Source organism: Saccostrea echinata, unplaced genomic scaffold (assembly GCF_033153115.1).
Source record: "Saccostrea echinata isolate AGI-Se365-2 ecotype Australia unplaced genomic scaffold, CSIRO_AGI_Sech_v1 ptg000022l, whole genome shotgun sequence".
Lineage (NCBI taxonomy): Eukaryota > Metazoa > Mollusca > Bivalvia > Ostreida > Ostreidae > Saccostrea > Saccostrea echinata.
In genome coordinates this window covers 6,473,812-6,587,192 of record NW_026889771.1, presented here as the reverse complement: position 1 = coordinate 6,587,192, position 113,381 = coordinate 6,473,812, and the positions used below count along the sequence as shown (strand labels likewise).

The following is a 113,381-nucleotide window of genomic DNA, read 5'->3' as shown; positions in this document are numbered from 1 at the left end:
AAACACGACTCGTTAACGCAGGGATCAATAGTTTTAAATCCTAGAAGTCTGAATCTTGTTTCTTTTTTGAATCTTGCTCGATCCCCCGTGGATGGTCTATAAAGCCACAAGTAAATTACATTCCCCTTTTCCAAAGACACTTAGAATAAGCGTCACAGTTTCGATATAAGATACTTGTAAAAGTCAACAATTTGCCACAGTCGCACACATCAGAGAAATTACAACTGATATTTGAGATTAATACAATCATACTACAACTGATCATGCAAAGGCGATAATGGAAAAAAAAGTCCCCGAAACCGTTTGTATCAATTTTATTGTTTTCTATTTCATAAAACATGAGTTTCATTTTCTTTAACATAAAAAAGACGGTTTTTTTTTTCATTTTCGAGTGTGAAAATGGAAAACAAATTTTGATCCAGATAATTTTTTTAAGAGTTAGGGTTAACAATTTTTTTGTCTGTCCGTCAGTTGGTTTATTCGACCTTCAGATCGTTGGTACAAGATTTGTTCATATTCTCATCCAAAAAATATCATATTGTACAGAATAGGTGTACTTACAAAGTTATATGTATTGTGACATAACATTGACCTTGATTCAAAATCTCAAAGGACAAGGTCACTATACCAAATCATCAGAGTATATATGTTCTTCTCATGCTTTGAAATCAAACAAAAGAATAATTAATACAAATGTACTTCCAACTATAGCTGAGCTTTTGATTAGGTTGTATGACATTGCCTTTAACGACCATCTTATATCAAAAGTCAAGGAAATTGTAACCACAGTCTTTAAAGCCACTAAAAAGAAAGATTTTCATTGCATGTTAACTTTTGATACACCTTTCATGTTCTATGTTGTCTTCTTTTATTTCTGTATCGATTGTGTAAAAATTCTCCGTCATCCTCTAAAAGGCAACATTTTCTAATTTATTTTTCTTAAGAGTGTAAACAGAAAAAGGCACATTCATTCAATCACTCCAACAGAATAAGAGAGAAATAATGGAAGGTTGGATTCGTTACACTATATTTTCTGACATTTCCAACATTTTATTTTTTCCATGTATTTCTCTTTAACAATAATCAACTTGTCCTTCGTAAGCGTAGGGAACAATCAGATTACCGTGTTTCTTGTTGATAGAAATTTACACAAACAATTACTGGACTGAGAAACTTAATCAATCTACCCTGTCAAGGCCAGAGAAAATTGGACAGTCGTACGAGTTCGTCTTTCAATAGATTTTTGTTGAAAGGAAAAATAATTCTCTTTACTGAGAGTCCCCTACTATGGGAAACAGTATCATCATCTTTGAATCTGAATGAAGGTAGCGGTATACTTTAAGTGAAATGTATGGAGATAACGAACAGTATTCAAGCTCAAAAGTCCATTAAACAATACAAGTTTTGGAGCAGAGCAAACACGGACCTCTAAAACATCAGGGGTGGAATCAGGTGCCATGGAGGAGTGAGCATCCCCAGTCGACCGGTCACGCCCGCCGTGTGCTCCTTGTCATGATCGGAAAAACGGAAAAATTCGTCGACAATTCAGTGTGTAAATAATAGCCTAACAATTAGTATAAAACACGTCAGTCAGCATTTGACTTAATGATAAATTGTATTTGCTGACAAGGTCATTACATATCGACCATAGAACTTACGAAATGACGAATTTAAACGAGACTGCTGATATTCTTGTTTCATCACTGAACTTGTTTGTCAATAACTTACCTCGTTTAGAAATTGCTCATACGTAGAGCCTGCTCTTGCGTATCGAATCAACCGAGAGATATAAACCCCGTATGCAGGTGACGAAGGTAAATTGCTGCATAAGTAAGCTATGGAAGTTGACAATTGAAAAGTTAGTCATCACGTTTATCATAAAGTTGGTTGTTAGATTACCATTAACGTCTTTTTCTAGTAAAATATCCAAATATGAAACAAATGTGTCAGACTCTGTGGTATGTTTTATTTCAAGCTCACCGGGATACATATATCGTATCGACATAAGAATGGAAATAACCATTGTTAATTGACAATCGTCGATATATCTAAATGTGGAGTTGAAGTCTTTTGTTTGATACTATCTATATACATGTATACTCCATCCGTTTGTCATAAATGTTTTCCATTCCCTTAAATGCAATTTGAGTGTTCCTGACTACGATGCATAGGATGCAAGGTTTGTTTTACTCTGTAAAGGGTGATGGGTATTAGACATAGTTAAGTTATTGTTCCGACACTGACTTTTATCAACCAACTAAATCCCCTTATACATTGTGACTATTCTGTCAGATTTTCAAGGAAATACATAAAATCTGTATTTCAAAGAAATTGACATAGTGCTTTTATTCTCGACTTCAAGGAAGCTCTAAATGGTTTTTGGACTTCGAGAAATTTAGGGTCTTCAAAAGGAGACATTCAAGTACTGTATTGGTGAACAGAAACGGCTGTTGTTTCATGCAAATAGTGTGTTCAATTGCTTCATCTTGGTCTAATATAATGTAAAACATATTTTAATCTATTTCAAATTATGTCATTTACTGTAAAGTTTCCTTCAAGTCGTTTTACTTGAAAGGGCAGAACACTCTATTTGCACAAAACTACCAAGAAATAAGAACTCTTGAGCAGGGTTTAAAGCTTCCTTAAAGTTGAAGACTTCGAACTTAACAGGGCTAGTTACAATATTACAATTATATCGTGTTAATGACACCAAAAGTTAAATGATTAAAGTTAAAGAATAGAAAATTTACAGGGCTTAGTTACAATATTATAATTATATCGTGTTAATGACACTAAAAATTAATAATGCCTTTAACTGATTAATGTATTTTTTATTCACATCCATTAAATTAATAATTTTTTTCTATTAAGGTCACGGATTATCAACCGTAATCTGAGTTGTTAATAACAGTGTGCATATTAAAACTGATGGTCCGGGACAAAACACAGTTTAACTTCGACATTTATTTCCAGTAACATAGTACATGTAACGATTTTCATCAAAAGTTTCAGATGAATACAAAACACAATACGACGGTCAATAGAGCTACTTTTTTCAGTAAAATTCAAGAGTCAAAATTGAAAATTCAAGATATTTCCGGTAGAATCTTCAAAAACATGAGATAGATTCAAGACTTCCAGATAGGATATTGAAGATTCAAATTATTTAAGGTTCAACAATAAGAGAAATAGCTCTCACTGATATTCCTTTATACATGTATAGAAAGACCATTTCTGTAAAATTTGGCTTCTCAAAGTATACTGAAATTGTTTGCATTTCAAATATATAAATCAGATTTCTTTTGTAAATTCAGTAGGGTGTTAAAGCAAAATTTTATATGGGTGAATAGATGAAGAACCTTAAATCTCGATTTCAAACTTGTTCGTCGGAACTTTTCAGCTTGCTACGTGTGATCAGCTAAAGAAAAAAAATAATATGTTTTAATATTTAGTTTATAAGATGATTTGTTTGATGGGAGATTTTCTATCTTTCAAGCGATGTTTTCATAGATTTCAAATATTTAGACGAGTTTGATAATACATGCATAAAAGAACTGCTAACGATGGCATTGTTCTGCCGCCTACCTCAAAGTCAATTTTCAAAAATTCACATATTTAAATGATTTTTCATATTGATAAAAAAATATTTATGTGAATTTTCATAAAACATAGCTTATTTGGGAAAACAAAAAGAGATAACTCTATAATTTTGATAAAACTTGTCTTTTTCACCATAGAAATAAGCGTAAAAAGGAAAATATTTTTAAAACACTCCCACCCTCCGTGAAACAAAAAAATCCTTTTACAGATATTATGAATTTTTATTTCACAATTAAATTCATACCAAAGCTTTCGTTGTTTCACTGGGTTGGGGGTGGGGGGCTTGGGGGGGGGGGGTATGTTAACTGACAAAAACAGCTTTAAAAACTGTCATTTTATTACCAATTTTAAATGAGATTACATATAAAATGTTCTTTTTCAATCTTATATGTTGAATTTTACATAAGTTAAACATGCGGAAAGATTTAACTGAAGCATCATTAATCCATTTCCCTGAGTATTTGAAAATTTGGTGATGTTTAAAAGCCTGATTTCAATGAATAAAATTTTCTACCCCCACCCCCTTATGAAAAGCGTTGGAAATAAAAGCAATTTACTTGTTGACATTGGTCTTAAAATTATTAATCAATCACTAATGAACTCTTCCTTACATTCAAACAAGTTTTAATGGCCAGATTGTCATTTATATTGAACTAAATGGTAACAAAATGTAGGCGGGAATCGAGAGTTAGCATGCGTAGTTCTTTATAACATGTTTAGCATTTAATCTGTTCACACTCTTATTTTATCCTCTTTTCAATTTGATACAACGGCATGAACTCAGTTTGCTGCTGGAAGGGCACCTGTGATCAGCAATAAAAATCTTCGCATTTTTAAAGACTTTCCTCAAATTGTATTCTCAGTTTCATTTCCTGAGAAACATCAGCATTGTGCGTATCAAAAGGATCGAAGTTTCAACAAACATACCGACAAATATTAGAAACATCATGCAGCTACATGTAGCCATGTCTCAGCGAGGCGCTGGTTTTAAAAAAAAATCGGAATGGGGATAGAAGTTTCCACATTTTATCAATTAAAAAAATATTTAAAAAAAAAGAGAGAGAAAAAAAAACTTAAATGGGAAATTAGAAGCAAAGATGGGGAAGTGGTGATCAACCAATGAATGCCTAAATATTGAAAAAGCGGGATGCGAACAAAAACAAGAAACTCCACTGGATCCAGATTTATCTTTAAATATTCCTCTTACAAGGTAAAAAAAATACCAATACCTGTATGCAAGTTTATTGGTCTCCTTGATTAGTCTTGAGCATTGTTAACAACTTCTAGTATTAGACTGTAACTGTTGTTGACTTTAAGGTTTTTGACCTTAGAATATCATACAATTAATGCTGTTTGTGAAATCAGTACGATGATTTAGCCACCTGAGGAGTATAATATTCACCGAGACCAAAGGGCAAGGTGAATATTCAAAGTGTAAGAGGGTGGCTGAATCCAAACTCCAAAAAATTATTTTGGGGTGATTGGTATAGGGTCCATGAACATGGGAGGGACTTGACTATATTGGATTTAAAAAAGATGGGGGTGGCAACCAGCCTTTCAAAAATTATATTCGGTAAAAAAAAAAGGGGGGGGCTGTCCTCCTCCAATACTATGTGCCTGTATGTTATGTTTACCTGAGTGAAGTCGGGTGCAGGTGAAATAATTTCGCATAACTAACTGTATCAATTTAGACGTTTTCAATATATTTTCTAGCCCAATGTAGAAAAAAATAAATCCTTATATTGACCTGGAAGGTCACGTACAGGTAGATGTAATGACATTTTGTCTACAATATCGGATCTCAGTCTATCAAAAAGCAAGGAATAATTCAATAATATGATAAATGATTTTACTCCATCTGCACAAGTTTGAAATCTGTAGCAGGTTAGAGACTGAGAGATAGGTGGTATTGTCTGAATTGTAACTATAGCTTACACAAATGTCCATAAGGACTAGTTACTTTATCCTCTTGCAACTCTGTCACTCATAAAATTTCTGTCAAACATCATAAAATACTAGTACGTGATGAGTTCAAGCATATTTGAATATTTTTCACGCTTCTAAAACCCAATAAAAAGTGGATAAAAATGGATTAGTAAAGTCTACATAACCATATTACAGATATATTTGAACAAAAGTAAAAAAAAAAAAAAAAGCTATATGCCCCAAATTGAAAAAGTCATATTCTAAATTATTCATCAAGAATGCGAAGCCTATTGATTCTTGTCATTGGAAATGCTAAACTAAAGCAATGCGGCCGAGTAGGGGGGAAATCTAATGAAGGTTTGATAGTCAATACGCACCTTAGTGGGATTCTCGGAAAAGGAAGAGAGCAAGCATTTGTCTGATAAGGTCGCAAATTTTTACGGAGTCCAGCGTGAAATATCAATCTTTCAATAAACCTGATGAATGAGGAGAGCATAGCCAGGGGAACGTCAGGGGAGGAAGAGAATGCAGCGATCTGTTATATTGACCGTTGGTTTTCATTACTAAATCACGAGGTTTCACCATTATGTTACGAGGCACCAAACTTCGCCAAGTAGATTTACCACAGGGGATATTTTGTAAAAATAAGATTAGCAATATTCTTCAGGAATTCTTTCAGAAAAGGTTAACTTTCTATCATGTATGAGTTAAGAGAAACTGCAAATAGCAATGACAACTTTGAATCAAAAACCCTAAGAATGAGCCTTTTCCATAAAATTATTTTTAAAAAATGAAATAAAAGAAACATTCTAAGTGTTTGTGATATTCTAGCAGTTTCTAGCATTCAAAAAATATTTTTTGTCTATTTTGTTTAGTTTTCCGAATGATATTCACATGTTTAGCTGATGATTTTGCATTTTTAGCTCATAATTTTTAATACATTAGATTTGGGTTGATTAATTAAAACAACGTTCGGGTCAGGTAGGATAAGTTTAAGAGATTCAATGCTTTTATCTACCAGAAAGAGCAATGAGATTCACGTGAATCATTTCATTCCATAGACCTCGTCATATACTCAGTATGTCTTTTTCACAAAGAGCATTAATCAAAGAGTTGTCTGCTCTCCCTTTACGTAATTTATGAAATAAATAGGTTGAAGAGTTCGTGATGCAGGTCATGATATTGATTTTTTGTTTGTTTGTTTGTTCATTTGGTTTTTTTTTTCTTGCATCTTGTAATAATGATAATGCTCTAAGCAGTCTCCCTTTTGGCGCAGTGGCTAGAATCGCAAGATAATATCGATCCTTTGGATGAGACCGTAAACTTAGTTCCTGTGTAGAATAACATGCGTACACACAAAAAAAAATATCCCCCCTTTCGGCTCCATGACCAAGATTGGCGAGTACAGGTTAAAATTTGCAGCCGTCCACTGGCAACTGAGTATGTACTCGGTATGAGTGAAAATTTTTGGAAGGGAAGTAAAACAAAACAAACAAAACAGATCGAAGCATTTATTGCTTCTTTGTGATGCATAATTTACAAAGTTCAGAGGTGCCAGGTTATTGCATTGCCAATGTAATTCAAAGGCTGTGTAGTTCGTTGATATCTCCATCATAGAACATCCTGTCCGTCGTCTGAGGAGAACCGGAAGGGTTGCTAACCGACGCCAACGGGAACGTTTGTACGTAACAACGCCAGTCAAGATAGAGCTATTCATCTCGCAACTTCCGTAATCGCCAAGAACTACCTCAGAAACCGAAATTAATACATTAGACAATTAAATTGTAAATGTCACATTCATCCCAAAACTGGAAATCACCGATTGTGCGAGTTTGGTCTACAAGCTCGTCGAGCCTTACGTACGTTGGTGTACGTCTCATTCGCGCATGTACGCATCGTGTGGCTCATTACTACCGGCCTCGTGCTTGAAAACCATCATGCCAATCGACTGGCCTCCGTGCAGTTTTAGGTAAAGGCGTCCCGGAATTGCACGGAAAGTCTAGATAGAGAACTGAAATCGCGCCAATCTTTTTCGATTGCTAGGTTTCGAGGACGTTTTGGTTCATTGTGTTTTATACGGCATGCAAATCGGCAGACAATAGAAGGAAGTTATTCAATCATTTTCGAAGAAAGACCTCACCCGAAAACGGTTAAAAAATTGTAGATTTTAATTAAAAGTAAGTGTGAACCGAGGCATCCTCTGTAATCCAAGATGGCGAGTATCGACCCTTGTATTTTTTTTAATGTACATTGAAATGTGATATTTTTTCTTTTGGATCTGCTAATTTCAGTGATTTTCGATTTTTATAATAATCGTTTATTTAGACAGACACAGGAAAACACACAATATTTAAAAATACACTAGTCTGAATTTCTGAAATAGAACCCTATGATTCGCATTGCTTACTTCTTCACTTGGGTTTGGGAGCGCAACCTCATGATTATTTCTACATGTATTCTCTATTGAGAAGCTGACGACTCGTTATTACTCTTTCTCAACTATTTGAGAGGGGGGGGGGGTAATAACGAGCCGTTAACTTCTCGATAGAGAAAAGGTTAGTTCTTCTTTACAGTGCTAAGAAACCTCCCAGTTTACGGCACTATTCCTTATTTGGTACCTTTTGCAGTGCTAGAACCACCTTCACTATTTATTTTACTTTTCAAATTTTTTTGGTGTTGCTTATTGTCTGGGTCAGTAATTTTTAGTGAGTAATCAGAATTAACGTTATTTACATGGTTTAACTCTAGAGTGTTGATAATAGCGTTCATATTCGGTGATTTAGCTCATTTTCTTTATATTTTCCAGCTCACTGGCATTTATAGTAGTGTTTATTTATAGAACACTACTGCCATCTTTGTGTGTGTGAGGGTGAGTGTGTTTCCGGAAAAAAAAGATTTCCATATCGTAATGAAATGTGTAAACTAAAATATATCACCCGATGTCTTTGAAAGGGAAAGGGGGGATTTATTTGGCACAATTTACGAACTCAATTTATTCCAGCTGTAGAAAATTGAATTTTGCAAGAAAACTTTCAATATAGTGTTCCCAGAAATTATTGAGAATATTTTGCAATATATTTATCTAAAATATTGCATTAAATTTGATATTACTTTTTTATCTAATGACAATACCTTCTGATAACCTCTCTTTTATTTTCTTCTCGTTGTCGGCTGTTGTTCGAAATGAATGGTTTTTGAGAAAAGATAGCCTATTTCAGATACGTATTATCAAGGGAGTGTAAAGCCTTGTAATATTTCTGAAACACTCGGTATTTCACTATCTGCTTTGTATTGTGCGGTACAAAATATTGAAAAAGGAGAGGAAATCAGTGAAATGAAAGAGTTATTAGGCCTAGGGAATTGACATTTACAGATTAAAGAAGACTACGATATCTTCTCAGTGAAAACAAGACAGTGTAGAAAAATGGAGTTAGTTTCTTTTAAAAGCGTATAACAGTTTTCTATTTTCAAAAACAATTTTATTTTGAACATTAAGTAAAAGGTAGATAATTCATGAAAACTGTACATAAGAAAATAGGAGGTCTTGTCCTTTGACAAAAAAATTGATATCAAACTATAAATATTTTATTTTTAATATATTTCCACACACACACACAAAAAATCATTTTAAAAATTCTCCACAAGGAGATGGGCGAACAAGACGGGCTACCACAAGCATGACTATGTTATTTATAAGTGGTATAGCGTAGTGGTTAGCGTGTTATTCTAAGTTCAAGTTCAAGTTCATTTATTCACTTACCGGTAAAACCATCTAAAATATATGGTACATGAGGACAATGAAAAATATTTACAACATATAATTCTGGTCACAGGTACAAGTATATGATATACTTATTCAGAAAATGAAAGTGAAAGAAGATAAAAGAAAAAGATAATTAAATATAATACATATACTAATTGTATAATGAGGAAAAATAAAATCATGGAGGACCGACTAACTCATATATTTTTTTTAATACAAAAGTACAGAGTTTTTTTCCAGAGTTTTAGCATCTTGTTTTGTCATCAATTGAGAAAATTTAAGTATATTTGGTCTAGCAAAGTAGTACATGTATTCATTAATATACTTTTTCCTAATGTTTGACAATGAAGTGCATTCAAGTATAAAATGGTATTCATCGGCATTACAACATGTTTAGTTTTACAAAGTGTACATAATCTTTCATTTAATGGTATGCCTGCCCATCTTCCCAGTTCAACTGGTAGACGGTGATTAGAATTACGAAATTTTACAAAATTGATACGAATGGTTTTTATTGCTTGGAACCGTTCACAGTAGCTCAGTCGGTAGAGCGCTCGCTCCGTGATCGGGAGGTCTTGAGTTCGAATCTCGGCCGCGACTGACCTAAGTCGATAAAAAATGGGTAGCAACTGTTCCTTCGCCATGCACTCGGCACATTGAGACGAAAGTTGCGGATCCTTCGGATGAGACCTTAAAAACCGAGGTCCCGTGTCACGGCAGGCGTTGGCACGATAAAGATCCCTTACTGCTCAATGACCCTGAGTGCCGAGTAAAGGTCAAAATTTGAAGCCCTTCACCGGTATATAGTGAGTGAAAAATTCTCGAATGGGACGTGAAACAACAATCAATCAACAATATTGCTTGGGTTCGAGCCCCAACTATACCATCTTTTTTAAATCATAGAATGATTTTTTCCGAAAGAATTTTCTGCAGAAAAGTTTGGTTTGTCATAATTTTATACAGGTCTATCAATGATAAGGATACTAAATTCACAAATTAAATACGACTTTTATAAATGTACATCTGAAGCTATGGCCATTTTGCATGCTTTTTCGCTATCTCATTTCTGGGAACATAGGCTCACTAAATAGCTAGTCTTCCGGTGGTGGGGGGGGGGGGTTCACTATATATAGCCAGTCTTAAAGAGGGAAGACTTACTATATAACCAGCCTTCCGGGGGAAGTCTAACTATGAGGGAAGTCTCACAACACAACACCGTTTGAGTATTCAAGTGTGGCTGAAAAAGTTCTCGACTGCATCTAGAAATTCAGTAATTGTTCTTAACTGGAGCCGTTTTACGCCAGCATTTACTCAACTTTGGACTACAGGTTACAAGGGTTTTTCAGTATTCGTGGATTGATGCGATAAAAATGCGAATTTTCATGGTAAAGAATTATAAGTGTTTTACTCCACTTTTGATTCGAAGATGCAAACTTTGATAATCATTGCAGATGATCAATTTCGAATCAAGGTGACGTCTTAAAGGTCAAGGTCACTGTCATGAACAATGAGATGGTGAAATGTATCATTGCTATAGTTTCAAAATGATGAAAATGAATCGAGTATGTTGCTTTTAATGACCCAAAGATGCACATATTTATTTTTCAGTGTGCTATAATATAACTCTTTGCCCATTGTCTGTCCGAAACAAAATTAGATCTATGTCCGGCCCTAACATCGTCGCAAACCACCTCCAAAATGTATGATCCTCTCCCATTCTGGGAGAGAGCTATATGAGGACTCCGGACCGTGACTTGAGACTGTTGAATCCTTTATTGGAAGTATGCAGAATATAGAGTATTGTTTTGGTGATCTAAGATTAGAATGCACTATGGCCCTGACTCAATGTCACATTTTAAGGTGTACAAGTCATAGGACGATAGAATAGTAACACAAAATTTATTAAATAAGTATTGAACAGTATATTTGAAAGATTTTTTTTATCATAATAATTATGTTATTTTTTAATACATATGTAAAAAAAAAAAAAACACCTGTGTCGTGCGCGAATCTTTGAATAAGGGCTTGCTTGCATCACATTGACTGAGTATCGTGACGTCATAGAGGTATCCGACAATAACCATATGATGTAACAATGATAACAACTTTACAACCAGAAGAAGGGAGAAAAAATGTGAGTGTTTTTAATGCCTAAGCAACAAACTGCCTCGTCTTGATGTTTTGTTTTTTCCTAAGAAAAAATATTCCTTTAAAGACTACTCATATAAATTGCACATGTAGATTGATTGTTTTTAAATGTTATGGAATCATTGTAAATGCAGTGAACAATTATATACACCATGATCTGCAAGATCTCCACAAAAGAAGAGGTTCAAAATTTCGTTGTAACATTTCTTTTTTTTCCGAGTTCTTAACTACAGTTAAAGTAAATTAACGTGCTTAAAATCAAGACTTTAGCCTTAAATTATGGTCTAAGCATTATGTATTTATATTTTTTATACTATTAGCTATTTTTTGTCGGGCTTTGTCAAACGATCACTCAAATCGCATAAATTTTAGTAGAAATGATATATGAATGTCGCAATCACTGGACAAAATGTATGCAAATGTTGGACATAATTATATTAGATTCAACTGCTCAAATGGTTGGATAATTATAAGACGAGACTTTCCCCAGAGTATATTTCTTGCAAAAAATAAGCACAATATGGCAATTTTAGTTTCACAATTCAACGTAACAAAAGATATGACGTCACAATCATTGCTACAACAAAACATCACTAGGGAAAGACGGAGACTACAAGTAGGAAGATTAGTAAATTTTAAAGATGTTCTTTATCATTAATTTCATATAAACTATCGATATCAGTTATTGGTTCTGTTGTAAATGTATACTTTTATATGTATTAATTATTTTCTTCATAGATTTTCAAAATGGATGAGATTTTAGATTTTGGTGAGGATGCCGTACGAGATGTGGTAAGTTTTAGTTATTGAGGTCGATGATACACGTGTTTCAAAAAGTTGTAAACTGTAGAAAAACCTTTCTATTTTAAGATTCCAAATTTCACCTTCAGTATCTAATAACACCAAAGTACATAATTTACATGTACAATCCTGTTTTGTAATGGAATGTGTGTACCTGTCTGAAAAGGGGGGGGGGTATTACCTTTTACGTTAATTTTCTTTTTGTTTGGTTCAAGCATGGAAGGTCCCGATTTAATTAAACATGGGTAATCTTACTATACTTTTATATTGATTGAATAACAATATACCACTAACATTGATTTAAAAGTTTCCAATAACTTTCATGACACCCCCCCCCCCTCTTTTCCGAACGAAAAAAGGGAGCGAATAAAATCTTACGATTTCAACTTCACCAAAAAGAGAAAAAATAGTAGTTATTGGTTTTCCAGAGAGATATTAAATTAAATTTCATTACTTTTTTCAATAATTGTTGCAAACCCGTGTAATTCTGTTCACATATTGAATTTTACAAGTAAATAAGCAATATGCATGAATATACGGATTTTCACAAAATCCAATTTTTCAGGAGACAAAGTTGAAAATACTCAAATTCGACTATAGCTGGGCCGAGGCCATGGAAGAAGAAGACAGGCGACAAGAGGTATTATATCAAAACTGATTTACAACAATGAGTTGAGTAAAGTTTTAAACTGTTGTGGTTCTTTGTAATAAATGACTCCACGAGAACTAAAAGTATAGCTGTAACTCGTTCCCCGTGTATCAAATGATATTAAATGATATTAAAATTTCAATTTACCAAAAAATTCAGAGTTTATTTAAAGCAAACTAATTTTCGTAAAACATATTCTCTTTAGTTTATTTATTTTGGGGGACAGTGTCATTTTTAAAAAAAATCACTTACCGTAACAAACATCGCATTTACACCTTTGCCCTGAAACTGTAAATAAATGACCAACATTTTATACAAGTTTTTGCATAATTTGCAAAATTTGCTCATGAGGGGAAAATCTTTAAGTGTCAGAAAGAAAATCATTGAGATCTTTTAAATATCTTCAAAATTTCTTCGACAGGAGGAAAAAAGAAGACAAGAGAAAATGAAGAAAATTGTCGAGGAAGTGAAGGTAATAAGTTTAAATAAAGTAAAACGAACCATGCATATACAAAAACGGCAGAAAGAAAAATGACAATAAAAGAGAAAGATACAAGCAGTTCATGATCACGCGGGATAATTTTATTTTTTTGAGACTGATATTAATTTGAAATACATTTTATACTGTTTTTCTAGAAAAAATTCCACGAAAAGAAAAACCAACATAAGATACATGCACATGGACTGAGAAATATCCATGAAGAGCTGCTGGTAAGATAAAGACTTGTGTATCTAGGGTAAACAAACCTGTTAGAAACCGGAGAGATCAAAGGGGGTGGGGGTCCCCAAATAATATTGCCAGGATCAAAACAGCGTACAGTTTATGTTTAGTGGCGGATATGCCCAATCTTGTACTATTTCGGGGGAGGGGTGGGGGTGAACATGTAATTTTTTTCTTATATGCCAGATCTTGTCTACACATACGAAAATACTTTTTCTTATTATATAACACATTTTCTGTTAGTATTATGTAACTGTTTAAGAATTGTGCCATTTTTTTTTTTTAATGTTTTGATGACTTTTATTTTGTTTGGCATTATAAATAGTTTTATTTAATTACCTTGTCTTTTAAATAATTGACCTTTTCTGTTCCTGGGTACGTACTGTATTGGGTGTTATATTTTATAAATGGATAAATAAAATCGGGTCTCTCAGGTAACTTAACGATAGAAAACCTATTTTGATTTATAGTTGTGCCCCCTCAAGAATAATGTCTGATGAACCTTTTTTCGGGGGAGGGGTGGGTGGAGGGTCAAGGAATTTCTGCCATTCTTCTAAAATGAAATAAATTGCCTGATCTTGTATATAAACAGAATTATGGTGTCTTTTTCAGACAAAAATTCAGGAAAAAAAGAACCAACAGCAGATACTGACAAAAATGCACGAGGAACTAATGGTAAGAAAAAGAAAATCACTGATTTAGCATGTATACAGGTATCTATACATGTCTATTTCAGACTTGTATAGATATCTGTATACATGCTAAATTATACATTTATTTATTTCCATTTGTCAGTGCGTTTAGTTAAATGCATTTTTTTTTGTTCCAGAAAAAATGGAAAGATAGGGAGGCTCGTAAGCAGACAATGAGAAATCTCCATAATGAGCTCTTAGTAAGTAAACAATACCTATCTTTTAAATCATTGTACATAAATTATTAATTTCAATTTTATTATATGATTATGTGGATATTCTTTTAAACGTTTACAATTTTTCCTAGATAAAAATAGAGGAGAAAAGGGCATTTCAACTGATGCTGCACAAAGTACATGATGAGCTTCTGGTACAAAAATTAGATCAGACATTAACATCTACAAATAATGAAAGAAATTTGATGTGTAGTAACTGAAGCCTTTTTATTTGTGTGAATGCTTTTTAAAAGTATGTTCTTTTCCAGAACAAAGTCAAAGAGAAGAAATCTCGTTATCAGATGTTGTTACAGTTACACAAAGAACTGCTGGTAAGAAATGTGATAAAACATGTTTGAAGTCATTGAATACAAAGTAGTATTGTATATATATATATATATATATATATATATATATATATATATATATATATATATATATATATATATATATATATATATATATATATATATATATATATATGTATTACTACCTATACCAAGGACTTCTTTAATTTTAATATATATATATATATATATATATATATATATATATATATATATATATATATATATATATATATTAGGGATGTCGACGAATAGTCGACTATTCGACCATCAGTCGAATGGACCGACGATCGAATAACGAAACGACATTCGAATAAATAAATTCAATAAAAGAGTGATAAAGAGATGGAATTCTCATACTAAAATTGAGAAACCGTCTTTCCTCGGACACAGTCGATAAGATAATTTTCCTCATTAAAAACTGCTGACTTTACACGTAGAAAGTACAGTGATTAGAAATGCTTCCGCGAGAATTATTTGTCAATTAATGTGTTGTTTTGTAATAAAATTATCTCGCCATACTGCGCTTTCTTTCTAAAATTATTAATTGGACCTCAAGTATATTCAAATACTTAACATTATGAAGGTCACCGTTTGTGCCCCCCCCCCCCATCATTTTAATAAGCTTTAAAAAATATATCACACTGTCATTTTTTTATGCTTCCTAAAAACCGACTTATGAACATGATTGACGGGGAGATCCTACATTTTGGAGAAATTAGCGGTCTTTATTAAGTAAATATAAACACGCTATCTACATTTTAAGTCCATGTGAACATCTGTGTGTAACATTTGATGTAACTTTTTAATCAATTTAAAAAAGGGGAATTTGGGGTTAAATATGTGATGTACCAGTGAAGTTTGAAATAAAATTTTAGTTTCCGAAAAAGTTTCGAATATATTCGACTATCGTTCGAATAATGCAATCGAATATTCGACTAAAGAAAATAAATACTTTGACATCCCTAATATATATATATAATATATATATATATATATATATATATATATATATATATATATATATATATATATATATATATATATATATATATATATATATATATATATATTTAACTTTCATATAAAATTACAAGATTTTTTTTTCAGACAAGCATCCAAGTTAAGATGGTTCATCGACAATGTCTTCAAAAAGTCCACAAGGAGCTTTTGGTAAGAGATCAAAATATTATTTGCATTCATTAAGATACATTTTATTTAGTTATTTTACTAAAAGTAAAAAAATGTGATTTTCTTGTAGACAAGACTTCAAGAAAAGGAAAAAGTTAAACAAATTGTGAAAACAATTCACAAAGAGCTTCTGGTAAGGAAATATATGTCATTATAAAATATGTATTTAATTTTCAATTTCATTATTTTCTATTATGTTATAGCAGTAGAGTAAAATAGAAAAAAAAAATTTCAAAGTATTACCCTGTTCCAAATAACAAAATCAAATTGTATGCAGATATATATTATTCTGTGTGTGATAAAAATCATAAAACTGGTTGAATTCAGACAGAGCTATTACTGAGTACCTGTATCATTATGTATTCAGTTCTTATATGTTTGAAATAACAATATTAAAATGTAATTGTATTTTACAGAGTCGCCATGCAAAGAAAGAGTCGGAACGAGAACATTTTGTGCCAAGAAAGCTGTTGTTGTTTAATATTGTCACCTTCAAGACTCTCTCAAAGGTATTTTTTATTAATCCAGTTGAATCAATTACACATAGCTGTATGTCCTTATTAAATGACTATATATACATTATACTTCCATTAAAATCCATTTTTGAATTGAGAATCACTATACACATAATAATTATAAACCTTCCATAGAAAAAACATTGTTTTATGGATTTTTTTCTCAATTAAGGGGGCTTAATTTTATTTTTGCTATAACTATAGCCAATAATTTTAGTGTTCCTTGAAATATAGTCTATAACTAAGGAATGCATAACAGGCACAGGGAGACAACTCAGTTACAAAACTTGAAAATGAAATAATTGGAATTTATTTATGGTCTTTTTGTCGATTTTTTTGGGTCATTTTATAATTAAAATTTTTACTTTGCTATAAATCCTTTCTCTTCATGTGTAACTTCAGAGTGATCTGAAAGTAGAAGAAAAGGAAATGGAACACTGTCAGTTGAAGGACGTCAGTGATAGCAGAATAAAAGCTGACGTCAAAGAAAGCAATGTACTACCACAGAACATAGAAAGCACCACATCACCTCGTACACAAAAGGTACAGAATTTAAGAAGACAGACGTAATATTCTAGTATATGATTATGATTTATTTATACTTAGCAGGACAATTTTTTGGATTTTTTTATTTTTGTAGGCAAGAAAAGGAAAGATGCCACTCAAGGATCGATTAAAAAGGTTCCTCGGTCTGAAGTAAACACTGACACGATGAAGAAACTAACTTTTTCAAAAACATTGTTGAATTCATATGTTTCATTTACCTTTCCTTCCAAATCATGCTTTATTGTAATTAATAAGAGAAATAAATATTATTTATTGAATTGATTGTTTCATTTTTGGTGGAATTATGTCAAGGTATAGAAACTCAATAATTAGAACACGTGAAACCTTCCTCTCGAACATTTACCCCTTCCATTTAACACGTTTTAACCTGTAGACAATCTCAATCTCAATATTTTTTTTAAAAAAAAAAAAGCATTACATAACGTAAAGTGAAAAGGTGTTATAATCCAACCAATTTGCAAGAACGCTAAAAAGAGGCGTTTTAATGAGTATCGAAAAGGTCTTATATTGCGTTATTACATCTATTTAAAAGGTGTGATGGGGAGATTGAAAGACGTTATAATGCCTCTGAAAAAGGTGTTGTAATGCGAGCAATCTAATTAAAATGAGTTTTTTGATCTGCTGGATCGCTACACAAAGCTTTATGTAGCATAGCGATCTAGTTGGTGCGGATCAAAGATCTAATTTAATAATTTAACGCGAAGTGAAAAGGTGTTTTTATATGACTTGTATGAAAATATAGCCTCAAAAAATCTCAAGTATATGACTGGAGGATTTTTATGCCTTTATTTATCAGTGTTTTCAAGTTCATGCAGGTAACAATTAAGAAAAAAAATATGTGCAAGTAATGCATACAATCAGAGTTCCATTAAATTTAGCCAAGTAGGAAAAAATAATAAATTTTACTAAAGACACCCTTACTTTCTTGGAAGAAAATACATGTATACCAGAATTTGTTGATTATTTCTATCATAGTTATTGTCAACACAGAATGAACAGTATTTGAATATGGAAACTTGTACATGTACATTGTATTATGAAATTGGTAATGAGGAAAAAACCTACAAGTTCAGCATGTCCCAATGACGTACATGTATTTCTATCATGTATTAGACAATAAATAAGCTCCACCCAAGTCAATATCACGGGCATAAAGGCAATATATATATATATATATATATATATATATATATATATATATATATATATATATATATATATTTTTACTGGATTAACCTTGGCTCCATGGTGGAGTGATTACATATAGAAAGAGAAAGAGCTATGAATTAAATAACCATTCTATATAGTCCTTTACAATAAAAATGACAAACAGAACTGAAAAGTTTGTTGAAAAGCTTTCATAATGAACGATATAAAGATATACAAATTAAACCAAAATTCAAAACATCAACTCAATGCAGCATAGATTAGAAAAAAATTCCTCATTCTAGCTGCAAATCTGTAGTTCACAGGTTTAAAAACAAGAGGCCCACGGGCCTTATAGGTCACCTGAGTATCGTGTAACAACTTTCCAACAATTGAATTTGGTTTGTATTTTAAACCAGAGGCCATGTAATTCACAATTTTGAAAGAGGCACTATTGCTCATCATAACTATACAGTTAGCATGCTTACTTTGATTACTTAATACCCAGAGGCAGAGCAGAGGAACAAAAACAAGAGAGGTAGGAAGATCAGGATCAACAAAATAATTAGTCTAGTATTATTCACTATCAACTCAGAAATTGAGTTCTAATCTGTCCCCCACTTTACACTATCACCATGCAGACTATTAACAAACTATTAGTGCTTCTGTACTATTTTTAAACCCATATTAAGACCTCTAGCATTGACCTCTCTTATGGTCTTTAGAGAACTTTTAATAAGATAAGTTATTTTTGTCTCATTTTTATTTATCTATTACTTACATGTCTACCTGATTATTAAAAAAAGAAAGTACTTTTTTAATTATACAATAAACATTCTTGCATAATTATCTTATTCTATTAACCTTTCAAATACATTATTAACAGTGATTAATTATCAAAGGTGAATGGAAAAGGGGAATAACTTCTCTCAGTAGAATACGAATTAAAAGAGCCCTGCCCAGGACCAGAATGCTTAGACGAATGGTCCAGATGTTTAAAAATCTGGTAGAAATACGCTTACTCATATCATTTAAACTTTTACTCAGTTTGCTTCCGATATGCCCAGAAGCAGAGAAGAATTTCACAGGTACAATGCATTTTCACTACAGATTCAACAAAGCCTTACCCTAACAGCAGAACCCAAGACCAAGGGTCAAGAAATTTACAAATTCGGAAGAGTTATCCTCATCATCATTACTATGGACTTCAAAGAATTAACACTTTTCACTATATTATCAAAAGCCCCCCCCCCCCCCCCCCTTCGTTATGCCAGAACCCCTGACCCTAGGACCACAAGATTTAAAAATTCTGTTCGAAGCTCCCATTTTCATCATAGCTAAGCAATTTATTTATCAGCTCAACACTAAGGAGCCGACAGGATTAATTAATGATTAATTAATAGAATTAATGCTTTTTCACTATATAATCAATAGAGCCCCCCCTCCCCCTCCTCAAGAACCCCAAAAACTGAGGCCATATATTTAAAAATTTTGGAAGAGGCATCCTTGTCTATCATAATCATGCACTTAGTTTGTTTAAATAATCTGCAGTAGCAGAGAAGAAGATTTTCAAAGAATCAATGCATTTTCACTATATAATCAATAGAGCCCCGCCCTAACACCAGAACCCCTGACCCTGGGGCCACGAAATTCACAATTTTGGAAAAGGCATCCTTATGCATCATAACCATGCACTTAGTTTGTTTAAATAGTCTCCAGTGGCAGAGAAGAAGATTTTCAAAGAATCAATGCATTTTCACTATATAGTCGATAGAGCCCCGCCCTAACACCAGAACCCCTGACCCTGGGGTCATGAAATTCACAATTTTGGAAGAGGCACTCTTGCACATCATAACTATGTACTTAGTTACTTTATTAAATATCCAGAAGTAGAAAAGATGATTTTCAAAGAATTAATGCATTTTCAGTATATAATCATTAGAGCCCCGCCCTAACACCAGAACCCCTGACCCTGGGGCCATGAAATTCACAATTTTTGAAAAGGCACTTTTGCTCATCATAACTATGTACTTAGTTACTTTATTTAATACCCAGGAGCAAAGAAGAAGGTTTTCAAAGAATTAATGCATTTTCACTATATAATCAATAGAGCCCCGCCCTAACACCAGAACCCCTGACCCTGGGGCCATGAAATTCACAATTTTGGAAAAGGCATCCTTATGCATCATAACCATGCACTTAGGTTGTTTAAATAATACCCAGGAGCAGAGAAGAAGATTTTCAAAGAATTAATGCATTTTCACTATATAATCAATAGAGCCCCTCCCTAACACCAGAACCCCTGACCCTGGGGCCATGAATTTCAGAATTTTGGAAGAGGCACTCTTGCTCATCATAACTATGTACTTAGTAACTTTATTTAATACCCAGGAGCAGAGAAGAAGATTTTCAAAGAAATAATGCACTTTCACTATATGATCTATATAGCCCCACCCTGGGGCCATGAATTTCACAATTTGGTAGAGGGCTCAATGCTTATTACAATGATGCCAACAGTTTGACTGCCTGATGTCCAGGAGTAAAGAAGAAGATTTTTAAAGATTGCATTATTTTTGGTGGTTTTAGCCCCACCCCTCAGGCCCCAGGGGGGCAGGGACCATGAAATTCACAATTTTGTTCCCCTTCACCCATAAATGCTGTATACCAAATTTGGATGTAATTGGTCCAGTTGTTCCAGAGAAGAAGCTAAAAATGTTCAAAAGTTTACGAACGACATACGACGTACGATGACGGACGAAAACAGATAGCAATAGGTCACCTGAGTTTACTCAGGTGACCTAAAAAGTTAGGATGATCATGAGCAAATCAGTGTTTTCAGGCCAGTGAACTGCAGATCTGAGCTAATCTCATCCAAGCATTAATACAATAATTATCAAATAAAAAAAGATAGCTCAAAAGTCGGACTTCCAATAATAATGTAACCAATCACACATCTAGACCAGGCTGAATACCTTCTTCAGCGACATTAACATAGGAATGATCTGAGTTGGAAACTTTAGAGGGTGACTCAAAAATAACAACAGTCTCTGCTAAATGTTCAGGTCCATTCACTTCTGAATGTATAGCTCTTTCTGCTAGTTGGATGAGTCCTTCGGTACTTGAAATTTCACTTCCTGTAGGGGCTTCTTCATAGATAATATTTACAGTTTCAACAGAGGAACTGTTGTCCAAGGGATGTGTTTTTGAACTTGGTTCAGTGCAAACCATTGGTTCTGCTGAAGATGACTGAAGTTTGATTGCTTTGTTGAGAATTTCTGATGGGACCTGGATATACTGTTTTCCAGATTCATCAGACAACACCAATGATATGCTCTCAAATGGATCCTTGCCATCAGAGGTTCCTTCACTGAAGTTCATCACAGTCATTGTATTTGGATCCTCTTTTGATTGTTGCACCTCTGTAACAGTTTGAATGTTCTTAAATCTAACAGATTTTAGTGCTACACTAGCAGCTTTAGCATCCACTGCAGCAACATGTCTTTCTACATTCTGGTTACTGGAGGTAACAATTTGATAATTTGCAGAAGTATCACTAATCATTTTGCCATCTACCACAGCAACATGTGCTCCTGTGTTTTTCTGACTGCTACTTGTAGCAACTTGATAATTTGCTGATGTCAATCTTATTCCTCTGCCATCTGCTGTAAAAGAATGGTTATCTGCATTGTTAGAGATGTTGCTGGCAACAATTTGACGTTTTTCATTCTGACATTTATCGGCAGTTACTACAAGCACATCTGGATTTCCTTGCCTGTCTGTCTCAATGACCTGATATTCTGTTTTTCCATTATGGGCTGCAGGAATTGGAAAGTCCTTTCTCCTAACAGAATCATCAGTAGCTATCTGCAATTCTGTTCTCTTACTGTTATCAGCTGCAACTTCTTGTACCTCGACATTTCCATCTGCCCCATAAGATATCACTTGTACTGACTGGACTGTTTCTGATATCTGATTTTCTATATCATTGAAGGCAATGTGTAATACTTGCTGTCCTCCTTCCTCTGTAAAATATTGAACTGCATTGGCTGGAATTTCAATTTCGGCTACTTCATCAGTAGCCTCATTACTTGGTAGTAATTGGACTGTCTGGTTTTGAAGCTCCATTTCATTTGAAATAGGAACACTGTGATCTAACACGTAATGTATTGTCTGGGACACTCCTCCATCCCCCTCTATCTCGAGAGACTGCACTTCATGAGTTTTCAAGTGTCTTGAAAGAGAGGCACGGCTGTGATAAGTTTGTGAGCAAATTTCACATTGAAAGATTGTAGCAACTGGCTCCTCTAAATTATGCAGTTCCTTGTGCTTTCTAAGAGACAGTCGATATTTGAAACGTTTTTTACACAGGTCACAAGCATATTTTTTCTCCTCTTCACTGTTTTGATGTATATTTTGATGCTCTTTCAAGTCCAAATACTCCTCAAATTCTACTGAGCATACAAAACATTTAAATGGACCATCACCATGCATTTCCATATGTTTTTTCATGCCTGCCATAGAAGGATAAATTTTCTCACAAACCCCACACTTGTACAGAACCTTACTGTTGTGCATTTCGAGGTGCTTCTTCAGAAAAGTGTGTTGCTTAAACGTTTTCTTGCAGAGGTAACACTTATAGGCCCTTTCATCTGTGTTGTTTTCCTCTGGGAAAATACTTTCTCCTTCCTTCACATTGACAACAGGGCACTGATGTTCTTTAATGTGTTTTTCTAGATGAGATGGCTGAAGAATCATTTGACCACAGACCTGGCACTGATGTTTGGTATTTTTTTTATGATTTATCATCAGATGCCTCCTAAGGTTTGCTATGGAGTTAAATGGCTTTCCACAATAATCACATGGATTTGCTCTTCCTGAGGTATGGGTTCGAATGTGTCTTTTCAAATGTGATGAACGGAAAAAAGTTCTGTCACAAACTTCACACTGGAACTGCTTTTTCAGCTCATGTTCTCGCTTATGCCTTAGGTACTCCTCTTCATCTAAAAATCTTTTATCACATCGAGCACATCTAAGTGAACCGGGCGCTGATGTGTGTATAAGCATGTGTCTGGTCAAATGCTTGGATTGTCTGAAATTTTTATCGCAATATTCACATTGGTAAGGCCTCTCATCTGTGTGTATTCTGATATGCTTCTGGACATTTGAGGGATGGGAAAACATCTTTCCACAGATATTACAAGGGTATGGCTTTGGATTATCGTGAGTTATTCTATGAGCCTTCAGGTTTGAGGGTCGGTTAAAACCTTTTCCACATACATCACACTTGAACGGCTTCTCACTGGAGTGTGTGGCCATGTGGACCTTCAGAAATGACTTTGCGTTGAAGGCCTTGTGACAGACTAGACATTTGTGAGGTCTTTCTCCTGTATGTAGAGTCAAGTGTTTGTCCAGGTCCACTTGATTCACAAATCTTTTTGTGCAATGCTCACACTTCATCATTGTATTCACCACCCTTTTTGGTACTAGTTTTACAGGGGACGGCATTTCAATCTGGATTTTCTCGGGGGGAATTACAACCTCTCGTTTTACTTGCAGAATACCATTCTCATCGGTAAAGAGCTCTTCACCAACTAAATCAGACATTTCAGAAACATCACTTGCTGGAGGCAACTTGTGCTGCTTTTTGTGTCTAATTACTGCTTCTTTTGAAGAATATAATCTGTCACAAATATTACAGGCATACTTTACTTTATCTTTATCTACATTATGAACCAAAATGTGTCTTCTTAGATGCTTGGATAGTTTGTAGCTTTTATCGCAGTATTCACATTTATAAGGCCTTCCTTCCGAGTGCTGTGAGTTTATGTGTTTCTTCATGTTAGACGGATGAGTGAAAACTTTCTCACAGAAGTCACATTTAAAAGGCTTTTCCTTCGTGTGAGTAAGACGGTGTGCCTTTAGGTTGGAACTTCTGGAAAATCCCTTGTTGCAAATTTCACAGACAAAAGGCCTCTCCCCTGTATGAATCATCATGTGGACTTTTAGGAAGGACTTGGCACTGAAAGATTTCCCACATACTTCACAGTTATATCCCCTGCCATATGTGTGTAAACCCATGTGCTTTTCTAACGACTCTGTGTCTGTGAACCGTTTTTCACACAGTTTACATTTTCGATGTTCCCCCGGCTGGACGGGGGTTATTTCTGGATGTAATGTTCCAGTGTGTAATGGAGTAAACTTATGTGGCATCTGTTCAATGACCCTCTTGCCTGGTTCATTCTCTAAAGTAAATTCAATTTTACTATCCTCTGTCACCGTTACTTGGCAGACCTCGTACTTCACGTTGTTATTATCAATGAAAATCATTTTGTGTGTAATTATTTGCTCCAATTTGACACCAACTTGTTATCATCTGCAGTTATGGTTATGGCACTCTGTATCAATTTCTGTCCATTTTCTGTCTCCTGAAATTAATAGAAACACTGATTAGATGTATTATAAAGTTAATCTACCTGTACATTCTAATTGTCCTTTAATACTAGCACTTAAAAAAATATTTAAGCAATTATTATTGAAAATATTGCATTATCAATTCATGTCTTCACCAAGCTTGAAACCCATTAATTAGTAATACAATTAAATTTATTGCACAACTGATCTTTATATCAAAATTTTTGCTCTTGAAACACTATTAAAGTGGATATATATGCGAGTCATGACCATATAAATAAGGGCAAATGGGAAACGGACAGGATTAAGATGATTGAGCAAACAAAATTTCTCAAAATAGGTTCATAACTACATGTACACCTTCGTAAAAATTAAAATCTATGCATTTACTTTTTTGAAAATATAAGACACTTTTTACCAGTAATTCTGACAACACACAACTCATCCCAAAAAGATTTCACAAAGTTTAATTTGTATACTTGTGTTATGCTTGAATTATGTCTAAATACTATTGTTCACTAGAGTCAGTGAAGTGTAAAATGCTTGTCAGATGTTGCATCTGAACCTGCATCTGAGAGAAACATTCTTACATATATCATGTGTGTTCATGGTTTTTATTAATATACCCAACTGTTTGTCACTCTGTTTTACTGATGAATTTATGAAATCAAGTGATGGTGTGATCTAACGTTCCAGATCACCACACTGTAGTTTACCCCTCTCTGAAACTGATGATGTGTACACACATAAATGACGTTTTTATTCATGTGCATCAAAAAGTTCCCTGACAAAATGGTTTGTTTAAGGGTTTGGTTTTGTGTTCATCCAAGTGAAACTCGTACGAAATAAAAATCTCAATATCTTAATAAATACTTCTTGCTTACTCTTGAAAACTGACCTATGACACCTTCCATGGGAAAGCTGTCTTGATATGTATGCAGTTTGATTGTCACTTGCAGTGTCATGCAGCAATAATGTGCATATTACACTTGCAGGACTGCACAGCTACAGGTCTAACAAAACAATAACATGACATTTGTTGTATATGTGCAGATAGTTGAACGTCATGGGTACAACTATTTGTTTCGTTCCTAACAATTCTGTGCGTACTTTTTCCATAACTGTCTGTTTTTCTTCAACTAGGCATGTCCGCCATGCGAAATCTGGGGGCTGCCATTCCGGTATTGAAACCAATTGACTATTTCTGTAATCTGATGTCTCTAGTACCCCGATTACACAAAGCAATTAGAGAGATATTTCGTAAAACATCTCCAGCTATTAGAATGTTTCGATCTAAATGTTTAATATTGTTTATTATAAAAGTAACATCGATGTTTACGTCATATCAGGGAATGCTCCGTCTTCGATTTTACAATGGACAGATAAATTAATACGCGCCCAGTTTTAGCAGTTCCGACTGAATTTAACGTCTGTTGTTTCTTTTGCAGGTAAGGCTATTAATTACCTTTTATCAAATAAGCATATTAATCCTACAAATGTAGGACAATGTCATATAATATTGAAAAATATTGCACGAAAATTAAGAACTATAATCACTCAGCGTAGTTTATTTCTGAGGTCTGTCATGCGATATTCGGCTAAAGTGAAAGTAGGAGCTGGTAAGTCCATTTGTTGTGTTTATTGTGATTTATGAGCCTTATCTCAGAAATACGATATAACTCCTAGTATCAGTAATACATTTTGAGTATGACAACGCCTGCGATCTGATGCACATCAATTTTAAAAAGGTTAAACGTTATACAAAGGATCTGAGAATTTCCACGTGTTTCTTGCAGACCACAATTTGGTAGCGGGCAATATTTAAGGTTCCTCTAATAAATATTACTATGTTTCAAAATACTAAAAGTATTCGTTATTGTATAAAAATATAGTTCAGTCAAAAACATGGTTTCAAATATTATGAGTATAGAGTAAAGAACTAAATTTTGTTTTCATTAATGAGCGATTTTTGTGTAAGATCCTTCATTGAGCCTCAGACACACCAAGTTAAATGTCCAATGACGGCTAAGTGAAGTGGCTCTACGTAGTACACATATATGGTAAATCAGATGTGTTATTTGTAGATCAAAATTTTGATATTCAAATTTAATTGCTTTTTTGTTTTACTTTTTGTAAAAGAGATGCAAGTATTATTAATTATTTATATAAATAATTTTCACATAAGTTTGTACTGTATACAAACCATCATTTTGGACTTGGTCCTTCTGATTTGCAGATTAGTGCAGTATATGTAGTTCTCGTGGGGAAAAGTAAATTAAACAATAAAAATTTTCAAGGATGTTAACTTAATTTGCTTATTGCTTGATATGTAAATTGTTCAGTGTTCATCAATTTGATAAAGAGTGCAGCAAAATTGAAAAATAGCTTTTTTTTAAAGATGAAAATTGCATAAAGTATTAATAATTAATATTCTCTAGTTGAAATGGTTAAGATTGAAAACTTGAATTTCTGCAGCTGCATTGGTTTTATCAAAAAGGGAGTATAATAAGGGGGTCTTACCTGATCTTAAGTTACCATTGAGCATGCTGAATCAAATGCTACCAAGCATGCATGTTTATTTTTAATTGAATGTTCATTTTATGAAAGTTTTTCATATGCTCAATCAGACTTAAGTTGTTGGTTGCACTTGTAAGGAAGAGATAAGGTGCTGGGGGTGGGGTGGGGTGGGGGGTGGGGGTGGGGGGGTAAACCTTGGTATTGATCCATAAATACCATAATATTCTTGTAGAAACCTCTAAGATTTTTCTATAAAATTGAAGAAAAAAAATGAATGTACATGTAGCCACCACTTTATCTCAAAGGTTATTATTATTATATTTTTTTTGAGGACCTGCATTTTAATGGTACAGGCAAACCTTGTTATTTCTATCATGATGGGACCAATAAAAAAAATCAAGAAATCTGGTATAGTTTGACACATTGAGGTTAAAATGCTTAAAGAAAAAAATGGAAGAGACTTTCAATGAAATATGAAGATAACAAACAATAATCAAATTCAAATAATTTAGAGAGATGGAAGCAAAACTCTATTCTTATAATGTCTCATAGAAAAAAGTTTTATCGGACACAGTTTCAGGAAATAAATCCCATTCAGTTAAAACACAGTCTGACACCCTTCAACATGTTCAACAAAGATTAATATTAATATCTAGATTTAAAAGAATTGTTTTTGAACTTTTCTCCTAAAATTTATTATAACTATGTTTACCATGTTTACAGAATGCCTTGTTTCACAAAAAAGAACACTGTTGATAGATATTTTCTCTGGACTGTCAATTTCTGCATTTCATAATCATGTGATACCTGTGTTGGAGCCCTCCCAAAAACCTCCCCTGTAAGGTAAGTTTTATATCCCAATGAAATGATTCTGTTAATTTAATAGACATGTGTATAAGGGTATAAGGTAGGTGTTATAATCACAATGAGCTGACTAGTCATTTTCATTTTGTATGATTGGATTCAGATGTTATTCTATGGGTAATGAATGAAAGAATGTACAATTTTTATGATGAGAAATATATATGCGGTTGGATGAAAAGAAAGATTTTGTCTAAGTGAATGTTGTGTATGTGTCCATCACATTGTCTCAAGCCATGGTTGGAGTCCGCCTACAGTTCTCTCCTACCCGAGGCTGCTTGAGTGAATTAAGTATCGTTATCATGAATAATCAAACCTAATATGTGTGATGTCACGTTATAACCCAATAAAAGTAATTGTTTATATTGCAGTTGACTTTAACGATAAAAAAACAAATGTTAGGTAAACAGTGACTGAAAAAAGGAAGTCACATCAGAGGTTATTTTTAAGGACATACGCAACGTAGTTTGAACTTTATTGTCTTTTTCCCTGGAGCTGAAGAGTTCCAATACTTAAAGGAACTGTGTGATACATTTTATTGTCTATATATGCTGTTGTACACTTCTTCTAAAACAAGTTTTGATAAACAAAACATCTACAATATATGTTTAGTAATTTTTGTATATTTTTCTTTAAATTATACACAAAATTTCAACAATTGATATCTTTTCAAAACCCCTGGTAATGCATGCTGATTTTTTGTCTACGAACATTTGATGGCACTATAATCTTAAATTAAGAATATCTTGAAAAATTATCAGTAGGTAAGGTACGTTGCGTATGTCCTTAAATAATTGAAAACTTCAATCTCTTTTGTAAGGAACTGTTTTTGATCATCTTCTTGTAGCTTACTAACACACATGTCATCATATCAGGTTTTTAAAATTCTGCCATCAAATCCCAACCTTGTCATTTAACCTTCAGATTTTGTACTTGTTTGCTTTATTTCATTATGATCTTATATGCTTGTCTCATCTACTTCCCAAGGCAAGATGACATGACCATCACTTGGGTTTACCTTAATTGATCTTATTTATGTTTGACCTCTTTGTATACAGATTAGACTCATTTATCTCTACATGGATTAAACTACTCTGATCTACACTAATTGTAAATTAAAATAAGATATATTCAGTCCAACAATCAGTGTTAACCAACATTTACAATGTGACCATCATTGCTGAGGGATGTGTAGCCTTTGACCCTGAAATTTACATGTCTATCTTTGCATACTTTTTACTTAGTCATGATGTAAAGATTTAACTTTCAATTCAAGTTCCCTCTTTGAGAGTGATCAACAGTATTGTTTTTTTAGTGGTATGTAATAAATTATTTATATTTAATATTTTACAGATTTCAAAGTCAAGGAGATCATTCAAATGACAGAGGGTTTGGTCCATGTTGGTTTGTCTCAACAGTTAATCTTTTGGAAAGCAGTGTTGGAGAAAATATCAGCAACATGTGAAGACTGTGATTTAGTTTCATATGATATGACTAAAGAAAGTTAATATTTTTGATTTCATGGTTGTATGAACAAATGCTATGAACTTTCCAAACATCATTTTAAAAAAAAGTTAATATGATGACCAAACAAAAATACATATTAATTTGAACTTTCCACGAGTTTACAATGAAGAACATTTTGGGATCTTGATACAGGATATTATAATAGTGTTTTATCTAATTTATTCATATTGTTTAGTGCATTAAATGCAAAAAATGTTTTAAAGTCACTCTTGTGAAACCCATGCTAAGACCACAGGTCTCAAATATCTTAGAGAGTTATATTAGAGTTATATTGTTAGAATTGAAGCTTATTTATAAAATTATACCTTATATCTTTAAAGAAAGTTTCACAAAAAATAGTCAAACATATACTGGTTAACATATTAAAAGAAATATAATATCCTGGAAGTGATTAAGAATAAAAAAGTTCATTTATCATCCTTTTCTTTTGTTCTTCTTGGTGACTTTTTTACAATAATCAAAGACATTTTACATTTTAGCTCATCTGAGCAGAGGCTCTATTGAACTTTTTAGCTCACCTGAGCTGAAGGCTCAAGTGAGCTTTTCTGATCAAAATTTGTCCGTTGTCTGTCGTCGGCGTTGGCGTCGTCGGCGTCGTTGTTGTCGTAAACTTTTCACATTTTCATCTTCTTCTCCAGAACTACTGGGCCAATTTCAATCAAACTTGGCACAAAGTATCCTTGGGTGAAGGGGTTTCAAGTTTGTTCAAATGAAGGGCCACGCCCTCCTCCAAGGGGAGATAATTACGAAATAGCAAAAAATTAATGGCATTATTGAAAAATCTTCTTCTCAAGAACCAGTGGGCCAGGAAAGATGAAACTCATGTGGAATTATTGTCAGGTAGTGTAGATTCAAGTTTGTTCAAATCATGACCCCCGGGGATAGGGTGGGGCCACAATGGACGATCAAAGTTTTACATAGGAATATATAGGAAAAATCTTTAAAAATCTTCTTCTCAAGAACAGCAAAGCTATGATTGGTCATATTTATTTGAAAGCATCCTCAGGTGGTGTAGATTCAAGTTTGTACAAATCATGACCCCCGGGGGTAGGGTGGGGCCACATTGGACGATCAAAGTTTTACATAGGAATATATAGGAAAAATCTTCAAAAATCTTCTTCTCAAGAACAGAAAAGCTATGATTAGTCATATTTATGTGGAAGCATCCTTAGGTGGTGTAGATTCAAGTTTGTTCAAATCATGACCCCCAGGGGTAGGGTGGGGCCACATTGGACGATCAAAGTTTTACATAGGAATATCTAGGAAAAATCTTCAAAAATCTTCTTCTCAAGAACAGAAAATCTATGATTAGTCATATTTATGTGGAAGCATCCTTAGGTGGTGTAGATTCAAGTTTGTTCAAATCATGACCCCCAGGGGTAGGGTGGGGCCACATTGGACGATCAATGTTTAACATAGGTGTACATAGGAAAAATCTTCAAAAATCTTCTTCTCAAGAACAGCAAAGCTATGATTGGTCATATTTATGTGGAAGCATCCTCAGGTGGTGTAGATTCAAGTTTGTTCAAATTATGACCCCTGGGGGTAGGATGGGGCCACAATGGACGATCAAAGTTTTACATAGGAATATATAGGAAAAATCTTTAAAAATCTCAAGAACAGCAAAGCCACGGTTTGTCATATTTATACGGAAGCATCCTCAGATAGTGTAGATTCAAGTTTGTTCAACTCATGATGACCACCCCCCCCCCCCCCCACTCCATTTTTAGGGTAGGTTGGGACCACTTATGCATTTAAGCTTTTCAATACTAAACTGATTTTTCCTTTTTTCCTAGCCACAGTGCTCAGGTGAGCGATGTGGCCCTTGGGCCTCTTGTTTGATCAAAGAGTCTCTGGTGTCTGTCCATCTGTCATCCATAAAAATTAAACCCTGAAATAGGGGTATCAAAGTTTGACATGGGAATAGATAGGAAAAAATCATCCTTTAATGAACAACAAGGTAATGATTTACTCATAATGTATGCAAGCATCCTCAAGTAGTGAAGATTCAAGTTGGTCAAAATCATTTGCCAGACTTATTATTATAATAATATTAAAATATTCTCTATTTGTATTTTTTTTTTCATTTTTTTTTCTTCAAATAAATCTGAGATCAGATTTTATATATAAATTGGTAAATGCATGTATGCATGTGAAAAAAAAACTTTAGAAAACATAAAAGCCATGTTAGCCATATTGATAATGAAATATCCTCATGTTGTGCAATCAGTTTTGGATTAGACATGGCCTTATGACCCAAGGTGGGGCCACAATATTGGCTCAAATTTGTTTTTATGAGAATTAAGGGGGATAAGAATGTCTTAGAAATCTGAAGAACACCAAGGTAACTCAAGTGAATGTTGTGGGCCAGGCCTCTTATTTAAATCACCCACTTTCATTATCCCTGCAGATTTTTAACATCTTATTTGGCATATTTTTTAAGGAGAAAATTATTTTTCTAACATTAATTTCACTGTGTTTTGTACACACCATAGAGTAATATTTTAGATACTGTAATGTCCTGTCTCTAATACTATAGGTAACAGTGTGTTATAATATAATGCGTGCTCTGAGCACAGGAATAAAGAAACACGTCTGTCCAGTTCTAACTTTTAATCTACAACTACATAACTAAATACATTGTATATAAGCCACATGTCTGCTGAGTAATTTTAACGAGTAAACCAAAATATCAAATCTCAATGGAACTGTCAGAATCAGTTAAGCTTGGAGGTCGTTGTATAAACAAATAAAGAGTGAGGGTTAAGCTCATTCCGTGGGAATCAAGATATAAAATACTGAATGAAATATAAGAATATTACAGATACATCTGGGCTTTCATATAAAGTGCTATTTTTAGATCAACAGTGAGTCTCTTTAATTCTATTTTTAACACATTGCCATGTGGTTGGGACTACTTTCATGGCTAACATTTTCTTGTTTAACAAACAAGTATGCATTTAAAGAAATGCACCTATTGTAGTGAGTTTACATTTAAATCAAAGGTTCTTCACAAATAGTTGTAGCCACTTAATTGGTTTAACTATTTCATATTTTTTTTGATTTTTTGGTGCACTACTAAAACCTGTGGCTGCGCAGTCCTGCAGGTGTATTGTGCACTTCATAGCTGCAAACTGCTGCAAGTGTCAATTAAGCTGCATATACCCAGAGATTGTTTTCATTATGAAGATGACATGGACCAGTTTTCAAGTGTTAGCAAGGCTTAATTTCTGAGATATTAAGGTTTTTATTTTTAGTGAGTCTCACTTGGCTGCACACAGAACCAAACCCTTAATGGATAAAAGTTATGTAATTGATCCAAACAAGATGTGTTTGGAAATACTGATGCCCCCATATGGCAGCTTATGGCGAAGGTTAAAGTTTCTCAAATGCAAGTCAAAATCCAGGCCAAAAGATAAAAAAGATACCCAAAGAAAGGTCTTGTCTCGAGGAATATACCTGTGAAATTTGAAAGCCCTAGCTGCAACTGTTCAAAAGTTATGGCCAAGGTTAAAGTTTTTTAAAAGTAAGTAAAACATCAAGGTCAAGGTCAAAGTTGTTGGTATCCAAAGGAAGGTCTTGTCAAAAGGATTACATATGTGAAGTATGAAAGCCCTATCTCCAACCGTTCAAAAGTTATGACCAAGGTTAAAGTTTTTCAAAAGTAGGTCAAACTCCTAGGTCAAAGTCAAAGGGTCAAAGAGGTTGATATCCAGAGGAAGGTCTTGTCACAAGAAATACAAATGTGAAGTTTGAAACCCCAAGCACCCACTGTTCAAAAGTTATGGCCAAGGTTAAGTTTTTCAAAAGAAGGTCAAACTCCAAGGTCAAGGTCAAAAGGTCAAAGTTGTTGGTATCCAAAGGAAGGCCTTGTCACAAAGAATACACATTTGAAGTTTGAAAACCCAAAGCACCAACTGTTCAGAAGTTATGGCCAAGGTTAAAGTCTCTAAAAATTTTGCAAATTTGGTCAAACTCCAACGTCAAGGTCAAAAGGTCAAATATGATGGTACCCAAAGATAAGTCTTCTCACAAGGAATACACACATGAAATATGAAAGTCATAGCTCCAACCAATCAAAAGTTATGGGCAAGGTTAAAGTTGACAACAGACAGACAGATAAACAGACAGACAGGACAAAAACAATATACCCCCGGGACCTTTCGATCCAGGGGCATAAAAAAATCCCTTTATTATATTTTGCTAGTTGTAAAGGGGTATATAATAAATTTATCATTAATATAACAGTAACTTGATCCGAAGAGCCGTATCAAGTCTCGTTGACAGGCGCAGATCATCAGATCAAACTCGACGCTTTGTGTCTCATTTGATCTGATGATCCGCGCCTGTCAACTTGACATGAGACAGCTTTTCGGATCAAGTTACGGTTATAATAATATATATATATATGTATTGCCTTGTGAAAAGCTAAGTCATGCTTAAACGCTGCTAAGAGCAAGATTCACTAAAACATGAGTACTTAATATATCAAAATGACTCATAGAAGTCAGATCAATCACAAGTGGACTGTCAATCAATAACCTTAAAACATTTTTCAACAGTATAAAAGGAAGTATTTTTATTTCTGTAATTTGAGAGAAATTCTTTTTTGCAAAATTACCTAACAAAAAAGTTCCTCCCATATACTTTAAAACCTGCAGTTTAAAGTTATATGTGGCGTATCTGAGCTTGAAAAATAATAATACAAGATTGAGTGTAAATATACATGATATTTGTTATTTATGTTCAAATTAAAATTTTCACTGATTTTGAGCTTGAATAACCTCGCATTTCTATAGTTAAATTGACTGTAAATTATCTGTTATTTAAATGTGGAGTCGGTAAATAAATCGGTTATTGTTTTAAATTTTTGATATCTTTGAAATGCGATTGATTTATGGTAAATTGTGTAATTTACAGGAAAGTCCTATCTTTATATAAAGTAATAAAACAAATAGAAAGATCTGTTTAATTTTGGTTGCCTGAACTTACCAAAAAATATGCCATATATGATTTTAATGCACAGTTTTTATGTATGTGTGTGTGTGTTGTTTTTTTAAGAATTGCAGCCATTTTTTTTTTTACCTTATTATCTCGTCTAATGAATGGTACCATTTTGATTTTTCCCTATTTTGAGACTTAAAATTTCTTATTCAACTGTTAAGATACAGACAGCTATGATATCGTAATTCCCTAAAATTAATATAAAATTTATTTTCACTTCCGCTAACATCCAAAGCAGTCAGACTGTTTCAAGTTCAATAATATAGGCTGTCATATGTTGATGCAGGCACACGTAGTATCATTTTATAAAAGAGACAGTCAGAAAAAAATTGATAACTTACCTGAAAAAAAATACTTTGACAAGCAAAAAAAAGGAAATTGTCTAAACCCCAAAATTCTATTTCATGGCCGTTGGTACCATAGGTTCGAACTTTTTTCCATTAGCAATTTTATTAATTTTCTATGGGACAATTTAACTACACAAAAAGTGAGAGTAACGGATGGGTTCGCCCCGATTACATGTTCACTCCGAGTGGTTTCACCCCAATTATACTGTGACCTGTAATTAAAGGTGTCCAATTTTTCCACTTGTGCATATTGGCAGTTTGCTATGACATCTCCAATGTTTTATGGTTTTTGCATGTGAAAGGTAATTATTTTATTTAAAGAGATCTACATGGTACACCTACATGTACATGTATTTGATTACGTTTTTAATAAAGTAAATCTACTTAGAATCAAAATTTGAGAAAAAGATGAAGATTTTTGGATTAAAATTGAAACAATTAAACTAAACTTATATATTTTACATATCTTAACACAAATGAATTTAAAAGTTTTTTATTCCATGTTAGTGCCATCGTGATTATGTAAAGAAAAGTTCATATCATCTGTCGTTAAAATCGGAAATAAACATTTAGTATTTCAAGATCAACAACTCATTATTAACTTTAATTAAGTGCTCAATAATTATGTTAATCTAAACACTTAGTGATCAAATGACTTTTGCTTAAATAAACATCAAGTACACTGTATGATTGAAGAAAACAACTCGGGGTGAATCCACTCAGGGCGAACAGCGAAATGGCACGAAACCACTCAGCACGAACAGAGTTCCTGAAAACCAAATATTTCTATCAGTCATTCGGATTAATGACTTAACGTGTTCTACCAGTCCAAAGCAAATTCTATCAGTCCGAATAACTTCTAGTATAATTCATGATGTAATTCAAAAGAGTATGACACATGTCATTTCACCTGAAAGTATACATCAAATTGCTGCAGAACATCAACGCCATCCTAACTGGACCTTGAAAGTACTCAATTTGAGTATGTAAATGTACAATACCAATTATGAGACAATGCAATAGATCAGAGGACGGTTAGTTAGAATAATCTAACTGTGTCTCAGGACAAGCCCTCACTATTAAAATACATCCCACATATCGAGAGTTGCAATGTAGCAAATCGGAGTGGATCCGTTCCGAAAAGATTTTGAAGAATACAAAAGGAGTTGTACTGGAAATAACTACTAAATTAATCATAACAAACCTTTTTGAGTCTGTATAATGTCTTTTACCCTAAAAAATAACCCATATAAAGACAAAAATTCAATTCATTTTCTCAACGTTTTTTCTTGCTTTGAATTTGTATGCCATGTTGACACTTGGAACACTCTAAATTATTCGTAGTAGTGTAGATCAGAATTATCTGCCCCTTTTTATTTTGCTACAATTGCCAGAAAGTAATCTTGCTAAAGGCTTTTTGAGATTACGACGAAAAGACAAAAACTTTACAGGTACAACGAATACTCAATGGATTGTTAATGCAGAAAATGATCAATCACGCAGACCGGTAACACAGTGAATTGCATCGGACATTTCAATTTTTCTTTCAGTTTTGCTGGTAGGACCGATGTGCGAACAGGTAAGAGGAGTGAAACCACCCGGATTCAAAGTGAGGGGGCCAACAGGCCTTTCAATGAAATTACAAAGAGTATTGCAGTCTTGCGAAATTAACGCCTGTCCAATGGTCCAAATCTATCTCAAATTGAATTGGGCTACCCCGATCCAAATTGAAACAGACCAAATTGTCTATCCCAATTTATTTTGGCCATGGTTAAAATGAGATTGAACAAGAATCATGAATGACATTTTGTATTTTTAACATGTAATTATAAACAAAATAATTGTGAAAAATAATTTAATATCTTATATTTTATGTAAAAAAATTGTTAAATCTTTTTACTTATTAATTTATAACATCGTGCATCTTACGATGTATTAGCGATGTACTATTTTTACCCAATGCTCGCTGTTTGTGTATAACGGCATTAAAACACAAACTGAATAAAAATTAAAAGACAACAAAAAAAAAATTGAAAATAGAATAATGAATCTGAAAAAAGGGAAAGCTACAAAGATGAAATGGTACATTTGGGGGGGGGGGGGGTGAAATGCACGAACACTGATTAAATATTTAATTTTCACTAGCCTAGGTAATAATGAAAATATAGCAGATACTTCAATAAGCATATAAATGAATAAATAAAATAAAAAATAAATTTATTAACAAAAACAAGTGCACTTTTTTTTTTCAAGTTTACTTTCTGTGGACAATCCCATTTTTCTACAGTCTATCCAAATTTAAAATGAGATAGTCCAATGGGCTATTTCTTTCTTCAGGTTAGTTTACCACACCGGTATTGCAAGTGTCTGACATTACTGTCATATATACCAGCAGCAGAGTTTTTTCGAACTACTTCATTACTACTTTGACCTTGACCCTAATATTGAGCTGGTGGGTTGCCACCTACATCCCGCATTGATAACAGTGAAGATCATTGTGTTCATGGGTAAACTATACTACAAAAATAAGGGCCCACCTTCAAAACATTGCCTTACCTATTTAAAATTTCTCAACAACAGAATATAGCTTCAAAAGAACACCATTATTTCTTGCAGTATACTAGTTCCCTCTTCCAAAAAAATATGGCGACCAAACTTAAATATTCAAACCCGTTCCGAAAGAGTAAAAATTCCGGAAATTATTATATTTCATTTATATTCCGAAAATTATTGTATTTCATGTTTCAAAAAAACTTCTTTAACCTCAGATAATGTTACCTTTTTATGAACGTTTATTTAAAAATAATATGTATATAATATAATCGAATCAAAGTAAAAAATAATAAATTTTAGGAACAAAATCTTAACTTCCCTAGGATTACCCAATCCACACTTCTTAACCGGAAGAGCAACTGTTGAGTGGGAATTTTGAACAATAAGTGAATAACAATGGCAGACTATAGTCACTATATCGATGGACATGATTATATGCTGTATTTACCTAATGAACGACTAAAGACGTTCAAAAATTGGCCACTTGGTGAAAACTGTAATTGCACTCCGCAAAAGGTATAGATCTACTGGATTGTAAGGCAAAGTTGAGTGAAAACCTATCAAGCTATTCTTTGGAAATAAATCAAAAAGTTTGACATCATCTTTACTTGATCGAAAGATTGTCATACTCTATGTTCTCTACAACCAACGATTTCATAATTATTTCCCACTGTTTATGTTTTTTGTAGTTGGCTGAAGCAGGATTTCATCACTGTCCTACAGAAGGTGAACCAGATGCAGTGCGATGTTTCTTCTGCATGAAGGAGTTAGATGGATGGGAACCAGATGATGATCCCTGGTGAGAACAACAACAAAAAAATAGACAATATTCACATGCAAAAAATAAATTTACTGAAATAAGAATAATACATTAAACAGATTATTTTAGCTTTACTGGTCAAAAACAAGATGGCCTTGCACGCAATAATCAGGTCCAGCACAATTAATCTCTTGATTTAGCTATATAGCTATATAGCTTGAAAAAGATATACAGCTTTAATAAGCTATTCAAAGTAGCTTAATAAAGCTATTTATGTGCAGTTTTTCAGAAAAATGTTTTTTGTAAGAAACAGACAAAAAGTCACAAGTATTTGACTATTGAAGTATTCATATATGTACTATGGGCTATCAAAACAACAACTGAAATCAAAGATAGTTCTAACATTGCAGCATTTGAATACTTTTAAGCAAAAGATGAATTTCCATTGTTTGAGTAACTGTACACTACCTTGTGTGCATTGAGGCATGGATAAGTATGATTGCGTCTCATTGTACTGAGTTATTACCAATCAATTATCTTGTTGACCACAATTGGCCTCTTTTATAATTTCAATGAAGAAGTAACTGTATCAATTGCTTTATATAGCCCCAAAACTTTTAGAACTTTGAGTACAAAGTCTCTAAAGGAGACACAATTTGATGAGTGATTTTTACATGCATTATTTTCAGAAGAGTTTAAGGTTGAATATTATCACTGCACCAAGGTGCGACTTTTTGTGCATGCTGAGAAAATGACACATTTAAGAATTCAAAAAAGTGTGATAAAATAGCTAAATCAAGCTATTCTTAATAGCTTAATAAAGCTATATCAGGCGCGGATCCAGGAATTGAAGTTAGAGGGGGCGCCAAAAGTAGGCAGGGGGTCTGGGGGCCGCCTTGAGGCCCCCAGTGGGTCCAGGGCGAAGCCCTGGTGGGGGCCCAGGGGCCGAAGCCCCCGGAAGCTCCTGGATTCTAGAGATTTTGTAGAGTAAAAATGCGGTCTACCGAATGGACATTTTTACATTTTCTTGACGAAACTATGATTTATGCTAACTTTGACAATTTTAAGGGGGGGGCGCGCCGGGTGCGCCCCCCCTTAAATCCGCCACTGTATATAGCTAAATCAAGCTATATAGCTAAATCAAGAGATTGTGCTGGACCTGATAATAAACAGGTTGGGACCAATTGCCCAGATGGAAAATAATAATCCCAACAATTAGGATATTATATCCCAAATGGATTATTATATTCCATTTGGACAATTGGTCCTAACCTATTAAAGTGTAGGTTTTCTGTCCCTCTGTTAGGCTATCTTCCAAAATCCTACGCTTGCTGTAGTTTTTTTTATGTTTTACTTAATTTCTCATTTGCCAACTTTATGCTTGATTTTCTAATAACATATAATTAAATTTCAAATTTAAACTTTTTTTGTAGTATTAGAATTTTATCATTTTCAACATAACACTATCAATATCAAGTAACTAAACATGATGAATCAAGATTCAATTGAATTTAGTCACTAAAAAAAGTATTGTAATGAGTAAATCAATTAAATGCTGTAAAAGTAATACAATGCAGTGGTTTCAATTTCACTATGTTTGCAGTCAGAGAATTTTTCGTAAGCAATAAGCCACCATGAATATTGTCACACTAACAATATAGCATTCATATTATCTATACACTTTATTATTTAAAAGCCGGTTTTCCTATTTTGTAGTAGGGAAATATTAATTCATTGAAAATCATAAAATAACCCTGGGTTATAACAATGGCAGAGTTGGTTACTAGATGTATTTGTTTTGAATATTTCACCATAACTTTATTTTAAAAGAATCATTCATACAATTGCAAATATTTAGTAATGAGAAATTCAATGACAGTGAAATTAAAACCACCGTGAAATGTACAAAAATAGAAAATTGTGAACTATTAAACAGAAATTAAAGACGTTTACAGTAAATTGGCTTGGGGACAACTTTTACAGACTACCCAACAGTAAAATATTGATCTCATAATAGACCAGATGCATTTTTTGTTTATTTTGTAATGTGATCTACTGTAAATTTCATGCACCAAGTCCATAGATAACTTCCATCTTTAGCCATATTTTCAAAGTGTTAAAATGAATGTAATTGTTGCAGAAGAGAAGATGGTTTCACCTATAATAAGTTAAATTTAAATTCATAAATTACTCAGGAAATTCACAATTACTTATACTGATACATGTATATGATAGGACTGTTCATATGCCAAGTATGCAAGTATTTAATAGTATTAAATTTACTATTTAGGGCTGAACATGAGAGTCATTCACCAAAATGTCCTTTCCTACTGATTGGCAAGAAATCTATTGCATCTTGGACAGTTGCAGAATTATCAGATCTTCATCAAAAGAGCATGGAAAACAAAATTGTAAGTTTTTCAGAATCCTTAGAACAAGTTAAACAATTTTCCCAAAAAAAAAAAACAAAGATATTTTAAAAGAGACAGAAAATGCACTTTTAATTTAAATCAAGAAATTTTTCTTTTCATTATAGAATAAAATTATGGACATACTGATTGCCACCTACAGAGAGAAGATGAAAACTAAAAGGTTAGAGATCCAGCGGCATTTCAAGAAAAAGTAGTGTCAGTAATTATCCTTACGTTCACATTCTGCCTGATGGATACCCCATGGGTATCCCCATCATTTCTGACATTTTCATTACTATTCAAAATTTTGTTGTAAAAGAACATATTAGAGAGAGAGAGAGAGAGAGAGAGAGGAAGTTGATCAGCTTGTGTATGAGAGTAAAATCAAACTTAAGTACATGTACATTGTTTTTAAATGAATAAAAGATATTTACCTGTTATTATAATATTTTATTTCATTAGGTTAATATTTTATCAGAAGAGTTTGTGTTAAGGTAATGAATGAATTGGGAAGAAGTGACAGGATGAGAAAAGAAAAATTATGCCCAGTATTCGCATGGGACAAGCATAGAAAACCCTAACCACTCATTCTTTTGGTACATGCCTTGTCTAAGCTTAATACAAATTGAATGTTATAAAACTCGTATTTGCCTCTAGATGACAACATATACAGTAATTTTAGAAGGGTTCCACAAACTAGTGCTAGAACAGATTACCATGTGCATTCAGTGTCTCTGAATTTAATAACATTTTTCTAATGATTCTCTTTAGAATCTGATTTTTAATTACTAATGCTGCTTTATGCATGTTTAATGACATGCATATTTTTTGTGGAAAAAAGTGGTAACAGGTAGTAGGCACCAACTGGTTCCTTATCAAAAACATTTCGTCGCCAGTGCAAGTTTTTAGTTGCCAAGGCAAATGTTTCTTAGGCGCCAATTTAAAAACCGATATTAGTCAATATATAGAGACATATCCATTGCTAAATTTTAAACTTTTTTCTGCTCTCTATAAACAAATATTTGAAAATGTTTATAGTTCAGTAATTTGATGATCACCAAGTCAATTTAAAATGGTCGCCACTTTGGCAACTTGTAGGAAAATTTTAGGTGCCAATCATAATTTCTAGGCACCATGGCGACTAAATTAGTCGCCAATTAGAGCCCTGGGTAGCATAACATTTTAGGCAATAATGGCAGCAGTTACTTGTCTTCTCTGATACCAGATGGAGTCATTCAAAGAAACATTACAATACCCTGTACTGAAAAGTCCAGTAACTCATATAAGTAAAAATATATTTATTAATAAACTAACTTACAGGCATATAACATTTCTGTAAATATACAATGTGCTAACTACTTCCACTGTCTCTGATGTTGTAGTTTCTAGGCTTGGTGGATTTCTGGGGACCTTTTCTGGAGGTTTTGGGGGATTTTATAGAGGAGGGTTTGGGTTCAGGTTTAGTTCTCTGGTGTATCGTGGGTTGTTTCCCTTTTACTGTGATTTCATTGGATGAATCTTCATCAGAATATTTTCTTGATTTCTCTGAAATAATTTTAAGTCTGAATCTAATCTGGTAGAAACATGTATAAAAGAGTAAATTTTTAAATACACATCTGTACTAGTAATATTTTGTGCATTTAAAATAAGAACACAGTAAATTCACAAATGCAAGATTTATGAAAAGAATCGGAGGCATTGTCAGTATAAAATTTATTTACCAGAATGAATGTATGAGCACATTATACCAAGAACATACATCAAAATGGAAATTAAAACCAGGAAATCATAGCTTGATTGATGTACCAAAGGTAATTCAACTAACCTGACTTTTCGGGATATCTGGGAGTGGTAAATGGACTAGGAGTGGGGCGGTCTAGCATCCTCCATACCTCCTCTAAAGACTCTCCACCAGCTGAGGACATTGTAACTAATAACTGATCCCTGTCCTCCAGATTTGAGTTCAATGACTGCTCCCTATCATCAAAACTTCTGATAAGTGGCCCCTCTCTACTGAATCGTACAGGACTGATAGGCCTATAAGTGTCATTAAGAGTGTCCTGACTTTCTCTTACAGAATGAACTGGTTGATCTCTGTTAGGACCTAAACAAAATAAAAATTATATATGGTATACATGTATGTGTATTTTTATACCTTTTTGAGTGTGCAGAATATATATGTCTCATGTTGACAGACCTCCATTTCAATGAAAGCAAAAAACACTACACAGAATATTTACTGCACCTGGTGTCTTCTACCTATTCCCACTTTTTAAAAATCTCAATTCCACCTATTCCCACTTGCAAATAACAATAGATGTTTAGATACTAGTTAATTTGTTTTTAAAGTAATTAGACTAATTACGTCCCATCTTAGATTTACCTGTATTTTGTACATTTTAAGACAGAAAATAAATAGATTTATGAAAAAATGATTTATTTCAATTAATATTTTTTAGAAAATAAAAAGTTATTTAAAAATACTTTAATATCTTGATTTTTTTTAACATAAAATATATAGATTCATGAAAAAATGCATTATTAAAATTTTACCTGAGGCTTGAAACATAAAATTTTCAGATTAACAGAGTTCTGAAAATCTGAAATGACAAGACTTTTTCATCAGGTTAGATTTTAATATGAAAGATTTTGCCTAAATAAATGCAGAGGGAGAGTTATTCCCCTTTAATCTCATTTTCTCACCAGCATTAACAACTGAAGAACCTAGTTTTAAAAAACCAACCAATATTAGATGCCCTTTTCAGTATTGAGGGTGGTCTGTATTCCTGGTCAGATTCTGAGTTATTGCTATTTCTGTTCTGTGGCTCTGGAAACTTCTGTGCAAACTGAAGTTGCTGTAAGAAAACAAGGCAATTAATGAATACCTGTATAATAGCAGAATACTCTGCATTCTAAGTGTTGTTTCTGGCCAATTCAGTATCAAACATTAAACAAATAATTGAATGACACTAGATCATTTTTGCATTTGTTAACTTTTCATAGCCTTTCCAATCACTTTAGAGATTTGTTATTTTTAGCAAAGCATGTATATGCAGTAAAACTCAGTTATAAGGAAGTCACTGAGACTTTGGATTTTGCTCCCTTATAAGCAAGATTCTTTATATCTTTATGAGGAATATAGTACAAAGTCTTTTGCAGAAGTCTTCCCTATAATTGAGATTTCTTTATAAGGGAGTTCTTTATAACTTAGTTTGATTGTATCTTTATCTGCTGCTAATGCTCTAAAACTTCTAGTAGATTCAACTTCTTACCTGTTTTGTAAGTTCATATTGCAGTTTCTCGAGTTGGGAGAGTTTGCTGAGGAATTGCTGAGACAGCTGCTGTGACATTTCATTATTGTTCACTTTCTGGGTTGGGAATACAGGCTCTGGTCTGTCTTGCAGTGCTGCTGGTGGTTTAATCCCTAAAATGAAAGTTTGTACATCATGGAAACAGGAGCAGGAATGCATTAGTTGAGATATGATGCTTTACTAATATATGCAGGTGGTTGATCATTGTTCAAGATGTTGTAATAGTGTTTATTTATGTGAGGGGAAAATTGACTCTAGTCAAACAGTAAGCTTAAAACCTAATTAATTTCCCCAGCATGTTAGGAAAATATCCAAGCTCTAAAGACATCTTAAACACAAAATTCATGACCCTGTATTTTACACGATGTGTGATGTTTGTCTGTAAAAAATGCCTTCTTAGCCCCCAGCATAAATAACCACTTTTACATAACATTGCTACTTACCCTCCCTGTTTAACTCAGCACGCAGCTTGTTCCCCATCTCTATAAGCTGCTGTCTCTCCTTGGCAAGCTGAGCTACGTGCTTGGCTGCTAACTTAAGTTTATTCTTTAATTCCTGTACCACAGCACTGTTGTTTGTTGTTGCACTGTCTGTTGTTGATGCCTGAATGACTCCCTTTCTTAAATTCAGTATTTCATCTTGCAGCTGCTGAATGACCAATTCCTGTAAATATAATTACACTAGTACATGTATAAAATATTAAAAAGCCCTCCATCATTTAATTCCCCTACATGTATATCAAATATATGATTTTTCATGTTTCAAATATTTCATTTCAGAATACCTGTGCACCAAAGTTTAACTCTGGTCTTTTTTCTGCAAGCTCTACTTTTAAATTTGATATCTGCAAAACAAAATAAAATAAAGACATTTTCCACTTATATTGACAATACATGTAAAGACATTCGGCAGAAATTAATGTTTGAATTTCAAAAAAGTGAACTTTGTAAAAAAATTAATATATTGCATCCAAATGCTTTCAATGCCAGGAACTGTAGATTTTTTTTCACCTGTTGCTGGAGTGAGGTGACCTCCATGTTTTTTTCTAGAGTTGCTCTGTAGTATTCATCTGCCTCTTTCCGAGCCTCCACCAGCTGAATTTCCAGTTCAGCTACTCGCTGGTTAAGAGCACCTATCTCTGATTGGTCCCGCCTCCTCTGGGCATTCAACTCATATTTCAACTGGTCAATTTCAACCTGTTTCTGTCTTGGCTGCATCATTTCAATAAAAAAGGTAATGAGGATTAGAACTTGATGAGATAATTTATAAAATATATCCTTTTTATTGAAAAAAAAAATTAAGCTAAGGGTGAAAAAAACAAACCTCTTTGTTGAGTTTTTCTACCATGCCTTCTAAGTATTGCATTCTAGCCTGTTGTTTCTTCAACTGGGCAGTCATTTCAATTTTTTCAGATCTCATGGCACCTAAAATAAATCAATCTTGACAATGACCTACCATGATTACTCTATTAAAGTTAGTTGTACATGTACATCCAATCTCAGAGAACAAGTGTGGATACATGCATTCTTATATTCATTAAAATAAAAGCAATCTAGTGTGAATAAAAATAGACTGCTTACCAATCTGGTCATTAAGTGACTGTATATGAGAAAGAACTGCTGAATTGTCCTTGACCTCTGCTAATACTTCCTCTGTCTGTTCTGAGCTAGATGGAGCCACAGGTGGTGCTCTGCCATACTTCCTGTATGTATCCAAATCATGTTCAAGTTCTCTGTTTCTCTTCCGGAGAGCTCTGGCCTCATTTTCTAAGCTTTGAACATATTCTGTCAAGAATCCCAAATATGAAATTAATCTTATTTAATAAATGAGGTGAAAAGCAGAGTTTTTCAATCTATTAATGATTAATATTTACATCAGAAAACTTTTAATTAAGAAAAACATTCTACCATAAACAGAAATAATAAATGCCCATGAGCAAGATGAAAAAAAAGCCTATTACATGCATGCTTGAAAATTTAAATTAATAGTGTCATGCATTTGTATGACTTATAAGACAAAAGTTCTAAAAATAAATATTCAAGTTTTCATCCATCACTCAGTGAAAGATGCTATGCAGACAGTAAAAAAAAAATTCTGAAACAACGAAGATCTTTCCAGACCAGTGTATTAAATAAAAGCCTAACAGAGCACATATGCATAAAACATTAAGTTACATATTTTGCACTTAAGGTACACTGTAAGAACATGTGCATTATACCTATATTTATGTAGATTAAATCTTTTTAGCTTCATCATGTTATTACCTCCAGCTGTTGAAGATGGGTCAGGGTTTTTGTCAGGAGAAGGTAACTCCTGTCCTAAAATTTCCATCTGAGTTCTCATCTCCTTGATGACAGATTTGAGATTCTCATTTTGATCCTTTAGGGACTCTATCTCCTCTGGATCTGCAAACTTCCATACTTTATTAATATCCACCTACAATGGTATTTCAAAAAGATTAAAAAGATTAATTTGCAAAAAAAAATTCAAGATTGAACACCTTTCTGTTAAGACATTGAAACATGCAAAACACACAACTGTGGTGAAATTTGATTAAAAGCTAAATACTGGCACATTACTATATAAAATTCGAATATGTGTGGTTTATGAATTAAGATTTACATTGATATTTTTATTGACTGGAATGCCATGTTTCTTCAGTGTAGCCAGTGCTTGTTCCCTTTCCCTGTGCAGTGCTCTGATCAGAGCCTCTCTCTGGAGAATGTCTCTGTCTCGCTCTTTTACTGTGGCTAAAGCCTGTGTAATAAAAATTACAAATTCTTAAATTTAGTACCTGAAAACATGATCAATCTTAGATATATTTTCCATTACACATACAGCCAAAGCCTAACTGTGAAATACTGGGTTTGTAAAATGATTTGTGTCATTGAATACCATCTCAACATTCAGAAAGTTTATGAACCAATATTGACCTCAATTAGCTGTATATAAGGAGACAAGTATTGATAGATCCAGGCTGGTGAATTTCTTATAAAACATTCACATGTATCTACATTTACATACTTCATCCCTGCTCTTGGTTAGCTTCTTTACAAGGTCCTCAGACTTCTCGTACTGGTTAGATTCCTTCTCCTCAAACCTCCTCTGCCAGTCTAGCTCCAGCTGAGTCCTGCTCCTCTCCGAGGACCTCTCCCTCTCCACGGCTAGGGTCAGGTCCTTCTTATACCTTTATAGGATAAGGATTTAGCAAGTTTAATTTCAGGGCTTATAGGTGCATTATGTCACTGTCCCTCTAAACCCGTTTGAAGGGAATTTGTTCCCTACACTGTCTTGTAAAACTTTGTAACAATACCAGTATGGTATATAAAATTTGTGCAGAGTACAATGTTAATTTAAGTACACAACTTCAGCAATTTTTTCCCCCTAACTAATACATATCTCTTCCACTGGTAGTGCCCATCTTGTTGAAAACAAGATGTGTTTGTGAAACACTGATGCCCCCGTATGGCAGCTTATGGCAAAGGTTAAAGTTTCTCAAATGCAAGTCAAACTCCAGGTCAAGAAATCAAAAATGTTGGTACCCAAAGAAAGGTCTTGTCTCGAGAAATATACTTGTGAAATATTAAGCCCTAGTACAAACCATTGAAAAATCATGGCGAAGGTTAAAGTTTTTTCAAATCAAGTAAAACGGCAAGGTCAAGGCAAATGGTGCCAAAGGGAAGGTCTTGTCACAAGTGATACACATGATCATGAAAAGTGAAAGCCATAGAACCAAACATTCAAATGTTATGGCCAAGGTTTAAATTTTTTAAAAGTAGGTCAAACTCTAGGGTCAAGGTCAATGCCAAAATTGTTGGTATCCTAAGGAAGGACTTGTCACAAGGAATATACATGTGATGTATGAAAGCCCTAACACCAACTGTTCAAAAGTTATGGCCAAGGTTAAAGTTTTTCAAAAGTAGGTCAAACTCTAAGTTCAAGGTCAAAGGGTCAAAGTTGTTGGTATCTAAAGAAAGGTCTTGTCACAAAGAATGCATATGCGAAGTATGAAAGTCCTACATGTAACACCAACTGTTCAAAAGTTATAAACAAGGTTAAAATTTTTCAAAATTAAAGTAGGTCAAACTCCAAGGTCAAAAGGTCAAAGTTGTTGGTATCCAAAGAAAGGTATTTTCACAAGGAGTACATGTGTGAAGTATGAAAGACCTAGCACAAACTGTTCAAAAGTTATGGCCAAGGTTAAAGTTTTATCAACAGTAGGTCAAACTCTAAGGTTAAGGTCAAAGGGTCAAAGATGTTAGTACTGAAGGAAGGTCTTGTCACAAAAAATACACATGTGAAGTTTGAAAGCCTAAGCTCCAACTGTTAAAAAGTTATGGCCAAGGTAAAAGTCTCATAAAATTTTGCAAAAGTGGGTCAAACTCCAAGATCAAGGTCAAAAGGTCAAATATGATGGTACCCAAAGAAAGGTCTTGTCACAAGGAATACACATGTGAAATATAAAAGCCATAGCTCCAACCAATCAAAAGTTATGGGCAAGGTTAAAGTTTTTGCGGACAAACAGACAGACAGCTAGACAGACAGACAGACGGACGGACAGACAGGGCAAAAACTATATGCCCCCGAATCCTCAATTACGGGGGCATAAAAATACCTTAATTGAGATAAGAAATACCAACAATTTAACTAAGGTCTTCACAAGTCATACCATAATTTCTCTGACATATATTCCCATCTACTCCACAAGCCACCAGACTTAACTTTTCAATTAATGAAGATATTAAAATCTGCTCTTAGTCTTAGATTAATCCAATATCATAGCATTGTCTGATCATACCTCTCGATGTCTTGCTTCCTTTGTATAAGTTCTGCCTTTAGTTTTTCTTCGTTCTCTCTCAGCCGCTGCAGATCCACTTCCTTACTGACCTGACTCCTGGAGACATCCACTATCTGTTTCTCCCATCTCTCTTTCTGCTGGTACAGTTCCTCTTGTAATCTAACAAATATCAAAACTTAATCAAATGGGTTTTTTTAAAACCAAACTTCCACACATAGCGAAAGAAGGTCAAAAATATAAATGTCAGTATTTGAGTTAATGGTGGTCCATATATTAAGGTGTCAGAGCAAGTATTTCATCTTTAAAAGAGTTTCATACATTAATTTTCAGTGCTGCTTTCCTTACTTTTCTATCTGTAGATCTTTTTCTTTTTCTAGATCCGCCTTGTTCCACTCTAATTTCCGCATCTCCACTTGGCCGTCCTCCAGCTTTGCCTGCAGTTCTCTGATGTTAGCCTGCAATGACTGCTCCCTCTCAATGTAACCCTCCTTAATCTTAGACAAGGCAGTTTCTTTCTCACGAGCTAATTTATCCAGTTCTGCATGTCTGAAATCAAACCATCATAATCAAATGTTGTATAAATTAAGTTTATGTAACTGAAAACTTAAGATTTTCTATGTAATGTTTGTAAATAATAAATATGTTCTCACTTTCTTTGGAAATCCTCTTTCATCCTATTCATCATTGTTTCCATTTGCTGGGCTTGAATTTCTAATTCAGATATCCTACAACACGTTAAAATAAATATTAGTGAAGTAATGCTTATCAAAAATAAAAATTCAGTTTCAAAAGTTTTGAAATACAAATATTAACTACTCCATCACTGAAATACAATAAACCTAATTGCTGCTAAGACAAACCAGCAACTACAAATTTTATCCCAAGAATCTGTCCATTTAAGAAGAAACCCCCCTCCCCCAATAGAAGAAGCAGTGAAATGTACTAGCGTAAGTACCAGTATGTACCTAGCATCTTTCATAGAGGTGACATCTGCGAGCTCCCATTCCTTTTCCTTGAGCTTTTTCTCGAGCTCTCTGTGACTGTGTTCTACGTCACTTAATTGCTCACTCTCTTTAGCCTGACTGGTTTTCACTATCTCTAATTCTTTTGCCAAAAGTTTTGCCTGTGATAATACACAATGATTATTTTTATTATATGCTTGAGTGTTTTTCTACGAAACAAAGTACATGTATATAACTTTTTTATCTGCATTAATATTATTTGATAAATATACAATTGTCATAAATTTTTGTAAAATAATTTTATGGTCTGGTAAAGTACCTTTAATTCATACTCTAGGACTTTTGCACTCATTTCATCTTTCTGCAGTCTGAATTCATGTTCTCTCTTCTTGAGAGCGTCTTCAAAACCTATGGAAATCAACAGACCTACAGTTAATATTCCCAAGCTTCCAGTAACATAATCAGAAATAATTTAAGCAAAAAAAATTGAAATGGAATATCCTTTATCAAAAAGAAGAAGACCAAGGGAGTAAATTTGATTTTTTTTTTACTAGACTTATTGTCATTTTTTTTTTACACTAGCTAGTATATTTCTTTTTCTTTTCTCTTTTTCCTTTTCTTTTTTTTATCTTTCTTTTTACTATGACTTACTGTAAATCATCCAGGGATTCCTTTTTGTTCCTTTGTTTGTAATTTTGGTTTTTTTTTTTTTTTTAACTGTGACATACAAATTGTCAATTATCCAGGGATTCCTCTTTTTTTCTTTTGTATGTTTGTAATTTTGCTTTAGCTTTTCTTCCCCTCTTACTATAACTTACTAATTGTCAGTTCTCTTTTCTGTGTATCCAAGTCATCCTCCACCTGTTTTAACTGTCGCTGTAAGTTTCTCTTAAAAGTTTCAAACTCTTTTCTCTCTTTATGAATTTCTGAATCTTTTGAGCTGCAAATAACAAAGAAAATTTAGGTAATATTACATAAAACCTTGCTATCAAACTTACGTTTCAACAACACATTGAGATTCTCAATATCTCTATGTACAATAGGCCAACAGGCTTGCGCTTACAAACTTACTGCACAAACAGGACATGGGTGGATTCTCTGCCAAATATGAGCTTGTAATTTTCTTTAGTTACTGAGTCAAGGTCACAATAAATATTTCATGGGGTCTGAGCTAGCCAGAACCTTGGGGACATGAATTTTACAATTGTTGGTAGAGGGGCCATTGCTCATTATAATCAATCAAACAGTTTGTCTGCTACAAGTTTTGGTGTACAAAGTTGCATTGAATTTGGTGATCCAGGCCCCAACCACAATATTCGTAAAATATGTTTCTCTACCTAAGACAATACCATCATGTAAATACAAAAAATTGGTAAAGATCAGTTCAGGAATTCCAGAGAAGGAGCTGAAAGTATTCAAAAGTTTACCACTGGTAGATGAAACACCTCACATGATGTCATAAACAGGACAGACAGGAGAAGATAGAAATAAGACATTAATTCAGTAAGAGAGATAAAATAAAGGAATGTCTAATAATTATACCTAAAAGATAAGGTGCTGATTTTTATTGTTTTTTATGCTTGTCTATACTAACAGGATACAATACCTTTTAAAAGAGTCAATTTCTGCTTGCTTCTCTTTAAGTCTATGTTGATAGTGTTTCTGGAGATCTTCTTGAGCAAGAATTTCTCTATTTATGGTAGATTTGGTGTCATCTAGTTGGATTTTGAGCTCACTAATCTCTGCAGTTTTCAGATTTAACTGTGCTTTTACTTCTACATATAAACAATGAAAACTTATTTGGAATCACTTGAAATAAACATAAAATGTGCCAGTTTCAGCATTAATTTTAAGAGTTTATGTTTCAATAAAATTGTTTATTAAATAAAAAGCTGAACTTTACCAGAAAATGTGACATCATATCTTTCTAATTCTTGGTCTCTTTCCTCTAAAACTTTGAGGTTGTACTTAAAATCCTCTTTAAGTTTTGAGAATTTTGCTCTCTCCTCTTGCAGCTCTTTTTCCTTCCCATTCAATGCTTCTTCCAAAGTTTGAATCCTGATTTAAAAGTGAGGACATAATACTAAACATTGAATCATGAGACTCTGTCACCATTACAATATTTCAAATAGCACTGCCTAAAGAAATGTGTAACAAAAGAGATATTGAGTTTTTTGCAGTAAGTAAGCTAAAATTGGTATTGGAAGCTGTAGATAATACAAGTACCTTATAAAGGCAATAATTATAGGGGGAAAAAATCTGCTTTGAATGGAATAAAGTTCTACCTTAACTCTGTAACTTCTTTCCATTCTCTCTCTTTTTGAGCTGCTAATTCTTTCCAGTTACCCTGCGTGTCCATTTCTATTTATTTTTGTCTGAAAAACAATTTGAATTTGAAAAGCAATTTGATTTCTTATACCAATACTTGGGCCTTATAAAGTAGTCTTAACACTGCTCTATTTATATAAAAATTATTAATAATTTGAACAATTTGTTTTCAAACAGAACAATACATTTCAAAAAGCATTATAATTTTGCATTACTATAAAAACCTTGAAAAATAAACATTTTATTTGGCAATGATTTTTTCCCTTCTTTAAAATTGTGACTATAATGTTGCTGCTATCAATGTGGAGTGTTGCAGTCACAAGGCAAACCAAAATTTTAAAATAATGAACATGTTGATAAATTGAAGAGCCATGAAGGACTATGACAGAAAAACTTTAAGGCTAGTAAGGAAGCCGTTGCAGAATCTTTGTTGCACTAAGTTTTATGGGTTTTACTCAATGAAGTGTACACTACATCAGCAGATTTAAAGTATGAAAGATGTTCTTGTTCTCATAAATCTATGGGAATAAATGAAAAAAAAAAGAAAATATTTTTTTCTTCAAGTCATCTACATGTATCACTGCACAGTAAAGTAATACTCCTGAGTGGGTCCTGCATTTCAACAAAAAAGGAACTAAGACTTGGTAATTAATACATACAGGGTACCAATATTTAAAAAAAAACTTTATCACAGTCTTTGAAAAGTTGAAACAAGGGAAATTTTCCTCCAGTTAAAATGTACATTGATAGAAGCTAAAATTGTACATGTCGGGGCCTGTCAGGTTCACACATATCTGTGCATTTTCCGTTTTCGATGACAACTTATGCCCAAATATTGCTAAATTCAAATGCAATTGTCAAAGTTTTGTTATCTACCTAAGGAAGATTTAATACGCGGACTTTTTAAGCTTGCATTCTGCTTCTCATTCTGCAAACCACCTGTCAAAATTGAAAAGTTGTTATTGTTGGCTTTTGGTTGTCGCAAACGTCTATTCACTCGATTTTGTGAACTGGGTTAATTTACGACTCAAACTGTAAATATTCACACAAAAATCATTCAGTCTATTACTTTTCCCATTCGTAAGTGAGTTGTGCATGTTCATAATATATAATTGAAACGTAACTACTGTATATCGTAATCGTAAACTTCCGGTTGCAGGTTGAGCACATTGCCTGCGGCGATTGCCATCATCGTGGACTTCAAATATTCAATGCACATCAAGCAGGTGTTTATTTTTTGTTGAAATCTGTTTCTCAGTTACACATTGTTCATATAACTGAATTTTAATTTGACATTAATGACAGAATTCCAACATCGTTTCTTATTTTTTCATTCAAGCAGCTGTCTTAATGCGACTTGGTTTTATCTTGAATATATCGAAATGGACTGTGTAAAACGGGTTGGGACCAACCGCCCAAATGGGATATAAATTTACAATTTTTAAGATTTTGAAACAAGTTACCAGTTCCGAACATAATATTGGCTAGTTCCGAATAATAAATAATTTAAGAACTATAATAAATAAATTTAGAAGTGTAAAAATAAATTCATACAGTACCTTTGTTATGAAGGGATTAATTAATAAGTTATGCTTGTTTAAGTTCTGTAATGGTTTGTTTTTTTGCTGTCAATTTGTATTCGATACCTTACTTAAAATAGTCAACATACTTTGCAATAAATCTGGATCACCAAAAAGCAATTGTCTGTATAAAATCATCTGTCAACACCTTAATTTTTCACACTAAAACATTTCAGCAATCAAAAGTAAGCATGAAATGTATTTTAGCAAACAACAAAGGCTTTTGGAAAATTAAGTAATGGACCACTGGAGATATCAAAATATTTCTGTGCTCTCATTTTACTAGCTGCAATAATGTAGCCCTCTCCGATTTTTTTTATCTGATATTTTCTGGAGAGGGCTACAATTCCACAGCATCTCTGTAATGGTGCAAATATATTTTTTAAATACGGGTGACTGCAGGCAAAATAAATTGCTTTTACATTCAACTTACTTCTAAAATGGTGAAATTTTTATTCACTGTCAACAACATAGCCCGTTAAACGCGAAAACCAGATATAATAAATCTGCTTGTTTACCAGTCACTCTCATCAGAAGCCATGACAGTTCTCGCGTGATGCACTGAGACTTGCGCTTGAAAATTATAAATTACTTTGTAAAGTAGATTTTCGGGGTTACTAAATGATTGTGCTGTATGGCATCACTAAATATTGATAAATAAAACTATTCCATGTGACATTTTTTTGTAAACAGTGATATTTATGCCTAAAATAAGGTAATTCCTACAGAGATCCGCTCCCTAGAGATCCCTAGTCTCATTGGCTGTCCCAAAATAAAATCGATCAAGGTCAGTAAACATGGCGGATAAATTCAAGTTGTGATGTTGACATACACGAAAAATAACCGATATATGGATTGTTCTGTGTATGTTTGGATTGATTTCTGTTTTGTATAACTACATTTTTGGAGTTCAGGTAAGAAATGTTAATTAAATAGCCATTTACTGATAATTTAATCCGAAATCCGTGCGGGAGTGAATCACTCCCGCACTTGCACCATTATGGAGATCCTAAGGAGTTGTAGCCCTCTCCCAAAAAAAAAAAGGGAGAGGGCTACATTATTGCAGCTATCATTTTACCAGTTCAAATACCCATAATAAACACTACTATTTGGTTTCCTCATTGTAAACTTCATTGCATGAAATACCATAATAAGTTATTGGGTAGCATTTTTTTTCAACTTTTTCTAGGCATGTCAGTCAGTGGTGTACAGGACAGATATTTTTAATCTAGGGTTGATTTGCATGGGAACCACTAATGTATTTGGAACTCATTGGTTTATTTGCAACTTGTAAAATGACTACCCATGCTAAAATAAAAGTTCTTATGGAAGATTTTAGTTTGATAATGCTACATTCAAATCTGCATGTCTTTGGGCTACTTTGATAAACAACTTAGATTTTTAACATAATGCCTGCGGATATTTACAGTACCCTTTTCAGAATTGGTAAAACAACTGTAGCTATACATGTAAATATTGTAAATCTTCAGACTCAGTTCTATATAGGGTGTGGGTGAAGTCATGGGCCTCATACTCAGTTCTATATAGGGTGTCGTTGAAGTCACGGGCCTCAGACTCATGTTGAATTTCAGAAAAAAATAATATGGTAAAAGATATCAATTTTTCCGCAAAATTCCTCAAATATGATATTTGTGAAACGGATAGAATGAATGACACATGAAGGGTGGAGCCTAGGTCCCTTCAGGAAGTTGCTATAATTTTATACATCGACTATATTTGTATTTATAAAAAGAGTGTCATTCGAAATTTACCGTGATTATAATTTCCTGTGGCACAATTCGCGAAACGGGAAAAATTCATTTTAATAAAATTGGTTTTCATCCCATAAGAAACCAAAGAAAAGAAAACCAGTATGTGAAAAGCAACATTTTTGGGTAAGCATTTTTTTTTTGTATCTCTACTGTTTAGGAAATTGATCCCTCAAAAGATCCTAAACTTCTTCTGACTTCAATCTGACAAACTGTAGGGTTATAGAAAAACTTGCTTACCAAAAGTTGTTGCATTCAATGTATATTAATGCAGAATCACAATATTTATAGCCCCCAAAAAATCCTCTCTTTTTTTGGCACTGTAAGTTTATATATATATATATATATATATATATATATATATATATATATATATATATATATATATATATATATATATATTATATTGTAAACCAACTTTTATTAGTTTCAAGAAATGTCCACGAGTTTCGCGTCCTTCTTTACCCCATGAATATTTCTCGCCATGAACCATTGATCCTCTTGTATATTTATGTTATTAATAAGTGTTTCCTTGAAAAATGTGAAAAATTAGTAGTGGCAGATTAATTACAAACTGACAAATGGCAATAAAAGATATCATGATTAATAGTTGATATACAGTATATGTATTATTAAAAGAATGATATGGTCAGTTAAGTCGCACATAAAACAATCACATGAAGTTCGTTCAGGAACTAGTACAAGGCTTCAGTGTTACTTTCTAGAGTGATCATAATTTATACCCAGTCAAATACCTTGGATTAATTCCGGCACACCCATTACCAAAATCTGCACTCATTCACTCATCCTTGATAAGTTGAAATTGGTTTTACGCAAACTAGTGTCACTTGTTCCATTTGACAATCAATATATAGGGACAAATATGAATAACTTAATGGCTTTGAATGGTCATGATAATTTATTTGTTGTATGGACGAATATTCATGAAAAGTTTTTATCTCACAGATTCCTTTGACAATTTAGTGTCTGTAACATTTTGATAAATGAATTAAACATTCTCATTTATTTATTTTTTTCAGATATGGCAGGTGCATCAGAAAATGAAGACTACAGAGAGAAAGTCATTGGAGGGGTTCTAGATTTATCCTCTGAAGATCTTGTTACTCTACCCCCTCAGATTGTAAATGGAATTGGTCCAGATATCACTAAATTGCAGTTGGATTTTAATGATATTAAAGAGTTGCCATTATCTTTTGGGGAGGTTTGTGTGAATCTCCAGGTGCTCTCATTGGTTGGTAACCAACTGAAAGAGTTTCCTCAAAGTGTGGGGAGTCTGTCTCAGTTAAAAGAGTTAAATGTGAATGAAAATGAACTTAGGAATCTCCCAGACTCAGTGTGCAAATTGTGTAACTTAGAAGTTTTGAAATTGACAGGCAACCAACTTCAAATGCTACCCAATGACCTAGGTGAAATTCGTAGCCTAAAAGCATTTTACTGTGATGAAAATAAATTAACAAAACTGCCGTTGACTTTGGGGTTGTTCACAAATCTTGAGATTTTGGAGCTGAGTGATAACTCCCTTGTTGTTATTCAAGAAGGCATTGGTCAGTTAAGATCTCTAAAGATATTCAATGTATCAAACAACAAACTGGAAAAAATTCACAATAGTTTAGGAGATCTTGAAAATCTTGAGATTGTGGATCTTTCGAGAAATCATTTGGAGAGTTTACCAGATCATTTTCATTCTGTGAAATGTGTTCAGAAATTTTATGCTGATCGGAATCGACTGGCAGACATTCCACTATGGGTGGCGGACATGAGCGAGGCTTTGGAAATCTCTCTGAGCGACAACCAGTTTTCAAAATGTGCCATAAATGAGAAAATGGGATGTACCTGTACTAAATTAACTTTGTTAGACATTGGAGGAAACTTCATGGATCAGTTACCAGACACTTTTGGAAGCATGAAGAACCTAGAGACACTGCGACTTGGAAGTTGTATTGGTGAACTAGAAAGGAGAGCTTTTCAAAATGGCAACTGGTTGACTTATCTTCCAAAGAGTTTTTGTGAATTGACTAGACTAACCATTCTATATTTGGATGAAAACTTGCTCCAAGAATTGCCTGATGATTTTGGAAATCTTATAAACCTGGAATTTATTGATTTGGGTAAGGACAGCCTACTTCATATATTTGGTTCAGAGGATTTTGAGCATAATTTTTTTTAGGACACCTGAGTCACTTAGATGACCTGTTGCTGCTTTCGTCAGCTGCTGTGTGAAACAGTGTTGTCCTTGAACTTGTCACATTTTTAGGTCTCCAGCTGAGTGACTTAGGTGACCTATATTTGCTTTCTGTTTTCATACATCTCATGCGCTAACATTTGAACATTTTCAGCGTCTTTTCTTGAACTGCAGAACTAATTTCAACCAATTTTGGCATATAGCAGTTTTGGGTGAAGGGAAACAAAAATTGTGAATTCCCTGGTCTCTGCCCCCCCCCCCCCCCCCCCCGACCTGAGGGGTGGGACTCAAACCATCAAAATTAATGCAATCTTTAAAAAATCTTCTTTACTCATGGACATCAAGCAGTCACACTGTTGGCATGATTGTAATAAAGCACTAAGCCTGATCTTTCTCTAAAGAGAATAACACTAAGCCCTGTACCAAAATGTTGAAATTCATAGCCCCTGGGACAGGGATTCTGAAGTTAAGTCAAAGCTCTATTGATCATGTAATGAAAATGCATTAATTCTTTGAAAATCTTCTATGCTCTTGAGTATTTAGCAGAGAAACTAAGTTTATGCTTAAAATGAGAAAAAGTGTGTCTTCCAAAATTCTGAAATCCATGGCCCCTGAGACGGAGGTTCTGGAGTTAGGGTGGGGCTCTATTATGATCATGTATGGGAATATGGGTCCTGGGAATATTTACTCTGCTTTAAGAGTATTTATTTTTCTTTGTTATTTATAATCAATCAATGTAAATAACATAATTAACAGTAAATTGAATAAAAGAATTATACAAGAAATGTAAATATACAATATAAAAAGTACTTTCATGCATGTAGTTTTTGATAGTCAGGTAGACTTGTAAATAATCATGATATTCAGACAGAAATACTTTAAATATATGCAATAAATATTATTTAAAAAATCAAGAGAGGGTATTGTGCTGGGTGTATAATTTGAATATTATGTTTTATGCTAAAGCACTGTTTTGTTATGTTTGGTGATGGTGATAGGGTATAGATAGCACTGGCATATACAAGCAAGTTTCTGAGTGTTGCTGATTACCAGACTAACTATTTTGTCAACCCCTGATTATCCTTTTTCACTTGTTTTTGAGTTTCAGTTTATTTTGTGTTATTATGTAAAATTTATTTACCATTCCATGGATCCTTTACAAAGTTGTATTATATTCAGCTGACCATTAAGGCCCTTGGGCCTCTTGTTAAACTACATACTACTTCTCCAATATCTACCAAACTTGCTGCAAAGCATTCTTGGATTTTATTCAAGTGACTTGCTGTACACTTTCAAAGGGAGATAATTAGGAAATAGTGAAAATATGGTTGGGCCAATATGAAAATCTTCTTTTCAAGAAACTGTGATTCAGAAATGGCCAAAACTGATGTGGAAGCTTTCCATAATGTAAATTCTAGTTTGTTCCAAACATGCATTGTGAATCATGAGCTGAGGGGCCATAAAAGGAATCTAAAAATTTACATAGAAGTATAAAGAAAAAATCTTTTAAAAAATTTATGATGAACACAAGGCTACAATTTTTCAATTTTATCAATCTTTCTGAAATGTAGATTTAAGTTTGATCAAATCATGACCTCTGAGGCAGGGATGGGGCCACAAATTGGTTCTTAGAGAGGCAAAAGAAAAAATATTATTTAAAATCATTCTCTCAAAAAGTACAAGGCTACAAATTGTCAGACATTTATAAACAAGCCTATTTGGGACTATAAAATGGGTGCATAGTTTTATAGGAAGAGCTTTTAAATTCTTCTGATGAAGAACTACTAGGCTAATAAAGTAATTGTTGTAAAATGTATATGAAGGCATCTTCATATAGGGTAGATGCCAGACTTTGGCAACCAAGATAGGGATGGAACCAAAAGGGGTCAAAAGTTGTTCACAGAAATTTACAGGGAAAAAAAAACTTCCATTGATCGTCATTAATCTGGATGCTTGTTATCCCAAGAAAATCATCCATGTTGATTACTAAAACATAGATTTTAAGATTAGTAGAAATAGATGTACATTCTGTTCTTCACTTAGGTCAAGATGGTACTGTAAAATCACATATTTTCATGGGGTCCAGTTTTCATGGTTTTTGGAAGAACTATGGGTTTTGGGGGATTTGATTTCATGGGTGAAGAATTGTTGTGTGGTTATGTATGTGACATTTTACATTTCATGGTGGACATAAATTCATGGGTCTCTTTATACCTCATAAACAATGTATTTTTGAAAATCAAGAAATTACCAGATTTATGGGCTTTCATCATGCTCATTCTCAGGAAGTACACTAGGCACACCTCAACTGATTCGTACCTTCATCTCATTTGATGAAGGCAATGGAATCATCAGAGGTTTGCTGAATGTCGGGAAATACTGATTCAGTTTTGTGTAAACCTTGAACCCGAAGGCAAGTTTAAGTCGCAAAAAGAGTTCACTATTTTACACTGAAATATCTATCTAGGAAACATTTTCTCAAGATCTAAGGGGTTTCAAGTTTTCAAATTCATTTGCAAGGATGCTCATGCAGTGCAGATGTTTTTTTCGTACTGTTCTATCTACACTGAGCTCTTAACACAGTGATAAAAACCTTTTTCTCAAGAATGTAAGGCTGTAAATTGTCCAATCCATATGCATCATTGTATAATGTATTCTAAAATTCCTCTGGAAGGGCAGTGGTCAGGCTTACAAATCTCAGTGCCTAGTCTATGTCATATATAGTCTCCATTTAAAAATATTAAGAACTGAAGAAAAATAAGACACCAAATTTTAATTCCAGTTTTTAATGATGTGAGATTCATTGTTGATATTGACAAAGAAATTCTCAGCACGTCTTCTTTTGCTTCTACAATTGAGATTAATACATTGCAGGTCAGAATGCATTGCATGAGCTGCCTGAATCCTTCTGTAAGCTGAAGTCCTTGAAAGTTTGCCAACTATCAAAGAACAAAATTCAGATTTTGCCTTCAGCATTTGGAGACCTTTCTGCACTAGAGGATCTTCATCTTGATAACAACTTGGTAACAAAAAAAAAAATAAATGATAAATAAATAATATAAAGAACAACAATGAGTAATTTACAGTGAATGATTTAAAAAAATTGTTTCATAGAAATACTTAAATTACAGAGATTTTGAACTTTAAACAATTCCATGAAATTTTTTTTGCTCCATGTATAATCTGGTGCCTAACTTGTTTGGCATTTTTTATTAACCATCATCAATGCTTTCATTGTTAGCTTGAGGAACTCCCAGAGTCTTTGAACAAATTGACAGGTCTTAAGTCATTGGATTTGTTCAACAACAAGTTAACAGAAATTCCGGAGGCTTTAGGTTACTTCAAACAATTGGTGCGACTAGATTTATCAGAGGTGATTTTTTTTTCTTTTTAAAGAAATGAAGAATAAACATAAACTATGTATCTGTATGTATAATCAGTCATTTATTTTAATAGATTTTTATCTGGGCAAGAATGATATAGACTGATATCCCTTTTTGAAGTGATATAATTCTTTGATAACACAAACACTTTCATCTGTTCACTAATGCAGTGATAACTATAGAATAACACTGGGGGGAAACTTTCTATGATTTCCATAACATTCTAATTTACATAAATTTTAGCATAATGTATTTTTTTATGTCACTGACAGGTTAAGCATCTATCACCCCCAATCTTTGAGTAGTTTTAATGCTATAATTATGTGTTAACAACTATAAATCACTTACATGTATCTAGGTGTTAGAGTGTTTCTAACTTTAATTTAAGGTTCATCACCCACTGTTCACACATAAAAAATAGGAGTAAAAGACATAAATCTTATTAAGAGTTATCTCTCTTATCAGAGGATTAATGAACCTTAACAACATAAGGACAACTCTTGGTCTAAGAATTGAAAATGTCTGTCCACATATAAATATTATGATTATCACAGTGGCATATATGGGTAACGCTTCATGATTCATCTTCAATTATAGGTAAAACATATTCTTTTTCAATGTCATCTTTGGAGTTGTCTTAAAAATTTGAGATTTTCTATGTGTGCAAATATAATATTCATGTCATAAAAAAAATGTACCGGTATGTTGCTGAGATATTTAAAGTGTACAAGAAGTACAAAAATAGTTCAAAATGTGAAAGTAATGCAAGTACATATAAATTAAGGTTGACACTTCTATCTGTTAGTTTAGAGTTTTGAAATAAATGTGTATGTTCATTGAAATCTAGTTGGAATAGCTTCTTTTTTTATATTCCAGAATTGCTTCAACATTCCCTGGTATGATGTGCCACAGATTGTCAGACAATCCCACTACCCGCCACGTAATCCAGAACTGAAAAATAACTGGCGTGGTCGAGCCCGACAAGATTTGTCCATGATGGAGGACAAAATCATCAAGGTACAGAAAAGCCTGTTACAATCACTTTTTCTTTGGATATTGTATCTCCGTTGATAAATGTTGAACAATAATCACAATTATAATTGTCTTCTGTATTAATTTTATACATAATTGAAACTTTTTATATTTCAAATATTTCTGGATCTATTGAATGAATATTTATTTATCTGACAGATGGATGTCGCAACTGAAGAGCTGGACTTTGAACCCCCACCTAAGGACCTTGGATTCAGTGAAAATCTCCTGCGTGATGCCGTGGAACATGGAATGTCCTTCTGGAGATCTCATGAAGGGAAGGGAAGAAGACAGAAGTTTGTACGCAGGGATGATTTTAACTTCCTCCAAGTCAGAAAAAGGAGATACTCCCAAGAAGAAGAAGAAGATGAAGAAGATGATGATACTGAAGATGAAGAAGATGACTTTGAGCCTCCCATATTTCACCCAAAAGGAAATAGTGAGTCCTAAATACTTTTCTTATCTAAAAATACTGTTAAGAGATTTTTTGCCTTCTTGATAAATTTTTGAAGAGCTCAATATTACATTGAGATTTATGATGCTTTGAAGAAATAGCAAGTAACTTTTTATTTTAAAAACCTCCATAAAGGAATATTTTGCTTATAGATTGAAATTGATAAGAATGTGTCAATCTATTTGAAATTGTGTCTATAATCTTCTCACAGGTATTGCTTCACTTTTTTCAGTAATCTACTTTGGGTAATCAAGATGTAATTCATTTTATTTGACTCCTTTGAAAGTTTATTTTACACTCAACATGAGCAGATCAAAAATATTTTTTTTTGATAAAACTGATTTATCCATTTAATGAAAGTACAAAACACATCTGGGCTGCATGCAAGATCATAGCAGCTGCATAGATTGTAGTGCTACGAAGTCAAATAAACATCTATGCTAGACCTACATAGTGATAGCAAGCTAAATTACAGCTAGGCTAACTGCTACAATCTTACAGCCCTGCACTTATCAGCATCCATTCAAATTAAGGCAATATTTTTAGTATGCAGTCCAGTATCCAATATGATGGATGAGGGATATAAAGCTGTAACCGAGGCAACAGAAGCAGAAGAGAACTGGGATGATGAGCTGGAAGACGTGGACAATCCTTTTGATGTTCAATATGGTAAGTTTGAAATTATAAAACTACATTTTTAAAATCATTAAAGATAAATTTTGAGGCTGTGTTGGCCATGGTAACTATTTAAGTCCAAGTCAAATCAGTTTCCGTACAAACACTCTCCTCTGCTTTTTCCCAGTCTAAAAGGAATGCATGTACATGTATGCAACTGTCATATCACTGACTTTTCTAGTAATATATGTAATAATATACTCGAAAGTTTTGGAACAGTTGAAATTGCTTCTGTGTCGTATATGAACTTTGATAAAACTCTACATTACATTATATATACAGAAAATGGCTGCTACTTTTGTAAATGTCTAGGAACATTTCAAACTTTTGTTCAATTACAGAAATTGTTACATATCATAACTGCTCTTTTCTCAGGCTTTTAAATGCAAAGGATATTTATTTTGCAAATGATATATGACAAAATCACATAATAAATTATACATCTGTAAATCTGATTGTTACTTTTCTTTTTGTTGCAGATGACAATTACTTCAACAACATCTACCAGCACCCCAGACCAAAGACACTGGCAGAGGCAGGTTATACTGTAGATGACCATTTGTGCCTTCCCTATGATATGCATGTTCAACCAGTGGCTAAAGATAGGACAGAGCATCAGGTGGAGGCTGGTCAATTTGATGATGACTCGGAGGAAGATGTCACATGACCCAGGAAGGAGGTTACATGACTCAGGGAAGATGTCACATGACTGGGAAGATGTCACATGATGTAGATGCCATAATAATTTCAGGGGAGCTTAGAGTGGTTACTCCTGACAACTGCATTAAAGAGCAGCAACCAGCTAAGGATTTTTCTCAAAGCTCATAAATGCTGAGAAGTGAATATTATTATAGTGTAATATGGCCCAAGGAAACAGAATACATGGTTTATTATCCACTCATAAGCAGTAATGTGGGCTGCTGCCCTTTGAGATTTGAATTATGAGGGAAAGTCAGTTTGTCTTTGGTGGCTTCTTTTAATAGGGTTTTTTGCTTAAGGTACCAGAGTATCTAAAGGAGAAATTATATTTTTTATTAATTTGCATTCAAGGTAAATAATCATTGTAATTGAAGAAGTTAAGCATGTTTGATCAAAGTAGGCTTAAACCACTGTGAAAATTTTTAGTAAATCATTTTTTTTTTGAGAGAGAGAAATTATAAGCATCTTTAAAGAATGTTATTCATTGCTATGTTATCTTTCATTATATTTATATAAATGGCATTATATTGATAATATGGTTATGCTCCATTTATTTGATTATGTATTGCATAATATTCTTTAACATCTTCTAAATATGCTACCACTTGATGTTCATGTTATTTGCTCACCAATATCCTTGACGCTGTACTTCTAAGCACTGCACTGTAAATCTGTTGCTGTTTACACACATGTGTCTTTTCAGAAGCATGCATTTTTCTTACTGGTACTCATTTTTCATGAACTTGAAAATTTAAGAATTTTAATTTCTCTGTTATATCTTTATTTTATGGTCATGCAAATTTGGATCAATAGCTGCCCCCCCCCCCCCCCCAAAAAAAAAATCAACCCTTTCTTAAATAACATTTTTTGGAACATGTTCCAATTGAATTGAAGGGAAAAAATATAGATGTAATTATTCTGTTAGCTAAAAGTATATTTTTTTTAATGGTAATGGTGAATTATTAAAATGAAATGTGTGGGCATATTTTCCTATGGAGATTTAATTAATATATGAAGCTTGATTTATTTGTAATCTGCTGGAAAACAAGCACATTACTTTTTTAATGGATCTTGTATGAGATGAATATGCTGTAATTTACATTATGTTGTAATTTATTTGATTTAATCAATTGATTTTTATGATTTGAAAAAATCATTAAAATGATGTTAAATATTTTTTTCCCTCCTTGTTTACATGACTTGCATTGTATCACAAGCAAAATTTTTTTTTCTTTTCATCTTTAACTTGAGTACACCTAATGTGGTTTATGAATTTTTTAATCATGTTTTGATCTTTACTCCAGTTAAAATGAAAATGGCATTTAATTTAGATTTTGCAATAAATTTTGAAGAATGTGTGTTTCGTTTCTCATCACTGAATTTATGAGTTTATGGTTAAAAAATCAAAAGTGCACCATATAATAATGCATTAGATTTAGAAACCTCTAGAAGTTATTGCACTGTTGGCTAATTTGGACTAAATCATGAATTATTTGGTTTTCTGGTATTAGAGAGAATGTAATATGACGAACCCACACTGAGACGTATGCCAACTAGGATAGCATCCACCGTCTTTCAACCCTACCCAGACCCCTAGAGCTCTTTATCCGTTGCAACTGCCGATTTGCACAAAATCAGACTTTTCCTAGTTTTTTTTTTTTAAAGTTTGTTAGATTTAGAGAGCGAGGAGTGATCATCAATGTCATAATCAAGAGCGTTTTGCTGGCATTTGTATTGCTGCACTTGAAATAGCAGAGCATTCAACAGATAACATCATCACCACGAATGTCGATTTTGTTCTCTAATACAAATGTTTAAATTCTTATTACAATATTTTGACAACTTTTCTCTTATTGCAATGTGCAGACGTATGCACTTTTCCCCTAAAAGAATAAACCACGTGTTGCAAAAACGCGGCAAACTACAACGACTCTGGGTTTGGGATGGACGCCAGACTGCAGCCCAAGATGTTCCAAGGTAATTTAAAATTTAAAACACACACATACAGATCAGATAAAATCCCTTAGTAGAACAGTTAAATAAGTAAAGAGACTCCCTCGAGTTGTGTAATGACGTTTTGCCGGGAAAATATTTTGGAAATGACGAAAGAAAATATTGCCCCTGCACTGTAGCACAGTGCTGTAACTTTCGATTACCACACTATGATTAAGCCTATTATAAAATGCAACTAAATAATTATTGAGAAAATTTCGCCGGCAAGGTTGCGTTATCCCTATGATACAAAGCACTACTATTTATAGCTCAGTTTCTGTATGTTGCAGCGGTAAATTTTAAGCACATCCCAGCTGAGGCTTGGTTGCCAATAGAATTTACTTTACCCCCATCTTGGACCTCACATTTCAGGATGCAAGAAAAAGAAAAGTTCTCCGTTTTCAAGGTAATTTTTAATTTTCCTTTCCCAATTTGAGCCTCTTAAGTTCACACGAAATGTGATAAGTAGTCTGCTCTCAGGTATTGTAGGACAATTTGCATTTTTGTATGAAAATAATTTATGATTCTAGAATTACGGTTTGCTATAAGATATAACGACCTACTTCCATATCATTATTGGGACTTTTTTGCACCACTTGGTGTGGGATAAGCAGTTATACTGTGACTCATCTAGGTGGTCTAGATTTGAAAATAGCAGACAATTTTTTTTTCCTGCTAAAGGCTGGAAATTTAAAACCTTCAATTAAACTGATAACGGTTACTGCACCGATCATAAAATGGAATAAAAGCCTCTTGATGCACTTTATTTGCACTGTGGAATTGTGTGACATATTTTTGCATCTACGTGAACTGTTTAGTCTGTCTAGACATTTTGTCAGTTAATTTCGGAAACTAGGTGAACTACCACATGAAATTTACAAAATGTGTGTATGTTTTCTTTCAGGGTTTTGACATCCCTGATCAATCTCAGAATTATTCGGATTTTTCATTGCCGGATACCTTTAGCGACAATTGCAACTCAGCAAAAATTGACCTAAATTCAGCCACTGACCCTGCTTCAAGTAAAAGGCCTAATTCCAAGAATAATCTAGGACAGACCAGGAAGAAACCAAAGGCTCGGAGATTTAATATTGATACTCCCTCTGCCAACTCAGGAAAATCAATGAGACGGAAGCCAAAGTTAGATGAATTCAGACAGCATAAAGATTTCCGGAGACCGTTTATGTACAGGAGATTAAAATTACAGAAAATGGTAAAATTTTCAATCAATATTTAAAAGATTATGAAGCTTTTGTACATGTATTAGGCTGCGCTACAATTAAATTATTGAGTGCTTTTAGAAATGCTGTAAAACCACAGGGACTTGCTTCCAGAATGTCAACATTATTAATTAAAAAAAGTATGGGCATACTAATACATGTAATAGATGTATTTTAGTAGTAGACCAATATGATTTTTTGTTTTAAATTAATATTGTTTACATTCCAAGAGCAAGCCCTTGTGAAAAACAGGGAAAGAATTCTGCATTTTATCAGGGCCTTGTAGATTAACAATGCTTGTAAGCATATCCTATTTCATTTGAAAAATGTTGGCTTAGATGTAATAACGGGAACAAATGTACATTGTCCATGCCCATGTAGGGCCTTATGTTTTGAAAACCCACTTCAATTTGTAAACTTTTAACCCATCCAGAGATCAGTTTTTGCTCCACTGATCCAAGAAAGGTCTATGAACTCTCTTTGAAGTGCAGATGAATTAATGAATATACATGATGAAAATATTATGAATATGTCGTAAGCTTACAAATTACAAGTCTGATCCTTACTCCAAGCATTTATGTAAGGAATATATTATGATTGATACTATTTAATTTATTTGAATGTGAACAATGTCTGGAATTTAATTATTGATTTTATTATTTTTTTTAAAGAAGTTGAAGACCACACTGACTAATAAAAACCTGCAGTGTCACATCTCCTGTACAACTTCTCTGTACAGTGTTGTAAGGCGATCCAAGGGTCATGAGTCTGACCTTCAGAAAAAAGAGGGACTTAGGGGTCATGAGTCTGGCTTACAGAAAAAAGGACCTAACAGTCACAAGTCTGGCTCACAGAAGAAAGAGGAACCGAGAGGTCATGAGACCGGTCCACTGAATAAAGAGAGACTTAAGGACCCTAAGTCTGGTCCTTGGCAAAAACAGAGGTCATCCAATGAATGTGGCAGCTCCTCAAAAATTTCGATAGAGAAAGGTAGTTCATCTGAAACTGAGAAGGGATGTTATACTGAAACTGAAAGTAGAAGGAAAACTCGAAGCTCTTCTGAAAGTACATCAAGTTCAGGAACAAATGAAGCTCTGCAATCGGTTTCAGCACTTTCAGATTCCTCAATCCCAATGGAGTCATCAGACGAAACTCAGGTGAAATGAAATTCTATTATTGGTAATAATATTGGATAATTATATGTACAGTTGAACTTCATTATCTTGAACACTGATATCTCGAATACCATGGATATGTCGAAGTGATTTGGAAGTCCCAACCCCTAATTCTATAAGTATTTTCCCTGGATATCTCGAATCCTTGAATATCTCGGAAGTTTTTTCTTGGTCCCATTGAGTTCAAGATAACAAGGTTTGACTGTATATAGGCATTTTTTTAAAATAGATTTTAATTCAATTTGGTTTGAAGTCCCATGTATACATTCATAGACTATCACATATCAGACATGATGAGGATTATTTAATTTTGTGGGATTATCCTCCTTTGAAGAATCATGCTTAAGCTTATTTTTTGGATTTAAGAAATGAATTAACTTTAAAATATAAAAGAATAAAAGGAAAAGCTTTGATTTTTCAATATTAAATGAACATTTTATAAGCCAGTTCATAGTCTTGGAAATACTAGTCTGATAATAAAGCATCATACTTACTATAAGAATGCTCTCAACCAAAATATGTGGCCATGATGATGATTTAAGGACAATAATTGTATTCATTGTCATACACATTGACTTTTCCTATTGTTTTTATTTTCTAAACGTAGTTTAAAACATTTTGATGAACTTTTGTTGATGAATCATTTTGTGTATATAATTTTGACATTCTTGCATTGCTTTGCCTCACTATGGGACTTCCTCTATGTAAAGGATTCTTAAGCAAGTCCATATGTTTCACACAAAGTGGTATACTGTTCATAAAAAGAAACGCATACCATAATAGGAATAATACCCTTAATAAGAGATAATAGTTCTGTCATACAATTTTTTTTTAGATGAATATGAATCATTCAAGTAAAATACATTATTTTTTTTAACTTTATTGTTAACTTGACAGCCATTCTACAAAACTAACAGACACAAAAAACTTGATTTAGCTAAATATTAAAATTTGGCCTTTTTTTTTTTTTTTTTACACTTTTCCTTGGTTGGTTTCTTATCCACATCCTTTAGGTACAAAAGGGTTATCAAGAGCTGGGGTTCTTGATAATTTGATTCTGTTTTTTTTTTCCTCTGAAAATTGACACTATTAAAAATGCTGCATCTGAATGTTGCATGGACCATGTGTGACGTCAACAGCACAGGATCACTTCAGTGGTTTACATAATTTTTATTATTATTTCACAATGATCTTGTCTACAGAATTGGCTATCCTTCAACTGCAGAATATATCCAACAAGACCATTTGCATTTGACTACAGGGTGCTGGAATTAATGCTTGAGGACTCGTGCCATTTTTCTGATCCCATTGACTTTAAGGAGGCTGGGGGGTCAACAAATTAACCATCAGATATAACTTAATTTTTTAGATATAATATCTTAAGCTGTCAACTATCATTTGGCAAACAAAAATTTCATACGTTTTAGTTTTAAAATTTGATCATTTTTGTATATCTTTATATGGAGCTCTTCTTCTAAAGGAGATCAATATAGTCTGAAAATGGCCACAACCACCCAGCCCTCTTAAAGGTCTCAGACCAACAGAGTATGGCTACAGGAACACCGCTGAACAGTTTGGTGAAGCTACTAGTCGAAAATGTTTATTGGGATTCAGCATGCATAAGCTTCTTGATGAACACTGTACAGAAAACTGCCTCAGGGAGGTAGATAGATTTGGTGGTGGTTGTGTATTGATATGGAAAATGGTATTACATACAAGTAAGACTGATTTGGTTCATATTCAAAGGACTTTGACAGAAAATGGTACTCTAAAGATGTCCTACTTGCACATCTTTCCATTAATGCAGATTGTGGAGCTGTATTTCAGTCTGACCATAACAGCCATACATGGCTTAATTGTTTGACAAGTGCATTCTTGCAAAGCTACAGCATCCTGTTCTGCCTTGGCCATCTAATCACCAGATTTAAGACCCATTAAGAAATGCGTTAGACAAAATGGATAGGCATATCTGCCAAAGACAGTCGCATCCCCAGACTATGCAACAGCTGACCAGAGCTCTACATTTAGAGTGGGATAGCATTCCCATACAGTTTTTAACACACTCATTAGCATCCATTGGGATGTTGTTTTAGGCTATCTTTGATGTCTGATGGGGGCATATCGGATATTGATCTTCAATGACTTTGAACTGTCCATGATTGTAAAATTTTTGAGTAATTATTGCATTTAGATTGTAGACCTATTGTTTGGCATACTTCTTTATTATCAATACACTATTCTGTTAAACAATTGTTATGTTCAGTGTATCCCTAAAATTTCACTATGCTTTTCTTTTTTTTTTCTGAAGAGTATATATTCTGGTATTTCACAGGATAATCATGTTGGGAAAATAGTGTTTGCAAGCCTTAAAAACACTGCCAGTATATCTAGATGGTGGCCAGCTATCGTTATAGAGGGCAAGGAAGTGAATAAACCAGAGAAGGCAGGGTTTGTCTGGATCTTTTGGTTTGGAGACCATAGGATATCTCAGGTATGTCAAATTTTCGAAGAAATACATTTCAAAATTTTTAATTAAAAAAGTGATACATATCCTTTATGTATTAAGTAAAATATAATAAGTATATAGTAAATACCTTTAATGCTATTTGCAGCAAATAACAATAATTATTCAGTAAATAACATTAATAAGTAAATACATTGTAACAGCAAATATACCGGTACTCAGTAGATAGTAGTATGTAGTTAGTATTCAAAAAGTAACAGTAGAGACACAACACATATCCTTTTAGTTTTAGTAGTGTGTTTTAGTTTAAGTTCAGTAAATGTAATGTATATTTACCTGTAGGTTATGGCCAGTAATATAGTGGATTTTCCATCCAATTTTACTCAATACGGATTGTGCAATAAGATAGTGAAGAATTGTCCAAACTTTAACAAAGGTCTGAGCGAAGCTATTCAGGTGAGTGCACTTTAAAAGGAGGCATATCTTGGACTCCACTTGGCCTATGATCAGTTGATATATCTTGGTAAGAAGGTGTGTTGCTACATAGAAGAGTACAAGGTTTCATTTCAGAACAGTAGAAATCACACTGTATATGAATTATCTTTATAATTATGACCAATCAGATTCAAGTATTTTACATTTTTAAATCAACCTTTTGTTACCCATACAGGGCCTTGTCACAACGAAGTATATGGAAAATTAGATTTTAATGAGTGTTAATTAATCTACAAGTTACTTTATATAGTAGGCACTGTCATATTTTTATCCTCTCGCAATGAAGTTGGAGTGGATATGGTAGCATGTTTGTATGGGGTGGGGTTGAGGGGAGATGTGAGTGAGTGCATGAATAATGGAAGTTACACAAGTAATAATTTATATCAGGATTGATGTGCTGTTTTGCAAGAGAATGCTCCATTTTGTATTGCCTTTGTTAATTACCAGTACATAACAATCATTTCAGATCTGTGCTGAGAGGGTTGCCAGAGACACAGAGGATATATATGAAGAGGAACTACTAATGTGGGCAAAAGATGGCTTCCCCTCAGATCATGGACATTTCTTGCCTGATCAAAGTCAGTGACAAACACTTATACAATGTATTCCAGAGAGAGAGAGAAAAGAGCAACTTTTTTATGAAAAAAAATTCAGTTGTATATTTCTTTTCATGAGAAAAATTTTACTTGTATAGGTTTTTGGACTATAATGCAACAAAAAGTTGGTATTACAAGAAATATATTTGCTAAAAGTCTTAGAAAATGAATGGTTGAAAATAATTAATTACAAAATATGCATTGAAACCAATCTCATATGAACTGAATGACTTTGTAGATGACCCTTTACCTCTTATGGTGAAAAACTACCTCATGAAGATAAAGGACAATTTGAAACATGTAGAAACATCCAAAAAAAGATCTCCAAATAGTAAGCAACTACTTTCTCTGTACATACATTGTAAAATAAAAGGAAAGATGTGCTTTAAAATGTATAGCAATAGTCTATAAAGTTTTAGAAAAATCTGCCTTAAAGGGAGGTAACTTCATTATCTCTGATAAATACTGCATCTCATTGTAGAGAGTGCAGTAAAAGCGCTGAAAGCTGGTGAAAAGGAATTATCTGGTGAGTTGTTTTATATGCATGCATATAACTGTCCTGATTTTAAACCTTTTTTCACATTTTTTTTGGAAAGATATTTACATATTGATAAAAAAAAGTATATAGTTTTTAGGCATTAATTTGTACAGTGGTACTACTTGTGACAAAGATATGAAATTGGTGACATTTAATTCTATTATTGTTTTCAAACTCAGAAATCTGCCTATCTTGTGATGACATTGAACATGTGGAGGTTGAGGATCATCCTTTATTCTTTGGGGGACTCTGTAAAACATGCAAGGTATGTAGTAAAAACATAGATGTTGTGAACCAGTGGGAAAGGTCAGAATTGTTTCATTACATTTATAATCTATATTTTTCTCATATTTAGTTAATAATTCATACCTTTGTTATACATGGATGATATGATGTGTTTACTGTAGCCAGTATATTGAAGACTCACTGGTTATACTATATATTTTAATAAACTCATTTTATCCTCAGTTATTTTCTTTTATAGGAGGAATGGAAAGAGAGCATACATATCTATGATGATGATCAAACCAATGTAAGTAAACTTATGGAGTAAACAGTCAATCTGGAGGTTGAAATTAATAAATAAAGGTTATTATTCTTATTTAAATATTGAATCCATCTTAATTGATACTTTGTGACCTATACATGTATGTGAACTGTATATACTGTATATAAACTTTTGAGCAATTTTCTGTAATTAATAAAAATGTGCTGTATATAGTGCACACCCTAGAAATTAAAAAAGAAAAAAATTCACTGAAGACAAGAAATTATTTGAAATCAATTTTTCCCTTTATTTTACTTTTTTATAAATAGACTTTTTGTGTGATTTGTTCTACTGGAGGAGATCTTGTCGTATGTGAAGATGTAAACTGTGGAAAGTAAGTCATGTGCATTTCATTTTAATTTTACTATAAAATCAATTATTTTTCATGGTTTGAGGGGAAAAAAAATTGGTTTGTGGGGATTTTATCTCTTGGTTAAAGATGTGTGGAGTAGAAATGGTAGACAAACATGATACTGTAGTTTCAAATTTTAGCATTTTGTGGAGGATATGAATAAATGGGTCTCTGCATATGATGAAAATTAAACACCTGCAACAACAGTGATTTCACAGTACTGTAACATCAGTCTGAATATTTAAAAAAAAAAAGGGGGGAGGAGGGGGATTTCAAATGCTTGATGTCAGATTTCATTGAATTTTTACCAAAATACATATACTAACTGATGCTAAACAATTTGGTAAAACCTTTCACCATTTTACCTCTACTTTCTACCCTGTAATAGTTGGATACCTGTGATGAAGTAGTACCCTATCTATTCTTATCTTTTATGTATTACAAGCACTAAGGTCACAAACCAGTCCTTCTTCCACCTTCAGATTTATCCTTATATCTCTCTGTACCTCACATTTGACTAACAGTGCCTTCTACTAACAGGTCATACTGTGTGGAGTGTATCAAAAACTTTCTAAGTGAAGGGCAGCTCAAAAAAGTAAGATGGATATTTTTGATGTATTAACTAATAATATTAACTTTGGCAAGGTCCAATGTCATTTTAAGGAAACAGAGTCAAAGACTAAATAACATGTATCATAATGCTGGAATTGTAGATAAAAGACACTAAGATTTGGAACTGTTTTCTATGTACTACTTACACTAAGCCCACCCATGGAGTTCTTATCCCCCGTCCTAACTGGAGGGACAAAACAGTCCACATCTTTGATTCTGGATACAGAACTGATGTAAGATTATACAATTGACCTGTAATTTAAATCCCCTACAATTATTATTATGATCAATGATTTATTCTTAATTTTGTTCATAACATTTCATAAAAAATTCTTTTATTCACTAACAGCAACACTATTTTTTTATTTTTTTCACTCATTTTAAAAATTATTTTGAATTTTTTTTTTTTTAATCATTATTTTATTTTAGTTCCTTGAAAAAGGAATGTTAAAGTGACTTGCTTTCATGAAAATTATTTCAGATGTCACCTTCATTTTTCAAAGGTCCCAAACAGACAGTAAGGGTATTGTCTCTCTTTGATGGAATCTCAACCGGTAAATCTATACGTAATTAATTTTCACTTTTGCTTTTTGGCACGGACTTTGTAATTTCTATATAAATACAGAGTAATGTATCAGTGAACAAAGTTCTTGATTATTTGTGTAGATGTAGTCAACATTGTCTTAGTTTCATGATTGAGTACTGTAAAGGGGGAAATAACTTTTGGTGTTTTGTTATATTTGCTTTTTTGATGGATCCATATGGATTAAAGAAAAAGAGGGCAAAGGGGGGGGGGTTAATTTGTATGCTTAAAAGTTGTTAAAAACACCTTGAAGACATGTTTGATATTTGCAAAAATTAAAATAGCAATGATCGAATAAGCAGAATTTAATACTGAATTTAAACCCCTATGAGTATATATACATGTATATCTCGGAAAATAAAGCATTGCATGATGTGATATTAAAATACATTGAGATACTAGTACTTACTTTTCACATACCAAATGCTTGGCATAAATAAAACTTCTTTTTCTAATGAAATATAAGCTGACCTTTCCTATAAATAGGAACTGCATGGCCTAAAATTGTGACATGTAAATTTTTCAGTTTGTATAGCAGTAGCATTGCATAAAACTGCAATTACCCATACTAATTTGCATTTATAAATCTCTTTTTTCTGATTTTCTTTTTATAAAGGAAAGGTGGTTTTGGACAGTCTTGGTTTTGAAGTAGAAACATACTATGCTAGTGAGATAGATGAAGAAGCCATCTTGGTTTCTATGGTAAATCATGGAGACACAGTGCAGCATCTTGGAGATGTCAGAGAACTTACCCCTGAAAAAGTGAGATTTATCGAAACCTCAAGAAAACATGATATTTCAGTAACATACATTTCTGTCTTATCTAAATTAAAAAAAAAATGAAAAGTTGTATTATATACATATTTTTAATTTTCATTTTACCTTCGTTTAAGCTGGATAAACTTGGAAGAATTGACGTTTTGATGGGAGGTTCTCCTTGTAATGATCTGTCTATAGTAAACCCAGCACGGAGAGGTTTGAGTGAAGGTAAGAAAGTGTCCACAACCTCAGAGCAACAATTTGTAGATTTCTTAAAAATGAAGTGAAAATAGGAATTATGTTCAGGAGGGGGGTATGTGGGGGACATGCTTGTATTTAACAGTGCCAAAAAAAAGTGTAGAATTTTTAGAACTTTTAAAAAAATCTGGTTGGAAGTTGCAGACAACTTTTAGAATTGTGGAAGTTGTGTAGACTGAATTCTCAGTCCAAGCACATGAACCTCTTTTGGAGGCAACTTTTACAAAATGTGTCAGTCTTGATAACAGTAGTATCATTCAATTCGCACAATACGTTCTATTTCCACTATGGAAGAGTTATCCTTCTTAGTACGCTCTTTTGTGAAAAAGTCGGAAAATGTACAAATCTCGCGGGATTTCTGGGACAAACGTAACATAAACATGTAAACAATATGTTGAATGTCGATGAACAAATCCTAACAAAATGCAAATGAAATATTTTATTGTGGTGGACTTTATATACATCAAGAGTAGGAATGACAACGATATCAATTTATATCTGTTGTTGATCATATGTTTCTATTTATCGTATGGTACATCTAATACAATACACATGCCTCGGAAATGTATTGTTTATTAATGGATGATAAATTTAGGGTTCTCGCTCTCTTACATATGTCTTTTAGTTCTTCTTTTCTTTAATTGGAATGACAAATACGTTTAACATTTAAAATTGGATTGAGATTGGCATGTTTTGTATTATCCGCAATGCCATGCTGTCCCAGTCAGACGACCAAACGCGCCTCTAATTTTGAAGAGTTCACTAATGGAAATCAAACGTATTGTTACAATGTGATCAAACTTTTTAAATCACCACACTGTGGTTTTCTGAATCCATGTTACCACTTTTTGAAACTGATGACATAATACACTGTATTTGTAGAGGGGACGGGGTACCTAGTGTTTGAGTTTGCAAGGGTACTGGAGTATCTACAGTCAAAGTCCCGAGCCCAGGGCCAGCACCTCTTCTGGATGTTTGAAAATGTGGCTTCTATGAGAGCAGAAATTAGAGACAACATCAGTGAATGTTTCAAGGTACCATGGCATTCATAGTTTAAATCTGCATTTGTCTTCTATTTTGTGAGGTTATGGATGAATAATGCTATATGCAAGTGTACTCTTCAATTTGATACATCATAAGTAAATAAAAATTGAAGCAATGATAAGGAAATAAACAGTTGTGATAAAATATATGTAGCAATCTATGATTTATTTTCTCATATTTTGTGGTGTGCATACTTTTTCCTGAATTCATTCTTGGACTATGAAAACATAGTCATGAAGTTAAAATTTCAACCTAATGGAAATGAAAGATTTGGTAGTTAGATTAGAATCTTCAGATTTGTTTTACAAAGAAGAATTTACCTCAGAAATTTGTACCCCATTTTCCAGTGTCCCCCTGCCTTATGGGATGCTAAGTATGTTTCACCTGCCTCACGTGCTAGGTATTTCTGGGGGAATATTCCTGGCATGTACAGGTAAGACGCTCCTTATTTTGAAAAAATAAATTAGGTAAGACAAAATATGGTTAAACACAGCTAAAGGACTACAAAGTTCTTTTTTTCTTATTAAATACAGTATATACTCAGTAATAATGGGTAATATAATCTTGATTTCTGTGTCATGTGAGAGGAAATAATAATTTGATAAAACTTTTGAAAGTTTCCACTGTAATTGGTGCAGAATGTTTCTTAAACTTTTGTTTTTTGAGTAATTTTTGTATTTTTTTCATTCGAATTTGTTTTGTTTTCTTCCAGTACTCCTTTCTTGAAAAATCCCAACTCCAGTGAGGACTTTCATTTGAACGATGTCCTTTATCTACAGAACATTAGATCATCCAGGGTAAGGAGGGTTCAAAAAAAAGTTTTATTTTATAATCTGAAGCACATAAAAAAGTTATGTATATTAATAATTACTGAATATAACAACAGAGCAAAACTGTATTAATATCTCTGATAAAGCAGTAAATGCTATTGTTTATGTTATTATTAATGACTATATTATATAGCATATACTACACTTATCCTCTGCAAATCTTATGTGTAAATATTTATGTATATATTTTTATACCTATGAGATGTAATGTCTCTTATTACATTTTCAACAGTGAAATACCATGAGTTATTTATTGAATAAAAGTGATATTCTCTCACAGTGTGAAAGGATACCAAAATGATATTCTCTCACAGTGTGAAAGGAAATCAAAGTAAGTAAAAATTAATTTCTGGCCTGTCATAAGATAGAGATATTAACTAAGCATCTTGATAGAGCTAAAACTGCAAATTTCTTCCCAAATATGTTGCTAAAATCCATGCTATGTAATGTTTTCAATCACATAACTGCAGCGCTAAGCTATGATGTCTCAACCGCTCAACTATGACGTCAAGCCTATGACAGTGTTAAGAAAAGACGGAGGCAAAGGGAAAATCAAAGAAAATGTAATAAACAGAAAATTCAATGTTTTGTAGATGAATATGGAATTTATTTCACTCGTGAGACAGGATTTTTGTTATATTTTCACTGGTGCTTCGCACTCGTGAAAATATCAAAAAATCCTGTCCCACTCGTGAAATAAATTCCATATTCATCTACAAAACATTGAATATCTGCTATTTATTCAAATAAAACATGAAAACATCTCTGTAATGAGAGCAGCATAAACAAGAAATAGATACCATATGATGGAATTTCTGTGGTTCCATTTTTTTTTTTTCTGGTCTGAGCCCTCAAAATTCACATTCTTGCATTTTCAATATTTGTGATTCTGTCAAAGTAATTAAAATACCAAAAAATGTACAACTGAAATATTTTAGCAATTTTGAATGAACTGTAAAATTATGCAAAAATTGAACAATGGACTGCAAATATTACTTGAAAGCTAGTGAAAAATTCATTTTGCAGAAAGTATTTAAAATAGAATGAAACAGTTTTTGGTTAAAATCAGCACAAATAACCATGAGTATAAGCTGTATAGAGTATTTAGAACATTTGCTTTTTGATATTGAAGTACAAGTCAATCCGTTGCATCACTGGGAAAAGGAACTCTCTGAAGCAGGGAAGGAATGAGGACCAGTTAGTTATACTGATGAATGGGAGGGAAGACAATATGTGGATCACTGAAACTGAAAGGTCAGTGTTAAGAAAATTTGCTTAGTTTACTCAAATTTATATCATCTATGTAAAATAATTAAAGAAACTTAAACAAGACTTCTTTATCAATTCTGGCTCCTGGGAGCCTTTTGTTATGGTATTGTAAAATTTCTTTTTCAAATAGTCCTTAAATTTTAAAAATGAGAATTTCATTTTGTAGAGTATTTGGATTTCCAGAGCACTACACAGATGTAGGAAACATGTCGGTTACTGCTAGACACAAGCTGATTGGCCAGTCCTGGAGTGTTCCTGTAGTAAAGGGCATTCTATTCCCACTCAGGGAATTCTTTCTCACCAAAGATGATCTCAAATAAATGTGATAAGTATTTTTAGGTTTTTATGGTAATTGAATAGAAATGCTTGGTTGAATTGACTTTTTATGAACTAATGGTATTGAATGAAATTTTTAAAATTATACTGATTTTACCTTGATTCTTGAAACTGTATTTTCAATATGGTCAGTAAATGAAGTGTTTCATAAGAGGACTTCTATCTCATACGTGTAAATGAATTGAGGTTTTTTTTCCATGAAGTAGTTTTATTAAATGATTTTTTTTTAAATTAATAAATTAAAATCATATGATGATCTGTTATTTAAGATTCTCTTGCAATTGTTTTTGTTTTTTTTTAATGCTTGAATTGTAAGGCTTTGAAGGGGTTATGTATGTGATATCACTTTACTGCAATTTTACTGGAAAGTCTTTGATTGTTAGTTCAAATGTGGCACATTAAATTATTGGCGTCTCCTTTTGAGATGGGAAAATAAATACCAGTTTTGTTTATGTCAAAGTCAGGACCAAAAGCTTTTTATACTTTCATTTTTTATTATCATGATAGAAGTCCTTTAATTAAAGATGCTTAAAAAATTAAATTCTAAGATAATTTAGATATTGTGTTGATTGATATACAGTTATTAAATTGTGTGATTTGTGCTTATTAAATGTCTGTTATTGGTTGATGAATGAAATGTTGAATTCTTTGATAATTTAATATTGTATAATGATAGATGAGGAACTTAATATTTTGTGGCTTATTAGATTTTCATCATTTTTAAAAATAGAAATAATTGATCCTTACTGATTGGACAAGATTTCTGTGTTTATCTTGTGATAACTAAAGAGGCCATATTACCATTTGTGATAATCTATATGTAAAGTTATACATATTTTGAATTTATTGTGATTTATTTGGTATCTACTTGATGTTTCCTACTCAAAAATGGCATTGGAGCATTCAGCAGGATATATACATGTACGTGGGAGGTGTTGCTTTGTATTTCGAGGTATTTTAATGTTTACATTTATGGCAGGCAGTTTTCAAATATATTTCTTTTTCACTATATACTGTTTCTTTTTTATTACCAGTATTTTTTGTGTGTTCATTGAAATTTTCTCAAAATTCAACAGAAAATTGATTGTGTGTTTGCAGCCCTTCTGTGTTCTTGAAACAGTAACAGAAAATATCACTACAAACTCTTCAATTAAACTTCAAATATTTACAGTAAAACTCAATTATATCAAAATGGTTTTAGTGAACACCTCTACTTATTGAAAAAGATATTTGCTATAAACCAGAAGTTACTTAGTTAACTGGCCACACTGTCTGCTTTATATGGTCTTGGAATTATAACTCAATATTTAGATGATGGAGTTTTTGAGCTCTAGCGGTCGTGTCAGATTTCTGAATTTTACACAAAGGTGACCTTTCAGCTATTTGCTGGAATTCATTTTGTTCACTTTGAAAAACAAGAGGCCCAAGGGCCTCAAAAGTCACTTGAGTATTAAAGAACCCTGAGCAGAGAAGATTTTAAGTAATAGAGTGCCACCCTAACACCAGAACCTCTGAGCCAGGGGCCAGGAATTTCACAATTTCGATAGAGGCACCCCTTGCTCATCATAATTATGCACTTAGTTTATCTGCTAAATACCCAGGAGCAGAATTTTTTCAAAGAATTCATGTATTTGTACTATATAATCAAAAGAGCTCAGCCCTAACACCAGAACCCGACACAGCTACCAAGGAATGTCCCAATTTCAGAAGATGCATCTTTACTCATTATAACCATGCTCTTAGTTTGTTTGCTTAATATACAGAAGCAGAAAAGAAAATTTAAAAGAAATATTGCATTTTCACTATATAATGAATAAAGCCTAACCCTAACACCAGAATCCCTGACCCAAGGGCCCTAAAATTCACAATATTGGAAGAGGTACCCTTGCACATCATAACCAAGCAATAAGTTTGTCTGCTAAATGTACATGGGAAGAGGAGATTTTTAAAGAATTTATGCATTTTCATCAATTGTCTTACACCAGAATCCCTAATGCAGGGACCCTGAAATTCACAATTTTGGAAGAGATACCCTGGCTCATCATATCCGTGGACTTGGTTTATTTGCTAATTACCCAGGAGGAGAGTAGATTTTCAAAGAATACATTTTTATGCCCCTGGATCGAAAGATCCCGGGGCTATATTGTTTTTGTCCTGTCTGTCTGTCTGTCTGTCTGTTGTCAACTTTAACCTTGCCCATATCTTTTGATTGGTTGGAGCTATGACTTTCATATTTCACATGTGTATTCCTTGTGACAAGACCTTTCTTTGGGTACCATCATTTTTGACCTTGACCATGGAGTTTGACCCACTTTTGCAAAATTTTATGAGACTTTAACCTTGGCCATAACTTTCGAACAGTTGGTGCTTGGGGTTTCAAACTTCACATGTACATTCCTTGTGACAAGACCTTCTTCTGGATATCAACCTCTTTGACCCTTTGACCTTGACCTAGGAGTTTGACCTACTTTTGAAAAACTTTAACCTTGGCCATAACTTTTGAATAGTTGGTGCTAGGGCTTTCATACTTCACATATGTAATCCTTGTGACAAGACCTTCCTTTGGATACCAACCACTTTGACCTTAACCTTAACGTTTTACTTACTTTTAAAAAACTTTAACCTTCGTCATAACTTTTGAACAGTTGCAGCTAGGTCTTTCAAATTTCACAGGTATATTCCTTGAGACAAGACCTTTCTTTGGGTACCAACATTTTTTATCTTTTGGCCTGGATTTTGACTTGCATTTGAGAAACTTTAACCTTCGCCATAAGCTGCCATACGGGGGCATCAGTGTTTCACAAACATATCTTGTTTCTATACAATTTACTAACCCCGGTCATAATCCTACAAGTAACTTTTCCATTATTAATCCATGTAGTTGCAACGTCACGTTAATCATTAGGGAATCTTTCAAGCCCACAGTGTGCCAATGTGAATGTCATGAGACTTTTTTAACTATGTACACCAAGACGTAAGCATAGTCATGGACATTGATCATACAGTGAATATATCTTGATTCGCCTTTACCTTGCATCAATAAAAAATTGACGAGTTTTATCAAATGTAATAATTATAATGAACTCGAAATAAAGACACCACGGAGCCTGCCACTTCTGTTTAAAATTTGGCTATTTAATTAAAGGTTATAATGGCCGACTAACAACAAAACTCTATGAATGTCTTCAGCTTTTCCATCGTCAGTTTTCCTTATCAATGTAGTAATACATGTATTTCACGATCACCTGCGTATGGTGTTTATGTCTCACAACTTATTCGATACGCAAGAGCATGCTCCGAGTACGATTTTTTTTTTTTACCGAGGCAGGCCACTGATAAATAAGTTGATGTTATAGGGATTTCAACAACCTGGTTTAAACTCAGCATTTCGAAATTCTATGGTCGTTATAATGACCTTTTGGAAATATAACCTATCACTGAGTTGTATTTTGACTGTCAAGTTTAATACCAATTGCGGCCATTGTTTTTTATACTAAATTTGATTACGGATTACTGGTTTTCTGTCTACCAAAACATAAGGCTCATGACGGGTGTGACAGGTTAACAGGGGATGCTTACTCCTCCTCGGCACTTGATCCCGCCTCTGAAATTTCCAGAAGTCCGTACTTTATGCCCTATTTACAAATTTGTATCATTTAAAGGATTTTTGATATCGATCACTCTTCGTTATCTCCACGTATAACGTCCGGACCAGCTTCTGACTTTTCAGTTTGTCAGTATTTTTGTTGGTCTACCAAACGCCTCTACCGTCTGATATTCGGTTCAGTCATCTTTGAACCTCTCTTGCCAGGTATAAAACCAGTGTCTGAAATATTACATATTTTAAAAAAATCGAATTTCTTTTAATATAGCCTTAGATACCAATGTTTATTAGCATAATATAAAATAAGAGGTGATGTATAGTGTTTTACAATGATAGGTAATGCTTTATACTCTATGCATTATAAATTAATTCATGTAAACAGAAGAAATTATTGTACAGGATAAGTATAAAAATTATGAAATTTTCTTCAAATACCTGGATGCATTTAGTTTTCAGCTTAAAATATATTTGTTTACCAATTTTCAATTAAAAAATTCATAGTAGGTGTTTCTATTCACATTTCCTTAAATATTATTTGAGATTTACTAATTTTCCCTATGTAATATGATTAACTTTAATGGTGAAGTAAGAAGAATTACTGTGAGTAAATACATATTACTTTGAGAATTCAGAGATATTTTTGTGTGCATTTTCAATTATTCAATGTCTGGTTTTCAGAACCCGAGGAATGGACTACCTTAAAGCTAAAGTGGCGAATTCTGTAATAATTGAGTAAAAATATACAATTGATTTACATGTAAGTCATAAAATGAAACTTGCGGATAATAAAACGATTCAGAAGTTCAAGTCGATTCTTTGAAATTAAATGCATATTTATTTAAAGGTTACTTACCCCCCTTTTTGTTGTATCATAATTTAGTCATGGTAACTTGGTGTAATGTATTAGAAAAAAAATACGTTGGAAAAAAGTTGGACCCCCCTCCCCCAACCTTCTTCCTCCCACCCTCCGCGAAATATTATTTTCGAGTTTGAAGACAGTTTTCTTCTTTTCTTTTCTTGTCAAAATTTATTCCAGGTAAGTTAGATTTTTTTCCCTATTAACCCCCCCCCCCTTTCAAAAACGATACTACGTCTCTGACTATAAAATCAGTTGTTAAAGACCACTGTTAATCAGAAAGAAAAATTTGAATTATTTTATTTGTGTATGACTGCACCTCATTATATGTAGATAATTTTGGTTAAAGATGGTCTTCATATTGAAAATGATATGAAAATATATATTTAATTTTCAAGCTCCTATCTCTGTAAATTATAGCAATCTGTTTAAAATTAATCATTGATTTCTTGGAGCAGTGGTGTGATTGCTGTACTGAAAAATGTTATGTTTCCGAGATTTAAAGGAGTATTTTCCACTCATTTTTAGTTTTTTTTCCTATCTTTTCTGTGGTTTTTTAATGTTTCTTGATGAATACAATTTCAAAAAAGTCTTATATATACGATACACTTTGAAAGTATCTCGGAAAGAGAAAGTTCAACTATTTTATTTAATTTGACAAATTGATAGCTCCTTGGTTACAGAATTTTCTAATTCTCATGTCTCCAAATTGGAGTAACGAACATGTAAATTGATTATTATATTTTATCAGAAAGTGAAAAAACAAGTTCGGGCCAGGAGCTTGCTATGTGCCTTAATTAGGGTATAAAATTTAATCTATGACTACTTTTGATCTTTGTAGTTGTATGATTTTTTCGTATTCAACGATAAAATATTTGAATCTACTTCACGAGGTTTTTCAAGTATAGCATTGCTTTAAATTTACAAATTTTCAGTGTATTGTGCAGTTCTTAGTAAATCAAAACAAACGTTGATCATATTTTCATGAAGATATATATATATATATATATATATATATATATATAACAAATACGTTTATTATTAATATTATTAATATTATTTTTTTTTTAGATAAAATTGACTTTTTTATTCAAAATATTAAAACCACATTTCTTAACCGTAGAGTATCGAGAGATTAAAACGCATAGTAAACACCCCCTGTACTGTGAACAGTTTTCACCAGCTGTTCACTGTGTAATGGCGTGTAGTTCTACTGGCTCTGAAGATTTTATCTACAAATTACTCAAAAAGGGGATAAATAATGTCACTTGTGAGTATTTATAATATTAATTGTTGATTGTAGATGTGAAATATGTTTTTGTTGGCTTAACGGTAGAATTAAACGAACAGCATCATCGGATATGGCTATTCGTTAAAAAAACACCAGAACAATCGTGGGTATCCGGCGATTTCAGAAATGGTCAGTGAAAATTTATGTAAAGAAAAGAACTTCTTTGTTCAAAAGTTCTGGTGTAGATAAAGTAAGAAATTGACTTGTTCAGAGCATACATGTAAATCTAACACTACATGTATAATCAAATAAATCAAATGAAGTGGTTATGTATATCAAAAAGTTAGGCTATAACTTTCACTGCATATTTGCACATTTGGCGAGTTAACCCTCCTAGATCAGTAGGTAGAACATCAGATTTAAAGACTGATGGTTCATAGGCGTAGTCACAGGGGGGCAGCGGGGGCACTAGCCCCCCACTTTCAGATATGGGGGGCAAGAGTCTGTCTGTGCCCCCCCCACTTAATGTAGAACAAAATCACAGCTATGTTGAAATTATTTTTTTTTATTGACTTTAGACATAAACAAACATACATACACATACACAAACACAGACACACCACGGCGGGAAAGCTTACATACAGATTTTTAGGAATAAACATGAAATATAAAAAATATATGAATACACAAGATATACTAAAATAATAATGTAGATGACATAAATTTATCTATATGTTTATGTTTTCAAATATCTGGCGCCAGTTAATCCATCTTCTTTTATACACATGAAGTTCATTGTTAAATTTATACAATTTTTCTTCAAATTTGTAATACACATATAAGTATTTAATGCTATGTTGAAATTATAGTAAAACTCATTTTATGGCAAATTTATTTTATTTTGAGCAACAACTGAGTAAGCATTTCTCTTGAAGTAATAGTAATGTAATATACTTTATACGTGCCCTCCAATAATTATATATATAATTCCTACAGGCCTGTTGGTTTCTTTATATTACACGTTTTAGATCTTTTTTGGATTTGACCCCCCCCCCCCCACTTTTAAGTTTGTGACTACGCCTCTGTGGTTGTACGTTCAAGCAACACTATGACCCTCCCCCCCCCCCCGGTTATCGAGCGTAAATTCTTGAGATTTCCCCAAAATCATATCTTTAACTTTATTTTTATAGCAGCAAAATTTGAACTATCTTTGCTTTGAGTTGCTTTTTTAAACAGGTCCAGTACAATCAGTACATTTAGCTACGTAGCTAAAATTACCTACCGTAGCTTTATTTACCTACCTCAGGTAGCTTTATTTAGCTATTTCAAGGCATCTTTTCACAGTTTTGCTTTTTATTTAAAAAGACAAAAAGTCGCAAGAAAATGTCTACTAATATTTATTCTAGGTATCATTTAAAAAGCAATCTAAAGCAGAGATCGTTTTAACATTGCTGCGTTTGATCACTTTTAAGGAAAATATGTATTCCCATTGTTTGAGTAACTGTACACACCTTGTGCGCGATGAGGCGTGGATAAGTATGATTACTTCACATTGTGCTCATGTTAACCAAAACTGGTTTTCTTTGTTATTACACTCAAGAAGTAACTGTTAGGTCACAAATTAACTGTTGTATATAGCCCCAAAACTTTTAGAACTTTAATGATTGCAATTGCGCAAAAAAAGACACATCTCCAAGAGTGATTTTTTCATGAATTGTTTTCAGATGAGTTCAAAGTTGAAAATTATCACTGCATCAAAGTGCAATTTTCTGCACTTTCTGGGAAAAATTCTTATTTAAGAAATAAGTTTGATTTAGTAGTTAAATAAAGCTACTTCAGGTAGGTAAATAAAGCAATGTAGGTAATTCAAGCTACGTAGCTAAATCTAGTGATTGTACCGGACCTGTTAAAAGTCCATATGGTACTAACATGAGTATACTCGCGAATTTGTCTTTTTTTATATACGTAAAAACTCATCTGTGAAGAACTGCATTAAGGAGGAATGCCACACCAAAGTTTTATTTCGAAGATTTTTAAGACATCCCTGTTAAGTTATGGTTTCAGCATTGAAATGCCGATATTAGCTCTTAATTATTTTATAAGAATTTTTTCCAATTTTTCATAGGAAATGAAAAAAAAAATGTTTTATTTGCAAATGAAATGCCTTAGAGTTAAAAATTTGCTGTTCAGAAATGCATAATATGAATATCTAATGAAATATGTAAAGAAAAGCTAGATAAACATTTTAATTTTTTAAATTAAAAAAATTATCAAAATAAAACACATTATTTGTGAATATTATCAAAACCTATGGATAATATTTTCATAAAACAAGTCACAACTACAAAGGATATATTAGACAATCAGATTTTTAAAAAGAAATTGAAATGAAATTGCGAAATTTTAGAGAAATTAATTTTTTGAATTTTGGCCAATCCCGATCGAAATTAAACTGATGCCAACCAGAATTTTATAATAATTGGAAATATATAACATTTTCACGAGAATTATAATTTGTTTAGGTGAAATACGGGTTGAAAAGTAATTGAACTTGACAATCAAATACATTTCTCAGTGATGAATACATAAAGAAGGCAATAAATTATTATTTTATTTATTTTGTGTTAAATTTGTTCGGGATCGATTTAATTTTGATCGGGATTGTTCCAAATATTAAAATACACTTCTGTAATTATTTTCAATAAAATTTTGCAATTTCATTTCAATTTCTATTTAAAATATGATTGACTAACATGTTTTTTCTAACTGTGACTAGTTTTATGATGACTTTATCAATAGATTTAAAAAATATTCACAAATAATGTGTTTAATTTTCATAAATAATTTTTTTATTTAAAAAATTAAAACTGTATATCCTATGGAATTCCATATACGACAGTCAACTGCTTTCTGCCAACTTCTCACTGCTTACAGCCAACTGCTCACTGCTTACTGCCAAGTGCCACACATATTTGATTAAATTTTCATATTTATATTGATATTTATGTAAATTTTCATAAAACTAGGCGCGGATCCAGGATTTTTTTCCAGGAGGGGTCCACCCAAATAAAAAAAAAATCTAACCCAGAAATTTCTTTACAAGAAAAAAAACGTAAACTCCTTACCAAAACGTGAAAAACCTATTTCGTGGTGGTGGGGGGGGGGGGGGATGGCTTCTTATGCTTCATATCTTCATGTCTATGACTTTTCATACCAACTTAACACGGACCCGCGTTTTCTAGGGGGGGGGGGGGGGGGAGGTGTCCAAGGTCACTTTTAGTTTGTTTAGTAATATGCATTAAATAACTCTACATATTCCGGGGGGAGGGGGAGAGGAGAGTCCGGAACCCCACCCCACCCCCTAGATCCGCGCATGTAAAACATAACTTATTTGGGAAAACAAAGAGATATAAGTCTTTAATTTGAGAAAATTTTTCACTATAGAAATTAACGGAAAATGGAAATTGATTTTCAAAACATCTTTCCCCGCGAAACAACGAATCCTTTTTTTTTCAGTTTTTATGAATTGAAATCGTTATTTCACAAATTCATTCCAAAGGTTTTGTTGTCTCACGGGGGAGGGGGGGGGGGGCGTATTTAAAGATTAAAAACAGTTCCCACCGTATACTTTACAGTAGTGCTCCCTCAAAAAAGACGCCTGTGACTTTTATTATTTCTTGTCCAAGGGAATTATGTTGGATTTTGCCCCCCCCCCCCCCCCGCACTGAAATTGCTTTTCTTTGCCTGAGATCAACTGTTTTTACATAGAGTAATAGGCCTTTATGATTTTTTATTAGTATTTCTGAAATAAATGCATATACCAACAAATATTACCCAAGATCCCACTAAGTTCCCCTCCGCCCCATTTTTCTGACGTATATATTTAAGCCTTTAATATCCCCCCGTCAAAAATCTATTGAATTATTTGCCTGCAAGGAAATGTGGGAATTAGATGTTTTGTATTTAAGAGGGAATACTCTTTCCTCCTATTTATTCCTTCCTTGCCTTCACTGTTTAAAAATTAAAAAAATTGTAAATAAGGTTCATAAACCCTCTGCTCACCCAGATAAAATGTTTCTATAACTCGTATGATTTTCCAAAAGAAATGTATTTTTTTAGTGAAATACAAACGATTATAGCATAGCTTAATTGCGGGCAAAATTGGACAAAAAAGACCCTTCAACTCGACAAGATTATAAAGGAATAGATATTTGTATCATTAAGAGTTATCTCTCCTATCAGAGTATCGATGAACCTTAATATTATTGTTATCTTTCATAGGGTTTATTCAATTAAGCATGGGTATTAAAGATATTAAAGATAACAAAACAGGAAATATCATCTATGAGCAGTGGCAGTTGGCAGTAAGCAGTGAGCAGTTGGCAGTGAGCAGTTGGCAGTAAGCACTTGACTGTCGTATATGGAATTCCATAATATCCAGCCTTAGCCTTTCTTTTTCTGAGGAAAATTTTCTCGGCAATTTTTTTTCTTTTATTAAAAAAATAATGTGGTATTAGCGGGGTTCGAACCCTAGCAATAAAAATCTTCATTACCATTTTCTTTCGAGACTAGCGCGCTAACCACTAGACTACACAAGTCCTGATAAATAGTGGCATGTTTGTGATAGACTTCAAGTATTTCTCGAAAAGATGCGAACGTTTTGTCATAAAAGTATATTTTTAAGGTTTAGTGGGCCTTTGCTCCATATTTTTGGATTTTGGATTTTTGTATATTTTTATGCAAACTTTGAGGATTAACTTAAAAAAATGGAGCGACAACCCACTCATATTGAAAAATAGTGTTATAGTATCAGAAAATGGCCCTTTTGCCCTCTTTAGTGTGTGTATAATATTTCATAAGCAAATAATTTCAATCTTTGTGAGATTTTTGTAAATTGTAGAGATTTTGCATAAAGTATAGTTTAATGTTATATGAAATATCAAGAAAAATTTTGATATAATTGAAATTTAATTTTTCACCTTCATGTTTGTCACACTATAGGCTTTTCGCTCAAGACATTCACCCATCTTCTTTCAAGATAAATTATTTTATCAATAAATATATTAAATAAATTTCTTTCAAGATTTCAGGGCTAAATCTAATGGCTTTACCGAACCTATAAGATATGATCTGCTAGTCGATAGTGTACAGTCATTTTTTTAAAACTTGAGTATGAGGTCACTCAAGTGTATAATGTTTCTTTTTACAGGTAAATTATCTGAGTTTATTTCAGTTTACTGCAGTGCCAGGAAATCAAAGTAAACGTTCAAATTTTGTTCAGGTTATTTATATCCATATTTAATTGAAAGATAAAAAGAACATGACATCAATTAAAAAAAGTTATATTAAGTTAAAATTGACTTGTCAATTTAAACATTCACCTCAAAGAAGTGCGCACTTTTTCACTTCCGGTACCGTGAACAGTATTATCAGTAAATTGACACAGTCCTTTACCTGTTATTTCACTGATTCTGAAGATATAAAGATACGATTTACTCATAAAGAAAAGAAATAGGTTGCTTAAGAGTATTCATAATATAGATTGTTTTTATATAGTGTATGCGATAGGTGTCCTTCCAAAAGACCAAACGGGGGGGGGGGGTTACATGTATCCCCTTCATTCTTTTTGTTCGTCAAAGAGGTTTTGTTAGGTCCCCCTGAATACTTTCAATTGCTTTTGATTCTATTTAAATAAATCTTATACATAAGTATTACAGCAAGATAAATAATTCTGTATAGGCTCTTCAAAATATAAATAAGAATTACTGAGTATGTGATTTTTTAGCTCTACTAATCAGAGACCAAAAGAACTAATGTGATAGAAAGAAGTCCATCTGTGTGTCTGTCTGTCCATCTGTAAACATGTTTCAAAATGCTACAGTAGACTGTTACATAATTCTGTGTAACAATTTTGATTTCACAAACAGTGTAACCATGTTTACCATAAGTAGAAATTTCTTTGAAATTCTTTCAAACTGTATTCCTACAATTTTGGTCCAATTTCAATATATAAGACTTGGTTCACTAGTGCACTATTCTTAGAAACATAATTCTTTCTATCATTTTTTTTACAGTGTTTTCATGATTTCTAGAAATAGAAATTTCTATGAAATTCTTTCAAAGACCTACTCTTACAGTTTTGGTCCAATTTCAATAAGAAATTGTACATAAGTACACTTTATTTAGATGAATAATTCTTTTATCAGTTTCTGACTTCAATACCTGTGTTGCCAATACTAAAAATAGAAATAGAAATTTCTGTGAATCTACTCCTACAGTTTTGGTCAAGTTTCAACATGACTTGGTACGTAAGTAAACTATGCTAAGATACATAATTCTGTTTATTAGTATTTGATTTCACAGTGTTGTCATAGTTTCTAAGAATAGAAAATTAAATATAAAAATATGAAATATTCTTTTTAAATTCTTCAATTAATAAAAAGACTTGGTACATTAATGCTCTATACTAAGATACAGATGGTACCCTCTGGTAGAGAACCAGGGCCTATTTTTATACCCGCCATGAATATGGCCGGGGCATATAGAGTTTGTCATGTCCGTCTTCCGTCCTTCCATCCTTCTGTCCTTCCATTGCGCTTTGCGTTAAGCTCAGTTCAAAGCTCAGTTTCAAAGAAACTATTCAAGATATTTATATCAGTGTTCATATGCTGATACATACTGATGAGAGCTATTCCACTGCATCAACATATATGACCTTGACCTCACTTTGCTTAAATAAGTGTTTAGCTCAGTTTTTAATAATTTATTCAAGATAGTGTAATCAAACTTCATATGCTGATACATACTGATGAAAGTTATTTAACTGCATCAACATTTTGACCTGTCTTTGACCTTGACCTTTTTTCTTGAATTTGGGTTTAGCTCAGTTTTAAAGAAACCGTTCATGATATATTTATCAAACTTCATATGCTAATACATACTGATGTAAGCTTTTCAATAGCATCAACATTTTTTTACCTTGACCTTCCTTTTCTTCAATTAGTGTTTTCTTAAATTAGTATTTAGCTCAGTTTTAGATAAACCATTCAAGATATTTTTATCAAACTTATTATGCTTATACATATTAATGAGTGTTATTCAACTGCTTCAAAAAATTTAGAACTTTCCTGTGACATTGACCTCACTATTCTTAAATTTGCATTTTGCTTAGTTTTAAAGAAACTGTTTAAGCGTATGCACTTATACATCGTCATAATTTGGTAAGAATTTATCATTTTTATCCAGGAATAGAGGCGTACAAGACGAAGAAAATCCACCGCTTTGAAAAAAGACATTTTTCATTTTATAAAGTTCATGAAAGGTAACATTTTTCAAAAATGTTATTGTCAATATCATCTTTTTACACATTTGCTTCCTTTATTTTATTGAATAGCTTATTGATAAACAATCTATTTTTCATATATGTTTTTAAGGTATATGTGAAAAGACTTAAAAGCTCCACACGTGATTCAAACTCTCTTCAAAGCTCGTGGATAAAAGTAAGCCTGAACGCGTTAACCACTAGGCCACGAAGTCTTGTTGTGTGTCAGTGTGATTTACATAAACGAGTTGATAAAGCTTAATTTTTTCAGAAATGTTCGATTTTCAAATAGAATTGGTTCAGACTCCATTTTTTGGAAACATAAAATAGATTTTACATTTACTTTTCTGTCGTTTAAACGTTAATGAAGAATGGAGACTTGATCCATTCATATTTTTAAAAAAAAACAACATTTTTTATGGCGTAATAACCTTATTTTCCACTAAATATACCTAACTGGCGCCTTAAAAGCAAATTACCAACCAATACTATCATTCCAGTAACAGCGTGTCACTTTGCTTAATCGAGCGTGATAAAGTTTCACATGTTGATTACCATAATACTTCATCGATTGGATGTTTGATTTCAATGAAAGCAATACTACTTTGCATATGAAATACAGAACCCAGCAATACTGACCAATCCTAATGAATGATTCTTCACGAGAATGCAGTAAACAATAATCACATGTGGACAGGCAAAGCAAGTTTTAATCCTTATAATGATGATATTGATCACTATATAGTATAATAGTAGCAGAGTATAGCCTTACTTATTTCATGCTTTAAATTTTTCTCATACGTACATGTATTAATTCCATTCGGTCAAATCAAAACAAATATATGACACATACTATTTTGAGGACAGAAAACGGGCTTTGACTGACCACGTGTTGCTGCTGACTGCCGCACTGGTAAACAATCATTCAATATGATTGGCCAGTGTTATCGGGGTATTGTTTGATTCTGTGTTTATGCAAAGTGGCATTGATTTCATTCAAATCAAACATCCAATCGATGAGTAATATGGTAATCAATTTGTGAAACTTTAGCACGCTTGATCAAGCAAAGTGACACGCTGTTATTGGAATGATAGTAAGTCATTCATTCATAAAAAAAGCCGAATCAAATGTTTTTAAGATGCCAGTTCAGAAAATACAATTTTTTAAAAATATAATTTTTCCGTGAACTTTGAAAATTAAGAAAATATTGTCTCAGAGCGGGGGAACGTCCTCGCCTTGTACGCCCTCTTTCTTTTTAGAGTTGTCGCCCGCGTGGCACAGTGATTAGAGCGTCTGCTTTAGAGTAGCGGAGTAAGGAGTTGATCCTTACGTTGCGGGTTCGAATCCCACTGTGGGACGTGGAGACCGGTCCTTCGAATAAGACCGTATAAACCGAGGTCCCGTGACGCAGTAGGTGTTGGCACGAAAAGGATCCCTCACTGCTCAATGGCCGTAAGTGCCGAGCATAGGACAAAATTTGCAGCTCTCCACCGGCAAGTGGTGGCGTCTCCATATGAGTGAAAAATTCTCGAGAGGAACGTTAAACAACATACAATCAATCAATCTTTTTAGAGTTAAATTTACAATTTAAAAGATACTACTCAGTATATTATCACCAAACTTCATACACTAATGCAAATTTTCATGTTGCATAACGTATATACCCACGGTGGGGAATTCATTTTTTATGGACATATTTATAGTTTTAAATGCCACTTATACCACAATTCTATTCTGATTACAACTAATCTTTGTCCTCTAGTAGGCAACATATAGGTACGCACAAGATATATAAGTTTAGGGTTTTTGTTGAATAGTGTTACCAAATTGATTAACAAAAAAAAAGCGATTTTGATGAATGGTGTTACCAAAGTAAATATCAATTTTTAAAAAATCTGTAATATTATTTCAAAAGACAACTATAGTGTATTTCTTTAACATCCTGACTCTCTGTGTTAATAGGAGGATGCCTGGATCCCAATGTTAGGAACGATTTCCTTGTCTGTCAGGAGGAGGGTGGGGAGCAGGGCGGGGAATTAACTGCTGACAAGCAGAGAAGAAAAGGTAAGATTCATGTGATGAAATCTATCTTGTGTGGATTTCTTGGGCTATTGTTCAGTTGATGTGAAGTCTTAAAATTTATTTGACATTTTGAATTTTGTTTTATTTCAGCAGTAGGCGGTTTGGATGATCTGCAGCCCCTGGTGTGGACAAATCTTGCCTCCCAGTCAACTGCAGTCATCGTTGGAAGATGCAGTAAGATTTGAGATCTGCTCGCTGCAAACTTTCCCCATCTTTTACTTGTCAATTGATGTTGACCTGGTTTGGCCTTGTCCTCTTGACTTCCACTGACAGGATGCAGAAGAGAAGGACCCATCCCAAGGAGCAGAAGAGGACCCAGTTCATCAGCCAGAGAGCCTGATAGAGAAGCTTTTTTCATTTATCCCTCTGTCCTCCTTACTCTAACATGACTAACCATCTCCCTTCCCCTCCTCTACTCTCACCTCTCTTATGTCCTTTCCCAAAGTAACAGTCCCCTTTTGCTAACTTATTTTTCAAGTAATTTTTGTTTATAATTTTGTGAATTTTTGCAGTTGATTTGTGAATTTCTATTTCATTTCTGTAATTGTTTTGATTTTTTACTAATCTTTTATCAGTTGTATATTTTCAGGGGTTCAGATGAGGGACGACGACAGAAGAGGACTTTGGCCGGCCAAAAGAAGAAGAGGACTGCATTGCCCAGCTATGAGCAGAAACCAACATTGGCCAGAGTGGTAAGAACATACTGCATTTGTTGCTATTTTGATTCCCTGTTGTTTTTATTCTAAGATGATCAAAACATTTAGGGTATTTCTTTAACATCCTGACTCTCTGTGTTAATAGGAGGATGCCTGGATCCCAATGTTAGGAACGATTTCCTTGTCTGTCAGGAGGAGGGTGGGGAGCAGGGCGGGGAATTAACTGCTGACAAGCAGAGAAGAAAAGGTAAGATTCATGTGATGAAATCTATCTTGTGTGAATTTCTTGGGCTATTGTTCAGTTGATGTGAAGTCTTAAAATTTATTTGACATTTTGAATTTTGTTTTATTTCAGCAGTAGGCGGTTTGGTTGATCTGCAGCCCCTGGTGTGGACGAATCTTGCCTCCCAATCAACTGCAGTCATCGTTGGAAGATCAGGGATCGACATTAAGGGTTGTCCGATTGCCCAGGGCAACTTAATTCTCAGTTCGGGCAAGTGAAACTGCCGATGTAGTTGTCCGATCGGGCAAGTGAATATATTACTAATAGAAACTTTTTTTTTAAAATCTTACATTAGTTAATAAAAAAAAATTGAACACTGATTTTCGCCAGGTTCTGCATTTGGAACCCCTTGGTCAGACGTTCGTAGCGTTTCTCAATCAAGAATTTATTCCGATATCGGGATATCGGCACGATGTATTGTGGACAGGATATCTGTGTTTCGAAACATGGAAACAGTTTTCCTTTAGGCGTTACATGGCTTCAGTTTTTTCGGGGTAGGGGGGGGGGGGGAATCAAAATTCACAAAATTAATGATCGTACAGAAAATAATTGTAAAAAATATGAATTTTATTTTAAGGAATAAAGCTGCATGGAAGTGTGAGTTTTCAGGATAGTAAATGACAGAAAAGTGATGAACATGTATTTTACAAATGTAGCATCACTGGCATATCAACATTTTTTCTGGCAGTTTACTCAATATGTCACACTTCATTTACAATAATATATTATGTTACCGGTATTTTTTTCGTTCTAAATTCTAATTTGGGCAACCAAGTTTGGCATTCGGACAAGTCAAAGTTTGAGTTCACTTGCCCGAAGGGCAAGTGAATCTGAAAGTTAATGTCTATCCCTGAAGATGCGGTAAGATTTGAGATCTGCTTGCTGCAAACTTTCCCCATCTTTTACTTGTCAATTGATGTTGACCTGGTTTGGCCTTGACCTCTTGACTTCCACTGACAGGATGCAGAAGAGAAGGACCCATCCCAAGGAGCAGAAGAGGACCCAGTTCATCAGCCAGAGAGCCTGATAGAGAAGCTTTTTTTCATTTATCCCTCTGTCCTCCTTACTCTAACATGACTAACCATCTCCCTTCCCCTCCTCTACTCTCACCTCTCTTATGTCCTTTCCCAAAGTAACAGTCCCCTTTTGCTAACTTATTTTTCAAGTAATTTTTGTTTATAATTTTGTGAATTTTTGCAGTTGATTTGTGAATTTCTATTTCATTTCTGTAATTGTTTTGATTTTTTACTAATCTTTTATCAGTTGTATATTTTCAGGGGTTCAGATGAGGGACGACGACAGAAGAGGACTTTGGCCGGCCAAAAGAAGAAGAGGACTGCATTGCCCAGCTATGAGCAGAAACCAACATTGGCCAGAGTGGTAAGAACATACTGCATTTGTTGCTATTTTGATTCCCTGTTGTTTTTATTCTAAGATGATCAAAACATTTAGGGTATTTCTTTAACATCCTGACTCTCTGTGTTAATAGGAGGATGCCTGGATCCCAATGTTAGGAACGATTTCCTTGTCTGTCAGGAGGAGGGTGGGGAGCAGGGCGGGGAATTAACTGCTGACAAGCAGAGAAGAAAAGGTAAGATTCATGTGATGAAATCTATCTTGTGTGGATTTCTTGGGCTATTGTTCAGTTGATGTGAAGTCTTAAAAGTCAAATGAATTTTGTTTTATTTCAGCAGTAGGCGGTTTGGATGATCTGCAGCCCCTGGTGTGGACGAATCTTGCCTCCCAATCAACTGCAGTCATCGTTGGAAGATGCGGTAAGATTTGAGATCTGCTTGCTGCAAACTTTCCCCATCTTTTACTTGTCAATTGATGTTGACCTGGTTTGGCCTTGACCTCTTGACTTCCACTGACAGGATGCAGAAGAGAAGGATCCATCCCAAGGAGCAGAAGAGGACCCAGTTCATCAGCCAGAGAGCCTGATAGAGAAGCTTTTTTTCATTTATCCCTCTGTCCTCCTTACTCTAACATGACTAACCATCTCCCTTCCCCTCCTCTACTCTCACCTCTCTTATGTCCTTTCCCAAAGTAACAGTCCCCTTTTGCTAACTTATTTTTCAAGTAATTTTTGTTTATAATTTTGTGAATTTTTGCAGTTGATTTGTGAATTTCTATTTCATTTCTGTAATTGTTTTGATTTTTTACTAATCTTTTGTCAGTTGTATATTTTCAGGGGTTCAGATGAGGGACGACGACAGAAGAGGACTTTGGCCGGCCAAAAGAAGAAGAGGACTGCATTGCCCAGCTATGAGCAGAAACCAACATTGGCCAGAGTGGTAAGAACATACTGCATTTGTTGCTATTTTGATTCCCTGTTGTTTTTATTCTAAGATGATCAAAACATTTAGGGTATTTCTTTAACATCCTGACTCTCTGTGTTAATAGGAGGATGCCTGGATCCCAATGTTAGGAACGATTTCCTTGTCTGTCAGGAGGAGGGTGGGGAGCAGGGCGGGGAATTAACTGCTGACAAGCAGAGAAGAAAAGGTAAGATTCATGTGATGAAATCTATCTTGTGTGAATTTCTTGGGCTATTGTTCAGTTGATGTGAAGTCTTAAAATTTATTTGACATTTTGAATTTTGTTTTATTTCAGCAGTAGGCGGTTTGGATGATCTGCAGCCCCTGGTGTGGACGAATCTTGCCTCCCAATCAACTGCAGTCATCGTTGGAAGATCAGGGATCGACATTAAGGGTTGTCCGATTGCCCAGGGCAACTTAATTCTCAGTTCGGGCAAGTGAAACTGCCGATGTAGTTGTCCGATCGGGCAAGTGAATATATTACTAATAGAAACTTTTTTTTTAAAATCTTACATTAGTTAATTAAAAAAAAATTGAACACTGATTTTCGCCAGGTTCTGCATTTGGAACCCCTTGGTCAGACGTTCGTAGCGTTTCTCAATCAAGAATTTATTCCGATATCGGGATATCGGCACGATGTATTGTGGACAGGATATCTGTGTTTCGAAACATGGAAACAGTTTTCCTTTAGGCGTTACATGGCTTCAGTTTTTTCGGGGTAGGGGGGGGGGGGAATCAAAATTCACAAAATTAATGATCGTACAGAAAATAATTGTAAAAAATATGAATTTTATTTTAAGGAATAAAGCTGCATGGAAGTGTGAGTTTTCAGGATAGTAAATGACAGAAAAGTGATGAACATGTATTTTACAAATGTAGCATCACTGGCATATCAACATTTTTTCTGGCAGTTTACTCAATATGTCACACTTCATTTACAATAATATATTATGTTACCGGCATTTTTTTCGTTCTAAATTCTAATTTGGGCAACCAAGTTTGGCATTCGGACAAGTCAAAGTTTGAGTTCACTTGCCCGAAGGGCAAGTGAATCTGAAAGTTAATGTCTATCCCTGAAGATGCGGTAAGATTTGAGATCTGCTTGCTGCAAACTTTCCCCATCTTTTACTTGTCAATTGATGTTGACCTGGTTTGGCCTTGACCTCTTGACTTCCACTGACAGGATGCAGAAGAGAAGGACCCATCCCAAGGAGCAGAAGAGGACCCAGTTCATCAGCCAGAGAGCCTGATAGAGAAGCTTTTTTTCATTTATCCCTCTGTCCTCCTTACTCTAACATGACTAACCATCTCCCTTCCCCTCCTCTACTCTCACCTCTCTTATGTCCTTTCCCAAAGTAACAGTCCCCTTTTGCTAACTTATTTTTCAAGTAATTTTTGTTTATAATTTTGTGAATTTTTGCAGTTGATTTGTGAATTTCTATTTCATTTCTGTAATTGTTTTGATTTTTTACTAATCTTTTATCAGTTGTATATTTTCAGGGGTTCAGATGAGGGACGACGACAGAAGAGGACTTTGGCCGGCCAAAAGAAGAAGAGGACAGCATTGCCCAGCTATGAGCAGAAACCAACATTGGCCAGAGTGGTAAGAACATACTGCATTTGTTGCTATTTTGATTCCCTGTTGTTTTTATTCTAAGATGATCAAAACATTTAGGGTATTTCTTTAACATCCTGACTCTCTGTGTTAATAGGAGGATGCCTGGATCCCAATGTTAGGAACGATTTCCTTGTCTGTCAGGAGGAGGGTGGGGAGCAGGGCGGGGAATTAACTGCTGACAAGCAGAGAAGAAAAGGTAAGATTCATGTGATGAAATCTATCTTGTGTGGATTTCTTGGGCTATTGTTCAGTTGATGTGAAGTCTTAAAAGTCAAATGAATTTTGTTTTATTTCAGCAGTAGGCGGTTTGGATAATCTGCAGCCCCTGGTGTGGACGAATCTTGCCTCCCAATCAACTGCAGTCATCGTTGGAAGATGCGGTAAGATTTGAGATCTGCTTGCTGCAAACTTTCCCCATCTTTTACTTGTCAATTGATGTTGACCTGGTTTGGCCTTGACCTCTTGACTTCCACTGACAGGATGCAGAAGAGAAGGATCCATCCCAAGGAGCAGAAGAGGACCCAGTTCATCAGCCAGAGAGCCTGATAGAGAAGCTTTTTTTCATTTATCCCTCTGTCCTCCTTACTCTAACATGACTAACCATCTCCCTTCCCCTCCTCTACTCTCACCTCTCTTATGTCCTTTCCCAAAGTAACAGTCCCCTTTTGCTAACTTATTTTTCAAGTAATTTTTGTTTATAATTTTGTGAATTTTTGCAGTTGATTTGTGAATTTCTATTTCATTTCTGTAATTGTTTTGATTTTTTACTAATCTTTTGTCAGTTGTATATTTTCAGGGGTTCAGATGAGGGACGACGACAGAAGAGGACTTTGGCCGGCCAAAAGAAGAAGAGGACTGCATTGCCCAGCTATGAGCAGAAACCAACATTGGCCAGTGTGGTAAGAACATACTGCATTTGTTGCTATTTTGATTCCCTGTTGTTTTTATTCTAAGTTGATCAAAACATTTAGGGTATTTCTTTAACATCCTGACTCTCTGTGTTAATAGGAGGATGCCTGGATCCCAATGTTAGGAACGATTTCCTTGTCTGTCAGGAGGAGGGTGGGGAGCAGGGCGGGGAATTAACTGCTGACAAGCAGAGAAGAAAAGGTAAGATTCATGTGATGAAATCTATCTTGTGTGGATTTCTTGGGCTATTGTTCAGTTGATGTGAAGTCTTAAAAGTCAAATGAATTTTGTTTTATTTCAGCAGTAGGTGGTTTGGATGATCTGCAGCCCCTGGTGTGGACGAATCTTGCCTCCCAATCAACTGCAGTCATCGTTGGAAGATGCAGTAAGATTTGAGATCTGCTTGCTGCAAACTTTCCCCATCTTTTACTTGTCAATTGATGTTGACCTGGTTTGGCCTTGACCTCTTGACTTCCACTGACAGGATGCAGAAGAGAAGGATCCATCCCAAGGAGCAGAAGAGGACCCAGTTCATCAGCCAGAGAGCCTGATAGAGAAGCTTTTTTTCATTTATCCCTCTGTCCTCCTTACTCTAACATGACTAACCATCTCCCTTCCCCTCCTCTACTCTCACCTCTCTTATGTCCTTTCCCAAAGTAACAGTCCCCTTTTGCTAACTTATTTTTCAAGTAATTTTTGTTTATAATTTTGTGAATTTTTGCAGTTGATTTGTGAATTTCTATTTCATTTCTGTAATTGTTTTGATTTTTTACTAATCTTTTGTCAGTTGTATATTTTCAGGGGTTCAGATGAGGGACGACGACAGAAGAGGACTTTGGCCGGCCAAAAGAAGAAGAGGACTGCATTGCCCAGCTATGAGCAGAAACCAACATTTTCCAGAGTGGTAAGAACATACTGCATTTGTTGCTATTTTGATTCCCTGTTGTTTTTATTCTAAGTTGATCAAAACATTTAGGGTATTTCTTTAACATCCTGACTCTCTGTGTTAATAGGAGGATGCCTGGATCCCAATGTTAGGAACGATTTCCTTGTGTGTCAGGAGGAGGGTGGGGAGCAGGGAGGGGAATTAACTGCTGACAAGCAGAGAAGAAAAGGTAAGATTCATGTGATGAAATCTATCTTGTGTGGATTTCTTGGGCTATTGTTCAGTTGATGTGAAGTCTTAAAATTTATTTGACATTTTGAATTTTGTTTTATTTCAGCAGTAGGTGGTTTGGATGATCCGCAGCCCCTGGTGTGGACGAATCTTGCCTCCCAATCAACTGCAGTCATCGTTGGAAGATGCAGTAAGATTTGAGATCTGCTCGCTGCAAACTTTCCCCATCTTTTACTTGTCAATTGATGTTGACCTGGTTTGGCCTTGACCTCTTGACTTCCACTGACAGGATGCAGAAGAGAAGGACCCATCCCAAGGAGCAGAAGAGGACCCAGTTCATCAGCCAGAGAGCCTGATAGAGAAGCTTTTTTTCATTTATCCCTCTGTCCTCCTTACTCTAACATGACTAACCATCTCCCTTCCCCTCCTCTACTCTCACCTCTCTTATGTCCTTTCCCAAAGTAACAGTCCCCTTTTGCTAACTTATTTTTCAAGTAATTTTTGTTTATAATTTTGTGAATTTTTGCAGTTGATTTGTGAATTTCTATTTCATTTCTGTAATTGTTTTGATTTTTTACTAATCTTTTGTCAGTTGTATATTTTCAGGGGTTCAGATGAGGGACGACGACAGAAGAGGACTTTGGCCGGCCAAAAGAAGAAGAGGACTGCATTGCCCAGCTATGAGCAGAAACCAACATTTTCCAGAGTGGTAAGAACATACTGCATTTGTTGCTATTTTGATTCCCTGTTGTTTTTATTCTAAGTTGATCAAAACATTTAGGGTATTTCTTTAACATCCTGACTCTCTGTGTTAATAGGAGGATGCCTGGATCCCAATGTTAGGAACGATTTCCTTGTCTGTCAGGAGGAGGGTGGGGAGCAGGGCGGGGAATTAACTGTTGACAAGCAGAGAAGAAAAGGTAAGATTCATGTGATGAAATCTATCTTGTGTGGATTTCTTGGGCTATTATTCAGTTGATGTGAAGTCTTAAAATTTATATTACATTTTGAATTTTGTTTTATTTCAGCAGTAGGCGGTTTGGTTGATCTGCAGCCCCTGGTGTGGACGAATCTTGCCTCCCAGTCAACTGCAGTCATCGTTGGAAGATGCGGTAAGATTTGAGATCTGCTTGCTGCAAACTTTCCCCATCTTTTACTTGTCAATTGATGTTGACCTGGTTTGGCCTTGACCTCTTGACTTCCACTGACAGGATGCAGAAGAGAAGGATCCATCCCAAGGAGCAGAAGAGGACCCAGTTCATCAGCCAGAGAGCCTGATAGAGAAGCTTTTTTTCATTTATCCCTCTGTCCTCCTTACTCTAACATGACTAACCATCTCCCTTCCCCTCCTCTACTCTCACCTCTCTTATGTCCTTTCCCAAAGTAACAGTCCCCTTTTGCTAACTTATTTTTCAAGTAATTTTTGTTTATAATTTTGTGAATTTTTGCAGTTGATTTGTGAATTTCTATTTCATTTCTGTAATTGTTTTGATTTTTTACTAATCTTTTGTCAGTTGTATATTTTCAGGGGTTCAGATGAGGGACGACGACAGAAGAGGACTTTGGCCGGCCAAAAGAAGAAGAGGACAGCATTGCCCAGCTATGAGCAGAAACCAACATTGGCCAGTGTGGTAAGAACATACTGCATTTGTTGCTATTTTGATTCCCTGTTGTTTTTATTCTAAGTTGATCAAAACATTTAGGGTATTTCTTTAACATCCTGACTCTCTGTGTTAATAGGAGGATGCCTGGATCCCAATGTTAGGAACGATTTCCTTGTCTGTCAGGAGGAGGGTGGGGAGCAGGGCGGGGAATTAACTGCTGACAAGCAGAGAAGAAAAGGTAAGATTCATGTGATGAAATCTATCTTGTGTGGATTTCTTGGGCTATTGTTCAGTTGATGTGAAGTCTTAAAAGTCAAATGAATTTTGTTTTATTTCAGCAGTAGGCGGTTTGGATGATCTGCAGCCCCTGGTGTGGACGAATCTTGCCTCCCAATCAACTGCAGTCATCGTTGGAAGATGCGGTAAGATTTGAGATCTGCTTGCTGCAAACTTTCCCCATCTTTTACTTGTCAATTGATGTTGATCTGGTTTGGCCTTGACCTCTTGACTTCCACTGACAGGATGCAGAAGAGAAGGATCCATCCTAAGGAGCAGAAGAGGACCCAGTTCATCAGCCAGAGAGCCTGATAGAGAAGCTTTTTTTCATTTATCCCTCTGTCCTCCTTACTCTAACATGACTAACCATCTCCCTTCCCCTCCTCTACTCTCACCTCTCTTATGTCCTTTCCCAAAGTAACAGTCCCCTTTTGCTAACTTATTTTTCAAGTAATTTTTGTTTATAATTTTGTGAATTTTTGCAGTTAATTTGTGAATTTCTATTTCATTTCTGTAATTGTTTTGATTTTTTACTAATCTTTTGTCAGTTGTATATTTTCAGGGGTTCAGATGAGGGACGACGACAGAAGAGGACTTTGGCCGGCCAAAAGAAGAAGAGGACTGCATTGCCCAGCTATGAGCAGAAACCAACATTTTCCAGAGTGGTAAGAACATACTGCATTTGTTGCTATTTTGATTCCCTGTTGTTTTTATTCTAAGTTGATCAAAACATTTAGGGTATTTCTTTAACATCCTGACTCTCTGTGTTAATAGGAGGATGCCTGGATCCCAATGTTAGGAACGATTTCCTTGTCTGTCAGGAGGAGGGTGGGGAGCAGGGCGGGGAATTAACTGTTGACAAGCAGAGAAGAAAAGGTAAGATTCATGTGATGAAATCTATCTTGTGTGGATTTCTTGGGCTATTGTTCAATTGATGTGAAGTCTTAAAATTTATTTGACATTTTGAATTTTGTTTTATTTCAGCAGTAGGTGGTTTGGATGATCCGCAGCCCCTGGTGTGGACGAATCTTGCCTCCCAATCAACTGCAGTCATCGTTGGAAGATGCAGTAAGATTTGAGATCTGCTCGCTGCAAACTTTCCCCATCTTTTACTTGTCAATTGATGTTGACCTGGTTTGGCCTTGACCTCTTGACTTCCACTGACAGGATGCAGAAGAGAAGGACCCATCCCAAGGAGCAGAAGAGGACCCAGTTCATCAGCCAGAGAGCCTGATAGAGAAGCTTTTTTTCATTTATCCCTCTGTCCTCCTTACTCTAACATGACTAACCATCTCCCTTCCCCTCCTCTACTCTCACCTCTCTTATGTCCTTTCCCAAAGTAACAGTCCCCTTTTGCTAACTTATTTTTCAAGTAATTTTTGTTTATAATTTTGTGAATTTTTGCAGTTGATTTGTGAATTTCTATTTCATTTCTGTAATTGTTTTGATTTTTTACTAATCTTTTGTCAGTTGTATATTTTCAGGGGTTCAGATGAGGGACGACGACAGAAGAGGACTTTGGCCGGCCAAAAGAAGAAGAGGACTGCATTGCCCAGCTATGAGCAGAAACCAACATTTTCCAGAGTGGTAAGAACATACTGCATTTGTTGCTATTTTGATTCCCTGTTGTTTTTATTCTAAGTTGATCAAAACATTTAGGGTATTTCTTTAACATCCTGACTCTCTGTGTTAATAGGAGGATGCCTGGATCCCAATGTTAGGAACGATTTCCTTGTCTGTCAGGAGGAGGGTGGGGAGCAGGGCGGGGAATTAACTGCTGACAAGCAGAGAAGAAAAGGTAAGATTCATGTGATGAAATCTATCTTGTGTGGATTTCTTGGGCTATTGTTCAGTTGATGTGAAGTCTTAAAAGTCAAATGAATTTTGTTTTATTTCAGCAGTAGGCGGTTTGGATGATCTGCAGCCCCTGGTGTGGACGAATCTTGCCTCCCAATCAACTGCAGTCATCGTTGGAAGATGCGGTAAGATTTGAGATCTGCTTGCTGCAAACTTTCCCCATCTTTTACTTGTCAATTGATGTTGATCTGGTTTGGCCTTGACCTCTTGACTTCCACTGACAGGATGCAGAAGAGAAGGATCCATCCCAAGGAGCAGAAGAGGACCCAGTTCATCAGCCAGAGAGCCTGATAGAGAAGCTTTTTTTCATTTATCCCTCTGTCCTCCTTACTCTAACATGACTAACCATCTCCCTTCCCCTCCTCTACTCTCACCTCTCTTATGTCCTTTCCCAAAGTAACAGTCCCCTTTTGCTAACTTATTTTTCAAGTAATTTTTGTTTATAATTTTGTGAATTTTTGCAGTTGATTTGTGAATTTCTATTTCATTTCTGTAATTGTTTTGATTTTTTACTAATCTTTTGTCAGTTGTATATTTTCAGGGGTTCAGATGAGGGACGACGACAGAAGAGGACTTTGGCCGGCCAAAAGAAGAAGAGGACTGCATTGCCCAGCTATGAGCAGAAACCAACATTTTCCAGAGTGGTAAGAACATACTGCATTTGTTGCTATTTTGATTCCCTGTTGTTTTTATTCTAAGTTGATCAAAACATTTAGGGTATTTCTTTAACATCCTGACTCTCTGTGTTAATAGGAGGATGCCTGGATCCCAATGTTAGGAACGATTTCCTTGTCTGTCAGGAGGAGGGTGGGGAGCAGGGCGGGGAATTAACTGTTGACAAGCAGAGAAGAAAAGGTAAGATTCATGTGATGAAATCTATCTTGTATGGATTTCTTGGGCTATTGTTCAGTTGATGTGAAGTCTTAGAATTTATTTAACATTTTGAATTTTGTTTTATTTCAGCAGTAGGCGGTTTGGTTGATCTGCAGCCCCTGGTGTGGACGAATCTTGCCTCCCAGTCAACTGCAGTCATCGTTGGAAGATGCGGTAAGATTTGAGATCTGCTTGCTGCAAACTTTCCCCATCTTTTACTTGTCAATTGATGTTGACCTGGTTTGGCCTTGACCTCTTGACTTCCACTGACAGGATGCAGAAGAGAAGGATCCATCCCAAGGAGCAGAAGAGGACCCAGTTCATCAGCCAGAGAGCCTGATAGAGAAGCTTTTTTTCATTTATCCCTCTGTCCTCCTTACTCTAACATGACTAACCATCTCCCTTCCCCTCCTCTACTCTCACCTCTCTTATGTCCTTTCCCAAAGTAACAGTCCCCTTTTGCTAACTTATTTTTCAAGTAATTTTTGTTTATAATTTTGTGAATTTTTGCAGTTGATTTGTGAATTTCTATTTCATTTCTGTAATTGTTTTGATTTTTTACTAATCTTTTGTCAGTTGTATATTTTCAGGGGTTCAGATGAGGGACGACGACAGAAGAGGACTTTGGCCGGCCAAAAGAAGAAGAGGACAGCATTGCCCAGCTATGAGCAGAAACCAACATTGGCCAGTGTGGTAAGAACATACTGCATTTGTTGCTATTTTGATTCCCTGTTGTTTTTATTCTAAGTTGATCAAAACATTTAGGGTATTTCTTTAACATCCTGACTCTCTGTGTTAATAGGAGGATGCCTGGATTCCAATGTTAGGAACGATTTCCTTGTCTGTCAGGAGGAGGGTGGGGAGCAGGGCGGGGAATTAACTGCTGACAAGCAGAGAAGAAAAGGTAAGATTCATGTGATGAAATCTATCTTGTGTGGATTTCTTGGGCTATTGTTCAGTTGATGTGAAGTCTTAAAAGTCAAATGAATTTTGTTTTATTTCAGCAGTAGGCGGTTTGGATGATCCGCAGCCCCTGGTGTGGACGAATCTTGCCTCCCAATCAACTGCAGTCATCGTTGGAAGATGCGGTAAGATTTGAGATCTGCTTGCTGCAAACTTTCCCCATCTTTTACTTGTCAATTGATGTTGACCTGGTTTGGCCTTGACCTCTTGACTTCCACTGACAGGATGCAGAAGAGAAGGATCCATCCCAAGGAGCAGAAGAGGACCCAGTTCATCAGCCAGAGAGCCTGATAGAGAAGCTTTTTTTCATTTATCCCTCTGTCCTCCTTACTCTAACATGACTAACCATCTCCCTTCCCCTCCTCTACTCTCACCTCTCTTATGTCCTTTCCCAAAGTAACAGTCCCCTTTTGCTAACTTATTTTTCAAGTAATTTTTGTTTATAGTTTTGTGAATTTTTGCAGTTAATTTGTGAATTTCTATTTCATTTCTGTAATTGTTTTGATTTTTTACTAATCTTTTGTCAGTTGTATATTTTCAGGGGTTCAGATGAGGGACGACGACAGAAGAGGACTTTGGCCGGCCAAAAGAAGAAGAGGACTGCATTGCCCAGCTATGAGCAGAAACCAACATTTTCCAGAGTGGTAAGAACATACTGCATTTGTTGCTATTTTGATTCCCTGTTGTTTTTATTCTAAGTTGATCAAAACATTTAGGGTATTTCTTTAACATCCTGACTCTCTGTGTTAATAGGAGGATGCCTGGATCCCAATGTTAGGAACGATTTCCTTGTCTGTCAGGAGGAGGGTGGGGAGCAGGGCGGGGAATTAACTGTTGACAAGCAGAGAAGAAAAGGTAAGATTCATGTGATGAAATCTATCTTGTGTGGATTTCTTGGGCTATTGTTCAGTTGATGTGAAGTCTTAAAATTTATTTGACATTTTGAATTTTGTTTTATTTCAGCAGTAGGTGGTTTGGATGATCCGCAGCCCCTGGTGTGGACGAATCTTGCCTCCCAGTCAACTGCAGTCATCGTTGGAAGATGCAGTAAGATTTGAGATCTGCTTGCTGCAAACTTTCCCCATCTTTTACTTGTCAATTGATGTTGACCTGGTTTGGCCTTGACCTCTTGACTTCCACTGACAGGATGCAGAAGAGAAGGACCCATCCCAAGGAGCAGAAGAGGACCCAGTTCATCAGCCAGAGAGCCTGATAGAGAAGCTTTTTTTCATTTATCCCTCTGTCCTCCTTACTCTAACATGACTAACCATCTCCCTTCCCCTCCTCTACTCTCACCTCTCTTATGTCCTTTCCCAAAGTAACAGTCCCCTTTTGCTAACTTATTTTTCAAGTAATTTTTGTTTATAATTTTGTGAATTTTTGCAGTTGATTTGTGAATTTCTATTTCATTTCTGTAATTGTTTTGATTTTTTACTAATCTTTTGTCAGTTGTATATTTTCAGGGGTTCAGATGAGGGACGACGACAGAAGAGGACTTTGGCCGGCCAAAAGAAGAAGTGGACTGCATTGCCCAGCTATGAGCAGAAACCAACATTTTCCAGAGTGGTAAGAACATACTGCATTTGTTGCTATTTTGATTCCCTGTTGTTTTTATTCTAAGATGATCAAAACATTTTGGGTATTTCTTTAACATCCTGACTCTCTGTGTTAATAGGAGGATGCCTGGATCCCAATGTTAGGAACGATTTCCTTGTCTGTCAGGAGGAGGGTGGGGAGCAGGGCGGGGAATTAACTGCTGACAAGCAGAGAAGAAAAGGTAAGATTCATGTGATGAAATCTATCTTGTGTGGATTTCTTGGGCTATTGTTCAGTTGATGTGAAGTCTTAAAAGTCAAATGAATTTTGTTTTATTTCAGCAGTAGGCGGTTTGGTTGATCTGCAGCCCCTGGTGTGGACGAATCTTGCCTCCCAATCAACTGCAGTCATCGTTGGAAGATGCGGTAAGATTTGAGATCTGCTCGCTGCAAACTTTCCCCATCTTTTACTTGTCAATTGATGTTGACCTGGTTTGGCCTTGACCTCTTGACTTCCACTGACAGGATGCAGAAGAGAAGGACCCATCCCAAGGAGCAGAAGAGGACCCAGTTCATCAGCCAGAGAGCCTGATAGAGAAGCTTTTTTCATTTATCCCTCTGTCCTCCTTACTCTAACATGACTAACCATCTCCCTTCCCCTCCTCTACTCTCACCTCTCTTATGTCCTTTCCCAAAGTAACAGTCCCCTTTTGCTAACTTATTTTTCAAGTAATTTTTGTTTATAATTTTGTGAATTTTTGCAGTTGATTTGTGAATTTCTATTTCATTTCTGTAATTGTTTTGATTTTTTACTAATCTTTTGTCAGTTGTATATTTTCAGGGGTTCAGATGAGGGACGACGACAGAAGAGGACTTTGGCCGGCCAAAAGAAGAAGAGGACTGCATTGCCCAGCTATGAGCAGAAACCAACATTTTCCAGAGTGGTAAGAACATACTGCATTTGTTGCTATTTTGATTCCCTGTTGTTTTTATTCTAAGATGATCAAAACATTTTGGGTATTTCTTTAACATCCTGACTCTCTGTGTTAATAGGAGGATGCCTGGATCCCAATGTTAGGAACGATTTCCTTGTCTGTCAGGAGGAGGGTGGGGAGCAGGGCGGGGAATTAACTGCTGACAAGCAGAGAAGAAAAGGTAAGATTCATGTGATGAAATCTATCTTGTGTGGATTTCTTGGGCTATTGTTCAGTTGATGTGAAGTCTTAAAAGTCAAATGAATTTTGTTTTATTTCAGCAGTAGGCGGTTTGGATGATCTGCAGCCCCTGGTGTGGACGAATCTTGCCTCCCAGTCAACTGCAGTCATCGTTGGAAGATGCAGTAAGATTTGAGATCTGCTTGCTGCAAACTTTCCCCATCTTTTACTTGTCAATTGATGTTGACCTGGTTTGGCCTTGACCTCTTGACTTCCACTGACAGGATGCAGAAGAGAAGGACCCATCCCAAGGAGCAGAAGAGGACCCAGTTCATCAGCCAGAGAGCCTGATAGAGAAGCTTTTTTTCATTTATCCCTCTGTCCTCCTTACTCTAACATGACTAACCATCTCCCTTCCCCTCCTCTACTCTCACCTCTCTTATGTCCTTTCCCAAAGTAACAGTCCCCTTTTGCTAACTTATTTTTCAAGTAATTTTTGTTTATAATTTTGTGAATTTTTGCAGTTGATTTGTGAATTTCTATTTCATTTCTGTAATTGTTTTGATTTTTTACTAATCTTTTGTCAGTTGTATATTTTCAGGGGTTCAGATGAGGGACGACGACAGAAGAGGACTTTGGCCGGCCAAAAGAAGAAGAGGACTGCATTGCCCAGCTATGAGCAGAAACCAACATTGGCCAGAGTGGTAAGAACATACTGCATTTGTTGCTATTTTGATTCCCTGTTGTTTTTATTCTAAGATGAACAAAACATTTAGGGTATTTCTTTAACATCCTGACTCTCTGTGTTAATAGGAGGATGCCTGGATCCCAATGTTAGGAACGATTTCCTTGTCTGTCAGGAGGAGGGTGGGGAGCAGGGCGGGGAATTAACTGCTGACAAGCAGAGAAGAAAAGGTAAGATTCATGTGATGAAATCTATCTTGTGTGGATTTCTTGGGCTATTGTTCAGTTGATGTGAAGTCTTAAAAGTCAAATGAATTTTGTTTTATTTCAGCAGTAGGCGGTTTGGATGATCTGCAGCCCCTGGTGTGGACGAATCTTGCCTCCCAGTCAACTGCAGTCATCGTTGGAAGATGCGGTAAGATTTGAGATCTGCTCGCTGCAAACTTTCCCCATCTTTTACTTGTCAATTGATGTTGACCTGGTTTGGCCTTGACCTCTTGACTTCCACTGACAGGATGCAGAAGAGAAGGACCCATCCCAAGGAGCAGAAGAGGACCCAGTTCATCAGCCAGAGAGCCTGATAGAGAAGCTTTTTTTCATTTATCCCTCTGTCCTCCTTACTCTAACATGACTAACCATCTCCCTTCCCCTCCTCTACTCTCACCTCTCTTATGTCCTTTCCCAAAGTAACAGTCCCCTTTTGCTAACTTATTTTTCAAGTAATTTTTGTTTATAATTTTGTGAATTTTTGCAGTTGATTTGTGAATTTCTATTTCATTTCTGTAATTGTTTTGATTTTTTACTAATCTTTTGTCAGTTGTATATTTTCAGGGGTTCAGATGAGGGACGACGACAGAAGAGGACTTTGGCCGGCCAAAAGAAGAAGAGGACTGCATTGCCCAGCTATGAGCAGAAACCAACATTGGCCAGAGTGGTAAGAACATACTGCATTTGTTGCTATTTTGATTCCCTGTTGTTTTTATTCTAAGATGAACAAAACATTTAGGGTATTTCTTTAACATCCTGACTCTCTGTGTTAATAGGAGGATGCCTGGATCCCAATGTTAGGAACGATTTCCTTGTCTGTCAGGAGGAGGGTGGGGAGCAGGGCGGGGAATTAACTGCTGACAAGCAGAGAAGAAAAGGTAAGATTCATGTGATGAAATCTATCTTGTGTGGATTTCTTGGGCTATTGTTCAGTTGATGTGAAGTCTTAAAAGTCAAATGAATTTTGTTTTATTTCAGCAGTAGGCGGTTTGGATGATCTGCAGCCCCTGGTGTGGACGAATCTTGCCTCCCAGTCAACTGCAGTCATCGTTGGAAGATGCGGTAAGATTTGAGATCTGCTCGCTGCAAACTTTCCCCATCTTTTACTTGTCAATTGATGTTGACCTGGTTTGGCCTTGACCTCTTGACTTCCACTGACAGGATGCAGAAGAGAAGGACCCATCCCAAGGAGCAGAAGAGGACCCAGTTCATCAGCCAGAGAGCCTGATAGAGAAGCTTTTTTCATTTATCCCTCTGTCCTCCTTACTCTAACATGACTAACCATCTCCCTTCCCCTCCTCTACTCTCACCTCTCTTATGTCCTTTCCCAAAGTAACAGTCCCCTTTTGCTAACTTATTTTTCAAGTAATTTTTGTTTATAATTTTGTGAATTTTTGCAGTTGATTTGTGAATTTCTATTTCATTTCTGTAATTGTTTTGATTTTTTACTAATCTTTTGTCAGTTGTATATTTTCAGGGGTTCAGATGAGGGACGACGACAGAAGAGGACTTTGGCCGGCCAAAAGAAGAAGAGGACTGCATTGCCCAGCTATGAGCAGAAACCAACATTTTCCAGAGTGGTAAGAACATACTGCATTTGTTGCTATTTTGATTCCCTGTTGTTTTTATTCTAAGATGATCAAAACATTTTGGGTATTTCTTTAACATCCTGACTCTCTGTGTTAATAGGAGGATGCCTGGATCCCAATGTTAGGAACGATTTCCTTGTCTGTCAGGAGGAGGGTGGGGAGCAGGGCGGGGAATTAACTGCTGACAAGCAGAGAAGAAAAGGTAAGATTCATGTGATGAAATCTATCTTGTGTGGATTTCTTGGGCTATTGTTCAGTTGATGTGAAGTCTTAAAAGTCAAATGAATTTTGTTTTATTTCAGCAGTAGGCGGTTTGGTTGATCTGCAGCCCCTGGTGTGGACGAATCTTGCCTCCCAATCAACTGCAGTCATCGTTGGAAGATGCGGTAAGATTTGAGATCTGCTCGCTGCAAACTTTCCCCATCTTTTACTTGTCAATTGATGTTGACCTGGTTTGGCCTTGACCTCTTGACTTCCACTGACAGGATGCAGAAGAGAAGGACCCATCCCAAGGAGCAGAAGAGGACCCAGTTCATCAGCCAGAGAGCCTGATAGAGAAGCTTTTTTCATTTATCCCTCTGTCCTCCTTACTCTAACATGACTAACCATCTCCCTTCCCCTCCTCTACTCTCACCTCTCTTATGTCCTTTCCCAAAGTAACAGTCCCCTTTTGCTAACTTATTTTTCAAGTAATTTTTGTTTATAATTTTGTGAATTTTTGCAGTTGATTTGTGAATTTCTATTTCATTTCTGTAATTGTTTTGATTTTTTACTAATCTTTTGTCAGTTGTATATTTTCAGGGGTTCAGATGAGGGACGACGACAGAAGAGGACTTTGGCCGGCCAAAAGAAGAAGAGGACTGCATTGCCCAGCTATGAGCAGAAACCAACATTTTCCAGAGTGGTAAGAACATACTGCATTTGTTGCTATTTTGATTCCCTGTTGTTTTTATTCTAAGATGATCAAAACATTTTGGGTATTTCTTTAACATCCTGACTCTCTGTGTTAATAGGAGGATGCCTGGATCCCAATGTTAGGAACGATTTCCTTGTCTGTCAGGAGGAGGGTGGGGAGCAGGGCGGGGAATTAACTGCTGACAAGCAGAGAAGAAAAGGTAAGATTCATGTGATGAAATCTATCTTGTGTGGATTTCTTGGGCTATTGTTCAGTTGATGTGAAGTCTTAAAAGTCAAATGAATTTTGTTTTATTTCAGCAGTAGGCGGTTTGGTTGATCTGCAGCCCCTGGTGTGGACGAATCTTGCCTCCCAATCAACTGCAGTCATCGTTGGAAGATGCGGTAAGATTTGAGATCTGCTCGCTGCAAACTTTCCCCATCTTTTACTTGTCAATTGATGTTGACCTGGTTTGGCCTTGACCTCTTGACTTCCACTGACAGGATGCAGAAGAGAAGGACCCATCCCAAGGAGCAGAAGAGGACCCAGTTCATCAGCCAGAGAGCCTGATAGAGAAGCTTTTTTCATTTATCCCTCTGTCCTCCTTACTCTAACATGACTAACCATCTCCCTTCCCCTCCTCTACTCTCACCTCTCTTATGTCCTTTCCCAAAGTAACAGTCCCCTTTTGCTAACTTATTTTTCAAGTAATTTTTGTTTATAATTTTGTGAATTTTTGCAGTTGATTTGTG

At 34.5% G+C, this 113,381-nt stretch overlaps 6 protein-coding genes across 7 annotated transcripts; 4 read left to right on the top strand and 2 right to left on the bottom strand.

Moving 5' to 3' along the window:
* The first annotated feature begins 14,620 nt into the window (after nt 1-14,620).
* On the top strand, nt 14,621-17,276 carry LOC133190826 (uncharacterized). The gene is made up of 7 exons (XM_061326508.1): nt 14,621-14,670; nt 14,785-14,847; nt 15,973-16,035; nt 16,124-16,186; nt 16,470-16,562; nt 16,971-17,111; nt 17,209-17,276. The coding sequence occupies exons 1-7, from the start codon at nt 14,641-14,643 to the stop codon at nt 17,266-17,268; spliced, it is 513 nt and encodes a 170-aa protein (XP_061182492.1). The 5' UTR covers nt 14,621-14,640; the 3' UTR covers nt 17,269-17,276.
* A 3,831-nt stretch (nt 17,277-21,107) lies between these two features.
* LOC133190308 (zinc finger protein 107-like) lies at nt 21,108-37,573 on the bottom strand. The gene is made up of 2 exons (XM_061325852.1): nt 37,505-37,573; nt 21,108-24,706 (listed from the first exon to the last, which is right to left on the bottom strand). Exon 2 carries the CDS (start codon nt 24,606-24,608, stop codon nt 21,228-21,230), a length of 3,381 nt encoding a protein of 1,126 aa, XP_061181836.1. The 5' UTR covers nt 24,609-24,706; nt 37,505-37,573; the 3' UTR covers nt 21,108-21,227.
* Nucleotides 37,574-37,874: 301 nt separating this feature from the next.
* Nucleotides 37,875-41,112, top strand: LOC133190307 (baculoviral IAP repeat-containing protein 5-like). The gene is made up of 4 exons (XM_061325851.1): nt 37,875-38,017; nt 38,191-38,300; nt 40,552-40,672; nt 40,798-41,112. Exons 1-4 carry the CDS (start codon nt 37,898-37,900, stop codon nt 40,885-40,887), a joined length of 441 nt encoding a protein of 146 aa, XP_061181835.1. The 5' UTR covers nt 37,875-37,897; the 3' UTR covers nt 40,888-41,112.
* An 843-nt stretch (nt 41,113-41,955) lies between these two features.
* Nucleotides 41,956-53,041, bottom strand: LOC133190305 (coiled-coil domain-containing protein 57-like). Its single transcript, XM_061325850.1, has 22 exons — nt 52,948-53,041; nt 52,029-52,118; nt 51,647-51,801; nt 51,350-51,518; nt 50,562-50,683; nt 50,063-50,151; nt 49,747-49,904; nt 49,432-49,506; nt 49,127-49,327; nt 48,782-48,940; nt 47,008-47,170; nt 46,606-46,740; nt 46,248-46,419; nt 45,564-45,767; nt 45,307-45,407; nt 44,994-45,194; nt 44,768-44,827; nt 44,427-44,646; nt 43,945-44,096; nt 43,416-43,527; nt 42,498-42,776; nt 41,956-42,217 (listed from the first exon to the last, which is right to left on the bottom strand). Exons 2-22 carry the CDS (start codon nt 52,100-52,102, stop codon nt 42,024-42,026), a joined length of 3,195 nt encoding a protein of 1,064 aa, XP_061181834.1. The 5' UTR covers nt 52,103-52,118; nt 52,948-53,041; the 3' UTR covers nt 41,956-42,023.
* Nucleotides 53,042-53,260: 219 nt separating this feature from the next.
* LOC133190304 (leucine-rich repeat protein soc-2 homolog) lies at nt 53,261-65,079 on the top strand. The gene is made up of 8 exons (XM_061325849.1): nt 53,261-53,297; nt 56,461-57,549; nt 60,498-60,646; nt 60,865-60,996; nt 61,883-62,023; nt 62,198-62,477; nt 63,039-63,161; nt 63,647-65,079. Exons 2-8 carry the CDS (start codon nt 56,463-56,465, stop codon nt 63,832-63,834), a joined length of 2,100 nt encoding a protein of 699 aa, XP_061181833.1. The 5' UTR covers nt 53,261-53,297; nt 56,461-56,462; the 3' UTR covers nt 63,835-65,079.
* A 1,072-nt stretch (nt 65,080-66,151) lies between these two features.
* LOC133190303 (DNA (cytosine-5)-methyltransferase 3B-like) lies at nt 66,152-79,945 on the top strand. 2 transcript variants are annotated; one of them, XM_061325848.1, is made up of 21 exons: nt 66,152-66,264; nt 66,763-67,071; nt 67,750-68,235; nt 70,586-70,744; nt 71,060-71,173; nt 71,679-71,790; nt 72,047-72,139; nt 72,290-72,334; nt 72,526-72,611; nt 72,831-72,878; nt 73,163-73,227; nt 73,786-73,840; nt 73,959-74,090; nt 74,339-74,411; nt 75,057-75,202; nt 75,334-75,427; nt 76,340-76,491; nt 76,849-76,934; nt 77,214-77,298; nt 78,464-78,585; nt 78,767-79,945. In XM_061325848.1, the coding sequence occupies exons 1-21, from the start codon at nt 66,232-66,234 to the stop codon at nt 78,918-78,920; spliced, it is 2,649 nt and encodes an 882-aa protein (XP_061181832.1). In that variant the 5' UTR covers nt 66,152-66,231; the 3' UTR covers nt 78,921-79,945. The 2 variants fall into 2 exon arrangements, with proteins under 2 accessions (XP_061181832.1, XP_061181831.1); XM_061325847.1 differs by lacking the exon at nt 66,152-66,264 and having other exon boundaries at nt 66,498-67,071.
* Nucleotides 79,946-113,381: the final 33,436 nt, after the last annotated feature.

What these genes read in the sequence shown, in the direction of transcription:
- LOC133190308 (XM_061325852.1), bottom strand. Translation starts at nt 24,608, where the DNA reads ATGATTTTCATTGATAATAACAACGTGAAGTACGAGGTCTGCCAAGTA.
- LOC133190305 (XM_061325850.1), bottom strand. Translation starts at nt 52,102, where the DNA reads ATGGACACGCAGGGTAACTGGAAAGAATTAGCAGCTCAAAAAGAGAGA. An exon ending in AAAGAAGTTACAGAGTTAAG is followed by an intron (nt 51,802 to 52,028) that starts GTAGAACTTTAT and finishes CTTTTAAATCAG; the next exon opens with GATTCAAACTTTGGAAGAAG. An exon ending in GAAATTGACTCTTTTAAAAG is followed by an intron (nt 50,684 to 51,349) that starts GTATTGTATCCT and finishes TGTTATTTGCAG; the next exon opens with CTCAAAAGATTCAGAAATTC.
- LOC133190304 (XM_061325849.1), top strand. Translation starts at nt 56,463, where the DNA reads ATGGCAGGTGCATCAGAAAATGAAGACTACAGAGAGAAAGTCATTGGA. An exon ending in ATTTCACCCAAAAGGAAATA is followed by an intron (nt 62,478 to 63,038) that starts GTGAGTCCTAAA and finishes CAATATTTTTAG; the next exon opens with TATGCAGTCCAGTATCCAAT. An exon ending in TCCTTTTGATGTTCAATATG is followed by an intron (nt 63,162 to 63,646) that starts GTAAGTTTGAAA and finishes TTTTTGTTGCAG; the next exon opens with ATGACAATTACTTCAACAAC.
- LOC133190307 (XM_061325851.1), top strand. Translation starts at nt 37,898, where the DNA reads ATGGCAGACTATAGTCACTATATCGATGGACATGATTATATGCTGTAT. An exon ending in GAACCAGATGATGATCCCTG is followed by an intron (nt 38,301 to 40,551) that starts GTGAGAACAACA and finishes TTTACTATTTAG; the next exon opens with GGCTGAACATGAGAGTCATT. An exon ending in AGAGCATGGAAAACAAAATT is followed by an intron (nt 40,673 to 40,797) that starts GTAAGTTTTTCA and finishes TTTTCATTATAG; the next exon opens with AATAAAATTATGGACATACT.
- LOC133190826 (XM_061326508.1), top strand. Translation starts at nt 14,641, where the DNA reads ATGCTGCACAAAGTACATGATGAGCTTCTG. An exon ending in AGTTACACAAAGAACTGCTG is followed by an intron (nt 14,848 to 15,972) that starts GTAAGAAATGTG and finishes TTTTTTTTTCAG; the next exon opens with ACAAGCATCCAAGTTAAGAT. An exon ending in AAGTCCACAAGGAGCTTTTG is followed by an intron (nt 16,036 to 16,123) that starts GTAAGAGATCAA and finishes ATTTTCTTGTAG; the next exon opens with ACAAGACTTCAAGAAAAGGA.
- LOC133190303 (XM_061325847.1), top strand. Translation starts at nt 66,727, where the DNA reads ATGAAATTTACAAAATGTGTGTATGTTTTCTTTCAGGGTTTTGACATC. An exon ending in GAAGATGTAAACTGTGGAAA is followed by an intron (nt 73,228 to 73,785) that starts GTAAGTCATGTG and finishes TTCTACTAACAG; the next exon opens with GTCATACTGTGTGGAGTGTA. An exon ending in CTTTGATGGAATCTCAACCG is followed by an intron (nt 74,412 to 75,056) that starts GTAAATCTATAC and finishes CTTTTTATAAAG; the next exon opens with GAAAGGTGGTTTTGGACAGT.